The sequence below is a fragment of the Budorcas taxicolor genome, chromosome 1 (assembly GCF_023091745.1).
Source record: "Budorcas taxicolor isolate Tak-1 chromosome 1, Takin1.1, whole genome shotgun sequence".
Lineage (NCBI taxonomy): Eukaryota > Metazoa > Chordata > Mammalia > Artiodactyla > Bovidae > Budorcas > Budorcas taxicolor.
Window position 1 is genome coordinate 22,899,165 of NC_068910.1, and position 144,179 is coordinate 23,043,343.

General features: G+C 44.1%; 2 protein-coding genes across 2 annotated transcripts in view; one reads left to right on the top strand and one right to left on the bottom strand.

The window, feature by feature from the left end:
• The first annotated feature begins 8,511 nt into the window (after positions 1-8,511).
• On the top strand, positions 8,512-99,865 carry ATXN7 (ataxin 7). Its single transcript, XM_052637729.1, has 10 exons — positions 8,512-8,989; positions 9,216-9,284; positions 53,893-53,997; positions 83,704-83,953; positions 85,923-86,182; positions 86,645-86,727; positions 91,458-91,723; positions 93,157-93,355; positions 93,656-93,777; positions 97,863-99,865. Exons 1-10 carry the CDS (start codon positions 8,512-8,514, stop codon positions 98,902-98,904), a joined length of 2,874 nt encoding a protein of 957 aa, XP_052493689.1. The 3' UTR covers positions 98,905-99,865.
• Positions 99,866-128,164: 28,299 nt separating this feature from the next.
• The window catches only part of PSMD6 (proteasome 26S subunit, non-ATPase 6), an 18,987-nt gene continuing 2,972 nt past the window's right edge, over positions 128,165-144,179 (bottom strand). The window contains exons 3-8 of the mRNA XM_052637444.1: positions 143,221-143,366; positions 142,748-142,967; positions 142,530-142,638; positions 131,560-131,728; positions 128,526-128,603; positions 128,165-128,376 (exon numbers count right to left, since the gene is read on the bottom strand). Of these exons, the coding sequence (XP_052493404.1) occupies positions 128,280-128,376; positions 128,526-128,603; positions 131,560-131,728; positions 142,530-142,638; positions 142,748-142,967; positions 143,221-143,366 (819 nt within the window). The 3' untranslated portion in view covers positions 128,165-128,279. The remainder of the gene's footprint in view (positions 128,377-128,525; positions 128,604-131,559; positions 131,729-142,529; positions 142,639-142,747; positions 142,968-143,220; positions 143,367-144,179) is intronic.

Sequence of the window (144,179 nt, forward strand, 5' to 3'; positions counted from 1 at the left end):
TGCATCAGTCCCAAAGGAGACATTGTTTCCATACAGCAGTCACTTTCCATCCTTCTCTCTCCTCTCTAACCAGATCCTGGAAGCCGCTCATCTGCTTTGTTTCTATGGATTTAACTGTTTTGGATATTTCACATAAATGAAATCATGCAATATGTGACTTTTTGTGTCTTGCTTCTTTTATTTTGCATGTTTTTGAGGTTTATCTGTATTGTAGCATTTATCAGTATTTCATTCCTTTTAATGGGTGAATAATACTCTATTGTGTGGCTCTACCACATTTTATTTAGGCATTCTTCAGTTGGTGGACACCTGGGTTGCTTCCACCTTTTGGCTTTGTGAAAAATGCCCTTATGAACGTTGATGTACAGGTATCTCTTTGAGTGCCTGCTTTCAGTTCTTTGAGTGAACATCTAGAAGTAGGATTTCTGGATCATATTGTAATTCTTTGTTTAACCTTTTAAAGGACTGTCAAACTGTTTTCCACAGGGGCTGCACCATTTTACTTTCCCATCAACAATATACGTTGATTCCTCTACATCCTCACCAACACTTGTCATTTTCTGTTCTTGTTTGTTTTTATTTCCTTACTGGCCAATCTAGAGGGTGTGGTGTGATATCACATTGTAACTTTCGTTTGTATTTATCTTACGACAAAAAAATGGTGAGCATCTTTTCATGTGCTTGTTGGTCATTTGTATTATCTTGTTTGGAGAAATGTCTATTGAGAACTTTTTGAATTGTGAAAATTGGATTATTTGTCCTTTTTAGTTTTAGATGTAAGAGTTCTTTATACATTCTACATACAAGTCTCTTATCAGGTAAAGGATTTGCAAAAATTTTCTCCATTCTCTGGGTTCTTTTCACTTCCTTCAAGGTGTCCTTTGAAACACAAAAGTTTGATAATTTCAATGAAGTTCAGTTTATCTGTTTGGCCTTGTTTTGTAAGAAATACTTAGTAAGTTGGATTGCAGCCTTCTAACCATCCACTTGTGACTGCAGCTGCGTTGCCCCTTTCCCCAGAAACCGACGGGGAAAAATGTTCTGTGAAAATACATGTTGTCTGGAGTGAAGACAAGAAGCTCCGGAAAGCGGCAAAAGTCGAGTCTCACCAGTGGTGGTTTTGTTTTGGTTTACCTTTTCTGCTCCTGAGGTTCCTTCACTTCGAGCAGTTGGGTGGAGAGGAGAATGCGATAGAAAGCGGAGAGCAGGATCAAGGTCTGTGTGTCCTGCAGATATTATGCTGGTCAGAAGCATAAAACTGGTTAAAATGTTGAAACTTAGCCTTAAGTCATAGATGGTGCCATTTAAAATCAACGTTGCCATGAGAATGAAGCAATTGTGTCTTTGTGGGAAAAAGGGTTTAGGGACCATGAAATCTAGAGAGTCATTTGGGTTCAGGTCTCTCCCTTTGTATAAGAAAATATTTGTGTGGGTTGGGGCTTGAAGATAGGGACCTGTGTTCATTTGCAGCCATTCATTCACATGTTAGTGAAAGGTAAATCTGCATGCTCTCTCTCTCTACCAAGGAAAAGAAGGTTTTATGTTAGAGGTGGAAAGGGATGCAAACCTTTGTGGAACAGTCTGTCTTTGGGGAAGCAGTTCAAACCCAGATGGGTTCCTGAATCAATGTACACAAAGGGTGTGGCAATTAGGGGAGTTGTGTTTGCTGGATCTATGTCCTTGCTTAGGGCTGGAACTTTGCTGCAGAAAAAGGGAGAAAAGAGCTGTGTTGTTCCTTCTCTCTTGTAGTAGCACACTTTCAGTTAGTCCTAGAGTTCAGCCCTAAGGCATTTTGCTTAGGGACCTGGCGACCATACATATTACAGTTTGTGAGGAGGTGGTTTCCATGTTCCAAATGACACTCTTATGTTGGGAATGCAAACTGTTAATCCATGGGAGACTAAACATATATCTCATTGTCACCATGATTTCAGGACATATACTATCATTAACCTTGGTCCAGGAGGTCCAATTTAGATTTAGAGGTGTATGAGATCCTGTGAGCTTAGTGTGAGAGATCAGGAAAGATTTTGTTAAGGAAACAGAATGTGAGGGGGGGATGTGACTGTAGGATTTTAGCCAAAGAAGAGTAGTTTTATAGATGGTGTGATCCATGTGAACAAAGACTTGAGAGCTGGGATGTGGAGGGGGAGCATACTCAGTACTATGATTTGGTCATTTTAGCCGGACTGTAGGGTACCTGCAAGAGGGAACGCTGTAGATGTGGTGGAGCTGGGCCTGGGGCCAACTGTTAAGGACCTGAAGTGCTATGAAAGGAGTGGTTATAAGTTGAGGGATCGGTGCTGAGCCCCTGAAAGTGTTGGAGCAAAGACCGACATAACTGACGCCATGCTTTACCCTGAAAGAATGATAATAGCATAGCATGGCTAGAGTAGAATTGGGCTTTCTATGTGACAGGCGGGGTGCTAGTAATAATAGCTGTAGAGTAGGGTGTGGTGCCAGAGAAGGCGATGGCACCCCACTCCAGTACCCTTGCCTGGAAAATCCCCTGGGCGGAGGAGCCTGGTAGGCTGCAGTCCATGGGGTCGCTAGGAGTCGGACACGACTGAGGGACTTCACTTTCACTTTCCACTTTCATGCATTGGAGAAGGAAATGGCAACCCACTCCAGTGTTCTTGCCTAGAGAATCCCAGGGACGAGGGAGACTGGTGGGCTGCCATCTCTGGGGTCGCACAGAGTCGGACATGACTGAAGCGACTTAGCAGCAGCAGCAGCAGCAGGGTGTGGTATATGTGTGTCCAGTCGTGTCTGACTCTTTGCGACCCTCTGGATTGCAGCTGCTGGGTTCCTCTGTCCATGGGATTTTCTAGGCAAGAATACTGGAGTGGGTTCCCATTTCCTTCTTCAGGAGATCTTCCTGATCCAAGGATCCAACTCATGTCTTCAGCGTTGGCAGGCAGATTCTTTATCTCTGTGCCATCTGGGAAGCCTGTAGGGTAGGGTACTTTTGTACTGATAACTTTCTTAATACTCCTCGTAAAGTAGATACTCTTGTTTTACATCATTTTATAAATGAGGAAACAGGCCGAGCGAGAGAAGTTCCACTTTCCCCAGAGTTATACAGTAAATAAGAGGTAGAGCTGGGATTCAGCTTGGGTGTATTGGCTGTAGAACACATCCTCTTAACTGCTGGGCCCAAAAGATGGTGATAGTTCACCATCTTCAGTGAAAGCTGATTGGTACAAAGGTGACATAGGGAATTATTTTTAACAGTGTGTTTAATCTTTGCATTTTATTGCATCTGAGGCAGTGTACTAGAACTATGACTATACAGTCAGCCTCTTTTTATAGCTAAACATTAGTCCAATTTTTCCATTCCATTTCTATAACTTAATCCTTTTCCTCTATTTTTAAAAGAACTCTTTAACTTTAGGGCTCTAAATGAAGATTTTAAATGAAATTTGTGAATCATTTAAAATTATAGGCTAGTATCAAATTCCTAGAAACATTTGGGTGTTGTTCGGTTTAAGTTATATGTTAATACCTTCTTTATGTGTATTGTTAAATTTTCTCTCTTTCAAAGCAGTTTACTATTATTGGTGAATGATTCTTTGGGAGAACTTGTACGAGCTACACACGTATGATTAAGAAAACAGACCAAAAATTTAAAGCTTTGAACTTTTGGGCAAATGACATAGTTTATAGAATGACTACACATACAGGTTAAGTCTTTTATACATGATTTTTAGTTATTTTTGGCTGTGCTGAGTTTTTGTTGCTGCAGGCAGGCTTTCTCTAGTTGTGACGAGCTGGGGCTACTCTCTTGTTGTGGAGCATGGGCTGTAGGGCACGTGGGCTTCAGTAGTTGTGGCTCAGGAGCATGGGTTCTGTAATTGTGGTGCATAGGCTTAGATGTTCTGCAGCATGTGGGATCTTCACAGACCAGGGATGGAACCAGTGTCACCTGCATTGCGAGGCAGACTTCCAATCACTAGATCACCGGAGAAGCCAAGGTTAAGTCTTTAAAAAGATAATTACCTTCATCTTTAAGTCTCTACTTTTTCAACTGTCTTTATATTCCTAATTTTGCACTTGATTTTCAGCAGTTCCAGCCACTGAGCTGATGAATTCAATTTTTTCCACTGTTCTCCCCCTACTGGAATACTCATGTATCCATAACAGGCCAGAAGGTATTTCATTAGAGGGAGCACAGTTAAGGAGAGGCCTGGCCTGGACATACCGCTTATGCAGAAGAGAGCCCTGGCTCTGTCTGGAGAATTAAAAAGGAAAGAGAGTGAGGTGGTCAGAGAAGGGAGAAAGGCTGTAAACAAAGGCACAGCCAATTTTAGGAGGAAAGAAACCCACGGCAACACATTCCTAATTCAGTAGTTCCGAGTTTCTTGTTACTCAAATGATTGCAGTCCTTTGGGGTTGATGATGGAGAATCTCTGTTATCAACCCTGTAATTTGCACACATAAATATACTGTAGTTGCTAGTTTTCAGGTTTATTAAAATGTTGTATTGGGACTAGTGGTTCTTTCCAAACAAAAAGACTGGTCATGTGGGGTCTTGCGTCTTAGAAAAGTTTTAGACAGTTTCAGCCATTTTACGTTAAACTGGATTTAAAGATTGTTTTGTTGTTTTGTTTTGCATTTAGTGATGCCTTTGGCCTTTGAACAAAGCATTTTACAATTCTCTGCTGTGCAGAGAATCCTTTTTGTAAAGAGAGACCTTGTTACCCTTGGCACCTACTGGGAACATCCCTAAATTTGGATGGTGAAGTAAGGCCACCTTTTAAATACATCCCTGGAAGGGATGAAATGCTCAAAACTTGGCAGCGTTTCACTTCTGACGGCCTAGTTCTTAAGCCACATACAGTTTAATTGGTGGTGACAGCTTTTTCCATAAGAGCATTTTGATGAATTTAAAAAACTCCTACTTCTCATCTCCTCAGTGAAATTACTGTGTTGTGTTCAACCCGGTGCCTAACAGAGTGCCTGATACGTGGTAGGTAAGCAGAACCTGTTTGATGAGTTGAATCTTCATTACTCAAACCTTATAAAACCTATCATTTATCTATGCAGACAGATACTGAAGATCTTCAGAACTGTAAGACAGCTTCAGAAGTATACGGGTAGGAGAATTGATCGATAGCATACAAGGAACACTTATATGAAAATAATAATAAATGAATGTAAATTGTACTGCTCATGGTTTTACATATTTTTTTGGGTGCAGAAGAGGGGTGTTTAGGTAAGAAGTCATCAGGTCATCCTTATTATCAAACCAAGTTTTTGAATTTCTGTTGTAATCTTGGTTATAGGGAGTGTCTTTATATAAGAACACTTTTTAAATGTTGCCTAAATTTGAGTTTCAGAACACTGCACTCTTCTCAGCTAGCAGTTTTGGCTTTTGTTGGTTACTCATTCAAGCTATTGGGAAACCCAAACCATCTCTGGATATCAGAAACTGCATGTTCTAGAAGGAGTTAGGACTTTTCATGGGTGAAGAGAATCTGGTAAAAGGCATTTTCTGCAGGAAAAGAGAGATGGCCAGAAACTGCCTGTCATTCTCTTGGTGCTCACATCTTCAACTTGGTAACGCAGTTCTCAGATAAGAATTTATCTGAATTGTTCAGTGTGATATAAGATACTTGTTTATAGTGTTTGTTTTGTCTTTTTTTTTGTGCTTTCCATGTATCTTTTCATGCAGTCCTCAGAAGGAACCTGGCTTTGTCTTTATTTTACAGGTTAGGAAACTGATGGTCCAGGTAAGTTAGGTAACTGGCTTACGTTACATAGTTTGTAAGTGAAGAGCCACTATATGAACTCAGAAAAAATTCATAGGGACTGGCTCCAGAGCCCTCCCTCGTTTTCCTCATCTGTAAATAGTAATACAACTCCTGCTTTACACAGTTGTGAATATTAATAGAGCTAATGCAAAAAGGTACCTCCAACAATGCTTGGCACCTAGTAGGTACCCAATAATTGATAGCTGCTATTAGTAACAATTTCTCTTAATAACTATCATAATGCTAAGAGGATATTTAGTATTTTTATTTTAAGCCCTGTTGTGTTTTCTTTATTAAACCAGTCAAAAAGAGGGGGGAGGTATGAAACTGGAATAAGGATGGAAGTTGAAGTATTACAAATTGCCATATTGACCCTCATTACCTTTAAGTCATATTAGTGAATCTTGAAGTATTTTCACGTGTAAAAAGGGGGAAATCGAGCAGTATCTTGAAGTAGGTCTGTCCTTCATGTTTGCCACTTTTCCCCTTATTTTAATTTTCATCCTGTACTCTCAGAGATCAGAAGGGCTGAACTCAATAGGCAAACTCTCTTTGGAACCTACATACCTGGGTGGCCCTAAGCTTTTCTTTTTAATGGCAGCTCCAAATGCCATAAAATTCAAATTTTTGTTTTTCTTAAATGTAGAATATTGCAAGATACAACATAATCCATAAACTGTGTGCTTTAGTCACAGAAAATCATTGTTAGGTGTTTTTTTTTAATGTATTTCTGTAATTCTACAGATTTTTCAGTGATTTGGATGAATGAAACATTGAAGGTCTACATTGGTGACATGAAGATTGAGGGCCTTTGTTATAAGTTAGGAACTGAACTACTAAGGAAATTATGTTTTACCTATGCATTTTTTCTCACTGATCCTCTTCTGTTGGAAGTTAAAACTTTAGAAATGATTTTTTATCCTACCAATCATTTCTACTATTTTTGGTTATTCTTTTTTTTTTTTTTTTCTGCTTAGATAAGGACAGGAAGCATCCATAACTTCACTTTTGGGAACTTTTGTTTGCATGTCATCCAGGAAAAAATTTACACACTTATTTCTAAACATTTTAAAAATAAATTCATATACATGTAATTTTAAAATTTTTTTCCACCAAAGCCCTCAAATTTTGAACCTAAAATAAGTACTTTCCACAGGAGCCCTGGGTTGAGTTTAGGATGCAATAATGTTACATTATTTTTTTCACTCTTCTTTAAATATCTTTATATTTCTGAGGGTTGGACTTTGTTTCTTTTGCAGATAAGTTGGCCACCTCTGTAACATCAGATGTTCCAGATTAAGAAAAAAACATGAATAATAATTTTTAAAAATGAATAAGCCTGCTTTTTCCCCATCTAAAGAAAGCCCCTCTAAGTAAGCAGCTATGACGCGTGCCTCAGGAGTGCGGATATTACTGCTATGTGAAACATGCTGATTAAAATCCTTGTTTCTGTCTCAGGCTGCAGATTTTTCACACAGTTTGAAGTAACAGTAATGCTAAGAACACTTAATTAAAAGCGCTTGATGTGGTCTGCTACTGTTTCAAGTACCTCAGGTGCTTTAGTGCATTAAGTAGCCCTTTATTTTACCGTCTTTACCCATCACTTGAGCAAAAGCTGTACACGCAATGTGTGTATTGCGGAAGGGTGCTAAGTTTTGTGGGCCAGTGCTTGAGTGAACAATATCTAACAGAAAAGAGTATTTTCTAGGAATGCTGTACATTCACCTAAGCCCTAGCTTCTCGCCCTGCCCAGGCAAAGAAATCATAAAGAGGGAGGGAGAGATCAACAGCTTGAATTAAAACTGATTAGACTTGGGGGGGGGTGGGGTGGTGAGGAGGGGATGGGGGTGGTAGTGAATGAATCACTTCCAGGAGCATTGGAAAGGGAAATATAGAAATTTGGAGTCGTGTCTCTAAAACATGTAAACGGATTCGCCTCGGTCTCTCTCTCCTCCACTGCATCTTACACTGATTTCATGGTCTCCTCTTTGCTGAACGAGCTCAAGTAACCCGGGAGCACGCGCTGATCTCCCGTGGTGGGCTTCGGGCCGACACCTGGGACAGCACCTGGGCGGCATTTCCTCGCCTGCCAGTGGTTTCCTCCGTGCTAGGCGTCCCGCTCAGCGGCGGCTTCCCATTCATGCTTTTGACAGCCGCGCGGCCGCTCGCGAGCTGAGAGCGAAGAGCTCCTTGAATCCGCCCCTGCTCTCTGGATTGGACCCGGGCGGGAAGGCCCGACAGCTACGCCGCCCGCTGGTGCCCCGGGGCCGGCCGGCCGGCTGGTTCCTCCATAGGTGGCTGCGTTTCCGACTTCGCCCTGGCTCCACTCCGGGGGCTTGACGTGCAAACTTCGCCCGAGAGAGCTGAGAGGGAGGGACCGGCGAGGGGGAGGAGGCGGCGGGAGGCGCCTCCGCTTAAGGGAGCCGGCCGGGCGCCGCCGCTCGGACGGACGCGCGGACGGAAGGAAGGAGCGGGGCCGCCGGGCCCGGCCCAGGGATGCGAGCGGCCTCAGGGTGGGCAGCCTGGGGGCCGGGGGTGCGTCTCGGGCCTCCCCGCCGTGGGCCGCCGCGGCGAGGCGCGGGGCTGAGGCGGGGGCAGCTCTGGGCGCCGGCCTCCGCGCCGGGTCTCCGCGGCGGAGGCAGGCTGGGGACCTTACGCCGCGGTGGCGGCCCGCCGGCTCTCGTCGCCTCCCCCGAGGGGCACTGGAGTCGAAATCGAAAGCGAGCCCGCGCCGCGGACTTTGCGCCCAAGGCGGGGGATGTGGGGGGTGGGGGTACGAGGAGGAGAGCTGGGGGTCTGGGCGGCCGGGGGCGCTGTCAGCGCGCCCCACCCGGCCCGCGGGCCGCGCACGCCGCCGGAACTCCCCGGCGCCTCCTTAAAAGCAGCCCCCGCGCGACTCTTTTCCCCCTTTTTTTGTTACATTGTAGGAGCGGAAAGAATGTCGGAGCGGGCCGCGGATGACGTCAGGGGGGAGCCGCGCCGAGCGGCGGCGGCGGCGGGCGGAGCAGCGGCCGCGGCCGCCCGGCAGCAGCAGCAGCAGCCTCCGCAGCCCCAGCGGCAGCCGCCGCCGCCGCGGCGCCTACGGCTGGAGGACGGTGGCCCTGGCGCCGCCTCCACCTCGGCCGCCGCCGCAATGGCGACCGTCGGGGAACGCCGGCCCCTGCCGAGTCCCGAAGCGATGCTGGGACAGTCGTGGAATCTGTGGGTCGAAGCTTCCAAACTTCCTGGGAAAGACGGTGAGTATCCACGCCCTCCTCTTAGCCGCGCAGCCCCCATTCCCCCATCCTCAGACCCTTCTCCCCTCCCCCGTCCCGTGGCCCGCCCCCTCGGGGGTCAGAGATGCTATCGCCGGGTTGGGGAACGCGGAGGTGCCCGCACCTACTCCGTGCGTGCGTGAGCGTGCGTCACACTCTCCGCAACTGACCTGCCTCTCCCCTCCTCCTGTGTGTGTGTATCTCCTAGGGACGGAATTGGACGAAAGTTACAAGGAGTTTGGGAAAAACCGCGAAGTCATGGGGCTCTGTCGCGAAGGTGAGTCTAGCCCTCTGATGGAGTTTGTACAAGTCCAGGGGAAGTATCCTGGCTGGCTGACCAGGGCGGTAGCTTGAGCCCACCTGAGCCACTCCGCTCCTCCCACGCGAGGATGCTGTCTGATAAAGAAGAAAGGGGAGGATGGAGCATTTGGAAAATCCGATTTCCGGAGGCTTCCTATATCCGGGAGTATCCAGAGCCCTTCAGTGGAGGCCTGGCTGGGTGCAGTTTATGCGCATTGCCAGTGATGAACGCTGGGACCAGCAGTGAGTTTAACCCAAATCTCTTCAGGTCTGACCTCTTATGGAGAAACGCGAGGAGTAGAGGGAGGAATTCTCAGTTTCCAAAAGCGTCTCCACGAACGTCTTAGGGGGTTCTGGAAAGGACACCTTGCCACCTGTAATTGTCTGCCAGCAATAAAAATGAATTTTAAAAAAGACAGCACTTTACCTGTACAGCCTATTTCCATAGGATTTATGTTACAAAGGTTAATCAAAAGGATCATCACAACCAAGGAGCTGTTGATCGGATATTTTTTCTTTTTTGTATTTTTATGAAGGTGTCAAAATCAGCGGGGGGGTGGGGCGGTCACAGAATTTTATCTGTTGAAAAAAGCCTTTGGTGCACTTATGTAGTGAAATCAGAGTCTAATTATTGGTCAGTTTTTAATAAAAACTGTTTGGTAGAAGGAAATAACTGTAACTAAATGTGGATCTCTAAATGAAAGATATCTAGGAGCTGTCAGACTTTTACTTCAGGTTTTCTTTTTCTTTAAATAGTCCCCTTTGCTGTCGAAGGCCTGTGTTGGTCCTGGGCACATGGTGGTCAGAAAGGTCTAAAGGAGTCCAATCTTCTCTAGACTGAGTTCAAGCTGTTCCTTCAGTAGTAGTATGGACAAGGACTTGAGTGAGGTTTGGTATCCAAAATACTGAGTTTATATTCCCAGCGGAACTTTATTTCTCAGTGTGGCCATTTATTTTGGCATTGTTATTGTCAAGGGCCCAAGAATAGGTACAGCTTTGGCAAGAGAAACATTTTAAAGTCCAGAGTTGGCCCATTGTTACTCTGTCTCCACACTTCTTGTTTTTAGTGCCTGTCTTGTCTTCATGTTCACAGTTTTGGTTTTTTTGAACTATCTTTTTGTTGGCCTCTTGGCACTAGGAGGAAGAGTAATACCAGTGGCAACTTTCTGAGAGCTTCCAATTGTAACAGATTAGAGAGCAAATTAGTTGATTTTGCGAAGGCGAATTGCTGTTTGAGAGCAAAGGAAAGAGAGGGAAAACACAGGACTTGCTGGCGATGTTGCAATAAGAAAAATCAGTTGTTAGTCCGGTTTTAGTGTTGAATTGGCAGCCTGCCTGGGCTTAAAAAATTTAAAATCACTAGGTGGTAACTCTCCTTGGAAGCAGTTGGAGTAGAGCTTTAGAGGATCTGACCTGCTCCTCTTCTTGGTTTTTCTTCTCTGGATGTGGATATATTTCCCATAAAGAGTTTCTAAATCTGTGTGAAAACATGGTGCTAATTATTGGTAATTCGCCTATAGAGGTTGAATAAGTATGTCTGTATTTCATTGCACTACTTGGTCTGGATTGAGACCCAACCAGATGTAGTTGCCTGGACCCACTTTTTGCTGTATTTATTATTTTCTCTTTGGGCATAGTCATTAGTGTATTTTACCGAAAAAGATCTAGGACCTCTTAATTCCTGTCTTGGGGCACAAAGGGATCATAAATTTGGTGTCTGTGCTTCTGACCTATCAAATTATTAGTGGCTATTAGTGATACCATTTTTTCCCCTAAGCTTCTCTACCCATTCAGAAGATGCTGAAGCAGCCAGGATGGCTGAATTTCTGCCTGCCAGTTTTAAGTAGAGACTGAAATTTCTAATTCAGTCAATTTTCGATTCATTTGTGACTTTGTGGATTTTCTGGGATAAGTATAAGGATGTCCAGCACGTTAGACAGTGGGCCTTTGTTTTTCTAACAAATAGTTCATGTCAGGCTGTTTAAGCATGAAAATACATTTTAAAATTATCAGACACTTCTCCTTTGTCTTTGATTGAGATTATCTTCTACCAAGGAAAAAGTGTTTTGGAGTTAAATTCTTACTAATTCTTCTTGTCAACAAAGTTAAACTGAAAAGAAATATGTAGATAAATTGAAACTATGAATGAAGCACGAAGTCAGAAACTCTTTGTCTTGGAAGATATTTAGGAATATTGACCAGACTTTTTGAATTCTCCAGTTTATGATTGTGCACCTAAGAGTTAGAAACCTGGGTTTGAAGTTGGTAAACATTTCATTTTACCTTTCAGAATCTAAATTCCTCTTTGTCAAAGGAGATGATAATACCTACTTCCCATGGAGGTTGTAAGGGTTGAAATTAAATTAGATAATAGTAAATGACTGCATACATACTACTTCTTTTCAACCCTTTCAACTGCTGAGAATCTTAGCATGATCTCCTAACTTGTTATTTATCTAGGTCAGAAATTTTTAACCTGGGGCTTGAATTGGCTTCAATTCAAGGAACCTGGAATGTCAGGTCCATGAATCAAGGCAAATTGGAAGTGGTCAAACAAGATGGCAAGAGTGAACGTTGACATTCTAGGAATCAGCGAACTAAAATGGACTGGAATGGGTGAATTTAGCTCAGATGACCATTGTATCTACTACTGCGGGCAGGAATCCCTCAGAAGAAATGGAGTAGCCATCATGGTCAACAAAAGAGTCCAAAATGCAATACTTGGATGCAATCTCAAAAACGACAGAATCATCTCTGTTTGTTTCCAAGGCAAACTGTTCAGTATCACAGTAATCCAAGTCTGTGCCCCAACCAGTAACGCTGAAGAAGCTGAAGTTGAATGGTTCTATGAAGACTTCCAAGACCTTTTAGAACTAACACCCGAAAAAGATGTCCTTTTCATTATAGGGGACTGGAATGCAAAAGTAGGAAGTCAAGAAACACCTGGAGTAACAGGCAAATTTGGCCTTGGAATGCGGAATGAAGCAGGGCAAAGACTAACAGAGTTTTGCCAAGAAAATGCACTGGTCATAGCAAACACCCTCTTCCAACAACACAAGAGAAGACTCTACACATGGACATCACCAGATGGTCAACACCGAAATCAGATTGATTATATTCTCTGCAGCCAAAGATGGAGAAGCTCTATACAGTCAGCAAAAACAAGACTGGGAGCTGACTGTGGCTCAGATCATGAACTCCTTATTACCAAATTCAGACTTAAATTGAAGAAAGTAGGGAAGACCGCTAGACCATTCAGGTATGACCTAAATCAAATCCCTTATGATTATACAGTGGAAGTGAGAAATAGATTTAAGGGCCTAGATCTGATAGATAGAGTGCCTGATGAACTATGGAATGAGGTTCGTGACACTGTACAAGAGACAGAGATCAAGACCATCCCCATGGAAAAGAAATGCAAAAAAGCAAAATGGCTGTCTGGGGAGGCCTTACAAATAGCCGTGAAAAGAAGAGGCAAAAAGCAAAGGAGAAAAGGAAAGATATAAGCATCTGAATGCAGAGTTCCAAAAAATAGCAAGAAGAGATAAGAAAGCCTTCTTCAGTGATCAATGCAAAGAAATAGAGGAAAAGAACAGAATGGGAAAGACTAGAGATCTCTTCAAGAAAATTAGAGATACCAAGGGAACATTTCATGCAAAGATGGGCTTGATAAAGGACAGAAATGGTATGGACCTAACAGAAGCAGAAGATATTAAGAAGAGATGGCAAGAATACACAGAAGAACTGTACAAAAAAGATCTTCACGACCCAGATAATCATGATGGTGTGATCACTCACCTAGAGCCAGACATCCTGGAATGTGATGTCAAGTGGGCCTTAGAAAGCATCACTACGAACAAAGCTAGTGGAGGTGATGGCATTCCAGTTGAGCTCTTTCAAATCCTGAAAGATGATGCTGTGAAAGTGCTGCACTCAGTATGCCAGCAAATTTGGGAAACTCAGCAGTGGCCACAGGACTGGAAAAGGTCAGTTTTCATTCCAATCCCAAAGAAAGGCAATGCCAAAGAATGCTCAAACTACCGGACAATTGTACTCATCTCACATGCTAGTAAAGTAATGCTCAAAATTCTCCAAGCCAGGCTTCAGCAATACGTGAATCATGAACTTCCTGATGTTCAAGCTGGTTTTAGAAAAGGCAGAGGAACCAGAGATCAAATTGCCAACATCCGCTGGATCATGGAAAAAGCAAGAGAGTTCCAGAAAAACATCTATTTCTGTTTTATCGACTATGCCAAAGCCTTTGACTCTGTGGATCACAATAAACTGGGGAAAATTCTGAGAGAGATGGAAATACCAGACCACCTGACCTGCCTCTTGAGAAATCTGTATGCAGGTCAGGAAGCAACAGTTAGAACTGGACATGGAACAACAGACTGGTTTCAAATAGGAAAAGGAGTACATCAAGGCTGGATATTGTCACCCTGCTTGTTTAAGTTCTGTGCAGAGTACGCTTGAGAAACGCTGGACTGGAAGAAACACAAGCTGGAATCAAGATTGCCGGGAGAAATATCAATAACCTCAGATATGCAGATGACACCACTCTTATGGCAGAAAGTGAAGAGGAACTCAAAAGCCTCTTGATGAAAGTGAAAGAGGAGAGTGAAAAAGTTGGATTAAAGCTCAACATTCAGAAAACGAAGATCATGGCATCTGGTCCCATCACTTTATGGGAAATAGATGGGGAAACAGTGGAAACAGTGTCAGACTTCTATTTTGGGGGGTTCCAAAATCACTGCAGATGGTGACTGCAGCCATGAAATTAAAAGACGCTTACTCCTTGGAAGGAAAGTTATGACCAACCTAGATAGCATATTCAAAAGCAGAGACATTACTTTGCCGACTAAGGTCCATCTAGTCAAGGCTATGATTTTTCCAGTAGTCATGTATGGATGTGAGAGTTGGACTGTGAAGAAGGCTGAGCGCCGAAGAATTGATGCTTTTGAACTGTGGTGTTGGAGAAGACTCTTGAGAGTCCCCTGGACTGCAAGGAGATCCAACCAGTCCATTCTGAAGGAGATCAGCCCCAGAATTTCTTTGGAAGGAATGATGCTAAAGCTGAAACTCCAGTACTTTGGCCACCTCCTGCGAAGAGTTGACTCATTGGAAAGACTCTGATGCTGGGAGGGATTCGGGGCAAGAGGAAAAGGGGATGACAGAGAGATGAGATGGCTGGATGGCATCACTGACTCGTTGGACATGAGTCTGAGTGAACTCTGGGAGTTGGTGATGGACAGGGAGGCCTGGCGTGCTGTGATTCATAGGGTGGCCAAGAGTTGGACACGACTGAGCGACTGGACTGAACAGAATTGGCTTCAGGGGGTTATGGTTGTCCTGAAATTGTATGCAAAAATAGTATGTTATGTCCACTTATGAGGGCAGGTGTCCCCAGCTTTTCTTGGGTTCTCAAGGATTGTTCACTTATCTTTACCTTCAAAATTTCTAAGTTAGAATCTCTTTTTTTTTCTTTTCCTCTCGTACTTTATTTTGTCTAATTCCTTCATGATGAGACTGCCCAAGAGTTAATGCTGTGGGAGAGGTTGGAACTGTTGACTTAGGTGGAACTGAGATTATCTGTGGTTTAGCAACTGTATCATCCCCCTGTTTTCCTTTTAGCACAGGTAGATAAACGTTAGGATAAAATGTCAGTTATCTTTCAGAGATCAACCTGTTTTTCATTTATATCATCAAATTTTTATTGCCTTGCTTGTTTTGTTCTGTAATACGTAATTTTATGGCACAGTTGGTTTTACTGGGAAAAGATGGATAATACATTTTTAACTTTCAAAAGACTAAACGCAGAAAATTACCTTTTTCTTAAAGGTGATTTTTGAAATTGTATAAGTAACATTAATTATGTTTAGATGAAAGTAATTGGTATAAGTAACTGATTAAGGTTTTCATATTGGTACCTAAGCTTGGTACCTAAGTCCTTAAGTGTAAAAACATGAAATGCCTTCACCTGACAGCAAATTACAAATAAAACATTGTAGGAGTCGACAGTGAAAACAGGATGTTTTCTTTGGAAAGTCATTCCTAACTTTTCTTAAGCCCACCTCTTGTGCAGCATCAAAGTAACCCATATTTTTCCTTTGTCTAAGCTCTCTTCCTATCACCATATGAAGGTGTGTGTTATGTGATGGCTCTTTTATTAGAGCGCAGGCTGCTAGAGGACAGAGTTGTTATTGACCAAGAAGGATTTAGCTCCTTCACATTGCTTGCGTTCAGTGAAGATTTGCCCCCAAAATAAATGAACTGGGCTACTAGGAAGATTGAAGAGTTCAAGTGACTAACCTTCCATTGTGTTGTGACTCAAAAACAGGTACCTATTCTGTGTGTGTGGCGGCGGGGGGCGGGGGCGGGGGGGGGGGCGGATGTGCTTTCTGGCCAGGGACTGTTGCTGAGTATTTCCTGTGTCTCTGACCTGAGTTAGCGCTTTTCCAGAAAGAGGACAGGCAAGACACCACCTTTTTTATCACTGATATTTAGGCAAGTGAGTAGGAGGGTGACCTTGAGTGATATCCACAGTTGATGACAGGTGACCTCCCTGTCAAAACAACAGGGACCTAATTGAGCCTGGGTCAGGATGGAAGAGAGGTTGGTTGACAGCTACAGGGAGCTAGGTACCAAAGGAAAAAGAGAAACTAGGAAGGTAGGTAGCTTTAATCAACACAGATTGAGTCAACGTACTGCCTTTTTCTTTCCTGGGGGTAAAAATTGTTCATAGTCAGATAACTGGAAACAAACAGGTATTGGTGGGAAGGACTATTAAAATAACTGTGTTACAGACATAAAACCTCTCTGAAATAAAGAACATCTCTGTTTTTCTCTAGGGTTTCTCTTAATGTCCCCCCCTGCCCCGCCCCAACTTTTCTGATGCACAATTTCAAATACACAGAAGTAAAGATAGTATTTTAATGAGCCTCCTGATGTCTTTCCCACAGCTCATGAGTCTGTGCCCAATCTTGTTTCATCTCTGCTTCACTCCCCACACTGAAACATGTCTCAGACAGCATATTTCTTTTGGTTTTGTTTTTAATGCTTGCATGGACTTCAGCTTGTCTCCTGGCAAAATGGAGCCTCCCTGCACTCCATGTCTTCTTTTGAGGCAAGGCCTGCTTCCATTCAGAGAAGGCAGTGGCACCCCACTCCAGTACTCTTGCCTGAAAAATCCCATGGACGGAGGAGCCTGGTAGGCTGCAGTCCATGGCGTCACGAAGAGTTGGATACGACTGAGTGACTTCACTTTCACTTTTCACTTTCATGCATTGGAGAAGGAAATGGCAACCCACTCCAGTGTTCTTGCCTGGAGAATCCCAGGAACAGGGGAGCCTGGTGGGCTGCCACCTTTGGTGTTGTACAGAGTCGGATACGACTGAAGTGACTTAGCAGTAGCAGCAGCATGCTTCCATGAGCCTGTAAGGGTTCTGTAGGCAGCAGGGCTTGCAGTCTGCTGACACCTTAAGATCCAAAGTAAGCCTCAGACAGGAATCAGTGTGATCTGGGTTCACTGCCTCCAAATTGTACTTACACACATTCGAGGAGGGCGGATGATGGTGTTGGAACGCCCACACCTGATGCTCCGTGAATGAGCACTGTGGCTCCAGGAGGCAGTGTCCTTGCTCACAGTTCCTGCTTGTAACTCTGCCTATGAAGTCTGCACTAACTCAGGAGTGAGAGGGCCTGAGTAGACTAGAGACACTCCTAAAGAAGCAATCTTTCCCCTGACCTGAGTATAGCTCCTTAGCTACGTCACTGCAGATTGCAGCCTAGCTAAGAATGCTTTTTTTTTTTCTTTTTAAAGAAGTTTTGTTACTTATATTTATTTTTGCTGTGCTGGGTCTTCGTTGCTGTGCAGGCTTTTCTCTAGTTGTGTCGAGTGGAGGCTACTCTGGTTGCAGTAATGCGGGCTGCTCAGTACGATGATATCTCTTGCTGTGGAGCATGGGCTCTAGGGCATGCAGAGTTCAGTAGCTGCAGCTCCCGGGCTCTAGAGCACAGGCTCAGTAACTGTGGCACACAGGCTTAGGTGCTCCGTGGCATGTGGGATCTTCCTCGACCAGGGAACCTGTGTCTCCTGCACTGGCAGGTGAATTCTTCACTACTGGGCTGCAAGAGAAGCCTCTGAGAATGCTTTTTATATTGTTGAGTGGTTGACATAAAAACTCTAAAAAGGAGATGTTTAGTTCCTAATTTGTGGGAAAGTATGTGAAAGTCAGATGTCAGAGTCCATGAGCACAGTTTCACTGGAACATAGCCACAGCCGTTCACGCACGCACTTTTTTTCTGTGCAGCTTTTTTCTCTATGCAGTGACCTGTGGAGTTGAGGAGGTGTGACTGAGGCCATATAGCCTACCAAGGCCAAAATGAATCATCTGGCTCTTTACAGAAAAAGTTTGCCATCCTTGTTCTAATGGGTTTCTTGGTTAATGAAGGGAAGCCTTTTCGGCAGGATGCGATTCTAGTACTCCTTGAACATTCTGTTTTGAGGGGGAGAATCTTAAAAATAGTAAAAAAAAAAAAACAACAAAAAACCACCATTCAACCAAAAGTTATTTCAACATTGAAGAAATATGTTGAGCCAGAAAGAGAGATACATGTGAAGATGTAAGGTTTTGTGTAAGCAGGTTCCTATTTTTGTCACTTTTGTCACTCCCTGCCACTTTTCTAGGGCATAGACCTGTGTCTGGGCAATGCAAATACAGGACATAACAGAGCTGTTACTGTCTCAGTTTTACAGAGCTTTGGGTGTGAGGAAGGGGCCTGGCTACTGTTAAGCTCCTGGATAGTATATACATCCTTGGGAGAAGGAATCTGGAACTTCCATGGGATTTTCAAAAAGGGACCTGGCACAGATTCTTGACAATTTCTGCCCTTGAGCTGACTTTGGGAAGCTGAAGCCCCGTGAAGCTTTGGAACTTGACTTATACAGCAGATTCACCAGGAAATGCATCTACATTTTGATTAATGAGGAGGGCATCCCACATCCTTCCATCTCACAGCTTTGCTTTTGTGCTTGCTGAGAAGTGTCACACCTGGCACAGTCCATGTTGAGTTCCTCAACCCAGAAGACTTCACAGTAAAGGAAACCATGCATGTTTCCTATATAAGATGAGGCTTCCAAGCCAAATGTACTCCTTTTAAAGTTTTGATTAGTTCTTGTGAACTCTGATCTCAGGAGGGAAGCATAGGAAATTTATGCCTCATTATTGAGTATGACCTATTTGTTATGTGGTCAAGTATTTCCCTTATAACAGCATGTTGCTTCCTCCTATCCACATCTGACAGTGTTCCTACATGTATGATGACAATTCAAGTTCAGTGAGAACTTTTACTCAGTGCCAATACAGGTTTTACCTTATGTATTTTTCACATCTGTTCTGTGATGCAGGTATTACCATTATCCCCATTTTACAGATGAGGAAACTGAGGCCCAGGGGAGTGAGATACTTCACCAAGACCCCAAAACATGCAAAAGACCTTGGGACTCACATATGTCTAACTCCAAAGCTCACCTGCTTAACCCTCTGCTGTGTTGTTGGGAAGATCGCCTGGAGAAGGAAATGGCAACCCACTCCAGTACTCTTGCCTGAAAAATTCCATGGATGGAGGAGCCTGGTAAGCTACAGCCCATGGAATTGCAAAGAGTCGCTGTGCTGAGCCCATTCCAGGATGTGCATCCACAGTGAAGGCTGCTGTGACCTTTGTTTTCCTTGTTTTTGGCTAGAAATACTGACTTTTATCTCAAAGGGGGAAACCTTTTTCTTTTTTTTTGTAAGTAAAGCCATCAAGAGCCCTTCCTTTGGTGTGTTTTACAGCACTCTCTGTGTTGTGTTTAGCAGTTCTTTTTTAAAATCTTTTCTTTGAGGGGGAGGGAAAGTATGCACAGTTTGCATTAGAAATAATTGGATTTAAAAAAAGATTAGGTGAAAGCTAAAGTTGCAGCAGATAGCATACACAATCATCTGGGATTTGCACCATTTAAAAAAAAATCCTTTAAAAAAAGGAGAAGTGAAATTTCACTGTTTAAATAACATTTCAGTGCAAGATTGCTTTTAGTCACGTTGATATTCACAGTTTATGGTGGTATTTCTAATAGATGTACCCATCTGATTATTAAAGTATTTTTGATTGAAGTTCTAAGATGAAAAAGAAGCCTGTTAGTAGACTTAACAGTTGGAGTTACTGTACTGTACTACTGGAGAGGAAGGCAGAGGATTACATTTATATTCATCTTGTACAGCAGGGATCATATAAATGAGCTGAAGAATGATTTTTGCATTTCAGGCATTCATAACATAAAACTAGATTAAATGTTCTTGTTCCTCTTTGTAATAAAGACCCTGCTAACATGAAATACTTTTTCTCTTATATGTAAACTTATGGCAGGGAGAAAGTAATAGTTCATTATCAATTAGATTTGTAATCTTAAACATAAAAAATATTCCCATCCCAGGTGATGCTGATGTTTTCTGTAGTCCTGAATTCCAGTAATGCAATTAGAAAAAAAGAATGCTTTTAACCAGTGGTCCCAGGCTTTCATATATCAAACCAGAAAGTTTCTAAAATACATTGGAGATCAAACAAAGGGTTGCTAGCATTTTAGAATATATAAAATTAGACATTATAACATATATAATTCTTACCATCATAGAAGTGTGAGAGCTGTTGTTCTGGAATAAAGGACAGTTCTTTAAATTTGAAGAAAATTTAGGTTTAGGAAAAACTCATTGCATTTTCTTCGTTTTTCACGTTTCCTTGTGGACTTTTTGAAGATCACTATGTATTTTGATATTTGATAATCAAGGCTTTAAATTAGCTTCCCTAAGTGTCTGTCTTGTAGCCCTGCTTGTGTGTGCTGCTATTAGTAGGTGTTATGGAGAAAATAGGGTTCCATGTGGTAAAGTTGCAAATAGTAGCTTTAAATAGAGGCTATACTGAGAACTCCAATTGAGAGTTAAACCAAATTGGGTTCAAATCTCAGCTCCACTAGAGGAGTCACTTGAGAAAAATTTACATAGCTTTGCTCAGCCTCAGTTGAGTTACCTGTGAAATGGGAATTGTAGCAGCAGTTCATAGTGACTGGGAAGATGAAATGATGTAATAGAGTTTCAGCCTTTTGTATGTTATCTGGCAGAGTAACGGTTCAATAAACATCACTTGATAACGTTGTTATTTTTATCAATCCCGAAAGCGCAGTGTTGTGAGCATGCCTCAAATCAAGTGGTTAGTCAGGACTCTCAGGAGAGCGGCTGGAAGCGAAATGCCAGTTTTTCATTTGCAGGCAGTCTGTAGGCAGTGAGAAGAAACCTCAGAGTGCTCAGGACAACAGAGTGAGTGTAGCAGATGAGCCCCAGCTCCCAGCTTTCATGAACATGAGTGAAGATGAGAAGTGGACACTGACATTGCTTGTTTCTGCTGTTAGTCGTCTCTTTTTGCACTTGCAGAGAGAAGCCCGGTGTGGCTTTGACTTTGTTCTGTTGTATAAAACTGTGCTTGCTTCTTTCCTGGAAGCCCGTAGTTGCTGTCTCTTCTTGGAATGTTTTGCAGAGTTCTTTCTGTGGGCAAGAAAGGTGAGTTACAGCCACCAGAATAAAGTCCTCCTAGTTTGGGAAATGAGTCAGAGATAACTGAGGCTGCTACTTTTAAGATTTTGTGTATGCTTAGTGGTAGTCATGGATTTTCTGTCTGATGAGGGAATTTTAAAATTGCCTTTTCAATGCTTGGAAATTTCCATTTAAATTTGAAGCAGTTCTCCATTTAAATGACCGTATTCTCTTTGGAAACTATATCTGCAGATATGTTTTAATGGAGAGGGGGAGTATTATTGAAGTTAATACATATTCATTGTACAGATTTTACTAATAATTTTACTAATTTTTTCCATACTAATGATAGTATGAAATATGAAAGCCATCATTCTCTGTAATCTCATTCTAGGCCAATTTTTAAATCTTCAGTTATAGAATTTGGACTTGGGACAATTCATACCTGATCAAGGACATCTGTGTAACTGCTTAGGGCCCTTGGTGATAGGCAGGGCTCCTCTTTGCCAGCCTAGTCGTCTCACTTTCTGTCAGAGTGGGCAGCCCTCAGAATATCTTGTCCAGCCGTGATTGCTGCCTTGAGAATCCTCTGGCTGTTTTGCCTTTGTTCATTTGCTTTATCCCTCAGACATTTGACAGGCACGTTCTCTGTGTCTCTTAATGGGGTTAGAGTCCGAGGGTATAACTCAGTGAAGTGAAGGCACAGTCCTGACTGGCAGGCAGTTGCTTAGCAAGTGGTGATGGAATTAACCCGCTAAGTGGTAGGTTGTCTCCTGGGTATTGGGGTAGAGTGACACACATCAGAAACAACCCCTAACCTGAGTAAAGCGAGACCCAGTCAATACACAAATGTTTTACAAGGAGACTGAGTGCTGTAACATCAATAAAGTAGGCTAGTGAGTTGATGTGGGAGGAGGGGGTTCTGGCTAACATGATCAGGGACAGCTTCTCTGAGCTTTAACATTAGAGCTGAGGTGGGAATGGTGAGAAGGAAGTGGCCACTGAGTTATCTGGAAGGAGGAGCAAGAAAAAGCAGGTATGTGGCCTCTCTGAGATGCGCGTGGAGCACAGTGGAGGGAAAAGAGGCTAACAAAGGCCAGAACACAGAGGCCAGGTCAGAAATTTGAATTTATCTGAACTTTAGTGAGAGACTACTGGGGGGTGGGGCAGTAGTTTCATCCGGGTAGTGGGTGGATCTAGTTGGATGGTGAGTGGATTGGGGAGAGGGTGTAGGGACCAGTTAACTAGGTGAGAGGTGATAGGGGCTTAGATCCTGGTGATGGTAGTGGCAAGGCAGAAAGGTTGTCCTCTTACGGACTTGTTTTGGAGGTGGAGTTGATGATTTAGTGAAGAATCAAAAGTGGGTAAGGGAGGGAAAGGAAGATGGGGATCTGAGATGCGAGCAGGTATGTGGTACCATCTAATGAACTGAGGAACGGTGAAAAATGGGGAGACTTGGGGTCAGGAGCTGGTTTTGGCCACAGTGTGTGAGGCTGTGGGCATCCGTGCAACAGTTGAGTATACAGCCCAGAGCTGGAGGAGCAGCCTGGGCTGAAGCCGCTGGGTGAATCTGTCATCATTGTGCAGAGCACAGAGAGAGCTGGGCGACAGGCGAGTTCTCTCAGGTTCGAGGGTCAGTAAAGTATGGAATAGGGCCGGAAGCTCAGCCCTCAGTAAGGGGATGTGAGGCTAAGGCGGAGTCAGCAGGAGTGGTGAGGGATCTCCAGTGAGGCTGGGAGGGAAGCCAGGTGAATGTGAAGTGTGTAGGCTTCCAGAGAAGAAACAGGTAAGTGAGGAGTGATGGCCTGGGTCCCCTGCTGTTGTGAAGTAGTAAAGGCAGGCCAGGGAATTGATCTCTGGCTGTGACAGTGTGGAGATTAGTGCCCCTAATCAGGAGAGTCGGGGAGCCAGATGCCTTTTTGGAGTGGGGTTAGATGACCAGAGCTGGAGGAGTTGAGAGGGCAACGGTGTGCAGGTCTTCAGATGGTTTTGCTTTAAAGAGAACGGAGGAATAAGTTAATAGCAGGTTGGAGGCATAGATAAAGGCAAAAAAGGGAAGGTTTGTTTTATTTTGTTTCCTGTTATTTATTTTGGATAGTATTAGGGCACATTTGTCTGCCACTGGAAATTATCCAGGAGTGAACGATAATTGATAATGTGTGAAAACAATGGATCATCATGAAGATAATACCTTAAGATGGGAAAAGGCAATGAAAGGGATCACAGCCTAAGTGATTCAGTTCTGGGTCGGATCACAGACTTGTTCCTGTTGTAAGGAGAGAAGGAGCATGTGGATCAGTTGCAGGTAAGAATGTGGAAAGTTGGGAAGATAAGGCAGGGAATTCTTTGCTGCCATTTTATGAAGTAAAAGAGAAGAAGAGGGGTAGGAAGAAGAATTTTATATGTCTTGTTCTCAAAGTATCTAGACTGGGCTGGTGGCGAGGTGTTAGCCAAGTAAACGGGCAGTTACATAACCTTTAGAAGCCTCTTTCTGTGGGCTTCCTAGGTGGTTCAGTGGTAAAGAATCCACCTTCCAGTGCAGGAGACACAGGAGATATGGGTTTCATCCCTGGGTCAGGAGCATCCCCTGGAGGAAGAAATGGCAACTCAGTCCAGTATTCTTGCCAGGAAAATCCCATGGACAGAGAACTCTGATGGGCTACAGTCCATAGGGTCACAGAGTTGAACACAACTGAATGGCTGAGCATTCATGTGCACACGCACAACACACACACACTGCATTTAGAAGAAAAGAGCTTTGCACTTTGTCCAGAGGGTGAGCCAGAAAGGGTGTCATGGTCATAGTATGGATGGTGAGTTGGCAGTGGCTGAAGTACAAGTTGGGGGCCGTGGGGCCTGTAGCGTCCCTCCTTAACGTGAAATCCTCAAGGGTCTGCTGCTGCTGCTGTTAAGTCGCTTCAGTCGTGTCCGACTCTGTGCGACTCCATAGACGCCAGCCCACCAGGCTCCACTGTCCCTGGGATTCTCCAGGCAAGAACACTGGAGTGGGTTGCCATTTCCTTCTCCAATGCATAAAAGTGAAAGTGAAGTCACTCAGTTGTGTCCGACTCTTAGCAACCCCATGGACTGCAGCCCACCAGGCTCCTCCATCCGTGGGATTTTCCAGGCAAGAGTACTGGAGTGGGGTGCCATTGCCTTCTCCGCCTCAAGGGTCTAGGTAGTCATAAACTGAGGAAATGAGATTTTTAAATGTAGCTTTCAATTTTAAAGTGGATCATTTCTCCATCATGAAACTCTTCAGTGGTTTCTCTTTGTATTCATTCATTCATTGAGTCAGCGTGTATTTGTTGAGCACCTACATTGAGCTAGGTATGGTTCTAATTTTCAGAAAAATAGTAAACATTCTATAACTGCCCTCACAGCGTTTCTGCTTTAGTGCAGGAGATAGACAATTTTTTTTGAAAAGTGAAGTGTATATATATATATATATGTATATATATATATATATATGCTAGTTGGTGATGGGTGGTCTAGAGAAGGATTATGTTGGAGGTGTATAATTTAAAATAGGTTGGGGAAAAAATAGGGTGAGAAGGAGTTTTCTGAACAAGACTTTCAGGGTATGAAGGCTTGAGTCACGTGAACATGGTGGATGAACCTAGGGCAGAAGAGAAGGAACAGAGAATCCAAGGGCTGTGGTGGGAGAGGGTGCTGAAAGGCTGAAGAACAGCAGAGGGCAGGGTCGCTGGAGGAGCCTGAGCGGAGGGAGTGAGGCCACAGAAAGTCGGCAGCTAAGGGCTCGGGAGGGAGTTGGGGAGGCAGATCACTCAAGGGCCTCATAGCACATTGAAAATCCAGACCCCTTCACTTCGGCCCACCGGCCCTCCTGGGTCTGGCCTCTGCCAGGCCGGCCAGTACCAACTTCCGCTATCCCCTGGGCCCTAGGTGCGTGGCCTCTTTCCCGTTCTTGCACCCTGAGTTCTTGCCAGCTTCTGAACCTTCACATGGGCTCTTTCCTCTCCCTTAGCCCTCACCCCTCCCTTAAGCCAGGTATCATCATCGTGAAGGAATCCTCCATGTCACTGTTGCTTCGTGACCCTTCTCAAAAACTACCTGTTAGTATCTTACATTGGTATAAAGTAAGCCATCATTACTACGAAGGTGAGTCAGTACTGTTAGATTTGGGGTATGAATGCTGGGTAGAAGGAATTATGGCCAGTTTTTATATAAGTCTTGGCTAAATTTGCAAATTTGACCTAAAGGGGAAAAACAGTATAGAATAACCACTAATGATATTCTTCAGCCTCTGGTTGGTAGTGTTTGCTGCAATAACATTTCACTCCCCTGTTGATTATAAAGTTTGATAGACCATTGTTCATCTTTATTCCCAGTATTCCAGCACCTACTTTTTGGTTGAGTAACAATATGCTGTGAAGAAAGAAATAGTTTTGGTTTTAGAATGACTGGTTGTGTACGAAGAAATGACAACGTGCCCGAATCCTCCTGTTACATCACTGGGGTTTTCTTTCCCAAGATATACTCTGTGCTTTTTTCAGCCTCTGAATAGGAAATTTATTTTCTGCCTTCCCTTTATTCCTGTTTCTAGGCCTTTTTCTGTCTCTCTGAAGCGCCACTGTCCTGGGGACAGGCTCAGAGTTTACTGTAGACTTTGTGTGCTGCGCTTTCTATTCCTCTTATCTCACTAAGCCCATGTCTCATGAGCTTTTCATTGTTAACTGGCAGCTGCAGTGACTGTTCCTTTAAAAGATCTTGTGTTTGGTAGATGTTTTCTTAAAAGCTGGTGGCTATTGCTGATAATAATCTGTGTTGTGTGAGTTTATAATCTATCCATGAATCATAATCTTCTCATTGAACAGAATTATGGCAGGGTAACAAGTAAAACAACTGATTTTTTTTTTAGTAAAGTTGGGAAGCTCTAGTATTCATTAAGTGCTGGGTAAAGTTAGGAAATACTAGTATTTATCAAGATCTTATAGAAATTTCACAGAGATTCTTGTTTCTTTTCACTCGTAATTCTGAAATAAAAACAACTTCCGTAAAAATAAGAATTCAATCGATGGCGCTTAAGATTTAAGAAAATATGTTGAATCCTGATAGCAATGGGGTTTGCATACCAATTTTATTTGAATGGGATTTTTAGAAAGTGTTAGAGAACTTGAAAAACTCTTGAAAATTTGAGTCACTAATTTTTATTCTCTGTCTCACCAGACAATGTCCTGCTTGACATTAAGTCACTCGGTTGATTGGTCTGAACTCTTTCTTTTTCTCCCCATCTCTGTTTGTCTTGATGGTGATGCTTCCCCAAAAAGGGAAATAGGTTTTAACAACAAAACTTTGCGTCACTCATTTTTCTCTGCTCTGGTAGTATTGCATTACTGTGGCCTTGCCTCCGTGTGTGCACAGTTGGCACAAGGCAAATGGGAGTTGGCTCAAAGGCCAGCCAGCCTGCTCTTCTGGGCTGTGGAGCCTCTCACAGCATGCTGGCCTCTCTGCACACAGTGGGCTCATGCAGCCTGCTGTCGGTGAAGCGCCTGAAATGTGGAGAGATGACTGAGAGGCATCCCATCCATCCATGGCAACTGGGAATTACTGGCTCAAGAGCGTCTGGCAGGAATCATTTGAAATGGTTATGACCTAAATTGAACATAATTTAGGTTTCTTTTTTTTTTTCTCCTACAGAAAAAAATAGGTCTTAATGTTTATCTCAATGGTTTTCGAGGAGTATGGGTCACATTGGAGAGGTCAGACTTCAGTGCCTCATTTCGGTAAAATTCAGCAGTCCCCTGTTCAGACACAGCGTTTCCTTCCGTTTAAAAAGATAACAAGTTTTTCTTTTTACTCTCAAATCCCCAAGAAATGTTTAAATGCTGTCAGCTCTATGAAAAGGTAATTAAGGAGTGAGTGGGGAATATGTCTTGCAAGCAGTTGGTTTGGCATCATCACTCAGGTTCTTATTTGCCTGATGAAAATGTCTCGTAATAAGATCCCTGTGTTTGCAGCCCCTCCACAGCTTTCCCTGAAAGTCCTTGGCCGTAATTATGTCTGTATGTGGGCACTGTCAAATGAAGAAAGGAGCCAGGGTAGAAGAATAGCCACTGGATCTTTATCAAACCCACAATTTAAAATTAGGGGTGGTTCTAACATGCCCCTGTTGCTTTAGAACCTTTGACCAACTTCTAAGGCTACTTCTGTGGAGATACAGTAAAGGCTTGCTCGTAGATTTTGTTCAGTCTGGCTGTTGAGTGTCTTATGAGGCTCAGACAGTAGAGTAGTGCTGTTGCAAAGAACTGTGAGGTGTTAAAGTGAAGCAGGGGTCTAGAGAGCTTGGGAATCAATGGAATGCAAGGTGGAAATTCTAACTTCTTGTTTCTGCTGCTGATCTTCCTTATGAGAAACCTCTGCAAAAGGAGGGAGTAGTTGTAACTGAGCTCCGACAAAGGTATGGTGAGTGGTACCTGTGTATACTCATATGTAGGATCAGTTTTTATTGGGTGTCTGGCCTTGCTAAAAAGTCCCTGAAGATCAGAGAGGGCGCTCATGGACTTTCTCTTGCTGCTGAAAACAAGCCTCCTCCCTTGCCTGTGAGGCCAGTGACAGACAGACCTGGTCAGGGTTCCTTCTTCCTTGAAGCCTTTTTGCCTGCTCTTAGAAAGAATATACATCGTTGCCTGTTTTTCCCTTTTTTTGCTTTTGCTTTGTTTCCAATGCTCTTGGCTGTATATCTTCAGTTTAGGTAGTCTCCTTTATGAAAGAGTTAGTCACGCAGTCACGTGCAACTCTTTGCAACCCCATGAACAGTATGGAGCCTGCCAGGCTCCTCTGTCCATAGAATTCTCCTGGCAAGAGTACTGGAGTGGGTTGCCATTCCCTTCTCCAGGAGATCTTCCTGACCCAGTAATCGAACCCAGGTCTGCCACATTGCAAGCAGACGCCTTACCATCTGAGCCACCAGGGAAGCCCTTTGTATATCCATACCTTCTTTGAAATGACCTTGTACCCCTTTAAGTCTTAAAATTCAGGAAAATAATTCACATTATCTCTTGCTTTCTTTTAATGTCTCTCATCTTACATCATGACCTGGGTGCTGGATGTAAATAGTGACTGTGATAAGCCAATGTCAGGGAAGAAAAGCCTTGAGTGTAGAGGTGGAAATAGACACACGCAGAACTCATTTCTGGTCTTTGGAGTCAGAGGTTCTCAAACAGGGTTTATTTGAGCAGTGCACAGTCCTTGAACCCCTTCATAGGTTTGTGCAGAATATCGTCTACAGTTGCCTTAGTATGGTTTTCTAGAGAGACATGATATACATTGCAGCAGATGTTCAAAGACCTTCATGATCCAATAGTGTTCCGCATCACCAGTGAAAGTACCCAAGCTCATTTTACAAGATCTTAGAATGTCTCCATTATTATTTCCTTTGTAGTTAAAGCAGGTTTTGTGTTCCAGTTCCAATATTCAAGATACGTAATTTTTTAAAATTTCCCATTGAGTCTCTAAATGTTTTGCTTAGTTAATGCTTTCACAGCAGTATTGTTTTCTATTAATATAATTTTCCTAAGAAGCTGATAGTATTCTGGCTCCATTAAAGGTGAAGAGTCATAAGTGGGCCAGCCTGAGAAGATGGCCATGTGGAGCTGCCCTTATCTCAGATAGAAAGAGTGGTGCAAATCCTGACTGAAGTCTTGTTCCTGAACCTGTTTATAAATCAAGGATAAGTGTGGGACAGACTTGAACATGAAGTGGCAGCCACAGTGATCTGTGTGAAATTCACACCTAACAGTGTTCATTATGACTTAGATGATGGGTTCTTGAGTAACTGACTTCATTGATTCCTCTTGCTGTTAGTGTGAAGCTAAAACTGTGATGGCTGCTGAATAAGGTTCTGTTTGCCTGGGGTCAGCCCAGCCCCTCCGCTCCTCCTTCCACATTCTGTGTTGCTCCCGTGTGGGGACACTGTCGCCTTTGCCTGGATACCCTCCCCCTCTCCTTCCTTGTTTCCTCTAACCCTCTTTCCCCATAGAAGGAAAACTGACCTGCGTCTCCCAGGTTCAAGCTTCAGCATCAGTTCTTCCAGGCAAACTTCCTGGAGCCCTGGGCTGGCTCTGTGTCTGCCGTGTGCTCTTTGAGTTCATCCGCAAGGACATTTCCCCACGTCATTGCGTATAATTCTGCCTGGGTTTCTTTAAACTAGTGCATAGTATTTTGTATTATGAATATACTATGACTGTGTAGTCAGTCAGTTAGTTCAGTCACTCAGTCGTGTCTGACTCCCTGCGACCCCATGGACTGCAGCATGCCAGGGTTCCCTGTTCATCACCAGCTCTCAGAGCTTGCTCAAACTCATGTCCATCGAGTTGATGATGCCGTCCAACCATCTCATCCTCTGTCATCCCTTTCTCCTCCTGCCTTCGATCTTTTCCAGCATCAAGGTCTTTTCAAACGAGTCCATTCTTCGCATCAGGTGGCCAAAGTATTCGAGTTTCAGCTTTAGTATCAGTCTTTCCAATGAATATTCAGGACTGATCTCCTTTAGGATGGACTGGTTGGATCTCCTTGCAGTCCAAGGGACTCTCAAAAGTCTTCTCCAGCACCACAGTTCAAAAGCATCAATTCTCTGGCGCTCAGCTTTCTCTATAGTCCAACTCTCACATCCGTCCGTACATGACTACTGTAAAAACCATAGCTTTGACTAGACAGACCTTTGTTGTCAGAGTAATGGCTCTGCTTTTTAATATGCTGTGTAGATTGGTCATAGCTTTTCTTCCAAAAAGAAAGTGTCTTTTAATTTCATGGCTGTAGTCACCATCTGCAGTGATTTTGTAGCCCCCCAAAAATAAAGTCTCTCACTGTTTCCATTGTTTCTCCATCCATTTGCTATGAAGTGATGGGACCAAATGCCATGATCTTGGTTTTCTGAATGTTGAGTTTTAGGCCAACTTTTTCACTCTCCTTTTTCACTTTCATCAAGAGGCCCTTTAGTTCTTCTTCACTTTCTGCCATAAGGTTGGTGTCATCTGCGTATCTGAGGTTATTGATATTTCTCCTGGCAATCTTAATTCCAGCTTGTGCTTCCTCCAGCCCAGCATTTAACATGATGAATTCTGCATATAATTTAAATAAGCAGGGTGACAGTGTACAGGCTTGACGTACTCTTTTCCCTATTTGGAACCAGTCTGTTGTTCCATGTCTAGTTTTAACTGTTGCTTCTTGACCTGCATACAGATTTCTCAGGAGGCAGGTAAGGTGGTCTAGTGTTCCCATCTCTTTAAGAATTTTCCACAGTTTGTTGTGATCCACACAGTCAAAGGCTTTGGCATAGTCAATAAAGCAGAAGTAGATGTTTTTTTGGAACTCTCATGAGTAGTATGAAAAGGCAAAAATATATGACACTGAAAAATGAACTCCCCAGGTCGGTAGATGCCCAGTATGCTACTGAAGAGTGGAAAAATAACTCCAGAAAGAATGAAGAGATGGAGCCAAAGGAAGAACAACACCCATTTGTGGATGTGACTGGTGATGGAAGTAAAGTCCGATGCTGTAAAGAACAGTATCACCTAGGAATCTGTATTGTTAGGTCCATGAATCAAGGTAAATTGAAAGTGGTCAAACAGGAGATGGCGAGCATGAACATTGACATTTTAGGAATCAGTGAACTACAGTGGACTGGAATGGGCAAATTTAACTCAGATAACCATTATATCTACTACTGTGGGCAAGAATTCCTTCGAAGAAGTCAACGAAATAGTCCAAAATGCAGTTCTTGGGTTCAGTCTCAAAAATGACAGAATCATCTCTGTTCATTTCCAAGGCAAACCATTCAGTATCATAGTAATCCAAATCTATGCCCCAACCAGTAATGCTGAAGAAGCTGAAGTTGAATGGTTCTGTGAAGACCTACAAGACCTTCTAGAACTAACACCCCAAAAAGATGTCCTTTTCATTATAGGGGACTGGCATGCAAAAATAGGAAGTCAAGAGATGCCTGGAGTAACAGGCAAATTTGGCCTTGAAGTACAAAACAAATCAGGGCAAAGGCTAATAGAGTTTTGCCGAGAGAATGCACTGGTCATAGAAACGCCCTCTTCCAACAACATAAGAGAAGACCCTACACATGGACATCACCAGATGGTCAACACCAAAATCAGATTGATTATATTCTTTGCAGCCAAAGATGGAGAAGCTCTATACAGTCATCAAAAACAAGACTGGGAGCTGACTGTGGCTCAAATCATGAACTCCTTATTGCCAAATTCAGACTTAAATTGAAGAAAGTATGGAAAACCACTAGACCATCCAGGTGTGACCTAAATCAAATCCCTTATGATTATACAGTGGAAGTGACAAATAGATTCAAGGGATTAAATCTAATAGAGTGCCTGAAGAACTGTGGTCAGAAGTTTGTGACAGGAGGCAGTGATCAAGACCATCCCCAAGGAAAATAAATCAAAAAGGCAAAATGGTTGTCTGAGGAGGCGTTACAAATAGCTGAGAAAAGAAGAGAACCTAAAGGCAAAGGAAAAAAGGAAAGATATACCCATTTGAATGCAGAGTTCCAAAGAACAGCAAGGAGAGATAAGAAAGCCTTCCTCAATGATCAGTGCCGAGAAATGGAAAACAATAGAATGGTTATGTAAATCCAACCTTTCTGGATGGACACTTCTCTTGACAATTTTGCTGTCTTTACCAACAGAGCCACATTTGAAGTACTTCTACAAGCTTCTTAGCACTGGTCAAGTTTTTATTTGCTTGTTTTTTTTTTTTTTTTTAATAAATAGATGAATGGAGAATATGTTTTAAGTAGCTACTGCTGAAGTGCCCTCCAAGGAAGCTTTTCAATTGTCAGTCCATGTAGGTGAGAAAAGTATGTTGATGGCTTGGGGGTGCAGTTTCTTCTCTCAAAGTTTGTCTCTCCTTAAGGAACTGGTAGGATCCAGCTGTTTTCCCTGTGTTGCTACTCCCCATGTTTTGGGCTGTTGAAATTGAATTCTTCCGTCCTGTAGACATTTAGAGTTCTGTGCTTTGAAAATGCAGTGTGACGTTCTAAGTGTTGTTAAAGGAAGAATCAGTTGTAGGCTTCCAGTTAACAGTAAGGTTCATCATCTGAGATTCACAAAGTACTACCTAAGGTTTTCACTCTTTATTCTACACAAAATCCAGGGTACAGATTTTGCCACATTGCTGTTGACTTTCTTCATCTGCTGTGTAAGCCCCAGCCTCTGCAGTCTCAAACAAAGGCAAAAGCTGTTTTCTATCTCCCTTAAGAAAGTCCACGATTAGTGAACATCTCATAACAGGGTTTGGGGTTGAATACAGAACAGAATGTTAAGTGACTGTAGTCTAAACTATTTTTCTTTCACAGAAAAAGAGAAACTATAATTTCCCTGTGATTGATAATCTCCCTTGTTCTCCCTCTGGATAAGGTGATATTCTTTATTGGGTATTGAAATAAATTTACACAAAGTAGTCGGTTAGATGACCTTTCCAGGGAGAGAGTAATGCTTGCTGCTGAGGGGATGATGAAGTCAGTGCCTCACAGGTGCCTAGCGCCTAGTTGACTTTTTCTCCCCCCCTGTATTTGACATATTACCATCAGTTTTCCTAAAACAATGTTTTAAAAAAGTTTTTCATTAAAAAAAAAAAAATGTTCAGAATTCTTTCATAGATTTAGTGCTTAAAAAGTTACTAATACTCATCCGTTTTTTGAGAATCATCAATTGCCCTAACTCCTTTCCAGCCAGTGGTCAACACTGAATTCATATTGAGATGCCAAAGACTCTAGGAGCTGGGAAAGCCTGAAAACCACCTTCTTATATCCTGTCCTTTCATATTGGCCTGCCAGGTGGTGGCTTCCCACCTCCCATAGCCTTTTCATTCCTGCCTACTCAGGCTACGATTGAGTCCAGCTTCTTTGGCTCTCGCTCTTTTGGGAAGAGGGTTCACAGAGAGAATCCCCTGGTTCCCTCGGTTCTTGAGACCAGGGAATGTTTTTGTTTATGCTAAAGGGAAGCACACTGAGCAGTGGAGAAATGAGAGATCAGACAGTCATCATACTCACACACCTCTGTCTAAAGATCAAGATGAGATAAGGGAGCACTGAATGAGAGACAGCCTGTGTGAGGGTCAGAAAGGGAGTACTTTTGGATGGGAACTGCAGGAAGAGAGGGTGAATGAGTATTATGCCCTGTGACTCAGTGTTTGAAGTACTTCTCTGGGTTTCTGTGAGCACATAAAGAATTTTGCGGGGTGCTAATGCTTGTGGCACAGCATTGCATTTCCTGGATTACAGGCCGTGTTCTGTAGCGTCTCTGATGACCTTGGGAAAGTTCTGTAACACCTCCTGACTCAGTTGCCTCACAGGGGGGTATGGATCAGAATAGTGTTTCTCCCATAGGGTCGTTTTGAAGGTGCAGGGTTTCTCAGCTGACATTTGGGGTCAGGTTGTTCTTTGTTATAAGGGGATATCCTGTGCCTTATAGGACGTTTAGGAGCATGTGGCCTCTACCGCTGGATGCCAGTAGCACTAACCCCTCCAGTTGTCACAAAGAACGTCTCCAAACTTTGCCAGGGTCCCCAAGGACCATTGCTCTAAAGCCCCTCATTCAGCGCTTGCATATAAAAGTGTTCCTCAGTGTTAATGCATAGGAGGTGTGTGATAAATGTGTGAACGTGTGAATGCTTGTTGGTGTTGCTGGTGTTATGGAATTGGAAGAGTGTTAGCTCCTTCTGTAGAAATCACGTGGAGGAGGTTCCTTGGTGATTCTTGTGGCACTAGGGTAACTGAATTCTTTGGGGCCAGCTACCAAGAGGAACCCTCGTTCCCCATCCTGAGTTTCACTCGTGTTGCACAGTGGCACCCACGAAGTGCCAGAGTAGCTCTTAATGTATCTGCTTGATTCCAAGATGCCTGTTTTTCTCGTGTTTCATTATTCCTGAAATCAGAATGGATTATGAGGTCATAGGGTACATTGCTTTATTCTTCCCCAAAGGCTGACATTCACACACAGTTGATGGCAGCTTTGAAATTAAGGAATGGGGTATTTCTGCATGTGTATGGGCTTTGCAACTTCATTGGAACCTCTTTATGGGTAGAGGCTGTCTTACTTGCCATTTCTTCTAGTATGCAGCATGGTGCCTCAAACACAGTCTCCAGCGTCTGAACAGCCTGCACTTTCCACTGTTCTGTGATGATGCTCTTAGACTGCCTTTCATGTGGTTTTGGACCTTTACACAACTCAGGACAAAAACCATTGCAGCCTCGGTACCAACAGTGTTGTTGTTGTTTTTTTCAGTAGCCCCTGTTGTGTCCTTGCAGCAGTCTGAGTGGTTGAGGCTTTACTGTATTTTGCTTACTGTAAGGATGAGTATACAGAATGAACTAATTTTCCAACACGGGTGGTAAGAAACAGATGTCTCAAACTTTTACAGGAGGGTTACATCATAAGTGCTTTCTAAGTTATGTGAATTCTACTATGTGATGGTATAAAAGAGAAGAATGGCGTGGTGAATTTCACTAGTCATTCAGTGCATGTTAACCTGAAATGTGTTTGAAGTAGGAGGTGTGAATCAGCACAGACATAAGTTCCATGAGAACAGGGGTTTGCTCACTGCTGTATCTTCAGCATCCTGAAAGAATGCTTTGAATATAGTAAACACAGAGAGAATTATGGAATATTGATTGCTTTCCTTTATTTGGTCACAGTTCCTGCAAGTGTCTCACAGTGTAAGCATCTCATTGTCCTGTGATTGTGGTGTTTAATTACTTGGATTTTTCCATACAAGAAGGTCCCTAAACACTAGCCAACTATTTAATCTGGTAGAAACAGCCATCTGTTCTGACATCAGTGACATAACTAACTGTGTAGGACTTACTGGTCGGGCTCCATGTGGTGTCTGAGAAATTTTCAGGGATGATTTTTAAGTGACTTTAGAGACTAACCAACAGATTCCTCTCTTAAAATGGAACTCTCCACCATCACAGTTGAGACAGATGAAGATCACTAGGCATCAAAAAGCGACGACCCAGGTGGGCTTAAGCAGATCGAGGACTGTTGTGTTTACCTTAGAAGAGCCAGAACTCTACCCTTGTAGACAGTCTTTCAATGTGATCCCTAATTAGAAATTTTGTGGTTTGTGGTGCTCAGTAGCAGATTCCACTGATCTCCTCTGTTTGACTTTCTCATGTATGGTTTTGGGTGGGAAAGAAGGAGATTGCCTGTGGTAGGTTCTAGGTAAATATTTGTTGATATGTCAGATTTCACATGATGTCAGATTTTACATGATTTCACATGATGAAAGAGATGAAGGTCTCTCTGGAATAGAGCGGCTATTTCTTCATTCACAATTCTGCTCAGCCCGTACTCTGTGCCTTTGACTGGTGGGTCAGTTTTCTCCTCTTCCCCTTTCATTCCCAATTGATGGTTCATGAAGTAGTAAAGAATGGAAACATCATCATTTTGTAGTGACCTTAATCTGATTTGCACATGTTTTGCAACTCAAACCCGTGTAAAGAAAGGCAACAGGCCCTACGATAAGAAATCACAGGAAGAGTGGAAATTTTCCCTCTTTAGCTAGTGTAATTATTTTTCCTGTTCAGTTGCACAGGCAGGCTGCCAGAGATAGGGGTACAAATTAATTAACCAACTGTTTGGAGAGATACGGCCGTGTCATTACTGATAAGCGTAGATGTAAGTAAGGCAGTGTGTCGGCTGTTTTTCTAAAATGTGGGAGGACAGAAATATGTTACCTCAAATAAAATAGACCAGATGCTTAGTTGGAAGGGGGAAACTATAGTTTCTGTTAGTTTCCATTTATGAGCACATATATTTCTTTCCCCTTGTTTTCTAAAGTGCTTCCTGATATGCTGAATGCAGGGAGAAAGCATGGATTGTCATGTTAGTCTTTTAAAAATACAGTTGAATGCACTTTACCTCAATTGAACATATTTGAATTCCACCCCCAGCCCACTAAAATTATTTCCATTATAACTTTTATTCACCATAGTTTTGAGGAATTGGAATTTGTTAAGCCAGTGGTGAATTTTAAGTAGTAGTGTGCATAAAGTATGTATTTGTATGTGAACAACCCAGACAAGTGTCTTAAAGGAAACAGTTCTCATGGTATAAGCAGTTCTGTCAGTTCTGTAAGGACTGATTCTGTTTGTTTCTTATTTAATCTTCCTCAGAGGTGACTCTACTAGGACCCCCAGTTAATACTTGCTGGAACAAGAACTGAAGCTCTGTGACCAGTGACATGTCGTTGCCTGCTGGTTAGGGACTGTGCTCTGGAGTCAACTAGATTTAACCTTTAACCCCAGCCCTACCTCTTGCCAGCTATGTGATCTTGGGCCAGTTACTCAATCCTTCCACACAAATGTTTCCTCATGTGTAAACTTGGGCTAATAATAGTACCTATACCACTGGGTTGTTGTGGGGATTATGTAATGTGAAGCGTGCACAGCACTCAGCACACTGTCTGGTCTTGTGAGTTCTCCATAATCGTGTGACAAGATGGCTATTGTTACTACGTTGTATTTTAAACATTTGCCTGACCTTTTACTTTGGAAGCTCTCTAGAAACCAAACACACAAACAACTGGGGAGACATGGGTTTTGAACTCGAGGCATCGCTCTGAACTGTGGCTGCGTGCAGGGTGTTATCTGCCAACCACATCTGTTTGCATATGGTTTTGGTAGGTGAGCTTTGAGTTCTTTGTTCAGGTATGTTGACCAGTTTCCTCTGGAAGGACAAGGAGTGAAACTATGAAGTCTGAAGAAGCAAAACTGAGATAAGAGAATGCAGAAAACTCTCCTGTGAAAGTGTTGCCCATTAGGTCAGAAATGAGCTAACAGTCAAAACAAACTTGAAATACTTTAATGTTTCCGAGTGGGAACAAACTGCACCTCATCTGTTTTAAACAGAACAGACCGTTGTAACATTAAGAGATATTAGGAGTAGAAGTAATTAACCTGCAGTCAACCCTTCCCTTTCCTCCCCTAGGGTTCCCTTACACATCTAACCCTGCCCAATTCTGACCAGAAAAAGCAGCTGTACAAGTGAATTTCGTGCATGAAAGAGAGGCCTAATAGAAAGGATTACAGAACAAAAAAACTATGATACTCAGACAAGTTGGTGTTGAGAACAACACCAATTCACACTGCAGGGACCTGGTCTGACCTATTCCCAGCTGTCTCCTAGGTCTGACCAAGTGCTGTCAAATAGGAAGCAGTTGGGTATTTATGGAATGAGCGGAGGCATGAATGAATCTGATTGATTTGTTTTCACAGGCATCAGTGAGAACGGTAAAATGATGTGTGCAAGAGGACAACAGAATCTTTTTAATCACAGGGAAGATTTATCTTTATTTTTATTGTAGCTTCTCTTTAAGTAAAACTGCCTTTGGGGAAGCTTTAATTTCTTTGCACATAAGCAATGAATAGTTTCAGACATTTGTGCCTGGTTCTTACTATTTTTGGAACCGTATTTTTAATTCTTCCGTGATGTTGAATTGGCATTTAGTATACAAGCCTTGCCTTCCCCCCCCCCCCCCCCCTTCATATAGAGGAAATAATGTTTTCGGAGTTGATTTATAAAGCGTTTCTCTAAAACTGGGGGAGAGTCTTTAAGATGATGGGTTCCTTGTTATCTTCTTGGAAATCTCAGAGGCACCTGGATTTCAAATGTTGCCAGTGTATGTTCCTCATTCTCAAACCTGGCCTTCTTCCAGTCTCAGAGACTGGTCCCACCCATCCATCCTGTTCTACAAGACAGGAAGCTTGGCATCATTCACTGTACCACCCTTGTATCCAGGTCATTACCAAGTCATGTCAGCAGTTCCTTCTAAATATCTATGAGTCATTTCTGTGCCATATTACTGTGATCTCCAGGTCCAAGGTGCCCCAGATCTCTTACCTGTACTATTGCAAACGCAAATGACTGGCCCTCTCACTTTTGAAGCTTAACTTCCCTTCTCTGTTTTGCAGGCTTGATTAGGGTTGAAAATAATAAAAAGTCTGATAGTGTTATCCTCCATTCCAGAGAACATTTCCAGGACTTGCCAAAACCTTTTCTTCTATAAAAATAGTGAGAACACTGGCAAGAATTGACAAAATTAACTTTTTTAGAATTCTAAAAATTAAAGGCTTGCAGGATCTATTGAGCATTTATACAAAACAAAGAGCTGAACCTCTGTAAATACAGGCAAGCTCTGAGGTGTTTTACCTAATTCTGTTTTAATGCTGCCACACTCCATCATACCGAGCCCCACAGTAACTTTGAAAACCTGTAAACCTCACGACTGTGGTAGCTGTGAAAACCAGTAGTTTAGAACCTATCATACTGGAAAGAATGGGTTTGAAGCTTCCCTAAAGCTATGTGCCCAGAAAATTGTCACTGTTTGAACTTTCTAGTAAATCCCTAAAAAGCTCCATTCTCACAATTTGTCTGTATCAGAGCTCATTCTGTACCCTATGGCTACGGTGTTTGTTTGTTTGTTTGTTTGTTTAAAGTAGCAATCATTGTACTTTGCAGTTGTCTAAGGCAGTGATAATAAGTTGAGTCTGACCAAAAAACTAAATAGGAAACTCTGGGAAATGAGATGTCAACTGGGGTTTTTGAAAAGCCCCAACATTATCAAGATTCCGGAGAATCTAGAAAACCATGTGCATTAAATCAACTATGCTTCCATTTAAAAAAGAGAAGAAAACAGCATGCATGTATAGGGCTATCCGCATGTCCAGGAATCACTTGAGAAAACCTTAATCTGTCACCTCTGGCTGATTTTGAGTTTCTATACAAGCAGTAAATGAAGCCTAAGGTAGAGCTCTACATTATTGCTAGAGCATTGAAGACGTCCCAACATGTGCCCAGAGCCCCTCGGCAAAGCCTGGGAGACTCATTGGTTCAAACTATTTAAGGAACTCCCTGCCCAATACTTAGCTAACTAAGCTCACACATAACAAAGAATACAGACTTTACACAATTAGACCAGGTAAATCACTAAACAAACCAAAAAGGGAGGTGGATCTTATTTGTGGAATGCCACATTATATTATCTATATTGTCTAGTTTTCAACCAAAAGTTACAAGATAGTCCGAGAAATGGCAAAATACTGCTTATATGTTGGGGAGGGTTTTGGGGGAGCACAAAGTGGAGCCCTGTCTAAGCAGAACATTAATAAAATTCTGTTGAAATTACGTTGATTTTATTTAAAGTACATTATCTGAAGTTAAGATGTTAATTGTAATCCCCAGGAGAACTACTAAGAAAATAACTTAGGTAGAAGATAGTAAAAGAGAAGAAAGGGAAGTTAAAAAAAGTATATTCAGTTCAGTCGCTCAGTCGTGTCTGACTCTTTGCAACCCCATGAATCGCAGCACGCCCGGCCTCCCCGTCCATCACCAGCTCCTAGAGTTCACTCAAACTCACGTCCATCGAGTCAGTGATGCCATCCAGCCATCTCATCCTCTGTCGTCCCCTTGTCCTCCTGCCCCCAGCATCAGAGTCTTTTCCAGTGAGTCAACTCTTCGCATGAGGTGGCCAAAGTACTGGAGTTTCAGCTTTAGCATCAGTCCTTCCAAAGAACACCCAAGGCTGATCTCCTTTAGAATGGACTGCTTGGCTCTCCTTGCAGTCCAAGGGACTCTCAGGAGTCTTCTCCAACACCACGGTTCAAAATCATCAATTCTTCAGTGCTCAGCTTTCTTCACAGTCCAACTCTCACATCCATACATGACCACAGGAAAAACCATAGCCTTGACTAGACGGACCTTTGTTGGCAAAGTAATGTCTCTGCTTTTGAATATGCTATCTAGGTTGGTCATAACTTCGTTCCAAGGAGTAAGTGTCTTTTAATTTCATGGCTGCAATCACCGTCTGCAGTGATTTTGGAGCCCCCCAAAATAAAGTCAGCCACTGTTTCCACTGTTTTCCCATCTATTTGCCATGAAGTGCTGGGACCAGATGCCATGATCTTAGTTTTCTGAATGTTGAACTTTAAGCCAACTTTTTCACTCTCCTCTTTCACTTTCATCAAGAGGCTTTTTAGTTCCTCTTCACTTTCTGCCATAAGGGTGGTGTCATCTGTATATCTGAGGTTATTGATATTTCTCCTGGCAATCTTGATTCCTGCTTGTGCTTCATCCAGCCCAGCATTTATATTAGAATTTATCAATTTAAACAAAAGGATGTAGTGACAAATAGGGGAACAACAACAACAAAAAGACATGTGTATTAAACAAAGAGCAAAATCACAGACTTAAATCCTACCTAGTCAGTAATTGCATTAAATGTGAATAGACTGAACACCACTCAGCAGGCAGAAACTGTCCGATAGATTTTAAAAAATCGTCATTTGGTGATACGCTATGAACAGGAGACATAGTTCAGATTCAAAGTTGGAAATATATTGAAAGTAGAAAATATACAAACAAATAGTAGTCAGAGAGAGCTAGCCTCGCTGTACAAATATTAGACAAAATAGGTGTTTTTTAATAAAGTTATTAAAAACAGGATATCTTATAATCATGAATGAGTCAATTCATCTGGAAGAAATAGCAGTTGTAGAGATGCATGTGCCTAGCAGAGCTTTGAAATATATGAAGCAAAAAAACTTACACTGTGAAAGGAAAAAACGGACAATTTAATAGTAATAATTGGAGATTTCAATAACTTACTTTAAAGCCTGGATACAACAACTAGGCAGAAGAGCAGTATGGATGTGAAAGGTTTGAAAAACATAAACCAGTTAGACACAACCATCATTCTTTTGGAAATAGTCCATTTGCATTCTTTTCAAGTGCAAATGGAATATTCTCAGGATCATATGTTAGGCCACAATAGAATAAACCTAAGTAATTGTAAAAGAACTGAAATCACACAGCATTTTCTAACCACAATGGAGAAAATTAGAAATTAAAAACCAAAGGAAATTTGGTAAATTCACAAGCATGTGAAAATTAAACACCACATTCTTAAATAAAGTGGGTCAAAGAAGAAGTCACAAGAGAAATTGTACTTTGAAATTAATGAAAATGAGACACAGCATACCAGAACTGACACACTGTGGCTGAAGCATTACTTAAGGGAAAATTTATAGCTGTAAATAGTTACATTAAGAAATAAGAACCTTCCTTCCTAAGAAACTAGAAAAAGAATAAACAAAGCAGAAGGCAAGCAGAGCAAAGAAGACAATGAATTATTAATATGTGAACTAGACAATAGGAAAACAAAGGATAAAAAGCACTGAAACCAAAGGTTAGTATTTTGGCAAGATTAGATTACTTTGATTATGATTAAATTGACAAACTTGTAGGTAGATCTCACCACATTACTCATATTATTAAAATCAGGAATTAAATATGTAATGTCACTACCCACCTGACACAAATAGGGTTATAAAGGAATACTGTGAATGACTCTATGCCAGCACATTGAATTTACTAGATGAAACATGAATTCATAGAAAATACTGTCAAACTATCAAAAATAACTCAAGAAGTATTAGAAAATTTGAATAGACCTAGTATATGAATTTGAATTAGTAAATGTAAGATTTCCCCACACCTTACCCACCTATGCACACAAAAGCTCAGGCCCAGATGGCTTCGCTGATGAATTTTGATAAAACCATTAGCACTCACCCTACACACATTTTTCTATAGAAATGTTTGGAAAGAGAACTCTTCTCAGTTCATTCTATAAGGCCAGAACCAAAACCAAAGACATCACAGTAACTGGAAACTACAGACTGATATACTCAGTATACATTATACTTGGGAAGCCCAAGAATACTGGAGTGGGTAGCCTATCCCTTCTCCAGCGGGTCTTCCTAACCCAGGAATTGAACTGGGGTCTCCTGCTTTGCAGGCAGATTCTTCACCAGCTGAGCTACCAGGGAAGCCCATACATTATACAGTGTATATTTAGTATATTCTGTAATGTGCAAATACTAATTATAGTTAAGCAAAAATGTTCAATATACCTTTAATAGATGGATGAATTGGAAAGAGTCTGGCTAATATATGAATAATTTCTCCAGTTTGGTGACAGTTTTCAAGTTTCAGTCCAGATTAAATGATGTTTTGTTTTCTACACTTGTCAAACACGTGTATAAGTCACATGGGAGTCTTGATAAAATGCGAATGCTGATTTTCTGGGTCTGGGTTGGGTCCTGAAATTCTCTAATTCTAACCAGGTTCTCAATGATACAGAAACAGTTGTATTTTAAGTAGTGAGCTTTTATATTGAGGAGGAATATAGAGTTGAGTGTACCTTTCTTTTCATTGTGACCATTCGTATAGAAGATCTGAGGAGTGTCTTCGCTCTGACTTGAAGAATCTGAAACAAACTCAAGACAGTTATTAACATTTTAGCTTTCTATTCTGCATAGAGTTCTGCATCTTCTGAGGCATGCTTTTTGAGTCAAATCTTCTGAGGCATCTTCTGAGGCATGCTTTTGGTAAGATATTTAGAGACTTTACAAATATGAGATAATTATAACATCCCTTTTAAGGAAGTTATGAAAGATATAGATTTCATCATAGCCACATGGCTGTTGGATAACACTCAGCTATGCCATAAAGCAAATAACTTGCTTAACATGCCAGCTGAAGGCTAGCCATTTGATTTTGGTTTTCATGTGTTCATTGCAAATATATAGAAATAAAGTTGTTTTTTTATGTTGATCTTGTGCACAGATTGAATGTCTGAGTCCCGTTCCCCCTTCCGCCCCGCCTCCACACACAAAATTCTTGTGTTGAAATCTAACCCCCAGCGTGATGAGTTTTGGAGGAATGAGGCCTTTGGGGAAGTAGTTAGGTCATGAGGGTAGAGCTCTCATGAATGACGTTAGTGCCCTTGTAAAGGAGGCTACAGAGAGTTCCATCGCCTCTTCCTCTGTGTGGAGGACACAGTGAACAGAGGACTCAGAACCAGAAAGCAGGCTTTCACCAGACACTCAATGCACTGGTGCCTTAATCTTGGATTTCCCAGCTCCCAGGACTGTTGAGAAATAAATGTTTGTTGTTTGTAAGCCACCCAGACTACGTTATTTTATTAAAGCAGCCCAAATAGACTAAGAAATTTTGTGTCCTGTGATGTTGCTAAACTGGTAAATTCTGGGAGGTTTTTTGGTAGATTTTTTGTGGTTTTCTGCATAAGACCATCAAGTCATCTGCGTATGTAGAAAGTTATATTTTTCCCTTTTGAATCTGGATGACTTTTGTTTCCTTTTCTTGCCTGATTCCTCTGGCAAAAACTTAAGTGCTTTGTTGAGAGAGAGGGTATCCTTGCCTTGTTTCTGACCTTAGGTGGAAAGCACGCAGCCTTTCTCCTTTAAGTGTGATGTTAGTTGTAGGGGTTTTTGAAAATGTTCATTATCAAGTTAAGGAAACCTCCTCTATTCTTGGGTCTCTGAATTTTTTTTTTTAAATCATGCATATTTTTTCTGCATCAACTATGGTTTGTTTGTTTGTTTTTCTTTAGCCTGTTAATATCACAGCTTACATTGTTTGGTTATGGATTATTTGAAGTGTCTTATTTCTGTCTGTAAATTTTCTAGTATCTTTCTGTTCCTGGCTTCTAATTTGATTCCATGTGGTCAGAAAACATACTTTGTATGATTTCAGTTTCTTTTAAATTTCTTGAGATTGGTTTTCTGGGTTAGGCTATGGTCTATATTAAGCTAACCACTTGAAAACAGACAGCTAGGTCAGTAGGTAATAGCATTCCATAGTTAATGCTGTTTTTAGTTATGTGAAGAGTTGTGGGTTTGGGTTTTCTGCATAGAAGATATTTGGCAGGTGTTGTGTTGCTGTGTTGACTGCCTTTTAAAGAAAAAAATTGTATTCTTAATTTAATCCTGAGTTTGTAACCATAACCTTAACAGTGATAATGATGATGATATTAACACTACTCTTTATTAAGTCTTTAGATACACTCTGCTTACTGTGTTGAGACAGATTTAGAACTAAGCATTATACATGGGTTATCTCATTCAATCCAAAAATCTCCTGACATAGATATCATTGTTTTCACTGATTTTCAAATGCAGGAAGTGCATTCTAGAGGTAAGTTCCTCTCTTGAGGTTATAATACCAACTAAGTGGTAAACTCTCTGACAGCCCATATTTTATTATAGTCTGCAAGCTTAGCTGAAGGATAGCCATGCAGTAAAGATTCCCTAAGGGTTTTGGAAGGTGCTTGTAGATCTAGGACACATTTCAGGTTTGGTTTCTGATTGAAAAGTTAGAATTTATTGGCAACATTTTGAGTAGCTACAGGTACTCATGAGGTAACCTGTCATGTATGTCGCCTCTATGCCTGCCTGGCCTTCCCTAACCCAGATCCCCTAGGATTTTGATATTTGCTTCCTCTCTTCTTTGCTAGGTGCTGTATCTCATTTGCAGTACAAGTAGTGACAAAAGTAGTACTTACAACTTACCTATGGAAGGTCACTATAAGGTTGGCCACTTTTAGCCAGGGATTAATAACTATTAGAGGGAACGGTTTTCTTCTAACTTTTTGGTCTTCTGATCTTTGGTTGGTTGCTTTACATTTTGGCAGGTTGTCAATTGACCTTTGTGTGTGTGTGTGTCTGACTGGTTCTGTCATTTAATGTCTCATGGTCAAAGGAAGGTCCAGATCTCCTGTCAGAACAGAGAATATGAATTTGGGAGAAGTTTGTGTAGAAGGTAGAAATAAAATTCTGTTTTATTTTTGCACAGTTAAGGTGTAACAGCAATTAAGAACTTTTTTATTATATCACTGACATTCCTTTTGATTATCCAGAATTGATAGTTACCATTTGAAATAAATTTGAAATTGAACATAATAAAAGCTCAATTATGTGGAGACCAGCCTTCCAGGTCAATCCATCAGGTTACTTAGAAGTGTTTCGGACTCTAATGGGGCTGAGAATCCTAGTATCTAAGGAAACCCTTGCGTAGCAGAGAATCAGACAGTTCAGAGGTAACATGAGAAGTCTGATGTGCGATAGGATGTCTTGTTGACTTTGATTGGACAAGGCGGGAGAGGCAGGGATGGCCCTGGGCAGTGCTGAGCATCTCGTGAGGTGGTGGAGAGCACATCCTTGAGAGTAGCCTACCTTCAGCTCTCAGCTTCTCCATGCGCTGGCTCTGTGACTTAAGGCAGATAATCTTGTTCCTCACTTGCTTCATCTGTAAAGTGCAGATAGTGACCCTGTAAGGTGGGTGGTATTGTGAAGAGGAAGTGAGCTAATAATACTCAGCACTGTATCTGAAACATAGGAAGTGCTTGGTAATTAGACGCTTGTTATTTTTGTTGTATGTCCTGCTTCTCAGGTGTCGTTGCTGTTGTGATTTTTTGTTCACTGATGTGTACCCAGAACCTTGAATCACGTCTAAGCATAGTAGACATTCAGTACATGAATGAATGATGTATGTAGAGTATTTGCCATGATACCTAACATCCAGTGAGTACTTAATACATTGAGTGTACAAAAGATGGTAGCCGTAGACCAGCAAAGTTTAGAAACTGTGGCCAGTGTAACCCACTGACAGTAAAAATGGAAATATTCAAATCATAATAGGTAAGATGGTAAAGAATCCACCTGCAGTGCAGGAGACCCCGGTTTGATTCCTGGGTCAGGAAGATTCCCTGGAGAAGGGATAGGCTACCCACTCCAATATTCTTGCTTGGGGAATCCCCATGGACAGAGGAGCCTGGCAGGCTACAGTTCATAGGGTCGCAAAGAGTCAGACACGACTGCGCGCCTAGGTACACAGCACAGCATGTGCTCTGTGCCAGACATGGTTGTAAGAACCTTGTATATACCAACTCATCTCATCCTCGCAACTACCCGTTAAGGTAGAGCTTGACTACTATCACCCCCATTTTACAAACGAGGGTCCTGAAGCTGAGGACTTGCCCAAGTTCATAGTTCTAGTGAGTAATAGCATGGGAATTTGAACTCAGGAAGTTCGATCCAAAGGCTTTTCTGAAATTCTTTTGTTGAGAATCGAGCGTGTGCCAGGCATTGTGCCATGTGGACCTGGCCACTGCCTCTGGGGGTTTATATCTTAGGGTTATAGTCAAAACACAAATTATAAATCACTAATGAGTGAAGAGAGAAAAATGTCTGAAGAGATAGGGTCCTGATTTAAATTGAGTGGTCAGGGAATGTCTCTTAATGGAATGTAAGCCGTGATCTGAAGCCAGCCAGGCAAAGCATTCTGTACAGAGGGAACAGAATTAGCCAAGGACGGGAGGAGGGAAAGTGCTTGGCCTTTGGGTATAACTGTTGAGGAGATAGAATGCTGGTGTGGATGAGGAGCGAACCGTGTCTTATGGTTGCAGAGATCAGGCTGGGCCTTCTACGTATTGATTTTCCTTCTGAGTACATTGAAGTAGTTTACATAGTAAACTATTAAAGGGTTTAGTCTGAGTAGGTGATATTTGTGATTTAGAAGCATCACTGCTTACTGTATGTGTATGGGTGGGGAGTTGGAATAGGCAGAGGGGAGAACAGCTACTATTTAGATCAAAGACCAGAAGACAGTTATTGGAAGATGATAAAAAATGGCTCATGTTTACAAAGTACTTTGCATTGTTCCAAGCATCTTACATCTGTTCACTAGTTCTTCCTACAACCTGTGAGATAGGTGCTGTTTCTTTTCCCATTCATAGATGAGGAAATGGAGGTAAAGGCTACCATGTGACAAGGCTGGAATTTGAATGCAGTCAGTGTGGTTCTAACAGCTGTGCCTTTAACTGCCAGGCTCTGTTCCCTTAGCAGGCTGAGTTCTCCCATCTGTGTCTCCCACCACCCGTGCAGCCACATGAGCGGCAGTGAGCAGGGAACAGACTGCAGCCCCGCGCTGATTTCTTCCACTCTGCCTGATCCCTTGGATGGCCTGGTCTCCCTCCCCAGCTCTTCATAGAGTTCTCCAGAGCGTGTCTTCAAGTCTCCTCTCTCCCATCTTCATCACTACTTCCTGTCTTGCTCTGATTTTTACATCAGCCCTTGGGGATCGCCCTCTTAACACGCTTACCTCGGTAGATCCACACTCATGCCAGAGTGACCTTTTGTATCATGTGGCTTCCCTCCTTAAAACTGTGGCTTCTTCCATGCTTGCAGGGTAGAGCTTAAGCTCCAAGATTTGGACTTGGATCTTCTTCATGGGATGCACCGCAAGTCTCCTCCACCTCTCCCCTGCCTCTCATTGCTTACAGGGTGGAGCAGCAGGGGCTGAGACCCCTGGAGAGTTAAGCTCACACTGTAAAATAGTTGCCGTTTGGTGTGTATCTCAGTCTCCTTAGAGTTTCATCAGTGAGCACTGGGGCTCTTGCAGCGCAACATGGTCAGTGTGTGTGATGTTGTGTGTTTCTTGTTTATTTTGCGGATTGTTCACTATGTGTTCAGCATGGAATGCTCTCCACGGATTAGTTCATTTCATCCTCACCATAACACTGTGAAATGTAGGTCCTGTTAACTGTTTTACTGATGAGGAAACTGAAGTTCAGAGAGGTTAATAATTTAATGGTGTTCACATAGCTACTAAGAGAAAGAATAGGGGTTTGATCTCAGTTGTCTGATTCCAGAACTGCTTGGAGTTACTGCGCTGCACACGCTAGCGAAAGAGAATTTGCCAGCGTCCATATTTGAGAATCAGACCCTGAAACACAAAATTCTACCAGAAAGTACCCCTAGAAATAGGATCGTGTGTTCATGGGACGCTTTCTCACCCTTGAACTTTTGTCTTACTGAGTGGACACTCCGTTCTAGTGGGTGACTGTGTGACATTATGTGACATAAAGGCACAATTATATCCTGGACTTTGGTGGCACCACAGAGACTTCATCTAATATTCAGTTACTGTCCACCCAATAATGTTACCGCATGCATTAGTTGTTTGGAATTCATGGCTCAGATGTTAAAGAATCTGCCTGCAATGTAGGAGACCCGGGTTTAGTCCCTGGGTTGGGAAGATCCCCTGGAGAAGGGAGTGGCTACCCACTCCAGTATTCTTGCCTAGAAAATTCCACGGACAGAGGAGCCTGATGGGCTGCAGTCCGTGGGGTTGCAAAGAGTTGGACACACTGAGTGACTAACACCCTCACCCCTCATTCTTCAGGTTAGGCGTTGTTAAGCACTGTCACTGGAGCAGGAAACAAGACAAACGTGGTACTTAGTCCAATGGGAGGAGATTAAGGCTCTTACAGTTAGATGAATAGGTACAAATGGGGCACGGTGCTGGTGGCAAGGCAGAGGCAGGGCTGTGAGAGCAGACAGAGGGGCCTGACCAGCCAAGGCTCCACGGATGTGACATTGAGGCTGAGACCAAATGAAGGGAAGCAACCAGCCAGGTGAAGATATGGAGGAAGGGCGTCTAAGTAGAGGGAACAGCAGGCACCATGCTGCTGTGACGGGGGACAGCGTGGTGTGCTCAGGGACAGAACAAAGGCCATGTGCAGGGCGCCAGCCTCATCAGGGACCTTAGTTTTTATCCGAAGAACAACTGGAAGCTATGGGAAATTTCCAGATGCCAGACATTGCTTCACCATCACACAGCGAGAGCGCACTTCTCAGAATCTGCTAGGCAAGGCAAGGGGTCTGCTGTCACACAGAGCTACACAGTCATCCACGTACACGTTATCTTCAAAGTCCTCCATCAGTGAGTGACAGACTGTGAAGGGGATGTGAGTGTGAGCATAGTTCTTGTTGAATAGTGGGGATTCCAGAAAGAGAGGAAAGCTTTCTTTGCTGACATAGGAGGACTGCAGAGAACAAGACGGTTCTGAGAAGACCCGCACAGCCTTGAGTCTAGAGCAGATTGAGTCCGCCTGGAGAGATATGAGGACTCAGGGTGCAAGGGCCGTGCTTATAGAGAAGTAGGTCAGGGGTCCAATCCCACTTGGCCACTTGGGAGGCAGCAGAGGTGCTCAAGGAGAGGAGTAACTTTATTGCTCTGTAGGTCGGTGACTTTTGTGGCAGAGTGGAGGAGGCTGAAGAGGGTAGAAACTCAGGAACTCCGTCAGGAGCTCTGTACTGGTGTGCAGAGGCTGCGGGCTCTGGCCTTGGGCACTGACAGTGGGCGCACATGGAGGAGGCAGCTTCTGGCTGTTTCCGGGAGAACACTGGGAAATGTCTGGTCTTTGGGGCCCAGCAGAGCCAGGTTCAGATCTTGACTCTGCCACTTACTGGCTTGTGAAATCTCAGTGTCTGAGTGCCTTAGTTGGCTGAGCAGTACGGTGAGGATGCATGACTCCTACCTCCCAGGCTGTTGGGCGACATGAGTGAGCACTTCCTGGGGTCTTCTAAGGCCCTTCTACCCTGGGAGGCACCTGGTGCGATAGGTAATGTGATCATCACTGTTTGACATACGAAGAGACTGAAGTTCAGAGAGGTTAGGGAACTTGCCCAAGATCACATTGGATTCAGAGTGCTGGGGAGTGGCCCACACTGTTAGCCACTCTGCTTACAAGGCCTGTGACTGAGAGTGCTTGGGGAGGGGCTGGAGATAGCCCTGTAAAGAGATGACAGCTGAGCTGAGCCCTGATGTGTGAGAATGCACCAGGCATCTTGTAAAGAGCAAGGGCAGCGCCTGGCAGAGAAAAAGGTTTCGAAGCAGAGAATGGAGGTCAGTGTGCCTGGAGCAGAGAGGGCCAGAGGCTGAGGGAACAGAGAGTGGAGAGCGGGGAGGATAAACCTCTGGCCATGCCTTGAGGGTTATGGTAAAGGCTGGGATTTTATTCCATAGGAGTGGCAAGTTTCTTGGGAAATTTTAACAGTAGTCATATGATCTGTTGGAGAGTTTCAGACTTACTCAGGCACCCATGTGGAAGGGATTGTCACCAATGTGGGAGATGGTTTCCACGGTGCACAGGAAAGGTGCTGGGGACAGGCGTTACAGTGGGGCCTAAACAAGGGAGAGAAGTGGCCAGAGGCAGTAGAGTGACCGGACCTGCTGGTGGTCTGAGTGCGATGAGGGAAAGGAGTCGGGGGCAATGTTCGGGGTGTAGCTTCCGAAGATGAGTAGGGTCATTGACACAGAGGGGGATGATCTGGGGGTGGGGGGTGGGGGGTGGGAGACAGGCAGGGTGGAAAGCACTGCTCTCTTGGACATGCTCGTTTGATCTGTGATGTAGGAAAGGCATCCAGATGGCGGTCTCTGGGAGGCAGTTGGATATGTGAGTCTAGACAGAGCTCAGGAGCCGTCTGGGCTAGAGACAGAAATGTGGGAGTTGTTGGCATGTAGAAGTTTGGGTACGTGGGAGAGGGGAGACACATAGAGGACTGCAGCGGTGAAATGTTTGGCTGCAGCGTCCATTTGGTCGTTGAGCGCAGTCCTCCGGTGACGGTGGCAGCACCGAAGTAGCTGGTCAGGACTGGCTTTGGTTGGAGGGCCTTCATTCTGCACAGGACTGGGAGGCTCTGCTCACGTGCCCATGGAACTGGACCCAGTCCTTCCTGCTTTGCTGGCCTGGGGTCTCCAAGGCTTGATACATAATGGCCTAGATGTGGGTGCCGGGCCACTCACTAATTGGAAGGTTGGGATGACCTGAATCCTGAGAAAAATTTCGGACCTACACACAATAAAATGCATTCTTTCAAATTAGGTCAGAGTCCATGAGATCAAGTACGGTTTTAAAACTTTTCGTTATATTTCATATAATGATTTAACTGGTATATTTAAAGACTGTTTTGTAAACCTTTTTTTTTTTTAAACTCAATAGGAACCCATTTTAACTTGGTGGGAACTCTGTCTTTTCTGTCATAAATGAAGCTTTTTTTCTTCCTTCTTGCATTTGGGCAAGTTCCATATATTAACTTATAGATGGCTGGTTGTGAACTTATACTTTAGAAGTATTCGGAAACTGTCTCTCACAAAAATTATTTCATTTTCTCTGTTACCACAACATTCCACACGCTGTTCCTGTTGCTAAGGCCTCTGGAATGTCTCAGTGCAGAGAAAGGATATAGAACTCCTTTTTTTCCCCCTGAAGAAGACATTTAAATTATTTTGTATCCCCTAGTTTACATCTAAATATGGATATCTGGAAAAATTTAGAAAGCTAAAATTCAAGTTGTTTTAGATTCAAAATTCAAGTTGCTTTGGGTTCTTCTCACAGCAACTTGGTTTCATAGGGTAGCATGACGTGTACTTCAGCATACATTCTTTCCACGGGGATTGTGTGAGTGCCCATGCATACACATGCTGGCTTTTTAGGGAGATGTGACGTGCTACTAAGAGATTAAGAACTGCTTTCAGAGATGGTGCAAACCTAAGTTTGAGTCCTGGTTGCACTTTCTTGCTGGCTGACACTAGATGAGTTCTTGTCTCCATCAGTAAAATTAGGCTCCTATTGTAGGATACACCTTATAAAACGTGCTTAGTTCAGAACTTGGCACATAGTAGTCTCTCAGTAAATGCCGTATGGTTATCGTTATTGTCAGCATCAGTTGCAAATAATTGTAAGTTACTGAAGAAATTGAGCTTTTTACAGAAGTATAGATTCCTGGTGCTCACAGAGTGACCCCTTACTCACTTAGTTTTATTAGTGTTTCCGAGTCTCACAAAAGGATGAAAGGAATCAGAACAGAAAAAGAACAGTTTTCTACATAAGCCTCACTGTGGCCAGTCACGTTCTTATTATTTGAAAGGATTGATACAGTTTTGTTTTTTTTTTTTACAGTTGCCTTATTTATAAAGGGGTGGGGGCTAATTCCCAGCAGTGTCTACTTCTCTGGCAAAGTGACATTATCGTATACACATAGCTTGACATAGAGTGCTGTGAGGCACCACACAAACCAGGCACATCGCAGAGGCCCAAGTCTAAGCTGAATTCAGTCTCAACTGAAATCACTTACTTTATTTTTTTAATTGTAGGATAATTGCTTTACATTGCTGTGTTGGTTTCTGCCATGCAACAGTGCAAATCAGCCATAATTTTATATATATATATATATATATATCCCGTCCCTTTTGAGCCTCCCTTCCACCCCACCCACCCCACCCCACCATCTCATCCCTCTAGGTCATCACAGAGTGCCAGGGTGGGCGAGATCACTTAATTTAATGCTTTAGCTACTGTTTAATTAATAAAACTAATTAAATTTATTTCATTAATGAAACTATTGATTTTATATTTATAGACATTTCATATTTTTCAGCTGTAAGTTATGAATGTTATGTCATTTCTGTAATTCAGCTTTTCCATCTTAATTGTCCTGTATCAGAGTCATTTAACCTAGGGATATATGGAACCTAAGGTAAACTACTAGTCTAATTTTTTTTTTTTAATGAATTGTCATGTCAAATGGAGCCATGGAAAGTAGCTTATTTCTTGTGGATCACTGCATGGATTTAACCTTTCCCCTCTCCCACGTGTACTATTTTTAACTCAGTGTGGGCTTGCTTTCGAGGAAAGTACCACCTTGTTTGGGTCTTACTTGTCATGAAACTGTTAAGCTTAGTCACAGAAGTCAGCAATCTGTTAGAACCTTCCTATGTTCTTTTATCAGTTTATGTGGTCAAAGGTGTTCAGCTCTGACAGTCAACTTATTGGAGTTGGCGTCTGGAAAGAATTTCTAGAAATCGTATTCCTCTGGTCTTGAAGGGACCAAATTCAAGCCACTGTTATGAGTCAGAATGAAATCTCAGATATTGACTTAGACAAAGTAGTTCACCTTTCTATGAATCAGTTTCCTCCTCTCCACAGCAGGGTTATAATGGTATCTGCCTTAGTAATTGCAAAGGTAAAATGAGATCATAGCATGTAGAACGAGTTTGGTGCCACTCTTGCATCCCAGAATCGTGTCGCTCCCTGGTATGTTTCAGATTCAAAGGCTATCTGTGTAGTTCAGTGTAAATAGAAACTGTCTAAGAAAATCTGAGCTATAGCCAGGTGAAGATATTAGATCAGGAATTTGATATTTTAGAGATTGTCATCACTTTACATCACCTCAGGGCATTTTCTGTTTCCTTTAAAACCACCCAGTTTACCCAGGGTGGAAAAGGGTGAAATTAAATCTTACAGGAAAGAAAGCAGATACTAATCAGCTTTTTATATCTTTTTCCTCCCTTTAAACTTGGTATTTGGTCTACTGAAATATTGGCCCAATTGAAATGTGCTAATTATCCATTCATTGCAGATATTCTAAGTAGTGCATCTAGTGTAAAATACCAATTTTGAAATATTTAAAAGAGTTAAGATTCTGAATTTGAAGTGTTTACTCTGTTCCCTTGGTTGTTGCAATTTTTATTAATTGTCCACAGTTAGGATTTTTTGGTTAACCATGTGTTATCAGGTATCAAGTTACTGTACTTTCCACTTACATATATATGCAGGTAGACTAGTTTTATGTTTAATTAAGTTCTCACTATAAAAAAATCCAACTTGTATTTTGCCCTGTTCTAGTAATTGAACTGAGATTAATGTATGCAGTGTTATGCTTGTACTGAAGTTCTTTCTCTCCAGTGGCATCAGTATGTAAACAAAAGGACTGGAGGTTAGTTGTGATCTGAAGAAAAAGTAAGAAAATAGTTTTCTTTGTATTACATATTGCCAAAACCAGCAATTTTCCTCTAAGGGAAACCTCTGCTTCCTTTCTTAACTGTTCCATAGAACTCAGAGACTTGATGGCTGGAATAGAATGCATAGTTAAATATAAAACCATTAGATGGTACTGCTTTGTGACTTCCTAGATATTTTCTGTGGTTACAGATTTCTTCCTCATAACCCTTATTAGACTTCTCTTGAAGTTGCTTTATTGTGTGAGGGGATTCATGGATCGTATTTTAATACATTGTCCTGTTTGACCTCATACTAATGATTTCTCATGCATTTTATTTTAACCCTTTGTAATGGTATTTCTGTAAGCCTGATTTGATTTCTCTCTTCATAGTCATGGTGCATCACATCAGTTACTTTTAAACTGGAATAACTTTTATCCTGTGTACTTTATCATAAGGCAGCTTTTCTAGGAAATATCACCATCCCAGATGGTTTCCTATTAATGAGAACCACGTGAGTGAGTGATGCTCTCTGTCTTTATTGCAGACATGCCAATATTTGGTCTCTGTCCAGCCCACGATGATTTCTACTTGGTGGTGTGTAACGACTGTAATCAGGTTGTCAAACCACAGGCATTTCAATCACATTATGGTAAGTGCTTAACCATTTAAAAATCATTATTAGAGGGTAAAAAGGTAGAGCAGGATTAAGCTGTGACAGCATGGGTGGGGTACACTACTCCTCCCCTCTGTCAGGAAGTAGGTTTTCTAATTCATTGAATGGGTTAATGCCTATCAGATGTTAGGTGTTTTCTGAATTTTCTTGAAAGGAATGTGCATTTTTCTGATTTTCATTAAAATTAGACAGGGGAAAAATGTATTTCATAAAATCTTTATTGAAATACTGCACCAGTGGAGTAAAATATTTGTTTTCTTCTAGGTCCCATGGTTGTGAATTTAGTGGGTGGTAAAATTATATATAGATACAAAGTATAGAGACATGGCTCTTTTTAAAAGAAATGTGATTTTGAAATGTCCAAGTTCAGTAGTTCTAAATCTATCTGATGTTCTAATTTGTGAATATGGTGGAACTATGCTGTCTTCCCCCATCAAAATGTGCATGTACTTAAATTGAGGTATTGTGACTTCAGGGGTTTCATGAACCTCTGAGCCTTCCCTGGGCAGTGAGAGTCCAGGCCTGTTGTTAACTGGGTGTCAATCATGGGAGACTCCAAATAAGGTTGTTTTGCATTGTCATAGTGGTAAAAAAAAAAAAACAAATTCTGATCATAAAGTTTAATTTTATACCCAGTTAGAGTCAGTAGCAACTCAGAAGTATTTGAGTGCTCACCTTGTTTCAGGCATGGGGATGTGGTTATCATTTCTACCTCCATGGGGTTCAAAATCTCGCTAGAGAGAAAGGCAAAACTGGACGTTTTTGTTTTTTTTTAATAACTGCAGGTTGTTTCATTGTTGTCCTCACGACTACAAACACAGACTTGAGACAGAGAATGGCAACGGGGTCTTTCTGTAATAGAGCATTCAAGCAAGGCCTCTAAGGCGATGACCCTGGTGACCCGAGCCCTAACTGATGAGAGGGGGTCACCCATGCAGGGATCTGGAATAAAAGTGTGTGACAGAGGGGAGCGCCAGTGCGCAGACCTGCAGGAGGCTCGTAAAGTTAGTGAGGGAGGTAGAGACACGGGAGTCAGCCTTCTGGGTGGGGCCCTTGTTCATGTACAGGCTTGTAGGAGGAAGCTGCCTGGGGGCACTGGAAGGCTTCTGTAAGGGAGGAACCCAGGACCTTGTCTCTTGGTAGGGCAGACTGTGGGAGGAGGGTGGAAGCAAGAGAGCAGTTCAGAGGTGAAGAGGACCCCAGAGGAAGGCTACGGGAGCAGCAGGTCCAGAGGCACAGGCCAGCTTGGAACCTGCAGGGCTTTCTGTCGGGCTGGGCTGCTGTTGGTCGAAGTCACACCTTCACGATCACAAATCCCACCATTTTTCCCCAAGGAGTCTTTTCTGTAATCATAAAAAGGTCCTTTGAGTTTCTCTTCTGGATGAGGCCCCAGAGTAGGCAGCAGAGTGAGCACCAAACCGGGCTTCCCTGGTGGCTCAGAGGTTAAAGCATCTGCCTGGAATGCGGGAGACCTGGGTTCGATCCCTGAGTCGGGAAGATCCCCTGGAGAAGGAAATGGCACCCCACTCCAGTACTCTGGCCTGGAGAATCCCATGGACGGAGGAGCCTGGTAGGCTACAGTCCATGGGGTTGCAAAGAGTCGGACACGACTGAGCGACTTCACACACTCCCTGCTTAAGAGTCCAAGACAGTTAGCCAGTTGTCGAGTGCTTTGGAGTTACGGGTTTTGAAGCCAGACCAGACTAGATTTACATCTAGACTTGCAAGAACCATAGGTGAGCTGTTCGCCTTGAGCAAGTTTTTCAACCTCAGCTTCTCTTTTATAATGCGGGGACAGTGATAGCAGCCTCATTGGTTCCCGGAGAGGATGAAGTGCAGCAGTATGGTGTAGCCCCTTGTGCATACCTGACGCTTGACAGGTCTGCGAGAGAGAAGAGGTGCCGCTGTGGGTACAGAAAGATGTGTGTCGAAACTCACACAGCAGTCCAAAACCTTAAGAATAAGGAGTGCAGATTGCTTCTTGCACTATAACCTGGGGTAGGCTTCTTAAAGGAAATAGCCTTCTTCACATCAGGCTATTCCGAAGAGTAGGATGGTTTGTTTTTCCTACGTGCAACTTGTCCCCGTCAGTTTTTAGGTGTGGAATACATGTCCATTGTGGAAAATGCAGAAAATATATTTTTTTTAAATCACCTACGATCCTCTAAATGGGGTGTGTTTTGATGGCCATGGACAGGGCTGTCACAGTAGCACAGTTTGTGCACTGCACAGCCATATTTGGTGGTGCCAGGTTGGCCACAGGGCTGATGGGAGCACACGCGGAGGCAGGAAATTCCAGGCTGTCTGGAATGTACTCCACAGAGTCTCCATTGGCTGGAGCTGATGTACCCCGTGGGGAGGAGCTGTGTGCCAGGGCAAGGCTGGGGCTGTTCAGAGAGATTCAGTGCCATCAGACACCCCGGGCTTGACATGTCAGTGGGAACCTGTTGCAGGGTTTTTAACACCCGAGTGATTTGGCTCAGTGATGCAGTGTGAAAACAACTACTGTTTGCATCAACCTACTTAAAGGTGTTCCTTCTCCCAGGCCTTCCCTAGTCAGGAGGAGGCCCTCTTGGTCCCCTCTTCCAGAAGCACTTCGCTCAGTTACAGCACGTTTCTTGGAGACGATTTTATCTTCCTCTGTCTCTCATAGAATGAATGTCTGTATATTGGGGGTGAGGTAGGGGAGGGGAGTGTGTCTTGAAATCATATTTCTTCTCTTTTTCTCTATCAGTCTGTAGCATACGTACCATCTTCTAATAAGATACGTGTTCAGTGACAAAGGAATTGTGCTGACTTCCAAAGTAGAAGAAAGGGTGGTGAGTCCTTATTCCAGTGCCTTCTGAAGGCAGGCAGGAAGTGCAGCTGACACATGCCACGGGGTGGGGGCTTTGGTCCCTCTAGTGGCAAGGGGGTCTCTGGTGGAAAGAAGAGGGCCAGGTCTCTAGTGGCAAGGGGATCTCTGGTGGAAAGAAGAGGGCCAGGTCTCTAGTGGCAAGGGGATCTCTGGTGGAAAGAAGAGGGCCAGGAGCTGACAGAGGGATTCAGCTGGGAGATGTAGAAGGCGGTTCCTCTTTGGGGGCAGCAGCCAAGGGAAGGCTGATGGAATAAACAGGAGGTTTGGAGCTGGCTAGGTGTATGGGCTTGGGGGCAACTTCACCAAGTGGAGGAAGGCACCATGTGATGTCCCTGGCCTAGTTCGGGAGTGATAGCTCACTCATCTGGAAAAAGAGAGATGGTCGGGGGGCCAGGACCAAGAACCATTCCCAATGTTGCCAGTGTGTCTTCTGTCTTTGTGGTGAGGGGTTTTAGCAGAAAGAAGTATTTGCAACCCATTCTCCTTTGTTGTAATTCCAGAAGGCCTATTGCTACATGTTTATTTTCTAGAGTTAAAAGCAAAACCTGTTTTTGAAATTCAAGAAATTTCTAAGTAGCCATTGCAAGCTGTTTATTACTGTATTGGGAAGAATTTTCCCTGCCAAAAGAGAGATTCTACGGTCTTATCTTCTGATGAACTAGGTGAAGATGTGTGGGCAGTCTTCTGTGAATTCATGTCTTACTGATACTCATCTCTGACTTTTATGAACAAATGAGCAGTTGCTATAAAATTTAGCAGACAGTTCCTTTAAAACCACTGCTGCCTGGCAGTGATGGGGAGGAAGCTACAGTAGCAGCAAGGCTTATCACTCAGTTCATGTTGATAATGTTATTCTGAATTTGTAAGCAGGTTGTTACCCAAAATAGTGAGAGACCTGCAGACACACCTCACTTCTTGCATTTTGATTTATTGTTCTTCACAGAGAGTGTGTCTTTTACAGACTGAAAGTTGGGGGCAACTCTGTTTCAAGCAAACTCCTTGACTCCATTTTTCCAACAGCATCTAGTGGCTTCATGTCTCTGTCACATTTTGTGAATTCTTGAAACATTTCAGACTTTTTCATTGTTACTGTGTTATTGTGATTTTTGATCAGTGATTTTTGTTGCTGCTTCAACTTGCTGAAGTCTCAGATGATGATTAGCGGTTTTTAGAAACAAAGAGCCAGTCGCTCAGTCATGTCCGACTCTTTGCGACCTATGGACTATACAGTCCATGGAATGCTCCAGGCCCAAAAACTGGAGTGGGGAGCTTTTCCCTTCTCCAGGGGACCTTCCCAACCCAGAGATCAAACCCAGGTCTCCCACGTTGCAGGTGGATGCTTTACGTGCTGAGCCACCGGGAAACACAAGAATACTGGAGTGGGTAGCCTATTCCTTCTCCAGTGAATCTTCCCAACCCAGGAAACAAACCAGGGTCTCCTGCATTGCAGGCGGATTCTTTACCAACTGAGCTATGAGGGAAGCTCTTTAGAAACAAAGTTTTATGTTTTTAAATTAAGGTATGTATGTTCTTCCCTGGTAGCTCAGCTGGTAAAGAATCTGTCTGCAATGCAGGAGACCTCTGATTCCTGGGTTGGGAAGATCCCCTGGAGAATGGATAGGCTATCCACTGCAGTATTCTTGGGCTTCCCTGGTGGCTCAGATGGTAAAGAATCCACTCATCTTCCCGACCCAGGAAACAAACCAGGGTCTCCTGCATTGCAGGCAGATTCTTCACCAGCTGAGCTATGAGGGAAGCTCTTTAGAAACAGTTTTATTTTTTTAAATCAAGGTATGTATGTTCTTCCTTGGTAACTCAGCTGGTAAAGAATCTGTCTGCAATGCAGGAAACCTGGGTTCAATCCCTGGGTTGGGAAGATCCCCTGCAGGGGAGGGCATGGCAACCGGCTCCAGTATTCTTGCCTGGAGAATCCCCATGGACAGAGGAGCCTGGTGGGCTACAGTCCATGGGGTCGCAAAGAGTCAGACTGAGCAGCTAAGCACGTGTACGTTTTTTAGGGGCTTCCCTGGTGGGAAAGCTCAGCAATGGCCACAGGACTGGAAAAGGTCAGTTTTCATTCCAATCCCAAAGAAAGGCAATGCCAAAGAATGCTCAAACTACCGCACAATTGCACTCATCTCACATGCTAGTAAAGTAATGCTCAAAATTCTCCAAGCCAGGCTTCAGTAATACGCGAACCGTGAACTTCCAGATGTTCAAGCTGGTTTTGGAAAAGGCAGAGGAACCAGAGATCAAATTGCCAACATCCGCTGGATCATGGAAAAAGGAAGAGAGTTCCAGAAAAACATCTATTTCTGCTTTATTGACTATGCCAAAGCCTTTGACTGTGTGGATCACAATAAACTGTGGAAAATTCTTATAGAGATGGCATACCAGACCACCTGACCTGCCTCTTGAGAAATCTGTATGCAGGCCAGGAAGCAACAGTTAGAACTGGACATGGAACAACAGACTGGTTCCAAATAGGAAAAGGAGTACGTCAAGGCTGTATATTGTCATCCTGCTTATTTAACTTTTATGCAGAGTACATCATGAGAAATGCTGGGCTGGAAGAAAGATAAGCTGGAATCAAGGCTGCCGGGAGAAATATCAATGACCTCAGATATGCAGATGACACCACCCTTATGGCAGAAAGTGAAGAGGAACTAAAAAGCCTCTTGATGAAAGTGAAAGAGGAGAGTGAAAAAGTTGGATTAAAGCTCAACATTCAGAAAACTAAGATCATGGCATCTGATCCCATCACTTCATGGGAAATAGATGGGGAAACAGTGGAAACAGTGTCAGACTTTATTTTTGGGGGCTCCAAAATCATTTCAGATGGTGACTGCAGCCATGAAATTAAAAGACGCTTACTCCTTGGAAGGAAAGTTATGACCAACCTAGATAGCATGTTGAAAAGCAGAGACGTTACTTTACCAACAAAGGTCTGTCTAGTCAAGGCTGTGGTTTTTCCTGTGGTCATGTATGGATGTGAGAGTTGGACTGTGAAGAAAGCTGAGTGCCGAAGAATTGATGCTTTTGAACTGTGGTGTTGGAGAAGACTCTTGAGAGTCCCTTGGACTGCAAGGAGATCCAACCAGTCCATTCTAAAGGAGATCAGTCCTGGGTATTCTTTGGAAGGACTGATGCTAAAGCTGAAACTCCAGTACTTTGGCCACCTCATGCGAAGAGTTGACTCTTTGGAAAAGACCCTGATGCTGGGAGGGATTGGGGGCAGGAGGAGAAGGGGATGACAGAGGATGAGATGGCTGGATGGTATCACCAACTTGATGGACGTGAGTTTGAGTGAACTCCGGGAGTTGGTGATGGACGGGGAGGCCTGGCGTGCTGCAATTCATGGGGTCGCAAAGAGTCAGACACGACTGAGGAACTGAACTGAACTGGTGGCTCAGATGGTAAAGAGTCTGTGCAATGCAGAAGACCCGGGTTCAATTCCTGGGTCTGGAATATCCCCTGGAGAAGGAAATGGCAACCCACTCCAGTTCTTTTAAGTCATGATGCTTTTGCACACTTAATAAGCTACAGTATAGCATAAACATAACTTTAAATATTGGGAAACCAAGGGATTCGTGTGACTTGTTCAGTATATTGCACTGGTCTGGAGCCACACCCGCAGTGTTGTGTCTGTACTTTTTTGCTAGCCGAGCTGCCATTCACCAGGATTTCTACTGGGTCAGTGATGGTGAGGGATTGTAGTGTCATTGTGGCATTTCCATTTTGTAGTCTGATCACTCTTGTCATATAGATGTCTCTCTTGGAAACTGTATAGTAATACCATGCTTTCTAGTTGTTGTTTTAATGTTTTGAAATTGTCCCAGCTGCCTTGTACTTCTCTTTAGTTATTCAGTATTTTTAGGAGTGAGATGTTTCTTACTGCCAGTTTCAGATTTTCAACATACAGTTGAATCAGTGGATCCAAAACCTCCTGTGCTTCCAAATGAAAGGGGAGCTGCCTAAGTGGCCGCTTCCTCCTACCCACTGCAGACTGGCGGTCTGGGAGGAGCCAGAGGGGGTACCTAGGATCCTGCATTCCACACGGCTCCCTCGGCTGATTGTGACCCAAGGGCTGGCCAGGATGCGTTGTGTTCACAGCCGATCCCCTCCCTCCATGGGGCTGCTACTTTGTATTCCTGTGCTTGGCATAGGGACTGACGCAGATCGGCGCTCAGAGATTTGTTGAGTCTAGCAAGGATGGCATGAGAGGAGGCCCCTGCTTTTTTTAAACTGATTTTTAACTTTTTGTATCATGTCCTGGAAATCTTGCAGTGATTGCCTCTGAAACCGTAAGTATGAAAGAGGACTAAGATGGTGACATTTCCTGTGGCCAGAAACACCTTTCTTTTGAGATTGTGTTAGCCAGGTTGGGGATCTAAATAGATACTTTGATTAGTGTGTTGGCCCTAAATTGGCTGCTGAATAGCATAATCTGTGTATTCCCATTGATAGACTTTTACTATGGATCTGAACAGGTAGGGTCAGCTGATGACCTGTGGGGGGCCTCTGGGGTGCTGTGCAGAAAGAGCGTTGCAGGTGATTCTGAGAGGCTGTGTGCTGCACTGCTTTGCTCCCTGCTGCTGCTTTTTGAATTTGCTGGCTTAGGCAGACATGGGCTGATCCTACCTAGGTGAAATACACGAGTGATGTTAATTCAGCTCGGACAGGTCGTCTGTTTAGCATCTCTATAATTAATAGAAGCCCTGCTCGAATGTCAGCTGCCAAAGTATTTTGCCTCATATGAGTTAGGCTGACCCACTTTTTCACCTTGTGGATCAGCCCCGAGTCCGAGCACATGGACTTTGGCCACCTTTTCTCCAGTTGTTCCCTCTGTATGATTTATTTACTTCCATTTAATTTTTTTTTCTTAAAATCAAACCACTTCTATTTAAATCTTTCACAAAGAAAACCTCACTAGAGTCATCAGTGGGAAAACTGATGCCCTTTGCCATAGGTGGTAAGTGTGAAAATAAATCTAGTGAAAAGATTCAGTTCTTTGCTGCTACTCTTGGCAGCACCAGCACTGAGCCCCGAGGCCTGCTGCCTTAGTTAGAGGGAGACTAGCACGTTTTAGGCAAGTGTCATCCACAGAGTGGCATGATGTTATCACAAAAAGTAAAGGAGATTTAGGAAGGGAGTAAGTTTCCACTTGAGATTTAACGTTGTTAATGCTGGAGAGCGATACCTACTCCATGTTTGGGGAAACATCAGTTCAAGCTGTGGGGTTTGGTTTCCTCTGCTATTCAGGGAGCTGTCTCCCGAGGCCAGTCCTAGTCTAGGAAATGCCTTACCTAGGGAGCAGAATTCTCAAATCTCATGTTGATCTGCATAAGGATCCCAGATTAGTACCCTTTGCCATTTATCCATTGATAATACGTGTTGTGCACCTCCCCATTGCTGTAAGTGACATGCGAGTCTGGGCTTGGGGTAAAACATGTGCCCCTCAGACTCTCTTCACAGATGGGGATGTCATAAATCTGGCTTTTTCATGAAAGTGTCTTTCGCCGACACTCCTCTGCAATCTTAGAGCTTTCTCCACTTGTGGATATTACAAGCTCTGTAAAGTTAACAGCCACATGCATAGTTGGGACTTAATAAATGCACTAAGGTGGTTGATTTTTTTAGGTGCTAGCACAAATTATATTTTTCTAAAAAGTCATTTTCATCAGAAGATGAATAAATAGGAATTACTCAGTTTTTTGAGCTAATTAATTGAATTCAAAGAACATGACTGTGTGAGCAAAACAAATCTTACTATATGACATCCCATGGGCTGTCTCTGGCAAAAATGCCAATCCCATTGTTGACAACAATTTAACATAGTTGTGACCAATGATTGCTCACAGAGCAAAGGTTTTGCTGTTCAATAAAGAACACTTTCTCCCTCTTGTGATCTGATGGAGTTAGGTGTCGAAAGTAACAGATTCAGGAATTTTGAATAAGTTGTTTCATTTGGCTATTAAGTAACTTTGTTTTTAGATAAAGAAAAAAATGTTTCTTTTTTTCTCTTCAGTTGTTTGGGTCCTATTCTACTCTGAAACTTTCAGTGATAACTTAGTCTTTTTAGGATTGATAGTAATTTAAAAGTCCACAGACTCATGATAATTTGTAGTAGGACTTGATTCACAAAGTGTTTTAGTATTATCTTATTTCCTCTTCTTAGTGACCCACTGAATGGATGTTTTTATTCCCAGTTTACAGATCAAACTCCTAAATTCAATGTCATTCACACAGATAAAATGTCTCAGGCTGAATTTTCTGTCTACTTAACATCTGTTTCTATAAAGAAAGTTGAGTGTCGAAGAATTGATGCTTTTGAACTGTGGTGTTGGAGAGTCCCTTGGACTGCAAGGAGATCCAACCAGTCCATCCTAAAAGAAATCAGTCCTGAATATTCATTGGAAAGACTGACGTTGAAGCTGAAACTCCCAATACTTTGTCCACCTGATGTGAAGAACTGACTCATTTGAAAAGACCCTGATGCTGGGAAAGATTGAAGGCAAGAGGAGAAGGGGACGACAGAGGGTGAGATGGTTGGCTGGCATCTTCGACTCAGTGGACATGGGTTTGGGTGGACTCTGGGAGTTGATGATGGACAGGGAGGCCTGGTGTGCTGCGTCCATGGCGTCGCAAAGAGTCGGACACGACTGAGCGGCTGAACTGAACTGAACTGACCATCTGTTTCTTTTGCATATAATAAGGATGTATAGAGTTAAAGGAAAATCTAGAGAAGATGTAATGAATTCCACATGTCACAAAACTGTCATTAATGACAGATGTTGTAGCTCAGGTGGAATTGAAAGTTTGCCTAGAGTGACTAGGTCAGCAGTGTAAACCTGTTACCTCAGAGAGAACATTTAATAATTTGAAGACGTAATGGTCGTAGGTAGATACTTGATTTAGCATAGTCATTGGATTTCTCTTTGGCCTGTTCCACTGTATTTAACCCTAAATCATAGTAAATATCCAAAGCCAAGCTCCTCCTCTTTTTGTTCCAGCCCGTGACATTTTGTAGCTTCTCTGACGAATTGGTTGGCATATTTTTGCAGTCAGTATAAAGACTGAAATTTGTTGCAGAGCCAAAAATACTTCACTCTTTTGCTTCAAAGACATATGCTGGGCCTTTCTCCAGCAGTCAGGGGCTGAACCAGGGAAGGGAGCAAACCAGAGCAGGCACATCAAAACGTGAGCAATGTCAGGGTAGATGTTACTTTAATTCTTGAAGGAAATTCCAAGTTGACTGTTTGATCTAAGCTTCTTGTCTCTGAAGAACATGATGTAAAATTAATGCAGTGAATTCAGTTTTTCTCTACCACCAGCCAAACAGTGCAAGTTAAAAATTTCAAGTAACTTCAGTAGCGTCAGATAAAGGATCACTTTGTCCCTAACTAATATGTTTATCTTTTTTTTTTTTTTCTTGGTTGTATAATCAGCTTGTATATTTTAAATGGTATTGTTTATGCCATTTGTAGGAGCTACATTTTAACTTCTAGTTATAAAATGCATTGATTTTTCTTTATACTGAAATCTTTGCCTTTATTAATATCTGTGCCTTTGGGACTTTTTTAAAAAGCCATAAATTGGCAAGGATGCTGTTCACTCATTTAGCAAATATTTATTGAGTACGTCCTCTCTAGGCATTTCTCTCCAATGAACTAGGAAAGCAGTATCTTTGATTTCATGCAGCTTATAGTCTGTTTAAGGAGGATGGAGTGAGTATGATGAAATCAAGTAAAATAAGATGATTTCAGATAGTGATAAAGGCTTGGGTTAATGTCAGAGAAAAAATGGGGCAAGACACTTTAGGTAAGGCTTAGTCAGAGAAAGCCATTCGGAGGAGTTGATGTGCAAGGTGTGTGATGAAGAAGAGCCAGCTGTGCAAAGATCTGGAGGAGCAGTGTTCCAAACAGAGAAACTAGCAGGTGCAGAGATTCTGCAAGAAGGCCAGAGAGGAGGTGGAAAATAAATGTGCGGGGAGGAGAGGGGGCCAGGTTAAAGTTGGAGAAGGGGGTGCTGGGGCCAAATGAAAAGAACCTGGATTGGCCAGTGCAGACTGTGCAAAGTCACTGGAGGTTCTTGAGTCAGAACCTTGTGGATCATGGCGTTGTTATTTCAATTTGTATATGGGCTTTTTTTTTTTTTTCAATGAAGTATAATGACCTGAACAAAAAGTCATGATGTATTATATGCATTAAATCTTTAGACATTTTCTAAAGATTGTAGAGATAGAAAATAGTTATTGGAGTGATGCAAAACTTTGGAGTCATTTATTCTTTTTGGGTCTTTGTTGCCTTTTTAAAGTGGAACAGTAATTTAGTCATGTAAACCTGGAAACAAAAGGATCCTCTCATTTGGGTAGTAGGAACTTTCTAATTAAAAAGGAAAAACACATGTATTTGAGGGTTTTGTTTTGTTTTGTTTTTTTTTTTTCATTAGTACCATGGTAATGCCCATCATATAAGAAAAACATGAAACAACAACAGAGGACAAATATGCAGCCAGAATAAGTAAATAAATCTCTTCCATCTTACTTTCCAGGGGCACAGGTTGACACAAACACTTGGAACGTTTTTAGACCCTGGACAAAGCAATATTTGGCTGTATGTTTCTTGTTCCCTCACATGCATGAAAAATTAGATTTGTTACAAGTTCACTTTTTTAAACTTAGTGATCTAGCTTATTTTTCCATGTTAATGCACATTAACTTCCTTTTTTTTTTTTTTAAAGATTGCCAATTTTTCACTTCCTTAATGTATTTAACTTAACCTGTCCCCTATTGGTAGACATTTAGCTTGTTACTGCTACATTACCACATGCATTCTTCTTTGAGAATGTCTGTCAGTATCTCAGTGGATTGATTTTCCACCTGGAGGCTGATCAGAGCTGCCCTCCAGGTTAGTGCTACTCTGATTTAATGAACGTCAACAGTTCTGATTTGTGTCACCAGAATGAGGCAATGAAAATGTGAGTGTGCAGCACCATAAATCAATCAATAAATTATTAATATTCAGCAGTGCCACTCTTGACTTGTCTGCTACATCTAGAAGTCATTAGGATGGCTGTGCTTCAGATTTTGAAGGGGACATTTCAGGATATAAATCCATATTTTAGTTCTGTTTGCTAAAAGATATTTCTCCCGACAGTCATTGTTTCGCAAGGCCATTCTGTGACTAGTGTTGACTAGTTGAGATATGCACACACCTGCTGTATTGGCCCTGTTTAGCTGTGGTCTTACGTCTGACCAGAAGAGGGAGTTTTTTGTTTTTTATCACTTCTGTATGCTGTAGCACCTACTACCTGACTGGGGTAATAATGCCTCCCATGCGTGTTCAGGCCCTTACAACTAGTTTGGGACAGTAGGCAAAGGCTGAATTCACCTGTTGCCTTCCTCATTGCTTATTGTGTGTATAGAAATTCCAGTATTTAGATTTACTTCTGTGTTTTGCTTTTAATTCAACCGTTCTCAAATTGAACTTCAAAGAAATCATATAGCTTTTCCTCTTGTCTCTTTGAAAGTTAATGGAAAGAGATCAAGGAAGGTAATTATCTCAATTTAAAATAAGCAGTCAGCCCCTTATCACGTATGATGTAGTTCTTGATTTGTACTCTCCTAGGGTAAAAAATAAACTCCAGCATGAACTTTATTTCATTACTTCTTAGGCTTGATAGTTTTAAAAGATTGTTAAAACTCCTGCTATGGAAGATTTGTAGTGAGCTTTAGAAAATTAAGGCGTGGTTTCACAAGAGTGGCTAATAGGCCTTTTCCCCAGGTGGTGTCAGTGGTAGTGAATCTGCCTGCCAGTGCAGGAGTCATAAGAGATGAGAGTTTGATCGCTGGGTCGGGAAGATCCCCTGGAGGAGGGCACAGCAACCCACTCCAGTATTCTTGCCTGGAAAATCCCATGCACAGAGGAGCCTGGCAGACTACAGTCCATGGGTTCGCAAAGAGTCAGACATGACTAAAGTGGCTTAGCATGCACACCCCGTGTGGTTCTTACTGTGCTTTGTCATGTTGCTGGAATGAATCCGTCTGCATAGCCAGACAAGTGAAATGGGTACCATAGTCAGCACATAGTCCTTTGATTTAATACCAGAGTTTCATGCTGTTTAAATTTTTCTTCTGCTTTCTTCACAGTGTATTTTTTATAACAAAAACTTGAGTCAGTTTCTTTATGGATTTTTTGATTGACACCTGAATATATGAGGTGCACTCATCTGTCATATATATTTACGTAGATGCCCAAGTGTAATAATCTCAAACATGCTATTTTAAGTTCAGCCTACTGCCTTCTTATCTCGTTGGCTCTTTCTGCTTCCCTGCCTTCTCCAATCGTACTGGTCCTCTCCACTCTGTAATCCATCTATGTAACTTGGTACATTCTTCATGTGTAACTTAGTATGCATCCTTCTATATTTTTATCACGCTCATAACTCTTTACAGGTGCATATAACCCCATGTTTCATTACCAGGGGCTACAGGTCATAGTGTCCATCAAAAGATGGATCCTGTTAATAAGCACACTTCTGCTGCTCCTCTATTCAGCAAAACCACATAGAAATGCATCCAGATCCCAGGATAACACAAATCCCCCTTTTAAATGGTTGCTTAAGGTTTTAAGGTGCAGCTGTGTGGTAACGTCCTCAGCCAGGCCCTCTGTCTGTGGACATTCACTTCGTTTCCTGCCTTTTACCTCCACGAAGAAACCAGCAGGAGCCACCCTGCTAAAGGCTACACCCATTCATTTTGTTTCTATGGAATGGATTCTGGATCAAAAAAGATACTTTTTTGCCTTGTTTATAGCTGTTACTAGATTGTTTTTTTCTCAGAAGTCTGTTAATACTTTGTATCTCTACTAGCCACATAGGCGGGTACTGCCACCAGGAGTAGGTATTTTATTTATTTTTGTAAGCTTCCAGTTTTTTCCTAAAGTCTCTGAGGGTGTTTTACACATCATTCACAAATGTGATTAACTGTACTTTGACTTTGAAGTCCATTTCTCAAACAAGGGCCAACATTTTTACTGCCAGTGTAGCATGTATCTTCACCGTGTGATATGAGGCAAAAGGTTTTCAAAAGGAGTGATGGTTTTTCAAGTATTCATTTAAACAACTACAGACGGTTTTCCTGGCATTTATGGGAGATTTCTCTTCACTCTGATGGAATTTATCTTAGGGCAGAAATCTAGTTCTGTTAGGCTGAGATTCCTCTTTGCAAAATGTGTAGACTTGTAGAAGACAATTTCTGTTGAGATCAGTTGTGGGGCCAGTGAAAAACTATTGTCAGTTTTACTTCTGATCTCATTATCCTCCTTGAATTTGGTGTGATTGGTCACCTTTTAACAGTGTTCACTTTGTGTCTCAAATAATGACTGGGCTGAGGTCAGACTGTGGTTCACACAAAGCCTATGTAAATCAGGCCATGAGGTTATACTTTATTTGGCTGCCTTTGAACAATCTGAACAGCTAAAAAGGGACACACACACCCCAAGTGTGGCTGAGCCCTGAAGGCGCGTCCACCAAACAGAGCAGACGATGCCAACCAGAGGAAGGCTGTGTGCCATGAGCCCCTAAGGTGAATGATCCCATTTAAGCTCCCATCTCCCACCTCTCCTAATCCGGCGGGAGCACCTAATGAGCGCCGGATAATAACACAGCAGCAGTTTCTTGGTGAAGCTAATCTGATTCTGGACAGCAGGCGTCCCGGCCCACAGCTGAATGAATTGCTTGGTATTTCCAAGTTTGAAAATACTTTCTCCCCCTTTCAAGTGCTCCTTGGCAGCAGGTAAGGAATGTTAAAGCTCCTGTAAGTGCCAATTAAGGCCAATTATAACTCGCCCGGCCTGCTGAGACACTGAAGTGGAGTGAGTGGAGGCTTGTTGTGCTCCTGTAAACTGGAGAACTGGCTGCCGCCGGTGACAGGAACACAGGATTTCCCAACTGCCGACAGCTCATTTGTTGCCCTGCAGAACACCAAATGACACCGCCGCTGGCTTCTCAGGGTTGGATTTAGGAAATCCCAAGATTTGTCGGGGACCTCACTAATTTTCATCACAGAAACCGCTGTCATTATCTCAGTCTTCCTTTATTTCAGGTGACGTCTGCCATCCAATTTCTCCTTCCTGATCGTAATAGCCAACATTTATCGAGCATTTCAGAGGTGCTAGGTACCGCATCACATGTCTCACCTTCTTTACTCCTCATCAAGGGCCTAGTAGTGCTCCCCAGGGGAGGACACAGACCCCCAGGGCAGAGGCCCCTCGCCCAAGACTACACAACGAAAAGTGCTGAGGCCGCGGCCAGCCAAACCCAAGCCCTTGTAGCCCCTCCCAGCTGCTGCTAGTTTGCTTGTTTGCTGCGAGCAGGCTAATTCACAGAAGAATTTGTGTCAGTTCAGGACTCCTTTTGTGCAACCAGAGTAACGCTGATGAGTGCACACCATCCACACCGCAGCCAGTACCTATAATTTTTGGTCTGTAGGGCATGGATGTTATTCTATTAAAACAGTATTTTAGTCTGTAGTCTTTTTTTAGTCTGTAGTCTGTTTATTTTATTTTTTTTTTTCACAAGAAAGAAGAAATGTGACCATGTCCCCTGAATGAGCCATCATAAGGAAATGTAATATCAATATAAACTTTATTTGTTGAGGGTTTGAAGAAGAGTAATAATGCTTTCCAAGCAGAACAGGGTGGCATTAGGCTAAACATTTTTAATTAGGGCATGAAGAGAGGTGTGTGTTTAAAAGTTCAGTCTGAGCCGTAGATGCTCAGTTTTTGTGTATTTGTGTATATTCTTATTGTGTCGATTTTTATTTTCTGGCTTGCACTATCATTCATCCCCTTTTTGATTTAGGTCTTTGGAACAAATTTGAATAGTTTCTTCTTGTTTATGTACAAAAATATAGGTGTATTTAAGAATACTTTGTAGTTCTTAAGAACATTTGTCAGTTCAGTCAGTCCAGTTGCTCCGTCGTGTCCGACTCTTTGCGACCCCATGAATCGCAGCACGCCAGGCCTCCCTGTCCGTCACCAACTCCCGGAGTTCACCCAGACTCACGTCCAGTAGTGTGTAGTATTTAAGAACATTTGCTAAAGTTCACCCTGAAATTTTTCAGGGTTGCAGAAAGACTTTGTTCCCCAAATTGTCTTACTTTGGTTGGTTCTCATAAGAGTTGTTTTCTCCACTAGCACCAGCACCATCTACAAAAGGGAACTTTACAAATGCGAGTGTTTGTGCTGGGAGACCGGCAAGGAGTCTGGTGTCCAGGCTTCAGAGTGCAGTGATGTGGAGCTGAGACTTAGTCTGAGCAGGTCCTCTTCCCTCAGTTCAGTTCTGCCATGGACAACATCAGGGAGACTCCTCAGCTCCCCTTGGCAGGGGGTAGGGGGGCAGTGGGTGCAGTGAATGGTGCTAAGACTTGTTGCAGTCAGGTAGTACAGCAGTAGAGTGTTTTTGTTTCATTTTTCTGCTAGTTTAACAAACCCTTCAGTGAATTAACTTAATTGTCTTATTTTGGGGTATTAACTTTGGAAGGATTTGCTCATTCTGTGCATCTACTTCCTGCTGATGGCTCTTTCCTAGTGTCCTTCTGATCTCTTTTAAGAACCCCCATAGTTTTGCATTGTTAGAATCAGAAATCTAGGGGGGTTGGGGAACAGTTTCAGAAGCCCTCTAGATCCTAATATTGCTGCCATGGTTAGGATATGAACGCTTGCTGTAAAAACAAAGCAATGTGGCTACTCCTTTTTTGTTTTACAGTAAATTTAGAATTTGTGTCTGTTCTAACAGAAGCCATTTCCTATGCCTCACAACTCTTTCCCACCCCTTCCAGGCCAAATCTTTTCCACACATGTAATTCATGACTTTTTGCCAAATAGTCTGTGTTGGGTGATGGTATTTTGTAGAGGAATTTCCCCCCTCCTTTTGACATTTAAAAGTGTTCATTCTGAACTATCAGGCATCTGAGTCTGTTTATGTGTGCAGCCTTTATTATCATAAATCTCCTATCAGTTGGCTGCTTTTTTCCATGCCTGTTTGATAGTAAGATTTGGCGATTAACAGGACGAGGAGTAGTGATGCGGAAAGTGTAATACGGCGGAGACAGGCAACCCGTTTAATCAGGAAGACTTGGTTTTCAAGGATCCACTTAGAGAAGTTTTGCATTAAAAGCCTAAAAGGTCCCCAGCTTTCATCAGTTATCCAGCTATTCAACTATGGACAATGACATGTATATTTTTCTGAAATTAGATGTATTTTACAAATAGGCACAGAAAATGGGTGAAGATTTTTCTTACTAGATTTAAGGAAAGCTATTCTTAGATATAATAAACTTTTGTTTGTTTAAAGAATAGATACTGGAGAAATAGCATGTGGAAAAAGACTGCTGATATTTGTAAAAATGTATAATATTAAAAGCTTTTAGGTCTGTCTAGCCTTAAATTATAGATATATAATGAATCATTTAAATTTCCTAATTTACCTGATAGTAGTTTTCAGTTTAAAGTTATGCAGGAAAATCAGGTGTGAGTAATTCACATTCTGGTCGGTTAAATTCATAAATTCCATCTTCCTCCACTTTTGGCCAGCAGCCTTTCCAAGAGAAGGATTAATTTACACCAGCCAGGACGCCTTCTATGACCATATTAGATGAAATTAGACTCCACCCCTTGTTTTCTGTTGATCTGCCAGGACCTTTGTAATTCAAGTGCTTTTTACAGTAGTAGCAAATGTTACATAAGACCAAACATGGAGCATATTTGGAGTTGGTGGGCAGACCCAAATCATGATGCAAGCCTGCAGTAGCAAGTGTGCAATGAAGCACAACCAAATTATGTGAATGGAAGGTGACAAGAAGCCTCCTCAGAGCAGCCCTTCCTCCGCACGGGGGCTGAAAGCTCTACCGGGTAAGTTTTCCGAGGCAGTTCTCAGAGGCTGGGCTTGGCTGGGGGCCCGGTCCTGGATGAGCATGTGGAAGGTGGGCTAGGTATTTGGGAGCAGGACGGAGCCCCACGCAGAGCAGAGCAGAGTGGGGCGAGCTGGCACAGGCCCCCGTCCTCTGGTGGCTGTCCCGCCCCGCCGGCAGGCCCGGAGCACTTTGGGCTGAGCGGTGGTGAGTGCGCCTTGCAGTCCCGCTGAGCAGGGGGGTGATCGCAACAGGAGGGATTAGCTGCCGCCCCGCCGGCAGGCCAGCCACAGGAGCCATGCTGAAATGTCATTCGAGTGATCTGGCCAAAGGTCAGGCACAGGCTGGAGTTGAGTTTGCTATTAACTCCCACAAAATGCTGAGGTTTGCACCCAACGGTTCCCATATCTCCAAACAGGGAGAGCAGTGGTTACGTCGCTCTCTAAAAATGGAGGAACGTTGTAACACGCTTTGACTGTTTGTTTTTTATCTCACTTGCGGTGAGTGAGGTTTCATGACAGGCAGTTCACAGTGTTTCCTGTAGAATGTGTTTGAAAGCCGTTTTGTCGGATTCTTCAATTCCACAGCAAAGTTGCAAGCAGAACATTGTGTCAAGAGGAAGAACAACTTCAAAATACAAACAGTAACCCTGGGAAGTCATTCAGTAACTTAAATTGAGTGTATAAAAATTTAATTACTGACTGCCTGCCAGAAAAGACTATTTTTTTTTCCTTCAGTTGCGTTATTAAGGTAGCCAGTACAGCCAAGCTGATTCTGCTCGGGTGGGTTGGGCGGCTGTTCTCAAAGTTACCTTAACTCTCTCATGCCTTCTCTGCAAGCAGGAAGCGAGGTGACAGTTGAGATCTTTAGTTTTCACTGGATTCACATTTCATGCCTCTTGCAATAATGTGCTTGACCGGATGGTTTTAATTGAGGATGAACTTTAGCTGCCTGTTTTCAGGACTTGAAATACAAACAGGATTGTAAACCTTTATTCAGACTGCCGTTCATTAAAAGAAAACAGAACACAAAACTTTTACTTCTCGTCAGGCAGTTTTACAGTTGCTGTTTTCTGGTTTCGTTTTTGAATATCGCTTTGGTGTTGATTAGAGGACAGCCCTGGCCTGTAGGTGGGGCAGATGCTGTTTTCTGTCTTGGGGGGGGTGGGGAGGGAAACACGTGCTGCAAAGTCATCAAAACATTGGCATTGTTCAGTCGTGAATCACCCATTCCTTATTAACAGAGCGCATTTAATGAGGAGGCTTTAAGGGCTGTGTTGTGATTTTGAGGTTGTTGGTATTCCCAGGTTCATGGTCTTCTCACCCCTTCCTCGCCTTCCTCCCCAATAAAGTGGAATGTAAAGGCCACAAAACTAGTGGGAAACAGCAGTAAAGATGTGGCTTCCCAACTTAGTGCTGCACTCTGCAGCAGATGGTGCCGTCATTCTGTTGTACCTTGGACTTGCTGCTCCTTTCTGGCCTCAGAGGACAGTGTTCCCTAAGGGGATTCCTGCACGGAAGTTTTGTCTAAAAAAAAAAAAACAAATCAAGAAGGACTCCTCTACTTGAAGTTCTGCCAGTTTCCTTTAATTTTTTCACTCTTCCCTACCCTTTGTGTGTGTATAAAAATTGGATTGGAGTAGTAAAGACATCGGAGCAGGAAATGGCAACCCATTCCAGTGTTCTTGCCTGGAGAGTTCTATGGACGGAGGAGCCTGGTGGGCTGCTGTTCATGGGGTCGCATAGTCAGACACGACTGAAGCGACTTAGCATGCATGTATGCATTGGAGAAGGAAATGGCAACCCACTCCAGTATTCTTGCCTGGAGAATCCCAGGGATAGAGGAGCCTATTGGGCTGCCGTCTATGGAGTCGCACAGAGTCGGACACGACTGAAGCAACTTAGCAGCAGCAGCAGGAGTAAAGACATAGCTTGTTTTTCTTAATTCTTTGTGCATTTTGATGATAGCCTTGAATCTCTCATTAGAGAAAAACTGGAACCCAGACCCGACTATAGACCAGATGTGACTACAGAGGTGTTTGTATAAGGACTGAGGGTGTTGCCGTTTGATCCGCACGTGGTGTTAGCACGTTAGAAGGCTAAACTTACAATGATTGTTCACTGAACGTATAGGATGCTTTTCCCCCAACAGATACAGGATTAAACCAAAAGTAACTGAAGACTGGTGGATTTCTTGTCTTGGTTTTTTGTTCCTTGTCATACATTGATACCTGAAGCATGCAGACCTGTCAATTCAGTGGATGGGAGGGAGACCAAGGGGTGCATTCAGGGAACGCTGTGCATCATTCAGACCTCGAAATCAGGTTTGTTTCAGGTGGGGTGAGTGCTTGCTGTACTCTGTCAGGATCATTTGCTTGACACCGTGAATCCTGAGGACAGCAGAGAGAGGTGCTTATGACTGTTAGCAAAGTAGAAGTGTCAGCCAGCATGTCGCTTACTACATGATATCCCTGCCATAGTCTGAAACGGTGACGGCAACATCACAGAGATGGCGTCGTTTGGTGGCTGCATTCTGCTCAAAGCAGTGACAGCCTTTTCCCCAAAGTTACATATGCTGAGAAACATCTGTGTGTGTTTGTCTGAGATCATGATGATAACTCTCAGTTCAAAGTGTGCACCTTAAGCAGGAGCATAGGAAGGGCCCCCTGAAGGAAATGAACTGGTTTTTCAGACCATTCAGTTTTCCCTAAGCAAGATGTCTTAAGAAAACAATGATGAAGAACTGATACTCTTCTCCCAGCTGAGACGATCAGTAGTTATACCATTCGGTCTCCCCTCTTTTTCTTTATCATTCCATCTCCTTTAATAAAGTATTTGGAATTTTGGAAGGCCATTTCCCCCCCTAATGTTTGCACAGAGCTACAAGTTAAGATGGCAGGGGAGGGCTACCTCCAGATATTCAAAAAGTTCTTCATATTTCTCGCATACTTGAAAGCAAAGTTCAGAAAAAACAGCCCCCCTGGGAAGAATTCCTAGCAAGAGGATTATCTTAGGTTGCCATATTTGTGGTCCTTTCTTAGCAACATTATTTACAATCCATTCACGCCTGTCCATTCCCCCTCCGGAGTTGGGGAGTTGGGAGTCGTTCTCCCTTGTAATCTGCCCTTTGTGATCTGTTCTCTTTCATCAGCCAGTGTGAATGGGGATGCTGCAGGGCTGCCCTGCCCAGAGACGTGGAAATGCCAAGGGACCTGGAATACTTTAGTGGGCCTTTTATTTCCGTCATAAAGCGCTGACTTCAAGAGCTTGATAATTTGATTATAGACCTTGGCTAAAAGTTGTTTCAAGTGGCCCAAGTGTTATAAATGACTCTCATTTCTGCACTTTCCCCCTATGTTTGAATTTTAAAACACCTCTGCATTAGGGGGAGGAAAAATGCATTTGGCAGAAGTTGCAGTTGGAGACTAATTTGTTAGGGCAGCCAGTGTTGAAATCATCCTTTTCAGTTAAGTCTCTCTGGTGGAAATGATGCCGCGGGCTTTGTGGTAAAGACTTTTCCTTCCTCGCTGTTACCCAGTGCCGTTGGTGACCCACCTAAGCATGCTCTGAGAGGGCCTCCTGGCTCCAGTCTTAGCTTTTGGCTCACTGCCCTTTGAGGTGCTGCATGTCAGAGGTCAGCCCTGGATCCCCCAGTTTGAGATTTGAACATTCCAGGCACAGTCCCACCGATTTGCTTCCTTTTTAGCATCAGACTATGCACTGGTTGCTCTGGAGTATTCCAGTCTAGTCCTTGGGACCCTCCAGAAATTGGATCAAAGAAAAAGCCTATTTAAGATTAAAAAATATTATGTAAGGACAGGAGTAGAATTGGATTGTGTTTGTTAGTCAGACATGTGAGACTGCTTTTAGAAAAGAACAAGAACGTTTACAGGGAGAAGTTGAAGGTGAGAGCAGTGAGGAGATGTTGTTAAATGTGTTATGTCCACATATAGTCCGTGATGTGACTTTAAAAGTGTGCTAATTTTTTTTTTTTAATAGTTACTAGGGAAAAAAATAGTTATGTCAAACCCAAAGTCATGGTTTCACAGATACTGCTTAGGATGTTGCTAAATCGGGTATGCCTAGTCAGTTGCTGTAATATATATATAATATATATTATGCAGGCTTAGATATAGTCTGCCTCGAGTCCTGATCTTTGATGTTTCATAGGGGTCGTACTCCTTATGAAACACAGATGATGCCAGTTTGACCGCTTGTAAGCTGTGTTTGGTGGCCCCAAAACTGAAATAGGATGGGTTACTTTGGGTTAATTAGGACCTATGAATAGCACATAGCAGTTATTTCCAACCTGAATGTCAGATAAACAATTTAATTTTTTGAAAGGGCTGCTTAATGAATGACCCAGCATTTCTAAACTGAGCTTTTGGTGTATTCAGTTATTACTTACTATGTCTGGCCAAGGGATCTGTGTTTTACATTTTATAGCCATATGTAAGCTTGATTATTAAAAATCCTTGCTTTCGGTGGGAGTAGTTATAGAGTATTAGTGGAATGGGACTGTAAGAGACACCATGAACTCATATATTCCTTGACCTGTGGGTTGGTAGTTCTCATAAGGCCTTTCTAGGACGTCCCTAATGGTCCAAACATTAAGACTCCACACCTCCACTGCATGGGGCGTGGGTTCAGTCCCTAGTTGGGAAACTTAAGATCCTGCAAGCTGTATGGCTTGGCCAAGAAAAGAAGGGGAAAAAGGTCTTTCTGTAACAGAGTATTCACTCTTTTTAACCTCACCTGACCTAACCCACCCAAAATTGTGAGTTTCACTTAGAGAAAAATTTGGAAGTTTGGGGAATCATTGCAAAGATAATCTACATAAAATTGCCACCTTTGGATCCATAAACTTGATCATCATTTTCTTTCTTTTCACCTGCAGTTCTTCCTAAGTGACTCAGTTCTCTTAGGAAAATGGGCCAACTTTTTAATTATAAAGTAATTTTAGCTTGAATGAATGTCTTTTTTGGTTGATGTATGAATGTATTCATTTTTAATGAATCGTAAAAGTTTCAAACTCTCCACTGAGATGAACTTAATATCTTCCTGGACTGACATGTAAAGTAAATCTATAAACTTGAGTTTTTACCACACTGGAGAAGTTGCAGTGGGTTTGCTTTTTTCTTTAGTGATTTCTGCCTGCTTGAATAATGAGCAGGCCTTTCCCACTTGGTGTCTATAACTGTCACCACCTGAACTTAACAGGGAGCCTCTCTGTCTTCCTTGCTATGGAATTCCCAGTCCCTGGTCCACAGTGGGCTTTACAACTCTGTTACTTAATCCCTGCAGCCCTGCAAGATAGGCTTGACAGATGAAGAGTCTGCTAAAGTAGGTAGAGTTAGGTCTTTGCCCAGGGTGTCACCCAGCTAGTTAGTGGCAGAGCAAGGATTTGAACCCACGTGTCTCTGACTCCAAAGTTCTTGCTCTTTCAAGTGATCTACTAAAAAAAGAGTTGACTTTTTTTTTTTTTTGGTTTTACTTTGGATTCTATTCAAACTGGTTAATTAATCGAGAGTTTATCCAACAAACTCTGTTAGAAAGATGACTGGGAAGCAGAACGTGACTGCAAGCATGCCTAATGGTGCTGGTCAGCAGGGGACCAGTCTCACCCTGTGAAACAGGCATTTGCTGCTCTTCCTCACGGGTTCTTTGTAGCACACATGCATCTGGGAACTTTGTAAGTGATTCTTTTTAGCCAAGCCAAAAAGGCAGCCTGACAGGCACTTTCTGGAAAAAAATCATTGTTAAAGCCATCTTAAATGTTTCCCTGAGGGGGTGGTTTTGGGGGTGGGGGGGGGGCGGTGGTTGATGAATACAACACTGACTGAGACCACAGCTAACATTTAGGTTAGCAACTTCCAAAATAGAGATTAAATCCACAACATCCTGGTTTTCCCTTGAACAGATTGTGGCTCCCCACCCCGAATTTACCAAAGCTTTGTCTTAAACTTGTTGTATGTTCTGACTGTGCAGCCCAAGTAATAGCCTGCACTTGCTGAGCATTTGGAAAGAGGATATATGACCTGCCATCACCCTTCCCTTCAGCCTGCCTTTGGACTGTGCGTCGTGGTCTGCTCATAACGCCGCTGAAGGGCAGGTGGACTGTCCTGGCTCCAGCCTGGGCACTAGAGTCAGCCTTCCTGGGCTTGCATGCTGATCCTGTCTTTGGGTTAGCTGGGTGATGTTGGGCAACCAACTTGAGTCCTGTAAAGCCTTGGCTTTCTTATCTGGAAAGAGGGGATCATGGAAGTGTCTGCTCTGTAGGAAGATGGTTAGGGCTAAATGACATAGTCCCTGTAAAATTTTGTAGCGTGTTGCCTGTTGTATGTGGTCTCTGCCCGATAAATGGTAGCAACTCCTATTGCTGCTATTGTTGAAGGTGAGACTTAACATTAATCAGTTGTTCAGACCATAAAAGATGAGCAAAAGGTTTAATAAGATACCAGAAAAGGGCCTTGAGTAAAAATAGTTTTGTGGGGTTTTCTGAGCTGTTCACCGCTGTGCCTGCTCTTTCGTGATGCTCGTGAAGAGTGAGACAAATTGATACCATGCTTGGGAGTGATAATAGGCCTTGCTTTATTTTAGCATGTTTGGAACTGAGGCCAGAAGACCAACTGATCTCTCTTTTTTAAAAGTGTGTGTTTGATAAACAAGTAAACCATATTTGTTGTAGAAAAACAATATGCAAATGTTTTTAAAAAATAGACCTGTAGGCCAAGGGATGACCACTTAACAAATGACAGATATTTTTGTAGATTTTTTTTTTCAAGCATGAATGATTTAAAGTTAGTGTTTTTTGACTGCATTTTAGATTTGTATCCTAACTTTGACAGTTGTACACCATAAGTTATTTTTAGTTTTTTTTTTTTTCTCAAAGCAATATATATGGCTTTTAAAGATTTAATTATTTGCTTTGAACTCCTTTTTGGTTTGTACCTAGGTGTCAACACTTATATATGCACTTTTTTTTTTGAACCTCAGCATAAATCCACAATTAATTATAAGCTCAGTATTCTTGGTTACTTTCTGTTTTGGAAAACTTAAAGTTGTCCTAACCCCTACCCATCCCAGTATCCTACCCTGGCCTGCAATGGTGTCACATGTTCAAGTCACAAGAGAAAGGCCGATGCACCCATCTCTTGCTGTCTGTCTCTTGCTCCCTCTGTCTCTGACTGCACATCTCTTTGCTTGTGTGGTCGCTCCCGACCCACCACCGGTACACAGACACTGCGCCCTCACCCACTTGTGTCTGTCTTTCTGTCTGTGCTCTGTCTCCTCACTGTGTCTGTGTCTGTCTATCTGCCTGTCTTTCATGCTTGCTGGAGCCCTTCACAGGGCCCTTCTAACTTAGGGACAGAGTATGCTTTTTCTGGGCCAGTGCTAGGCCCTGGAGAGAGGAGTGCTTTGAAAATTCAACTTGGACTCTTCACCAAACCACACTGCAGTTATGCTTAGCATCTGGCTACCAGTTTGTCCACTTAGTATAAGGTCCCTAACCCTACCCATAAGTTGCCCATTTCCCTTTTGATCTAGAAACAAAACACTTTTTAAATTCTTAAGAAAATTAAGGGCCTAGCTTGAAAGGTTGGGGAGAGTCCAACATAACTATAATTTAATTTGGTTTTTTCATCTGTATTTTCTTGTGAAGGGAAAGCCAGATGCCACCCTTTCCAGTGAATAAGTTAGCAGACCATGATGTGAAGGAACAGCTCAATTCAGCAGCATGACGAGGGTTTGAGCTGGCACTTTTCAGCCAGAATCACATTTACACACACACAGTCTGTTTCAAGTTTTAGTGAATGAAAGAGATTCACATGATAGATTGCCATTCTAAATTTTTAAACAGCTTTTACTGTTGCAGTAGGAAATATAACTTTTTTGATAAGGTATTGGTACATCAGCTGACTTTTAGTGTTAGAAAGCTTTGAATCTGGATTTTTCTAATGCAAAATCCCATACCAAGAGTTAATAGACAAAAAGCAAAAGCATTAACTGAAGAAAAGGGGAGAGTGGACTATAATGAGAATAGAAAACTGAAAGGGCAGGAACTTCCTTGGGGTCCAGTGGTTAGAATCCTGGGTCCCTCTGCCAGGGGCACGGGTTCAATCCTGGCTGGGGAACTAAGACCTCATATGCCATGCAGTGTGGCCAAAAAAGAAAAAAAGAAAATTGAAAGAACAAACTGAAATTGCAATCAGTTCTGCTATAACAAAACATGCATTCCTAAAAAATTACTGCACTATGCAAAGTTGTGCAATAAAATCCACAAGAGACTCATTAGAAAAATGGGATAACTGGGCACCAACACTCAAAACTTAATCAGTGAGTGACACTGAGAAAGGTAGGACCCTAACAAGAATGGTAGCACAGTTGCGTGTGTATTAAATGCTTTGAAAAATACATAAACACTCTAATGTGAGTTTTCCTTGAAGATAGCCTGGCATGTGCTTCTGCAGGTCGGGGCCAGCAGGGTTTCAGGTTGTGAGCTGCTGTGAAGCGGTGGAGGAAGCATATCCGAAATGGAGGGAGATGCCGCATCAGCTGTGGATGGCACGGCTCCTCGCGTCTGTGGTGACCTGGGGTGGATAGGGGATGTTTGGTGGGGGTGAGCAGACTGTGCTTTTATTTTCACTGGCTTAGTTCAACCAGGTGTCGTTTTCTGTGTTCACCTAGTGCTTCTTACAGAGGAAATCTCACAAAAGCAAATGCAAAAATTCTTTATGCTGAAATTGTTCCCTAGTAGATCAGCGGCTTCAGAACTACTTTCTGTCTTCAAGATGATCATTATAGAAGATTAATTAGGGTGATAATTTAATTTGCATCATTTGATATAAGAGAAAATACATCACTCTCACTCAGAGACACTTGAGAATTCTGATAACGCGTCAAATTGTAAAAGGAATGTATTTCCTAGAAGTCAGAGTTCTGGTTGGAAGTTTTTCCCCCTCTTTGTATTACAGATATCATGGTATTCCTTTAGTACTCTTCCACTGGGGATACACAAGATGATTTTTGTGGCTGAATATGGATGAATATTTTAATATTTAATGTATATCAGAAGTATAATGTTAATTACAGACTTTAAAACCTATTATTTTATACATGCTATTGTTTTGGGAAAATATCTCTCAACTGAGTGATACTCTATTTCATGCTAGGCCGTTTGAAAATAGATTGGGAGGGGCAGTTTTGATTGGGGGGTAGATTCAGGTTGCCCTTGGTGGAGTGGTACCATTTACTGGTGATGAGAGGCTCGGGGAACAGGAATTTTAACCACCCTGAGGTCCTGTACGAGAATTGTTGTGTCCAAAATACCAGTGATATCCCCACGAGAGACTGGTGACTACTGGATTAGGGAGGAACAGTGAAGTTGATCATTTACATAGAAACATTGAGTGGAAAATAGTATTTTATGTGGCAGATATGGACTTCCTCAGCTGTGGTTCATGGTCCCGGAGACATTAGCCTGGTCTTAGGCAGTCTCTCACCATTGGCTGCGCAGTGGGATCACACAGAACTTGCAAGCATCTGAATGCCCAGGCCACAGAAAAATCAGAATCAGAATCTCTGAGAGTGGAAGTGAAGCATCAGTATATCTTTTAGCTCATTAGGTTATGCCAGTGAGTAGCCAAGGTTGAGAAGTACTGGTCTGCGACCATCTGAGAATCACTGTCTTCACAAGAAGAGCTGTGCCAATCAGGCCAGTGTTAATTGAAGGCCTACTCTGTGCCAGTTGTCAGGGGTGGCTGACTGAAACAACAAGCTCCTTCATCCAAGGGAGTCGGGAAATGGAAACAGATTTTCACAGTCCTGGCTGACAAGTGCTGATGCTTGAAAGTACATTCAAAGTATCTCAGGATCACAGAAGAGAAGGAAACTTAATTTTTTTTTTTTTTTTTTAAAGAAAGCCTCAGATGCCAAATTAACTTATTTTGGCTTTCCCTTCCTTACATACAACTGTCATATCTGGGGAAGAAAGTAGCAGGCACTTAGAAATGACTACCAGTTAGGCCTTCCTAAGTTGGTTGTAGCCTCTGTGTGTTATAGTTGGAGAATTTGAATTCTGTTTATAGATAACATAATTTTGTCCTGGTGTAGAGCAGGCTCTTAGTACCTCATAAAGCATCAGTGACCTGATGTCCTTCTGGGAATAACTCAGCGCAGCTTCACTGGTTAAAAAAGACATTTGGAAATAAACCATTTACGTGATGGGGAAACAATGGAAACAGTGACAGACTTTATTTTCTTGGGCTCCAAAATCACTGCAGATGGTGACTGCAGCCATGAAATTAACAGATACTAGTACCTTAGAAGAAAAGCTATGACTAACCTAGACAGCATATTAGAAAGCAGAGATATAACTTTGCCAATAAAGGTCCATCTAGTCAAGGCTGTGGTTTTTCCAGTAGTCATGAATGGATGTGAGAGTTGGACCATAAAGGAGGCTGAGCGCCAAAGTATTGATGCTTTTGAACTGTGGTGTTGGAGAAGACTCTTGAGAGTCTCTTGGACTGCAAGGAGATCAAACCAGTCAATTCTAATGGAAATCAGTCCTGAATATTCATTAGAGGCACTGATGCTGAAGCTCCAATACTTTGGCCACCTGATGCGAAGAACAGACTCATTAGAAAAGAACCTGATGCTGGGAAAGATTGAAGGCAGGAGGAGAAGGGGACCACAGAGGATGAGACAGTTGGTAGCATCACTGACTCAATGGACATAAGTTTGAGCTAGCTCTGGGAGTTGGTGATGGACAGGGAAGCCTGGTGTGCTGTAGTCCATGGGGTCGCAAAGAGATGGACACTACTGAGTGACTGAATTGAACCGTAGTCAAATTGATTCTAATATGCTGAATTTTTAAAATATTCATATAGCTTCCATGTTGTGAGAAATAGATGTTGAGTCACATAGATTTTTAAAACTAAGAGTTAAGCAAACATGCCATTTTAAAGTACAAGTTTAACTGAAGGTAATTACTAAGCTACCAGCATAAGGTACTTAAGTAGATAAAGTTACTAAAGAATTTACTTGTTTCTGATGGTAACATTCTTTAGCTCTCGATTTATTTAGTATGCATTGCCTTACTCTGAGAAAACCTGATTCTCTAGTGGATAGACTTATTTTCAGTTAAACCTATGTAGTTCTTGCTTAACCATGAATTACTTCCTGGTTTATAAAACAGGCAAAGCTATTTGTGGTATTTTTGTCTTGCGCCTTTGGCATCTTAGTGGTGTGAACCAGAGCTGTGCCATCTGTAGTCAAGTAAGATTATTTTAAAAGTGGGGGAGGGGTTGGGGGTGGGGAGTGAAGTGATTCACTGGAAAATTTCAGCACAGATTCATAACGAATGATAAGATAACCCTAGAAACATTCTTATTTGGTGTCATATGCTGGTGGGTAGTGACAAAAAAATAAAATGAAAGTACAACTTGTTTCTTAACACTTTGATGTTTTGAAAATTGGAGATATCTTGCACTAGAAAGGAAGAAATATTTCTGTTTGGTGTCAATGAACAGAGTTCTGGAGATGAATGAATAATTCTCCCCTCTCTGACTACAAATTGGAGTCAGTGAGGTTTATTTCTAAAATGCAAAACCCAGTGTTCTCAGGGTTAAAGTGGCTATTTAATTTCCTAGTGGTTATCTATGTATGATAAACCTCTTTACAGTGAAATGTCTTCTTAAGCAGAAGGACCAGTTCCTAGAATCCAGAATAAGTCTGTAGGGCCTAGATAAGCCATTTCTGAAAGCTGATGAGTTTAATATATTTTCACTTAGTGACACATTTTTTGAACCTAAATGTGTTGATTTCAGGGGACTCCTCCAGGGTTCCATTGAAGACTTGCCTGAAACAGTGTTTTTTCTCCACCCCACCACCGACTTTGTTTTCCTTTTCAGAAAGAAGACATAGCTCATCCAGCAAGCCTTCTTTGGCCGTTCCTCCCACTTCAGTGTTTTCCTTCTTCCCTTCTCTGTCCAAAAGCAAAGGAGGCAGTGGAAGTGGAAGCAGCCGTTCTTCCAGCGGAGGAGTCCTGAGCGCATCCTCGTTAAGTTCCAAGTTGTTGAAATCGCCCAAAGAGAAACTGCAGCTCAGGGGGAACAGGCCAATGCATCCCATTCAGCAAAATAGAGTCCCCCATGGTAGAATGTGAGTATGGCTCAGAGGGTTCTTAAAGCTCACCGGCCGTAGGTGGAACTGTGTACACAAGTAGCCTGTGAGAGTGTCTGTGGATCATGTAAAAGAAAGCCCACTTTGGGGGAAATCCAGATATACGTAGTTGTTTCTTGTTGTTTCCCTATTACAGCTTGGGAAACTTTGCAGAGTCATGATAGCAATAATAATCAGGTTAATAATACCTATCTATTGATCCTTTCTTGTGTGCCAGCTATTGAGACTGAGTTGCGTGTATTGTCATTTACTTATCACAACAATCCTGTGTAATAGATATTGTGGTTATCTCCTTTATGTGCACAATGAGAGGGAAGCGTGAAAAGATTTAGCCAGGGGACTCTATAGTCGAACAGGCCTGAAGTTCAAATCCCGCCCCGTCACTTCCTACCTGAGGGGCCTTAGCCAAGGCCCTGTTTTTCTCAGCATTTAAAGACCATGGCCCCTGTGCAGGGTTGCTGGGGCGGTAGGATTCATGTGTTGGAGTCACGGCTGGCTAGTGTCAGCCCCGCAGGAGACTGTGCAGGAAGGGGTGCTGGTGCTGCCGCCACCTCTGCTTAACAGTGAGAATAAAGCCAGAGTGAGCCCCAGAAGCTGTTCTAGGGTTTCTGGGCCTTACACAGCAAATAGGGGAGCAGTGCTTCCTCCCACCCCCTGATTTGGGCTCACGTCAGAGCACTGATGAGGGGAGGCTGAAAGAGGTTCCCACTATGAGGACAGGCCGGTGGACCCGTAGGCTGCCAGGCTCTGTGTGGTCATGTGAAGAGCAGCCACTCATGGAAACACATCCTGCTGGCTCACGGCGTCCCTCAGCCTTGGTGGCGGGTGGCTCTTCCCTGGCCCACCTCCCTATGGAGGGTATGCCATACGTATTAGTCCCAAGGTCTGATAACCTGGTTAATCTTTGGGCAGCGGCCAGCACCTGCTCTTGTGCACAGACCTTGCCAGCTTGGAGAGGCCATGGCATCTTATGGTGTCTCTGCCACTGTTGGGCTGCTCCAGGTACAGCTGTTTGGTGCTGTTTGTCCCTGTTGCTAAGCCCCCAGCCTCCACTCATCTGTCAGAAGCGCAAGTACAGCGGGCTTGGCTTTCGTTCCTGGAGCTGTCAGAGCGCCAAAGAAAATGCCAGTGCAGCGTGTAAGTCACTCGCCAGCTTCACAGCTGTTAGAGCACTGACTGCGCTGGACAAAATGTACAAAACCTCACTGGTCCAGATTTTTTGTATCTGTAGCTGGGCTTTAGATGGGGACCAGGCCAGCTGTTAGCTTTGAAGCAGTGTTTGCCACCCAAGTGACAGTATCAGGAAGACGCCAAGAAAAGTCAGTTCTTGGTTAGTGATCCAGGTGTTCCGTGCCCACGAGCTGGGTGCCAGGCGCTGAGATTCCAGGCTCCTGTCGGGAAGCCTGCTTCAGGGTCTGGAGAATTACCGCTTCAGTGACATGTCGTGTCCTAATTAAATCTGGATCTTCCTCGTTGACAGGGGCAGAGAGGCTCTTCTTGTGGAAACGTTCTCTAATTTCAGTTGCTCTCTTCTCTACTCACTCGTTTTACTTCACTTTGATGGATCAGTTCTTAAAAATGACAGTTCTCAAAAGATGTCCTCACAGGGTCCTGCAGTAGTCTCTGGTCCTTTGAGACCTTTCCATATTTTGCTGCTTGCAGGAGTTGCATTGGGTAACAGGCTCATGTGTAAGACTGTTCTGGAAGGATGAAAGGCCATGTAAATGTGATGGTTCCTCTGGAGCTCTCTGCCTGCCCAGAAAGGCGTATGGATAAAGGTTCGCTGAGTTTTCTGTGTAGTCCTGGCAGATTGTCCCAGGGTGCCTTAGGGAACCTAGCGCTGCATGGCACACAGGTAGACCCAGGTTCTGCCTCATCCCTCTGGCTTCCCAGTCGCCTGGGGCTGCAGGGCACTCAGGTGCTGGTGTTCTCACTTCCCCTATGACAGCATGACGCCTTCTGTCAAAGTGGAGAAGATTCATCCGAAGATGGATGGCACACTACTGAAACCCACAGCAGGGCCCGCCTGTCCTGCTCCTGCGAGCTCCTCAGTCAAGCCTGGCCTTAACTGCCCCTCAATACCAAAGCCAACCTTGCCTTCACCTGGACACATTCTAAATGGCAAAGGGCTTCCTGCACCACCTGTTCTGGAAAAGAAGTCAGAAGATTACTCCAATAACAGGAAGTTTTTAAATAAGAGATTATCAGGTAACTTCATAATTTTTTTCTCAGTATTTCTTTTTGTGTTAACTGGGCACTCCTGGGGGAGCAAATTAACTATTATTAGAAGTCCTCCTTTTAAAACTAGCCAACTCCAGCTTTCAGATGAAGTTCCCTAAGTTGTGTCCTTGAGCTCCCCCTCCTTGGTTTTAAAGTGCGCGTGTGTGCAGGTGACGTAAAAGTAGCTTTCTAGTGGCGCGTTCTTGACTGGGGTAGCGAGGAACGCTGGCTCGCATAGTCCCCCTCCTTCGTCTGGTGACGAGAGTGCCCGTCCTCTCAGTGATGCCACGACTGTTTTTTTCAGTGCTCAAACATTTCTTCCATTTATTGATAATGTGGTAGATTTGCTTCAAGTTATAATTTTCCTGAAATAAGAGAATCACAGATTTCTATTTATAGAATAAACAAAGGAGTGTTGAACCCATTGTAATGTCTGTGTGCTTTTGACAGAAAGAGAGTTTGATCCTGACATCCACTGTGGGGTCATCGACGTCGACACCAAGAAGCCCTGCACCCGGTCTTTGACATGCAAGGTAGGGAGCGGCCCTGGGGAGAGCCCAGTGCTCTGGGAAGCTAGGGGGCCGGGGCTGTGCAGCGCTGCCCCCCAGGTCTCTCTCACCCACAAGGCCTCTGTTCTGGTGACTTTCCTGGATTTTTAAGGGTGGTGTTGGCTATGTTTTGATGGAGAACACCTCCAATTCAGAAAACATGGGGCCTGTTGTTATAAACTGCTGTTCTGAACTGCCCCCAGCGAGCATTGTTGTTTCCAAGAGGATGGTGTTTTCCCCTAATTAATCTGTTATCTTCAATGCCTTTAATTTGAGAGGCTCCCCATTATTGTATTTTGAAGTGTATTGACATAGGATACATCCAGAAATTTCCTTTGCATGTATGGGTAGATTCTTAAAATGTTTGTGTGATTCTTAAAATGTTTGTGTAATCTCTGGTTCTTAATTTTACAGCTATGTAAAAAATCTGTGACTTTGAGATAGTGGTTTTTTTTTTAGTTTTAAAACACCTAGGTCACATGTAATCCTATATCTGTGTGTGCACACACACACACACACGTACGTATATCTCTGTGTGTATACATATATATCAGTTTGCTCAGTTGTGTCCAACTCTTTGTGACCCCGTGGACGGCAGCACACCAGGCTTCCCTGTCCATCACCACATCCCTCTTGGAGCCTGCTCAAACTCAAGTCCGTTGAGTCAGTGATGACATCCAATCATCTCATCCTCTGTCTTCCCCTTCTCCTCCCGCCTTCAGTCTTTCCCAGCATCAGGGTCTTTTCCAATGAGTCAGTTCTTCACATCAGGTGGCCAAAGTATTGGGGTTTCAGCTTCAGCATCAGTCCTTCCAATGAACACCCAGGACTGATCTTCTTTAGGATGGACTGATTGGATCTCCTTGCTGTCCAAGGGACTGTCAAGAGTCTTCTGCAATGCTACCGTTCAAAAGCATCAGTCACACACACTACGAAAATGTAGATTCTCCCTTTCTTCCCTGAGTTTTCCTTAGAAAACTCAGCCAGTGTGCTCATGAGAAGGTGGTGTGTTTACTATAAAATTAGTGTGGATGTAGGGGTGGCTTCAGTAGACCCTCTATGTAAATGAGCATATATCCTTATGTGCCCAGCTACCTTGCAGATGGGTTCAAAAAGTATTCAGAATCATTGCCTTGAAGTAATTTTAAAGCCATTGTTTGGAGAAGGTTAAAAATTAGAGAAGTTAGTGGTGTTCACTACAAATTAATAAAGTTTTTGAAGTATTATAGTAAATTTTACCAAGGATTATGTTTGAATAAAGACATTCAGGTTCTACTTCATCCACTAAACAGTGGAAGAATATTAAGATCTTCAGAAATGAGAAATGTTATTTCTAGATAGTTCTTATTAATATTTAATTTTAGGTAGGTTTTATCTTGCAACAAGGTACTGGATATTTTGAGGAAATTGATTGGTCAAGAGCACCTTAAAATATCTAATTTTTAAAGAATTATGGATCCTTTTCTCTGAGGAAAACATACATACACGTGCATGTTCTGAATTTTGCATTTTATCACAGAGGTCATTCCACTTCAAATTCACCTTTGACTCTCCCAGTTAAGAATTCCTCAGGACAAGTTGCTTTGCTTTCTGTCGTATTAATTGAACCCTTCGAATGGCGTGTTGTTGATGGTAGCCATTTGAGCTCTGTTACACTTCTGTCCCATTCAACGTGAGCGGTCCCCCAGCCCTGCTCCACACTGCATCACGCTTGCCGACCTCGGTCCACTCTCCCTGCCTACCTGACTCTCACACATAGATTCAACGTGAGCGGTCCCCCAGCCCGGCTCCACACTGCATCACGCTTGCCAACCTCGGTCCACTCTCCCTGCCTACCTGACTCTCACACATAGATTCGACGTGAGCGGTCCCCCAGCCCGGCTCCACACTGCATCACGCTTGCCAACCTCGGTCCACTCTCCCTGCCTACCTGACTCTCACACATAGATTCGACATGAGCGGTCCCCCAGCCCTGCTCCACACTGCATCACGCTTGCCAGCCTCTCTCCACTCTCTCTACCTGACTCTCAGCCACATAGATTTCTCAGTGTTGTGATAACTGTGGTTAGTGAAGGATGCTTACCTCACCCAGGATGCTCTTCTTTAATTATCTATGAGGCGTGCTGATGAACCAAAAGCTCTGTCAACTCCAGTTCTGCAAGGGGTTTGCCCAGTCTTCTTCCTGAACCTTCAGTGGCTTTCTGTGGCTCCTGCCTTTTTCTCCCATCTTTTCAAGTTGTGCTTGTCCTTCATGTGTTCTGTTAAGGGGTCTTGATGGTCTAGCAGGGTGCTTAGCCTCTTTTTGCATTCGCATGTATCCTCACCCAGGCGGGGCACGAGTGCAGCATAGAACTGGCGGAGGATACAGCAGGGCGACTGGCCTGTCTGGCACAGACGCCCATGCTCTGCTCTCGTAGTCTGTGGGCCAGTGCGTCTGCCTTTCCCCTCCTCTCTCAAGCCGCGGGGCTGAACACGCTGGAGAGCCCCGCTCAGTGTGCCCCAGCTGCCGTCCAGGTCTCTGTTAGGCCGAGGCCGCTGTCAGGGCATCTGCCGCTGCCTACTCCTGGCATTCTGCCGTCTGCCTGCCGCCCTGTCCATCCCCTCCTCACTTCCTCATCTGTCCAGTGTTCTGCCCTTGCACTTTCATACAGGTAGACCTGGGCTCCTCTCCCTGTAGAAACAGTTAACTGCACACGCATGTGGTCACAGACCTCCCTCTGGGCCTCAGGATGCAGGCTTGAACAAGGCCTGGCTCCTACCCTTAATGGTAAAAGTTACCTCTGATGAGTAATACGGAGAGGCCAGGGTAGTTGCAATCTTCACTAGGGGAACTGAGTCGGGGAGGCTCCTTCACCTTAGGACTATTAGGCTGAACTTCTTGGGGTTTGTCTGGGCAGAAAAGGGGTGGAAGAAACAGCAGAGACAGTCGGTGTGAAGGCTGTGGGAGGAGGGCAGAGCAAACAGCTTAGGGTCCCCAGGGCAGCCTGGGGGTGGGCAGGAGACGGAGGAAGCAGCACCTGGTGCCAGAGGCGTGGCGAGCAGGGAGCACAGGTGTTAGGGCAAGCTGGGCCCCGGGCCGCCTCACAGTGGGTCTTTATCTGTGGGCTTCAGACAGTTCCCACAGAGTTCTGATGGGCAGCGTCAGAACTGTTGTAATCAGACAGTTGTAATCATAGTTGTAGTCAGACGGTTCTTCAGAGCCCAGTGGAAATGCTATTTACTCTGCAAACCAAGCTTGGGAAGTATCCATCATCTCTGCCTACTTTCTTCACTCAGTCTTGCCATGCTGGGCACCAGGGGACGCTCAGAGATGAGGAGTGGCTTCTCCATCATCTGTCTGGAGAGACAGGCAGGTGGACCAGTGACATCGTACATTCATCTGTTCATTCAGCGCGTATTGGAGGGCCGTTATTTGTATCTGCTTTTTGTTTGAGGCATTGATGGTGTGCCAGGTGCTGTCCTAGGTGTTTGCACAGTGCTGAACAAGACAGGTTCTTGGCTTCATTTGGGTTACTTTCGGATATGTTACATATTAAAGAAAAACAAGTAAAAAAAATTTTTTTAAGCCCTACTCATGTTTCTAACTATCTGTGCCAGGTTACATTTGAGCAGACATAGTTGCAGTGTAACTGATAAGGACTAGGTTATGTTACTGAATTGCAAAAGGGAATGAGAAGTCTAACTGTCCTTAAATCCTTCACACTGTAGTGTGGACAGTGAGCACACAAAAACGATCATTTGTAGTACTGGGGTGACATGGATGAGGGAAGGACTTGACTCACTCATATTTGGGAGGTATTATTTGGGCCTCTGTGGTTAGTGGCGCCTTGCATTTTTTTTTTTTTTTCAAACCAACAGGGGTCCTGACATTAAGGAGTGGTCAGGTTTACTTGACCTTTCTTCTTCTCAAGAGTAATTCCAAATTTCTGAAGATGTGACCATTTTTGATTCTGAGATTACAGATTGTCTCCAGTTCCAAAAATGCTGTCTGTCCCATTTTCTTGATTTCCATAGTGAGTGCATGTTCATGGGGTTTCAAGCTGCTGTGCATCTTTTCCTGTTCACAGTCTGTCTTCTCTTGGATTCACACTCTTTAATTCCCAGATCTCCCTCTGCCGCATCAGCCCCTGTTTCTAGGGTGCCTTGAGCCGCTTCCTCTGTCCTTATGACATTGTCACTGGAATAAAGAAGCAGTTGTATTTAATGTTTACTCTCTGGCAGTTACTGAAAGACTTTCTGATACATGTTTTATGGGATGTATTATCCCATAAAAGGGAAGTGTTTCTTTCCTTTTAATACTGAAAACTCTAAGTGGCCCAAGAAGAGACTCTCTAGTAGAGTTGGTGACAGTCCTGATCAATGAATTGCTCCAGTGACACAGAACTTAAGGACCTGTCACCTGTTTGTATTGACTGTCTGCCCCTCAGTTACACACCAGGTGGCATGGTTGACTTTTTTTTCTTTCTTCTGGTGGAAGTGACATCAGCAGATTCTTATGCATTTGGAGCCTGGAATATCTGCTTCTAGCTTTAAAAAAAGAAAATAAAATTCATACTCTTAAGGTTTTTCCCTTATCAAATGCCAGGCAGCCTTTGATAATGCTAACGGTCTAGATTGCTTTTTTATTGGCGTTGGTGTTCTTTGATATGACATTAAAAAATTATTAATGACATTCCTCCATTTCTCTTTGTTTTGTTGTTGTTTCTGGTGTGTAGACACATTCCTTAACCCAGCGGAGGGCTGTCCAGGGTAGAAGAAAACGATTCGACGTGTTGTTAGCCGAGCACAAAAACAAAACCAGGGAAAAGGAATCGATTCGCCATCCGGACTCTCAGCAACCAGCGCAGCCTCTCAGGGACCCACATCCCATCCCTCCTAGAACGTCACAGGAGCCACACCAAAACTCTCACGGAGTGATTCCCTCCGAATCAAAGCCTTTCATAGCTAGTAAACCTAAACCTCACACCCCCAGTCTTCCAAGGTAAGCCGCATCCTGCAGCTCTCTCCCTCCTTCAGAGAACAGATATGCAGCCTGTAGAGTCCTGGTGTGTCATGCTGTCAAGGACAGGCACCAGGCTAGTTGTGAGAAGAGGGCGTGTTTTCTAATTGGGTTTTATTTTAAGAGGAAAAAAAAAAATTGTTCATCAGTGAGTTTCAACCAGGGCTCTTCGTGGCCAAACACAAGCAGCAGAGTAAAGCTGGAGCTTCCTGCTCCAAGTGCATGTCTCCTGACCCCACAGAGCAAGGCTGAAGCCCGGGTCCTGCCTGTAATAGCGAGGCGGACACCTCGCCTGGTTCGGGCACCAATTTCCCATTCGTGTGTCTTGCTTCTTGCAAAATACAGCAGAAGGGATTCTTGCTAGGGCTAGGCATTGAGCCTGAGTTTTTATAACATCTGTTTACATGTATCTTCATTCATTCATCTGGGACTCTGGCCGGAATGCACACTAGGCTTTGGAGCTGTGCAGTGAGCAGCAGGTCAGAACTTAGCCACATCCCTCAGACACAGTGATGATGGGCTGAGTATATGCCATTTAACCAAGTTCAAGTAAAGGACTTCGTATCCTGAGAGAAGGGAGAAAGGCACAGATACGGAGGGTCTTGTGTCTCGACCATCAGTAGTGAGGCCTTCTGCTTAGGAAAGTGCCGACCCTTGGCTGCAACCGTTTCGCCTCACGTGTCCGATTCTTGAAATGGTCGCATGAGGGGTGGAAGTGCCTCCCTATGGAAACCTGAGTGTGTGCCTGAGCCTGTCCCCACATGAGCCCCTTGGTTCTAAATAGCACAGTGGAGGAATGTTCTGAGCAGGTGCCCCAGAATGTGCCCAGGGCCAGGCCACTGATCCTTAGCAAGTCCTTTCTTTGGCCACCTTTTCATTAAAGTGTCACCATCTAAAACAAAGTGGGCTTAACGCTAGAAGTATCAGGCCTTTCTGTGTTGGCAAAGCATACTACTGTCCATGAGTCACACATTCCAGATACCCACATCAACCCACCTTCTTTTACCACCTCCTGTCCCTGTTAAGTTATTTTAGAGCACGTTACCTGTAATTTCATTGATCACCTTAGTAACCCAGTTCCAAGTGGAATGTGAAGAGGAATCAAAGAAAGAATTTGCTTAAGTTCCACATGCATCTCGCCTTTTTGGGGGAGAATAGGAAGACCAGGTGGGAAGGAGAATGGTTGTAAGTGACTTTGATTAGACCTGGCAGAAAGCTCCATTTGACGTTGTGTGGTTCAGGAGAGAGACTCTTCACTCCAGGCACCCCGGATCTGCGTCTGTGTCCCCAAGGGCTAGTGGTGGCGCCCAGAGCTCCTCTGGTGGTTTTGGATACGTGGTTGTATCTGAGTCGAGGCGGCTGATTCCCAGACATGTGGTGTGATCTGATCAGTGCTGCACTTTCTGCTCACCAAGGCCTCCAGGCTGCCCTGCTCAGCAAGGTGGGAGTGCCCCCATTGACCCTCCTCCAGTCCATGAGTCTCCACACCCTCCCCTGCCTGCCACTGAGCCAGCTTCTCGGTTATCCAGTGAGGAGGGAGAAGGCGATGACAAAGAAGAGTCTGTTGAAAAACTGGACTGTCATTATTCAGGTCATCATCCTCAGCCAGCATCTGTAAGTTCCATACCGGCCCCCGTGCCGACCCTCCCCACACAGCAGGGACAGGGCAGTGCCGGGGGGCGTGCCGGGGACCGCAGCATGCCCTCATCCGTGCGGGTTGCCCCGAGGCGGCCTGCTCTCTGGCGGGCGCGTCTGCTGCTGCTCCCAGTCTCTTCCATGATGCTCAGGGCTAGGCATTGTCACGTTCATGCTTCACAGCCCGTGGTCCTCAGTGCTGTCTGTCCCGGCCTATCCTTCCCGGGCCGTGCACCCTCAGAGTCCGCGAGCCCAAGAGTGTGCTTGCTTTCTTTGCAGTTTTGCACATTCGGGAGCCGGCAGATTGGAAGAGGCTATTACGTGTTTGACTCCAGGTGGAACCGGCTTCGCTGCGCCCTCAACCTCATGGTGGAGAAGCATCTGAATGCGCAGCTGTGGAAGTGAGTGCCTGTCCACCACCTCTGGGGCGGGTGGGGGCTCGGGGCTGCCTCCTCTTCATTTCTTACGGGGCTGATTGAAGGAAGGTCGTCATCTCTCTGATGAACGTAAGGGCTTGACCAGCCCTGGAGGAAGGGCCTTCATCGTTCATCCATTCACTCCTGCAGCAGATGAGTCTCATTCTCGGTGCTGGGGTTTTAGGCCGAGGGGCTCCCAGATGGATGGAGCTCAGGTTCTCGGACAGGGAGAAACGTGAAAGCCAGTCAACAGAAAACAGACATCATAGCTTGTCATAAGGGAGAATAACAGAAATGCTCATAATCTGTATCTCTTATTGAGATTACTGTAGGCCGGACACCGTAGCAAATACAGTTTTCACAGCTCCAGGCCAGAGGGCTTCATGGAGAACCTATGTGAAGGGGCCCTTGAGCCGAAATGAATGATTGACAAAGAGTAGTCATGGGACAGGCGAGGAGGAGTGGGTTCCGTGCAAGGAGAGCAGTGCATATGAAGCTCCTAAGTCAGAAAAGAACGTGGCTTATTTGAGAATGAGCGAGGAGTCTCTTGGAATAAGAGGAGATCCGAGAGGTCGGATGACACCAATTTAGAGCCCTGGGGAGAAGGGTTTCAGGCAAAGGAGCTGTTTGCTCTGGCTTTCAATTGAAAGTAAGGCGATTGTGTTGTATGGCCTTACACATGCTCCTGTTTCCCCAATGTGATTTTAAGTTGAAGAGGAGTTCCATGGCCCCAAAAGTTTATTAACCCAGTCTTTCTGAAAGGAAAGTTTTTGTTATTGCAGGACTTCTCAGAGCCTTTAATGAGTGCTATCCATTGTAACTCTCAAAACATAGGACGATATCATATATAATGTGGACTGTCTGTCAGGCTCTTGTGACCTGGGAACCTGTTTCAGGGGAGCATCTGGGAGACTAGTGTTGGATTGAACTGACTTTGGGAAGCACTGAGCTTTGTTAAGGGGGCTGTCCAGTAGTACATAGTCATCCCACATCCTCCCTTTGGGCATCATTTACCCCTAGTGCCTCCCTGAGTAGACTCTACGAGTACATCTATTTGCCTCTCTGCTTGTGTTTCCTATTATAGTCAGAGGAAGTTGTCAGAGACCTTGGATAGTCCATGATCCAGAGGACCGTCTCTATGGTCATTAGTAGGGCTTGCATTGTTCATAGTGCAGACCAGCCCCATGGCAGTGTTACTCTGCTTTATTTCATGTTTGATCCTAGTTCTTACTCGATAAGAGCTCTAATGAAGTAACAGTGCTCTGACCCAGAGACAGACTTGGGCAGTGGTTGTTGGGATATTTTTTTGGTGGTGGTGGTGGTGGGTGGGGGGGTGGTAGCCTCGGATCAGACAACTTTAAGATGTGTGAAATCTCAGTTTCTTTCCTGGTGGGACCTGGAGAGCTTACTGAAGTTACAGATCTGTGGGTTTAACGTACTCGTCAGGGTTACAGATCTGTGGGTTTAACGTACTTGTCAGGGTTTAGAAGAGTCCTGGGGATTCCTATCCCTGTTACATTGATGAGTGGTTTACGGCCAGGGTTTGGGTAAGAGACTTGCAGTTGGTTCTTGGTGGCTCCTGTGGAGAGACATCTTGGCACTGTGGTGTCTGAAGTAGCAGGTCCTCTGGCTGATTGCTGTTCCGTCTCTCTGCTGTGTCACAATCTGCCTGCCTTATCAGTCACTTGCTCCCAGTGAGGAAGAAACTTTCTTTCCATTACCATGACCTTTGATTTAAAAAAATCAGTTCAGCAGAGACAGACAGGCTGCTCAGTGATGAGCTGGCTTACAGGCCTGGGGTGGGTAGGAGCTTGGAGAGAGGGGCCAGGCCAGATGCTTGAGGAAACGAGTGTTCTCGACATGGGAGTGAGGGGGGCTGGCGCAGGCAGGCCCTGGGATTTGCCAGGAGCGGCTCAGCACTTCTCAGCAGAGGAGAACTCCTCTTGAGGTGGCGTCTTTGAGGCACTCAAGGAGCCTCCTGATGCGGTCCGGGCCCCACCCCCTGGCACAGCTGCACGTCCTCTCTCCTGCGAGGAGCCCCAGCACTGTCCTGGGCCCTCGTGCTTCGGTTGCTGTGGTAACCTGGGGGCGCGGGGAGGGCTGTGATTGCAGCGGCTGTCGTCCGCAGCGTGTGGAGGCTCTGGACAGCGGCGAGGGCAGGCTGCTCTCGCTGACTCCGACCTGCGTGTGCCGTCTGTGTGCCGCTACCGGGGCCACAGTGGCACCAAGGACGGGCTGGGATGGTTATCAGGTTTTGACCTGAGTTTTCTTCGTTTTTAATTTTTAAGACCGGCTAAAAAAGGAAAAGTGGATACAAAGAGGCACAGAGTAAAAAGTTTTACTTCCCCTGATCGCCGTGCTCCTGTTTTCCACCCACTCCTCACAGACAGTTTTATTAGTTTCTTGTATGTCTTTGGGTTTATTCATGCAAACATAGATCAGTATGACTGCCTATTCTTTTTTTTTTTTTTTGGTCTCTTCTTTATGCAAAAGGTAGGAAATGATTTGAAAGAGCTTTTTAATGAGAAACTAGTAATGTCATCCAGAGTCCACATCCCTGCCCCTGTGGAAGCCTTTCATTTTCCCCAGGTTTGGTTCTAGCAGCCTGGCCTTGAGGCTCTGTCCTCCTAAGCCGCCTGGTGGCCATGAGACGCCACTGCACCCAGGGAGCAGGGGCCCCTGCACTGAGTTTCAGTCAGGGCTTCGCACAGGTGCCAGTGCCCTAGGGGTCTTGCTGAGATATAAAGGAGGTCTAGGGTGGGGCCCAGGGACTCAGCATTTCCAAAAAGCCTCTCCTGTAATGTCAGTGCTTATCCTTCATGAGTGACATGGGGATAGAAGCCCAGCTTCTCAATCAACCTCAGCATCTGGAGAGATCTAGAAGTGACTAGTGCCGGACCCCACCCCCGTGATCCTGGTGTGGCCTGAACGCCATGGGTGATTATGACGTGCAGCCACGTTTGGAAGCACAGACTCAGAGTAGGAGCCACACTCTTGCTGGGGGAGGGTTTTAAGGCTGGTGTGAACACTTGCAGTTATTTAATTCCTTTCATGAATAGCTGTAGTTCTTCTCAAAAATCAGCAAGGGAGATTTGGCAGCAATCTAGGCCAGCTCTCTGACTTGAAGGTTGAGGACCGCTGCTGGTAGTTGGATCAGCCAGAGCTGCCCCGTGAAGTTTGGGGCAGGGCAGTCTTGGCAGCTGACTTCCAGTCAGGCCATTTGCTGTTTTGCTACCTGAGTGTTAATTATGCTATAGGGCTTTTTGATATTTTGGTGCTTGTTAGGTTTTAAAAGTCATAGCTAAAATAAAAGTGGGGAGGGTCCCTCATTTGACTGTTTGAATAGATACCCAGATAGTATTATCAGAATCCATTGTCAGAACACTGACCAGAAATCCCCTGAGATTTGGAGCTTCCCAGCTCTTCAGGCAGTATCTGGGACCTGGCAGTTGTTACTGACTAGTCTGTCCTTCCTTTTTCCCATTTGTTCATGAGTTCTCTTAGTGTTTGAGTGCCTTTGCGTTCTAGGCACTGTGCTGGATGGACAATAGCAAATCGGCTGTGAATTGCTCCATCTGCAGAGACACTGGACAGTGATCCTTGGTCACGCTTTTTAAAATGACCAGAGCCTTCCCAAGTCTAGAAATGGGGCAGAGTGGGAAGTAAGCAAGTTAGGAAGGTCATATTTCCTAAGAAAGTGATGATGGGCCAAAGCGGAAGGATGAGCAGCCGTTGGGGTGGCAGTGTCTCAGGCAGAAGATGCCTGAGGTCTAGCGTCATGACCTGGTTTAGGAAGAAGGAAGACCAGTAGCCAGAACCGGGGCGCTCAGGGTGCCGGATGGAAGGGTGTGGTGTGAACCTGTGGCCCCAGCGCATGGACTTGAGGCCAGTGTTCTCAGAGCACAGCAAAGTGAGAAGAATTTGGAGTGGCACTCCTTGTGGCTCAGCATCTTGGCGCACTCCCTCTGACCAAGGGGTGTATTCAGTGCCAGAGGTGAAGGAGGTCTCCTTCTGAAAGCTTCCGCGAAGGGCCATGGTGGACGCTGCTCATGTCCTCTTCTGTTTTGCAGGAAGATCCCGCCCGTCCCCAGTACCACGTCGCCCGTGTCCACACGTGTTCCTCACCGGACAAACTCTGTGCCGACGTCACACTGTGGGGTTAGCTACCTGGCAGCAGCCACCATGTCGCCTTCCCCCGTCCCGCTCTCGTCCACCTGCGTCTCCCCCAGCAGTAAGTCGGTCCCAGCTCACGGAACCACACTGAACGCCCAGCCCGCCGCCTCCGGGGCTGTGGACCCTGTGAGCAGTATGCAGTCCAGACAAGTGTCTTCCTCCTCCTCCTCCCCCTCCACGCCCTCCGGCCTGTCCTCCGTGCCCTCTTCCCCCATGGCCCGGAAACCTCAGAAGCTGAAATCCAGCAAGTCTTTGCGGCCCAAGGATTCTTCTGGTAACAGCACGAACTGTCACAATGCCAGTAGCAGTGCCAGCGGCGGCTCAGGAAAGAAACGCAAAAACAGCTCCCCACTGTTAGTTCCCTCGTCCTCCTCCTCGGCATCCTCGTCCTCTTCTTCTCATTCCATGGAGTCTTTTAGGAAAAACTGCGTGGCTCACTCGGGACCTCCCCACCCCGCAGCAGTAGCCTCTGCCCCAGGCATCAGCCTCAACTGTGTGGTCAGCCGAGGGAACTCACTGGGTGGCCGGCACGAGCAGCCGGGGTGCCGGGGCACCTCCGGCGGGAACCCCTGCGAGTCCATCAAGAGGATGAGCGTGATGGTCAACAGCGGCGATTCCACACTCTCCCTCGGCCCCTTTGTGCACCAGGCCGGCAGCGAGCTACCCGTCAACTCCCACGGCGTCTACCCGCACTCACACACTCCTCTGGACAAACTCCTAGGAAAGAAAAGAAAGTGCTCACCCGGCTCGAGCAGTGTCAACAGCAGCGGCGGCAGCAGCAAGCCCACCAAGGTGGCCAGATTGCCGGCCGTGAACAACGTCCACACGAAACACGCGGGCCCCAGCCCGGCAGCCCCGGGGCTGACAAACAGCTCCCTCCTCCATCAGGTAGGACAGGGCCTGGGGCCACCGTGGGGAGGCCCGTGGCCTCTCCCTTGACATGGTTGATCAACTCGGAGATCTGTGCGGTCGGTTTGGTGGGTTTGCCTAAAAGCAAGTGTCCAGCTTCACGGTGTCTTTTAAGAAAAGGTCGAGTTGAAGGCCAGATGAAGGTCACACAGGCACCTCTCTGCCAGACTCTGTGATGACTCGGAAGATGCTCCTGGCTAAGGAGGCCACACCAAGTGCATTTCAGCAGCTGGGGTGGTGGACACCGTCCTGCGTGACGGTGGGGCCCTCCCTGTCCTGGAGTGCAGTCCTCTCGTACGTTTGTCTGAAGAAAGCTGGGCGAAAATCAAGCTGGTGTAGAAAGGGATGATTTAAATTTGAAAAAGGCTGTTATATTTTTCCCATCAAAGAGTTTCAGGTTTTCTTGTCAATTCCCCTCCTCTGTGTTCTCCTCCCTGTTTTCCAAGGAGGCAGGGAAGCGGAATTTCACTATGGCAGAGCAGAAGACTGATATCTTATTGACGTTAACAGATTGAAAAGAAACCTGCATGTGACCTGTCTCTAGAAAAGGGCTTGTCGGGCATCGGATTCATTACTGACCGTGGTTTCTCTGGCTGTGTCTTGTCTCTTCCCCACTCCTCTTCCGGCTGCTGTTTGCTCCTGTAGCCAGTTCCTCCACCTTCCTCTTTCTTCTGTCCAGCTCCTCTCTCATCTTGTTGTTTCATTCAGCAGAGTACTTTCTGTCCTTGCTTACAAGCAGGAATTTCAGCAATGTCACCCTCAGAGCTCTGCTTTAAAATGTGAGGCTCTTTTTGTTTTGTTTTGTTTTCCCTTCCTCATCTTCAAAACTGAACATAAATGTCAGACTAGAACTTGTCCAGAAAATACCAGGAAGTTTCTTCATGAGGCAGAAGTTTCCCTCAGTATATGTGTGAATGAAAACTCGGCGCCAAAGGTGTGGGGAAAATAATGACGCATGAATTTCAGTAGCAGCTGCTTCAGTTCTTCTCTTTGAGCCACAAATACATATGGGCTATTTGTGTGTCATTTGGGCCTTTGAACAGGATTCCTGGACAAGTGAAAACTTCTTGATGTGTAGTTTAATGATAAGCATAAAAATGCACTGCAAACACTGTAAGAATCGATCCCTTAGTAATACCCTTGTGAGCATAGTTTCCCAATTCATGTGAATCCTGGGAGGGAAGAAGTCCGACCGCACGTACCCCTGTCACAGAGCGGGCCGTCTTCACACAGAAGCCGCTGCAGACCCGACCGCCCCCGGTGTCGGGGCAAGGTGGAGAACTGGGGAGTGGGCGCCTCATCTGCACAGAGCAGCGACTCCCAGAAACTTGCTCTAATTTCAAAGAGAAACTGCGCATCTGAACCTTCATGAGAAATTTCACCATTTTCCAAAGCTCTGTAGTTTTTTTGTTTTTTTTTTTCATTTTGTCTTGATCTGGTGAAGCCCACACATCTGTCAGCTAAGTTTGGCTCAGGAGCTACCAGTTTGCCACCTCTCATTTCCACCATCTGAGGAGGACTACGTCCCCCTTGGACAAACAGCCTATGTTTGGGTTCTTTTCCTTAAAAGCAGTTTCTCGTCATGTTTGTATTTGAGAAAGGTTTTTTCTCTGCAGTGGAATACGTTCTGTTATGCTACACAGACTCGGTGGGCAGGGGGTGTGGGGCATGGCTACAGACCACAGGATGGACAAACTGCCCAAAAAAGTATTGCATATTTTTACATCCCTGATCATTTAGCTGCAAGAGGGAATCAGTAGCTTTCTTCAGACTATCAAAGGGACCCATGCCTCCAAAATGCTGTACAGAAGTCTGCTCTTAGACCACTAGGGGCCTGAGCTCGCTCTTCTCCATGGAGCAGATTTTAGAGCCGAGATAACTGGGCTGGTTTGAGTCCCTTCAACAACAGAATCGGGGACCTGCTGGGGAGCCTGGGAGATATTGCTGAGTGCCCGCCCAGCCTCTGAGTCAACTTGTGGGCTCTGCCACCAAGGACCTAAAAATAGCTCACTGCAGGCCAGCGAAGGCCAGAGTCCCCTCTCCCTGCCTCCCCTCCGCCTTGGGTGTGAGCTTTCACACCTGTGTGCTGGCCCATTTGACCTTGTTCACATCTCAGTTGACAACCTGGAAAAGCCTCAAGGAAGCAGCATCCGTAAATAGAACCAAAAGGCAAACATGTGAGCCTTTTCTCTAAGCTAGAAACCCAGGCTGCATCTCTTCTGGACTGTTTTCTGAGAGCCAGTCTCTTAGAAGGATTGTGCCCAAGGTCGTTGGAGACTGCTGAAAGCTAAAACCAAGTTCTCTAGCTGCCTGATCCTGGCACAGCCTGGGCAGAGGAGACATGAGCGGCGCATGGCCTTGGGAGTACCTTGTTTAGAATCAGGGCAGGGCTGGGGACAGCTGCTTACTTACCTTTCGATGTCTCCGCACCCCACTCTGTTTCGAAAGCCAAAGGCCCGTCCCTGACAGCTGGAAATAGCATGGGGAGGAATAATGTGGACACTTTTGACAAGTAACACCTCCACTCAGCACTCTGAATTCCACAACACCTTTGAGTCTGTTTTCCCAGCCTCCTTTGGGTCTCGAGGGTAGAAATTTGCTGGGCCATTGTTTTAACAAGGATGCCCCTGAAGCTTTGTCTGTATTCGTTAAAGGACACTGGATCAAGTCCAGCCACCAAGTTGCTTTTATCAGCGTTAGAGCGGTCTGGATGGCTTGCTGCCATCTGTGAGAAGTTTCTGTCTTGTTGTTGAACCTGCAGCATATCACCAAGCCGCTCTTGGAGGAGGTTGGCTGGCGCAAGTGTCTTGGCAAGAGTGTGACTGTAGTCTTTTCTCCCTCTCTGCCTCCCTCACTCTCCCTGCCTAGGTCTTCCCTCACCCTGGCATCTGTAGGTCCCAGGTCCCTCCCCAGCAGTCAGATACCGTAACTGGAGAGACCTCTGGGGGCAAGCAGAGCTGCATCCCGAACAGCCCTCTGGAGAAGGGAGTCTGGGGCTAGGTGTTAACATCAGGGGTCCGGAATGGAGTTGTGCACGTTAGTGTGAGGCGCCGTGATAAAAGAGCCTGTGTTTCCGCCCAGCCTTTTGCCAGTAATTCTAGATCAGAAGCCGTCAGAAGTTTTTCATGTGTGAACTGGTTTAAAAGCCATTGATGGCCAGAGAGCAAGGATACACCAGTGTAGAGGCTTACTTTTCATGGTACAGAAGCAATTCTGTGTTGAATTTTTTTTAAAAAATGCAGACAATTTTGAGAATGGAAAGCCGAATTTTGGTGGGAGGGGGCAGATAAAAATCACCATGGGGGAAAATTTTCCACGATTTCCAAAGAGATTGATTTTTTTTTTTTAAACCTTTGTTGTCGTGTTAAACAATATGATTAGGCCAGATGTCCTGCCTAGGCTCCTGTTTTTAAAAAATTGCCTTTGTATCGTGAAATAACTGGGATGTAGCAGAATCTGTCATTCACCGAGTCACTGGAATGCTTAAATGTTTCCAGGGCACTCTGCGCGTTACCCTCACCCTCTTTGGATACCGTCCTGAGACTAAGTGTAAATTTCTGCTTGGAGCACACCCCGTGTTGTGTGTATCTACACCCCACGTCCAACCACTGCACACGCTTCTGTGGCTGCCACTGAGGTGGGCAGCAGGCACCCCGGGCAGGGTGCAGGTGACAGTGCCCATGTGGAGGTGGCGGGGTGCCCCTGGACACACCTCCCTTCTTGGGATTAATGCCTGTGATCTTCCTGAGGGTTTCAGAGACCACCCACACACCCACCCCCCACCCACCCACCCAGAATGGTTTTCCTAGTACTTAACCCCCAGAGAAAGAGTTTGATAGGTTAAGGCATCTCTGCCTGAGAAGGTGCCATTGAATTTGAGGGTATGAGCTGGAGTTTTTCAATAGTTGATTCCACCAGCAGCTCCTGAAAGGAGAACCAGGCATTTCGCTTAGAGGAACACAGGAAGTTGCCAAACCACAGGGTAAATTTCCCAAGGCTCCGATCATGGCCCCAGGTAGAGCCAGGACAGAGCCAGTCAGTGCATCTATTTTCCTTAAAATTCTTGGGTTACAAACTTCAGATTCAGGGAATTTTCAGTCAACCACAGGTAGAATGAATAAATACTTGGTTACCAGCCTAATAATGTGAATCGCTACAGAATTATGTAAGATAACAAAGTTTATGGAGATACTTTAGCTATAAATTGATGTAAAATACTGATTCTTTTTTTAAAGGAAGGGGAGAACAGTATCTTGTTCAGTTATTATGCAATCAATTAGTAAATGTTTTTAAAATGATACTGTAAGAGAGCTTGTAAGAAGAGTGCACAGATGGGCCCATTTGGTATAGTTAGGAGAGGTCGGTCTGGTTTTTCATCCCAGGAGAGGGAGAGAAGGAGGTAAGAGGAAATCAGAACGTACCTAGCTGATTCCTCAGTGACAAGTGCAATGGGGGATGGGTAGAATTTATTTTCAGAGCCAAGGGGACTTGATGGTTATAAATAAAGTTGCTTTTAGTGATGGAATTGTAGACAGATCATGTTGTTCCAGAAGATGTGAATAGGACCCATGATAGAAAGTTGACTCAGAATAATGTAGATATTTAGATAAGCGAATCTTGATCCTTTGATTTCTTAGATTGAGGTTTTAATTTCATTATTGTCTCCCGGTAGTACACAGAGCATCGGGATTAGGAAATTAGCCATTTTGGACTCTGCCTGCCACAAACAGACCTATTCTAAACAGTGCTATTAAATTTTAGACTGTTGTTCAAATATTTTTATTTTCTCCTACAACTACTTTTTATTATAAATGAACAAGACCATTTAAAACACGGGAGTACAAGTATTTTTTTGAACTAAATTAACTTGCAGAAACCAAATTTGCAGTGGTTGGGTTGTTTCTAGACAGATTTTGGTATCAATTTAAAACCAAGATAATTTTTATATTCTTTCCAATAGAATTTCGTGACAACTCCTGCAGTTTTCTTAACTTACAAAAAAAGAAAAAGTGCTGCAATGATGAACAAAGAATTATACAAAAACCTACTTTTGTATCTTTATTTTGGAATTTCTTGTTCTATTATAAATATGGAAGTATCCCTATTTGAGAAGACATATTTTGTTAAAAATGAATTGTACATATTTAAATATGTATTTTTGCACAGGTCTTTTTTTCTGATATCCTGTTTTGGTACAATTGAGATCATCTAGTATTTATTTATTAATTAATAAAAGTAAATACCTTTTTATAATTTGAAGTGGTTCACTGCCAAGCCAATAGTTCTAGGACCTGCCTCCTTTACCATGTAAGGGACGCCTCTGTTCTGTGAAAGTCTTTTGTCCCTTTCAGTGTCTCGGGAGTGGATTCATGCAGATGAAGTGGGCATTGCTTCTCCCTAGTTGCTTGATTTCCCTATAGACTACATGTAACAAGTGACACACTGCTTTTCTTTTGTTATGTGTGAGAGTGAGTGTGTGTGTGCACGCACGCGTACATGTGTATGTGTGCGCCCTGAGCACACGGGTGTTAGTATGTGACGTGATTAAAACTAATGGGAAAAACACAAAACTGAAAGTGCCTGAACCTAGTTTTAAGCTTAGACAGATTCTTTAAAAAGACTTGAATGTTCAGTTGAACTTTTTTGGAGTTTGCTTTTTCCACCTAAATATTGTTACTTAAATTTTAGGGGAGGAGTTGAAAACCACCAAATGCTGGTAATTTTATAAGGTATTTTAAAATCAAGACCTTTTGGTTCACAGGAATTCAACTGGCGATGAATTGCCAAGTGGCACCAAGGGTTACAAATCTTCTGTCAGCCAGCAACTTACATAGCATGTCCGTTTTGTTATTCACTTGTGAAATGCCGAGTTTAAAATAGAATATTTAAAATATTTTGTATTCCAAAAAATATAATACAGAGTACCTCTGAGAACATTGAAAAAATGTGTAATTTGAAAAAATGTAACTTATAAAGGCAGCTGTCTTCCTGCAAGAGTTCTGTTGCCAAGGAATTTCTTAATGTCTGTCATTCTGTCCTGCGGGGGGGAGTTGGGGGGGGGGGGGAGTTGGGCTTTGGAAAAATGATTGTCAAAAGTTTCATTATGTTTAGCAGAAAAATAATAATTTTTACATTTTGTGTAAAACCTTTTACATTTTCAGATCATTTAAATGAGCACTACATACTGTCAGTGTGAGTGTAGGGCCTTGAAAGCATTTTGCCGGTTTCTTTCTTTTTTTTTTCCCCTTTGAGCTTGGTTATAAAAGCAATCTCCTGTTTAAAATGTGTGAATAGTTTGATCATTTGTACACATAATCAAGAGCATCTCAGCTGGACTTTTTGTTGGCTGCTGTATAGAACATGAACAAATGTCAAGGGATAGAAGATTACTTTGGATATTTAAAAGAGAAGAAATATATAGTCTATTTGTTTTGTAACAAGTTCTGTAAATAAAATAATTTATACTATTTATAAGAAAAGTTGTGCTTTGCTTTATGAGAAATTAGTTTGTGGAACAAACATGTTAATGGGCAATAAAACTAGGATTTCTCAATAAATAAGGTTGCCTGCATGAAATATTTCACATGTTTCTGCCTTGTTGTGATCCTGAACCTCTACCAATCTAGTCTGACTCTTCATTTTTAACATCAGACACCCTTGTAAAGCCCCTTCCTTCAGCTTCCCTCCCATGCAAGCTACAAACTTTAAGGGCTTAAGATGTTTCCCTTCTTGGGCACAAAACTTCATCTTGGGTAAATTAATAACTGGGTAAACAGTGAACACAACTGTATTCTCGCCCTGTAGGTTTGTCAGCAGAAGGAAATCGATAGGTTGAGAAATGCATTCTATTTGTATTATTTGATGGCATGTGGTCAGTTTTGATTACAGGTAAGTCTGTGTGTGTGTGTGTGTGTGTGTGTGTGTGTGTGTGTGTATTTAATTTTTATTTTATATTGGAGTACAGTTGATTAACAATGTTGTGTCTGTTTCAGGTGTACAGCAAAGTGATTCAGTTATATGTATACAGGTATCCTTTTTCAAATTCTTTTCCCATTTAGGTTATTACAGAATATTGAGGAGAGAGGTAAGTTTATCCCAAGTGGGTCTGGTTTTTCTTTCTTTCTTACATACCTTGTTCTCTGGCAATATAAGTGTATTAGTATTAGGCACAGCATAATCTTTCATCTCAAGAAATTTGGCCATTTTTACCATTTGCAAACCATTCTTAAAATTCCAAATTATTTTTGTTGCTTAAAAGACTAAGGGAAGCAATGGATTTGTGGACTGGAATAAAGGTGAGTAATTACAGAAAGGGGTCAGGCTAGCTTCAGTCCCCACTGCCCTGCTCCATGGACTTACATTCCATCCTTAGATCAGCTGACTGTTCAAACTCATTCTTAATAAATTCCCTATAGATAACTCCTTTCACTTTGGATGTCCCCCTTAAGCGTCCCAGGAGAAGGTTCAATCACTCATCTTCTCATGCTTTTCTCACTTCTGTTCTCTTGCAGGTAACCTGACTGGGACAGCAGAAGATTATCCCAGTTCACCGACCAGGGGATTGGCAGTTTTGGATCTTGACCTGAAGGAATCAACCGGCAGAAAGGCAGGTGAGGTCGTTCTAGGCAGAGGGAGCAAAGTGGGCCAGCATAGGTGTGAAGACACACAGACTGAAGGATGGTTCTGGCTGAAAGGGAAGGGGGCCCACAGGGTTGGAGAAGATGGCCCCAGCTGTTCAGGACATTACATGTCAGGGGGCCCGCATCCTTAGGAGCATGCGATTTAACCAGATGTCACTGTCAGAGCCCAGAGATTTCACACCAATCCTAGCACATTGTAGCTGCCAAAGGTAAAAGCCATTCACATCTGTACTGGCGACTGTGGAAAATCAAAGAAGCACTTAAATCTCTTTCCCTTTTTCTCACATTTTCACTCTCGCCTAATCTCTATCTTTAGCCTTTACTCTCCACCCCGTCAAGTCCTCCTCATAAAACTCTGCCCTGAATCAGACCTCAGGTTCTGTGCCTTCTGACTCCAATGTCTGCTCTCATGATCCTCTCTTTCTCATAAGAAACACTTGTTCCCATTGCAAGTGGGATGTATTAAATGAGTCTAATATATATATTGTAATCTCTACCACATAGGACCTTCCCAGGTCAGAATGGGCAGGTGAGGACAGAATGGACAGATGAGAACCTTGGGACAAAAATAATTGATAAAGCTGTTATAGTGATCCAGGTAACAGCTATTAAGTTTCTAAACTAAGACAGTGACCATGTGGATAAAGTGGAAACTTACTCAAGGATCTTTTAAAGGTAAAACTAACAGATTTTGAGGTCTCATATGGGGAAGAGGGAGGCTAAGGTAATTTAGAGATTTCTGGCTTGGCCAGGTTGGTTGAGCCTTAAATGAAATACCTGCTGTGGTGACAGAAAACAAAAACACTGCAGTGAATTTGAGTTGCCTGTGTAATACCCAGTGGCCATATATATATACAGCCTGGAGCTTAAGAGACAGATTTGAGCATAAAATAGAATCATAGGGTTGCCTTTCACTGGGAGTGGATGAGTTCACCTAGGAGAAATAGGCAGCAATCTGACTTGTTATCAGTTAAAATAATGCTCATCGGGTTGGAGGCCTGAGGCCCCAGATGTGGTGGTGAGCACTTCGCATCCCTTCTCTCTCTCAAATCCCCTAACAGAGTACGTATTTCAGTGCTACTGCTCCTGCTGATGAGCAGCTTCTTAAAAGCTAAGTCTCTCTGTCCCACAGTGCCAGCCTTTGAATTCAGGGTTGTCAGAGCAGCAGTTCTTAATCTTCTTTTTTCCTTTCTGTAGAGTCTCAGGATCACATGAAAGAAATCATAGCTCTGTCTGACAGAGGCATGAGCACCCCACCTTCTATGTTCCCTTTCCATAAGATTTCTTAAGATATCACAAACTTAAAGCCCATGTTCCATGGCCAGAGAGAGAAGACAGCCCAAAATGAAACCCTGGAAAAGAGTGTTTTGGTGAAGACAAACAGAGGCAATACCAGAGACATCAGGGAAGGCAGAGAAGGATGCAGTTGAGTTGGTTTAGTTAACAGTTTAGACCGTTTTATCTTATTTATCAACCCTATCCACCCACTTTGGTGGTTTTTTTTTTTTTTTTTTTTCCCTTCTCCTTCTTTCTCCAGGATAACTGGAATCAGTATTGAGATGAAAAGTTAGACCCTGGCCCTGGGCAGGGAGACTGCTGAAGAATTAAAAATATGAGTGTGGCCAAGTGACGGCCTCATCTGGGTACTCAAGGAAGAATGGGAAGCTGCCATGTAAGTCAATGCAGGCCCCTAAAGATGTTGTATTTGCACTTTCCCTCTTACATCTTATTATCCTCCTCCTAGGTAACTTGGCTATGATCAGACCGGTTAAGGGATTCGTTCAGAGTTACAGAGCACAGTCCATGTTCAGTTTTATGTGGCCAGTAGTGAAGAAGGGCTCTCTGTGTCCAAGACAGATCCAGAATTAGCACGCTGACACACGACTAGGTCAGGAAACAAAGGCACAGGACAGTAGGGACCAAGTGGCAGTCCAGGTTTCATTTTCAAAAGCAGGGCTGTTCAGAGGTGTTTGTGATTCTTCGGTCCTGAGTGAGACCCTGATGGTGGATAGAAGTGGCGTGGAGAAAATAGCGCTGGAGTGAAGGCTTGGGAAGTGAGCTGTCGCTGTACAGGTTGTCTTTTCCAGAGGTGTTAGAGTTGAGAGGGAGTCAGAGCCAGCTGCTCAGGTTTGGAGTGAACGGGACATGGTGGCTTAGAGTTCTCAGGGCGGTGTGCACAGTGAGTGCTGGGTAGTGAGCAGCTTCACTGAGAAGGCATTTTGAATGAGGGCGGAAACTTAACAGCCAGCAGAGAACCAAGGCAGTAGGGAACCGTGGACATCATCTTGGCCCCGAGTTCCTGAGGTGTAGATGAAAGATATCCTCTAAGCCAGAGGGTTTCAAGAAAAGTAGAGTCCTCAAAAACCTAGTATAGAGTTTTACCAGTACCCAGCTAACCTGCCTCTTGAGAAACCTGTATGCAGGTCAGGGAAGCAACAGTTAGAACTGGACATGGAACGACAGACTGGTTCCAAATAGGAAAAGGAGTCCGTCAAGGCTGTATATTGTTACCCTGCTTATTTAACTTATATGCAGAATACATCATGAGAAATGCTGGGCTGGAAGAAGCACAAGCTGAAATCAAGATTGCCGGGAGAAATATCAATGACCTCAGATATGCAGATGACACCACCCTTATGGCAGAAAGTGACGAAGAACTAAAGGGCCTCTTGATGAAAGTGAAAGAGGAGAGTAAAAAAGTTGGCTTAAAGCTCAACATTCAGAAAACGAAGATCATGGCATCTGGTCCCATCACTTCATGGCAAATGGATGGGCAAACAGTGGAAACTGTGGCTATTTTTCTGGGCTCCAAAATCACTGCAGGTGGTGATTGCAGCCATGAAATTAAAAGACCTTTACTCCTTGGAAGGAAAGTTAAGACCAACCTAGACAGCATATTCAAAAGCAGAGACATCACTTTGTCAACAAAGGTCCATCTAGTCAAGGCTATGGTTTTTCCAGTGGTCATGTATGGATGTGACAGTTGGACTAGAAAGAATGCTGAGTGCTGAAGAATTAATGCTTTTGAACTGTGGTGTTGGAGAAGACTCTTGAGAGTCTCTTGGACTGCAAGAAGATCCAGCCAGTCCATCCTAAAGGAAATCAGTCCTGAATATTCACTGGAAGGACTGATGCTAAAGCTGAAACTCCAGTTAGTACTTTGGTCACCTGATGCGAAGAGCTGACTCATTTGAAAAGACCCTGATGCTGGGAAAGATGGAGGGCAGGAGGAGAAGGGGACGAAAGAAGATGAGATGATTGGGTGGCATCACCGACTCAATGGACATGGGTTTGGGTGGATTCCGGGAGTTGGTGATGGTCAGAGAGGCCAGGAGTGCTGTGGTTCATGGAGTCGCAGAGTCGGACACGACTGAGTGATTGAATTGAACTGAACTGAGAGTCCTCAAAAACCTAGTATAGAGTTTTACCAGTGCTAATAATCCCAGTGATTGCAGAGGCTCTTTGGAAAAGCAGTTCAGAGAGGGTTGATACAGTTGTCAGGGTGCCCCTTGTTGGTAGTGTTGACTAAGTGATCACTTCTACAAGGCAGTGTCAGGATTTATGATACATAATTGCTGGAATGAAGGCTGATTCATTCACTAGCTAGTTGTACCTTCTATTTCTTACATCCAGTCTACACGGGGAAGATGATGCCGTTACAAGAGATTTCTGAATGACAGGACATCTCCCTCCCCCTTGACCATGTACTTCAGGGTTATATTGGCCTGGACTGAACTGACATGCATTCTTTATATTTTTTTTTATCACTCCTTTTCCAAGCATTTTAATTGAAGGATGATTGCTTTACAATGTTCTGTTGATTTCCGCCATATGTCGACATGAACCAGCCAAAGGTGTGCATATGCCCCTTCCCTCTTGAACCTGCTTCCCACCCATCCCACCTCTCTAGGTTGTCACAGATCACAAGGTTGAGCTCCCGCATTATACAGCAGATTCCCACCGGCCATCTCTTGCATGTGGTCCCGTATATGTCTCCATGCTGCTCTCTGAGTTCGTCCCTCCCTCTCCTTCCCGCACCATGTCCGCAAGTGTGTTCTCTGTGTCTGCATCTCCACTGCTGCCCTGCAAGTAGGTTCATCAGGACTGTCTTTCTAGATTTCTCATATATGCGTTAATATATGCTATTTGTTTTTCTCTTTCTGGCTTACTACTGTATGTAACAGGCTGTCTGTTCATCCGTGTCACTAGAACTGACTCAAATGCATTGCCTTTTATGACTGAGTAATATCCCATTGTATGTATGTACCACACCTTCTTTATCCATTCGGACATGTAGGTTGCTTCCATGTCCTGGCTATTGTAAATAGTGCTGCAATGAACACTGGGGTACGTGTGCCTTTTACCATTGTGATCTTCTCAGAGTATATGCCCAGGGTGGGGGGTGGTCTAAGATGGCAGAGGAATAGGATGGGGAGACCACTTCCCCCCCACACAAATTCATCAAAAGAACATTTAAACACTCAGAGTCTATGGCGAGTAGTGAGATTTCTTGGTCATATGGTAGTTTTCTTCCTAGTTTTTAAAGGTCTCTCCATATTGTTCCAACAGCGTGTCACACATTCCTCATATCGTTTGTAGGTCTTCAAAAATGGAAGAAGAGTGTACGCCTGTGACTCTCTGCCTTCAAAACCAAAACCAGTGATTACTGGAGCATTTCATGTTTTTCACACAGGAATGTAATTTCATTTCCCCATAGCTGCTCTGAAGGTAAGAGGTTTGTTATTAACAACTGTGAGTTTTTGGAGCATTACGAACATGCAGGATTACAACAGCCTCCTGTCTTTTCATCCTGAAATCAAGGACCGATGTCAAGTGTCAACTCCTAATCATCTTCAAAAACAGGTTCCCCGCCCCACCTATTTTTTTTTGTTCACTAGTTCTATCTATGAATTGCACCCTTTTTCCTTTTTTGAATTGAAGCACAGCACATTCACGGCGTCATGCCAGTCTCCCTGCGTAGCAGGGTGACTCAGGTGTGCACATGTGCGTTCTTTTCTGTTACAGTTTATCCCAGCAGACGGAATACAGTTCCCTGTGCTGCACAACAGGATCTTGGGGTTTATTCATCCTGGATGTAATGCTTGGCGTCTCCTAACCGCAGGTCCTCACTGCACCATCCCCCGTCTCTCAGCCTTGGCAGCCAGAAGCCTAACCTCCATGTCTGTGCGTCTGTGTCTGTTCTAGCGATAGGTTCACTTGCGCCATATTATAGATGCCACATGTGAGTACTATCATCTTTTATTTGTCTTTCTCATTCGGAATTACTCCACGTAGTATGATAATGTCCAGTAGCATTCATGTAGCTGCAAAAGGCATTATTGCATTCCTTTATAGGGCTTAGTCATGCTCCATTGATGTATATACCACTGTCTGAAGATGGACACTTGTGGTTGCTTGTAGGTCTTGGCTAGGGTAAATGCTGCTCCAGTGAATATTGTGGTGCTTGTGTCTTTTCTTTTCTCCCCGCTGAGAGGCCCAGGAGTGAGATGACTGCATTATGCTGTAGCTCCGTGTTTAGTTCTTTAAGGAAGCCCTCTACTATTATCCATCATAAGGAAGCGCAAGTCGCTCAGTCAAGTCCGACTCTGTGACCCATGGACTATGGGATTCTCCAGGCCAGAATACTGGAGTGGGTAGCCTTTCCCTTCTCCAGGGGGATCTTCCCAACCCAGGGATCGAACCCAGGTCTCCTGCATTGCAGACAGATTCTTTACCAGCTGAGCCACGAGGGAAGCCGTTCTCTATCATGGCTGTAACCAATTGACATTCTTTGAAATGGCATAAGAGGGTTATCTTTTCTCCAGGCCACCTCTGACATTTAACATTGGTAGTCTTTTTGACGATGGCCAATCTGAGTGGTGGGAAGTGATACTTTGTTACAGTTTTAATTTGCAGTTCTCCTAAGGTAACTGACTTGGAGCCTCTTTTTATATGCCTTCCAAATAAAAGGAAAGCAACAACAACAAGAAACAGTCTGCAATAAATTGAACTCTTAAAGGTTCACCATGTTTTGCACTGGTTTTCAGTTTTCTACCTAAGGATACGCTTACGGAAGAATGGCCATCACACCCCATGTGCTCACTCAATTCAGTAATGGTAAACTCTGTGACCCTATGCGCTGTAGCCCTGCAGACTCCTCTGCCCATGGGGTTCTACAGACAAAAATACCAGAGTGGATCGCCTCCTCTCCTCCAGGGGACCATCCTGACCCAGGAATGGAGCCCTCATCTCATGCATCTTGGGAACTGCAGGCGAATTCTTTATCCCCTGAGCCACCAGGAAAACCCTTACACCCCAAAGGCCTTGCAGTTTGAAGTGCTACTAAACATTCGTTTTTAAGTTATTCTTACGGGAAGAATCAACAAGGCAGCGTAACTCTCTCAGGCCACTTTCGGACTTGGCACCCAGAGCCCTAGAGAAAAGTCATGTTCCTGGGTTGTAGATAAGCATGGAATGTGCCAGGGCTCAGGCCTCCTTACATCTTCCTCCATATCAGCCTCAGACAAAGCCCAAGCCTGCGCAGAAGGCAGTGCTGGGGAGGCCCTGGTAGTCAGGTGGGGAGATGCTGAAGTAGGAGGCGGAGGCGGGAACCCACCTCAGGGAGACTGGATAGCACGTGCCTATTCAGAGCTCCCTCAGCCTCGAGGGCCCACTGTTTTCTGAACACACCATGCACACTGGCTGAGCTGTAGAGCAGTCCGGATGGATGGTGGGGTCCAATCCCCCACGGACCAGGCACTCCAGGTCCGAGGAGGGCTTCTTTTTGGTACATCGCCCCCAGCTCCCTCGGCTCCAGCTCAGTCTGGCCTTGGGTCCCAAGTCTGCTCAGGCTTCTGTGGTATGAAAGCAGCCCAGGGTCCCCAGGCCTGAGTGGAAGACCATTCAATTTGGTTTGTTTTGAAAGTTAATTTTCCTTGCATGGTGGATACAGTTCATTTCCAGGTTTGTTTTAGGTGTAGTCACCTGATTCACTTATACCTGTGTGTAACTACAGGCTGCTTAGTAGAATTCCCTGTGCTAAAGGCTAGGTCCCTGTGGATTATTTATTGTATGTCTATGACTGTCCATATGATAATCCCTACTTCCTAATTTACAAAACTGAATTTATAAGCATGTTCATTGGTATCAGTTTTTAGATTGTACCCAATGGAGTTAAACAGCTGACCTTCTCTGACTGACCTCCCTTAGGATCATCATCAGCATGTCTGTTTATGTTGCTGGAAAAGACTTTTTTCATACTTTTTGATTGCTGCGTCATATGCCAGTGAATATATGGATATGGATGTGTGTGTGTGTATATATGTATGTGTACCACATGTTTATCCATCGCTGAAAGTGGACACTATATGTGCACGCATTCTTCAGTTCAGTTCAGTTGCCCAGTCGTGTCCGACTCTTTGCAACCCCATGGACTGCAGCACGCCAGGCTTCCCTGTCCATCACCAACTCCTGGAGCTTGTTCAAACTCACGTCCATCAAGTTGGTGATGCCATTCAGGGATGTTGTCCTCTGTCATCCCTTTCTCCTTCCACTTCAGTCATTCCCAGCATCAGGGTCTTTTCAAATGAGGCAGTTCTTTGCATCAGTATTGGCCAAAGTATTGGAGTTTCAGCTTTAGCATCAGTCCTTCCAATGAGTATTCAGAACTGATTTCCTTTAGGAAGGACTGGTTGGATCTCCTTGCAGTCCAAGGGACTCTGAAGAGTCTTCTCCAACACCACAGTTCAAAAGCATCAATTCTTCGGCGCTTTATAGTCCAACTCTCACATCTATACCTGATTACTGGAAAAACCATAGCTTTGACCAGATGGACCTTTGTTGGCAAAGTAATGCAGTCTTGGGCTGTGATAAATATCGGTGCAGTGAACACTGGAGCATAGGTGTCTTATCAGGTGATCTGTTCTCCATCTGCAGAGGCCCAGCACTGACAAGGCCAGAGATTGTGGTAGCTCCCAGTTAGTTTTTGGAGGAAGCTGCCTCCTGTTCTGTGTCCTGGCTGTTCCCAGTTGTTGTTACCCAAAGAAAATGTGAAAGGGTTCTGGTTTCTCCAGGCCCTCTGCAGCATTTATTGTTGGTGGTGTTTTTGTGAATGACTGTTTTGAGTGGTGGGAGGTGGTACCTCATTGTAGTTTTGATGTGCAGTTCTCCACTAATGAGCGATCTGGAACCTGTTTCCCGTGCTTTAAGGTGACCTCTTGAGAGTGTCTTCTTGAAGGTTCCGTTTGTTTTGATATGCTCTCCGATTACCTCCCCCAGCACATTGCTTGAGGAGAGGGATCTCTACAGCCCCACAAGCTTTGTGCATTTGAAGTGCTCCAAAACACTGATTTTTAAGCTGTTGTTACCAGAAGTGCCCACAAGGCGGCAGCACTTTCTCAGACCCATTAGAAGGCCTGCCGTCTTGTGGACACTTCCCTTATGGCTCAGCTGGTAAAGAATCTGCCTGCAATGCCAGAGACCTGAGTTTGATCCCTGGGTTGGGAAGATCCTCTGGAGGCGGGAAAGGCTACCCACTCCAGTATTCTGGCCTGAAGAATTCCATGGACTGTATAGCCCATGGGGTCACAAACAGTCAGACATGACTGAGCAACTTTCACTGGCAACCAGAGCCCTAGAGACAAGTTGTGTTTCTGGGTTGTAGATGAATGGAATGTGCCAGGGCCTGGGTCTCCATACATCTTCCCCTTTATCTGTACCACCCCAGACAAATCTCAAGCCTGTGAAGAAAGCAATTCTGGGGATGCTGTGGTAGCCGGTTGGGGACATGCCGAAGTAAGAGGCTGTGGTGGGAACCCATCTCAGGGAGACTGGAACCAACAGCCTATTTGGAGCTCTCTCTGCCTAGAGAGCCCACCGTTTTTGGGGTGTTCTAGGCTTGGTTGAGCTGTGGGACAGCCTGCCTGGATCTCTAGCGTGAAGTCCCTTCCCCATGGCCCAGGCCCTCCAGGTTTGAGGAGGGCTCCTTTCGGTGCACCGTCTCCAGCTGCCTTAGCTCCAGCCCAGTCTGGCCTTGGGTGTCCGGGGTGCTCAGGCTCCTGGACTGTTAGAGCCGAGGGGCCCTGGACTGGGTGGAAGACCGTTCATATTTGGTTTCTTTTGAAAGTTAATGTTTCTTGCATGGTGGATGCAGTTCATTTGCAGCATCCTGTTTCTTTTGGGTGTACAGCCATTGGACTCACTTATGCATAAATGTCTTGCTCTTGGAACTGTTTTTCTGGGTAGATACTTAGAGGCTGCAGAGTAAAAACCCACGTACAATATGCTAGGTCCTTGTGCATTTTTTATTGGATGTATATGACTGTCCCTCTATCAATCCCAACCTTGTTGATAAAACTTGGTTGATAAATGTGATCATTGGTATCAACTTTCTCATTGTACCCAATAGAGTTTTCTTAGGCAACTGTTCCTTGTCTGACTAGCTACCATTAGGATCATCAAAATGTCTGTTCATCTTGCTGGAAAAGGTATTTTGCATACTTTTTGATTGCTGTGTCATACGCCAGTGAATATGTGTATATGAATGTATGTGTGTGTGTATGTGTGTATCATGTGTTTATCCATCCATCTCTGAAAATGGACTCTGTGTGTGCATGCAGTCTTGGGCTGTGATAAATATTGGTGCAGTGGACACTGGGGTGTAGGTATCTTATCGGATGATCTGTTCTCCACCTGCAGAGTTGAGAAGGATACGTAGCTCCTATCTACTGTTTGAAGGGAGCTCCCTCCTGTACTTTGTCCTTGCTGTCCCCAGTTGATATTTCCCGAAGCAAATGTGGGAGGGTTCTGGTTTCTCCGGCCCCTCCTCAACACTTACTGTCAGTAGTGTTTTTGTGAATGACCGTTGTGAGTGGTGGGAGCTGGTACCTCATTATGGTTTTGATGTGCAGTTTTCTACTAATTAACGATCTGGAGCCTGTTTCTTGTTCTTTCCAAACAAGCAAACAAACAAAAGCACTATTGTGCCTTAAAGTGAGTTCTTGAGATTGTCTTCTTGAAGGTTCCCTTTGTTTCGATATGCTCTCTGATTATCCACCCCAAAGCATTGTTTCAGGAGAGGTGTCCCTACAGCCCCACACTTCAAAATTTGTGAATTTGAAGTGCTCTGAAGCATTTTTAAGCTGTTGTTACTAGAAGTGTCCACAAGGCGGCAGCACTTTGTCTGGGCCATTTGATGTTTTCCTAGCAACCAGAGCCCTTTAGAAAAGTCATGTTCCTGGGTTGTAGATGAGTGGAATGTGCCAGGGCCTGGGTCTCTTTACATCTTCTCCCTTATCTGCACGACCTCAGACAAATCCCAAGCCTGCACAGAACGCGATGCTGGCCATGCTGTGGTAGTCAGGTGGGAGATCCATGGTGTAAGAGGCTGTGGTGGATATCCACCTTGAGGAGACTGGAGACGAGGTGCCTATTCAGAGCTCTCTCTGCCAAGAGGGTCTACCCTTTCTGGGCATACTAGACTTGGTTGAGCTGTGGGACGGCCCGCCTGGGTCTGGAGCGTGGCATCCCATGCTTATGGACCAGGGTGTCCAGGTCCTAGGAGAACTTCTTTTTGGTACATCCTCCCCCACTGCCTTAGCTCCAGCCCGGTCCAGCCTTGGTCCCAAGGCTACTCAGGCTTCTGGGCTGTGAGGGTGCCCAGGGACCCCAGGACTGAGTGGAATACCGTTCACATTTGGGTTCTTTTGAAAGCTAACGTTTCTTGGGTGGTGGATAGAATTCATTTCCAGTGTTGTGTTTGTTTTGGGTGTCCAGCCACCTGGTTGACTTACACATGAGTGTCTTCCTCTTGGACTGTTTTGCCCTGTAGGTTGAGGCTGCTGAGTAGAATTCCCTCTGCTGTATGCTAGGTCCTTGTGCATTTTTATTGTATGTATATGACTGTCACTCTGTTAATATCAAGCTTCTAATTTATAAAACTCGGTTGATAAACGTGGTCATAGGTATGAACTTTTAGACTCCTCAGCGAAGCTTTGTTAGGCAGTTGCTCCTGCTCTGACCAGCTTCCCTTAAGATCAGCAGCTTGTCTGTCCGTGTTGCTGGAAAGGCATTTGCATGCTTTGTGATTGCTATGTCATATGCCAGGGAATATGTGAAGAAGGGTGTGTGTGTGCCACGTGTTTATCCATCTGTCTCTGAAAATGGACACTTTGTGTGCATGCAGTCCTGGCCTGTGATAAGTATTGGTGCAGTGAACACTGGAGTGTAGGTGTCTCTGCGGGTGATATGTTCTCTACCTGCGCAGTCCCAGCACTGAGAAGAATACATAATGTGATAGGTCCTATTAAGTGTTTGGCAGAAGCTCCCTCCTGTTCTGTGTCCTGGCTTTCTCCAGTTGACAGTTCCCAAAGGAAATGTTGAGGGTTGCCGTTTGTCCAGGTCCTCTCCAGCGTGTCTGTAGTCTTTTAGTGAAAGAGCATTCTGAGTGGTAGGAGGTGGTACCTCATTAATAGTTTCGATGTGTGGTTGTCTGTTAATTAGAAATCCGGAGCCTGTATCCTGTGCTTTCCAAGCAAAAGAAAAAAAGAAACATTAATATGCCTTAAAGTGACCTCTTGAGATTGTCTTCTTGAAGGTTCCCTTTGTTTTGATACGCTCTCTGATTACCCACCCAGCACACTGCTTTAGGAGAGGTGTCCCTACATCCCCCCAGTTTAGTTCAGTCGCTCAGTCATGTCCAACTCTTTGCAACCCCATGGACTGCAGCACAGCAGGCTTCCCTGTCCATTGTCAACTCCTGGAGCCTGCTCAAGCTCATGTCCATCAAGTCACTGATGCCATCCAACCATCTCATCCTCTGCCATCCCCTTCTCCTCCTGCCTTCAGTCTTTCCCAGCATCCGGGTCTTTTCTAATGAGTCAGTTCCTTCCATCAGGTGGCCAAAGTACTGGAGCTTCAGCTTCAACATCAGTCCTTCCAGTGAATATTTAGGACAGATTTCCTTTAGGATGGACTGGTTTGATCTTACAGTCCAAAGGCCTCTCAACAGTCTTCTCCAACACCACAGTTCAAAAGTATAAATTTTTCCACCCTCAGCCTTCTTCATGGTCCAACTCTCACATCCGTACATGACTACTGGAAAAACCAAAGCTTTGACTAGATGGGCCTTTGTTGGTAAAGTATTGTCTCTGCTTTTTAATATGCTGTCTAGGTTGGGCATAGCTTTTCTTCCAAGGAGCAAGCATCTGTTAATTTCATGGCTATAGTCACCATCTGTAGTGATTTTAGAGTCCAAGAAAATAAAGTCTGTTACGGTTTCCATTGTTTGCCAGTCTATTTGCCATGAGGTGATGGGACCAGATGCCATGATCTTCGTGTTTTGAATGTTGAGCTTTAAGCCAACTTTTTCACTCTCCTCTTTCACTTTCATCAAGAGGCTCTTTAGTTCCTCTTCACTTTCTGCCATAAGGGTGGTGTCATCTGCATATCTGAGGTTATTGATATTTCTCATGATGTACTCTGTATATAAGTTAAACAAGCAGGGTGATAATATATAGCCTTGACCTACTCCTTTCCCAATTTGGAACCAGTCCATTGTTCCATGTCTGGTTCTAACTGTTGCTTCTTGATCTGCATACAGATTTCTCAGGACGCAAGTAAGGTGGTCTTGTATTCCTGTTTCTTTAAGAATTGTCCACAGTTTGTTGTGATCCACCCAAAGGCATTGGCGTAGTCAGTGACGCAAAAGTAAATGTTTTTCTTTAATTCTCTTGCTTTTTCTATGATCCAGTGGATGTTGGCAATTTGATGTCTGGTTCCTCTCCTTTTCCGGATACAGCTTGAACATCTGGAATTTCTTGGTTCACATACTTTTGGAGCCTGGCTTGGAGAGTTTTGGGCATTACTTAGCAGCGTGTGAGATGAGTGCGTATTTGAAGTGCTCGAAAGCATAGATTTAAAGCTATTGTTATGAGAAGTGTCCACAAGGTGGCAGCACTTTCTCAGACCCATTTGAGGTTTCCTGGGAACCCAGGGTCCTAGAGAACAGTCATATTCCCTGGTTATAAATGAGAGTGGAACTTGCCAGGGCTCGAATCTCTTTATGTCTTCCCCCTTATCTGCACACCCCAGAGAAATCCCAAGCCTACACAGAAGCAGTGCCTGCGATGAGTGGTAGTCAGGTGGGGAGATGAGGAGGGAAGAGGCTGTGGTGGGATCCCACATCTGGGAGACGGGACCAGGTGCACAGGCACCTGGGTCCACCTTGAGGGTCCACCATTCTTGGGTCATGTGAGGCTTGGCTGAGCTGTGGGACGGGCTGCCTGGATCCTGAGCGTGGGGTCCTGTCCTCCGTGGACCGGGCACTGCAGGTCCGAGGAGGGCTCCTTTTGGTACGCCCTCCCCAGCTGCCTCAGCTCCAGCTCAGTCCAGCCTTGGGTCCAAAGGGTGCTCAGGCTCCTGGACTGAGGGGAATAATGTTCATATTTGGTTTCTTTGAAAGTTGTCTTCTAGCATGGTGGATAGAAATCATTTCCAGTGTTGCCTCTGGTTAGGATAGACAGACACCTGATTCCCTTATACATGTATGTCGTCTTCTAGGAATTATTTTGCCCTGTAGTTAGGTAGAGGCAGCTGAGTAGAATTCCATCTGCTATATTTGAGGTCCTTGTGCATTATTTATTGGTACGTATATGAGTGTCCCCATCTTAATCCCAAGCTTCTAATTACAAAGCTCGGTTGATAACTGTGTGTTGGTATGTTTTTAGACTGTACCCTCTAAACTGTACCAGTGGAGTTTACTGAGGCAGTTGTTTCTTCTCTGAGTTGCTTCGCTTGTTGTCAGCATCTCTGTTCATGTTGCTGGAAAAGACATTTTGCATACTTTTTGATGGTGGTGTCATGCCAGTGAATGTGTGTATACGGACGTCTGTGTTGCACACCACGTGCTCACCCATCCATCTCTGAAAATGGGCTCTGTGTGCATGCAGCCTTGGCGTGTGATACCGTTGTTGCAGGGAACACAGGTGTGTAGGTGTCTTTTCGGGTGATATGTTTTCCACCTGCAGAGTCCCACCCAGCATTGTAAAGGCAAGATACTGTGGTAGTGCCTATTTACTTTTTGAAGGAAGCTCCCTGCTGTTCTGTGTCCTGGCTGTTTCCAGTTGACATTACCCAAAGCAAATGTGTGACCGTTCTGGTTTCTCGAGGCCCTCTGCAGCATTTATTGTCAGCAGTCTTTTTGGTAATGACCATTCGGAGTGGTGGGAGACAGTACCTCATAGTTTTGATTGCAGTTCTTTATTCATTAGCGATTTGAAGCCTGTTTCCTATCCTTTCGATAAAAAAGAAAAGAAAAACCACATTCATGTGTCTTAAAGTAACCTCTTGAAATTGTCTTCAAACTTCCCTGTGTTTTGATATGCTCTCCAATTACCAACCCCAGAGCACATTGCTTAACAACTGTCCCAACAGCCCCACGAACCTCGTGAATTTGAAGTGCTCTAAAAGCCTCTTGATGAAAGTGAAAGTGGGAGAGAAAAAGTAGGCTTAAAGCTCAACATTCAGAAAACAAAGATCATGGCATCTGGTCCCATCACTCCATGGGAAATAGATGGGGGGACAGTGGAAACAGTGTCAGACTTTATCATTTTGGGCTCCAAAATCACTACAGATGGTGATTGCAGCCATGAAATTAAAAGACACTTGCTCCTTGGAAGCAAAGTTATGACCAACCTAGATAGCATATTCAAAAGCAGAGACATTACTTTGCCAACAAAGGTTCGTTTAGTCAAGGCTATGGTTTTTCCAGTGGTCATGTATGGATGTGAAAGTTGGACTGTGAAGAAAGCTGAGCACCGAAGAATTGATGCTTTTGAACTGCGGTGTTGGAGAAGACTCTTGAGAGTTCCTTGGACTGCAAGATCCAAGCAGTCTGTCCTAAAGGAGATCAGTCTTGGATGTTCTTTGAAGGGAATGATACTACGGCTGAAACTTTAGTAGTTTGGCCTCCTCATGTGAAGAGTTGACTCACTGGAAAAGACTGATGCTGGGAGGGATTGGGGGCAGGAGAAGGGGACGACAGAGGATGAGATGGCTGGATGCCATCACCAACTCGATGGACGTGAGTCTGGGTGAACTCCAGGAGTTGGTGATGGACAGGGAGGCCTGGCATGCTGCAATTCATGGGGTTGCAAAGAGTCGGACACGACTGAGCGACTGAACTGAACTGAAAGCAGATTTTTAAGCTGTTGTTACTAGAAGTGTCCATAAGCGGGCAGCACTTTCTCAGGCTCCTATGGGGGTTTCCTGGCAACCAGAGCCCTAGAGAAAAGTTGTGTTCCCTGGTTGTAGATGAGAGTGGAATGTGCCAGGGCTTGGGTCTCATTACATCTTCCCCTTTATGTGCACCACCCAGACAAATGCGAAGCCTCCACAGAAGGCGATGCTGGGGATGCCGTGGAAGTCACGTGGGGAAAGTGCCGTGGTAAGAAACTGTTGTGGGAACCCATCTTGAGGAGACTGGAGACCAGATGCCTATTCAAAGCCCTCTCAGCCTAGAGGGCCCACTCTTTTCAGCGTACTGAGCTTGAGTGAGCTTTGGGGTGGCCCAGCTGGATCTGGAGCATGGGGTCCCATCTGCCAGGGACCAGCCACTCCAGGTTCAAGCAAGACTTCGTTTTGGTACCCCCTCCCCAGCTGCCTCAGCTCCAGTTCAGTCCAACCTTGGGTCCCAAGGGTTCTCAGGCTCCTGGGGTGTGAGAGACCAGTGACCCCAGGACTGAGGGGAATACTGCTCACATTTGGTTTTATTTGAAGGTTAATTTTTCTTGCATGGAGCATACAAGTCTTCCCCAGCGTCATGTTTGCTTTGGGTATACAGCCACCTAATTCACTGGTACATTTATGTCCTCTTCTGGGAATTGTTCTGCCCTGTAGGTAGGTAGAGACTGCTGAGCAGAATTCCTTCTGCTACATGCTAGGGCCTTGTGGATTATTTATTGTATGTGTATGATGGTCTGTATGTTAATCCCAAGCTTCTAATGTACAAAACTTGGTTGATAAATGTGTGCGTTGGTTATCAGATTTTTAGATCATACCCAATGGAACTTTCTGAGGCAGTTGTTCCTTCTCTGACATGCTTCACTTAGGAGCATCAGCATGTCCATTCATTTGCTGCATACTGCATGCTTTTTCTGCCAGTGCATATGTGTGTATGGATGTGTGTGTGTCTGTGTGTGTGTCCCACGTACTTACCGCTCATCTCTGAAAATGGCCTCTGGGTGTGCATACAGCCTTGGCCTGTGATAAATACTGGTGCAGTGAACACTGGGGTGTGTAGTTGTCTTTTTTGGTTGATCTTGCAGAGTCCCAGCATTGAAATGGCCAGATACCGTGGTAGCTCCTATTTAGATTTTGAAGGAAGCTCCCTGCAGTTCTGTGTCCCAGCTGCTCCCACTTGACATTACCCGAAGAAAATGTGGGAGGGTTCTGGTGTCACCAGACCCTCTGCAGCATTTATTGTCGGCGGTGTTTTTGTGAATGGTGGGAGGTGGTAGGTACCTCTTTATGGTTTTGAAGTTCAGTTGTTATTAATTAGCGATCTGGAGCCTTTTCCCTGTGCTTTCCAAATAAAAGAAAAAAACAAAAAACACTAATGTGCTTTAAAGTGACCTTTGAGATTATCTTCTTGAATGTCCCGTGTTTTGATATGCTCTCCGATTACACATTGCATGAGAGGTGTCCCTGCCTCACAGGGTTTGTGAATCTGAAGTGCTCCAAAGCACTGATCTTTAAGCTGCTGTTACTAGAAGTGACCACAAGGCAGCAGCACTTTCTCAGGCCCATAGGAGGTTTTCCTGGCATCGAGAGCCGTAAAGAAAAGTTGTTTCCTGGGTTGTAGATGAGTGGCATGTGCCAGGGCTTGGGTTCTCCTTAATCTTCCGTTATCTGCACCACCCAGACAAATCCCAAGCCAGCAACGAAGGCGATGCTGGGGATGCCGTGGAAGCTGGGTGGGAATATGTGGAGGTAGGAGGCTGTGGTGGGAACCCACCTCGCAGAGACTGGAGACCAGGTGCCACAGAGCTCTCAGCCTAGAGGGTCCACCTTTTTTGGGGGCCTGTGAGGCTTGGTTGAGCTGTGGGACAGCCCACCTGCATTGGTGAGTGGGGTCCCATCCCCTGTGGTCCAGGCCCTCCTCCCAGGTTTCTTCAGTTCAGCTCAGTCTGGCCTTGAGTGCCACGGCTGCTCAGGTTCCTGGGGGGTGAGAGTTGTCCAAGGCCCCCAGGCCTAAGAAGACTCTTCACATTTGGTTTCTTTTGAAAGTTAATCTTCCTTGTGTGGTGGATACAGTTCATTTCCAGTGTCCAGTTGTTTTGGGGTGTACGGCCACGTGATTCACTTCCGTATGTGTCTCCCTCTTGGAATTGTCCGGCCCTGATGGTAGTTGAAGGCTGCTGAGCAGAATTGCTTGTGCTCTATGCTCGGTCTTTGTGGATTATTACTGTACATATTTATGACCGTCCCTCTGTGAATCCCAAGTTCCTAATATACAAAACTCAGTTGAGAAATGTATTCATTGATACCAACGTTTAGGCACCAAAGAGTTCTCCTAGGCTGTTGGTCCTCTCTGCCTTCCTTCCCTTAGGATATTCATCAGTATATCTGTAGTTGCTGGAAGACAGTTTCCATGCTTTTTTATTTCTATGTGTTATTCCAGGGAGTATTTGCTCATGCATGAGTGTGTATATGCATTTATATGTGTGATTATGTTTGTTTTACCGTGTTTATCCACCCATCTGAAAATGGACACTTGAAGGTGCTTGCAGTTGTGTTGTTGTTGCAGGAAGGGTCCACAAGGCGGCAGCATCACCTCAGGCCCTGCTCTTGTCTTTGGCAACTGGATCCCTCCAAGAGCTCTGCACCTGTAGAAGGGCAGTGTGCCAGGGCTTGTCTCATTATCTTTCCCCTTATCCTGCCCCCCACAGACAGATACCTCAAGTGCGATGCTGGGGATGCGTAGGAGACTATCCGTGGGAACCCCACATATTCTATGTATAGGACTGTGCTTGTTAACCCCAACCTTGTAATTTAGAAAACTCGGTTTGTAAATGTGTTCACTGGTACCAGTTTTTAGATTCTGCACATAGGAGTTTTCGTAAGGTGTTGGTCCCTCTCTGTCTGACTTCCTGTACCTAACTAAAATCATCACAAGATGGTCACTTAAGATCATTCACGTCGTTGGAAAAGGCATTTTGCATGCTTTTTGATTGGCAGGTCCTATACCAGTGTGTATGTATTTTTTTGTGTGTGTAGATATATGTTCTACACACACACGTTTATCACGTTTATCCATACATCTCTGAGCATGAACTCTGTGGGGGCTTGCAGCTGTGGCTGGTGATAATATTGCTGCAGTGAATGCTGGGATGTAGGTGTCATCTGGAATTACATTTGTTAACTTGGAGAGACTCAAGAGAAACCAGGAGTGAGAAGGCCAGATTACGTGGTAGACCTATTTTTAGTTTAAGAATCTCCATACTGTTTTTTTCCCTTCTATTACCAGATTACATTCGCTGAAAACAGGGTGGCAGCGTTTCTTTTTCTCCACACCCTCTTTGACTTGACTGATTGTAGATTTTTTAATGATACCCCTTCTGATTGGCATGAGGTGATACCTCAGGATTTTCATCTGTATTAGTCTAACAGTAATAATTAGTCTTTTTTGTCCTCCATTTTTCCTTTTGAGAAATGTTAAGGTTTGTCCTCATTTTTTTAATTGTGTTGTTTTTGCTTTTTTTAAAAACATTACTGGAGTCTGTTGCTTTACAGTGTTGTGTCAGTTTTCGCTGCCCAGCGGTGGAAGAGCTCTAAGTGCACACACGCCCCTTCCCTCCGGGCTCCGTTCCACTGCGGCTCCCCGCCGCGCGTCGGTGCCCCCGTCTCGGTTCGTCCCAGGCCCCTCCTCTCTCGTTTTCCCAAGCGTGTGCCCTGCCTCGGCATCTCTCCTCCCGCCACGCACATAGTCCCACCAGAAACTTGGCACACAGCTTTTGACAGTATTTCCTTTCCTAAAAGACTAGTAGTAAATTAAAATTTCACCTACAGCTCTTCTTTCTCAAAACATTTTTCTCAGTTATTCCATCGCAGTGTTATCCTAAGAAAGTCTGATGCCAAGATCTTCTATGCTGTTGTATGGAAGATTAAAGTTTACTGTGGGGTGGTAAGACTACTCAGTGATTGATTGTCACTGGAATTTGATACTCCAACACAGAAGTCCAGGCTGGTGTCATGTCGTTTTGATGTGTATTTGCTTTCCTTTAAGACTCCATTTTGCAATAAATATTTTGAAAGTTAAATATTCATACGATTGTTCATCCCAGTGATGATGCACTTTCTACCTGAAGAGTACATTATGAATGAGATTTTGTTTTATGAAAGTGAGAAGTTTCCAGGTTTGAGTAAAAACACTGACCAAAAGGAAAAAAGCTTACCAATATTTAAAAGGGACTAAACACATAACTGTTCTATCCCTTAGCAAAGGAAACTATCATTTGATAAAAATCTTATTTTTGTATTGGGATATGTACCCTTCAAGAGTAAAACCTCAAAAGACTTTAATTCTTTGAATGGCTTCTCCTAGATTAACAGAATCTGCTTACCATCAGCCCCAGGTATACAGTACAGATAGATGTAGGACCTGGACGGGAAACTTCCAGCAGCCACGGGGCCAGGTAGGTAGTAGGAGCTAACAGGGCAGGAACGGCAGCCCAGCATTAGCCTGACCTGTATTACAGCAAAGCTGGATAAGTGACTTTGAACTGTCTTTTTATATTTAGATGGCAGCCATGCATTTTTTTCCCAGAAATTTATTGGGTGGTGGGAGGGAGTTGGTGACAGTTGTAGCTTGTAGTTACCAGTCTGCAAGCTGGAAGCTTCTGGAAGCCTCCTTTGGCATCATGAGTTGCTTTGGATTTCTAAGCCTTCCATCAAATTTAAAATAACTCTCACTGGTCAAAAATCAGAGAAGCAAGGCTCAAAATCATCATTCTATGTAGTCTTAGTATATAACAAACATAAGTGATATCATCAGTTTGGAGTATAAATATGGCTTAAGTGGCCCCAGCAACTACGTGTCAGCAGGTTTCTACCAACACTGGTAGTGACGCACTGAGAAGTACATGTTTGAGTATACTGTTTACAGTTTGTAATGCTTTTATGTAAACGAACATCATAATAAACTTGATTTTCTACTGCAGTGTACAGCCGTGGAAACAGGCTGAAGGAAGTCTTTTCTTTCAGCATCAGATACCAGCATGAAGACAGCAGAGATCAGGGTTTGGTTTTCTAGCCGCAGGGCTATCTGTCGTTTACTGTACGGCCTCGAAAGCCTGGACTCCCTCACATCAGAATTGTATTGCTTATGCATCATGAGGCAACTTCCCTCGACATTTATCTGCAGGCTTGGTTTTCAGCTTCCCCATCTTGCACTGGGAATGAATAGCATTTCTTTCTTTTTTATTTAGTGTCTCTTACCTGTTCAGTTCAGCTGCTCAGTTGCGTACGACTCTCCGCGACCCCATGAATCGCAGCACACCAGGCCTCCCTGTCCATCACCAACTCCCGGAGTTCACTCAGACTCACGCCCATCGAGTCGGTGATGCCATCCAATCCCTCCCAGCATCAGAGTCTTTTCCTCTCCTCTAATAATTTTAGGTGGTAGGGCTAAAATGGTTAAAGAACGCAAACATCCGGCCTACATTTCAGCTGAAATGCTTGCTCCATGATCACTCCAGTCTAGGTGGTTTTACAGCGGGGAGCTGAGGGAAAGTTATTTTAAGAAACTGACATTTTAATGGCACTTTTCCCTTCTAGCATGAACTGCAATGAGGTAACTGGCTGAAAACAGAATCCTCCAGAAGGAACACAGTGATTGATGCCTACGTTGGCCTTAACGGACAGCACTGATTCCTATGGTTGTGGATTTTGTTAAGGGTACTTATATTTCCAGTTTCTTTAAGAAATTAGTGATCGAACTTGGTAAGGTTTCTAATGGCCTCTCACCCAGCTCCCTCAGCGGCCGCTCCTCCCGTTGAGACTTCTAAGGCAATGCTTCTCCCGCCTTGATCTTACAGTAAAATGCCATTTCGATTCTCTTGCTCTAACAAAACTGCTCTTATCAAGGTGACCCTTCAGCAAGCCTGGATGCTCTCAGTGAGCAAATCCAGCGTCTCCACAGGTATTCCACAGGAGCCAGCTCTGGGCCATGCTGACACTTGCGCAGTAAGGCAGTCTGGCCATTCCTCTCCTGAAAGCCTCCAGTGCCTCTCTTCCCCTCGGCAGTGGTGTAGATGGTCTCTCCTTCCTTTTTATTTAAAGTCACCTCGCTGGAGAGGCTTCCATGACACCTGATAGCAGAGAGCGCTTCACTCATTCCACTGCCACCCTTACCGGGTGTTAGGTTTCTTTTCCATAGCACTTAGCCCCATCTGATTCACTAAGTTTTAACTGGGAAGGTTCCCTATGCCTGTATGTTCTAGTGTCATCTCTTACTTTTGTTTTACTGAAGAGTCAGGATTTGAACTCAAGTAGTCTCGGTAAGTCTTATGCCATAAACCAGAGATTCAAATGACGTAAACGCGACATTACTGGACCCCATCCTTAACGCTGTGTATGTGTAAGAAAAAAGGAAGTTGAAAGAAACAAAGCAGTATTTATTTTTTACACAGTTCAACTGGGCACAATGTAAAGTAAGCTATAACGATTCCCAATAACGATCTCTAAAGAAAACCCTTTGTGTATTTGGTTTTACATATTAATTACTCTAGAAAGTTTCTGAACTCTGTTTAATAGCAGATCTCCTTTCTTGATAGTTTCTTGGTACTGCCAGTTCTTGCTATCAGGTCTATAAATAAATTCAGGGAAAACATGAATTAGTTAGCAGTCACAGTACTCCCTCACAGTAGCTGACCTACTTTAAAAAGAAGGCACGCTTTTTTAAGAATGTCCTTTGTTATGATAAGTATTACAAATGATACAGAAACTTAAGAGTACCTGTTGGTTTCCACTATTTCATTCACTTTATCTATTTTGCAGTGTAGCCTCCCAGCAGCAATAAACCTGGAGAGTTCCCTAATTGAGAGAGAAGAAGGGAAAAAGCGTTAAGCATTAGCCTTATAAAGAATTGTTAGCTACTGAACACACCCCTCCCAGCAGCGTGAGTGGCGACTCTCCGCCCTGTGACGTGGGGGAAAATGAAATCCTTAGATATCTACACGAGCTGCACGAAGACAACTTTTCAGTAATACCGGAGAGAATATGTGGAAAGTTGACTCCATTAAAATATCGATTTGTAATAGAACTAGGTTGAATTTAGAGATTAATATAAGGAGTCCTCCTAATTAAGAAAAATTGTGACAGATGACTCTCCCCGATACTACACCATCTTGCTCCTAGCACATAAACACCCAAAGTGCCATTTCAAGTTGGTGGAGAAACGTGGCTGAGAATGATGTGAAGGCAGCTTAACTCTCACAAATGCAAGAAACCAGGCAAGGAAAAAAAGATAACTTAGTTATCTTAAATTAGTAAGAACTCTATGTTTACAGAGCATGCTCTATTCCTATACTCATTAAAAATACATTTGAGTCAGTCACGACAACAGCCATTCTTTCAACTGTTAGTTTTTGAATCACGTTACTGAGTGGCTTTAGGTAAACTGTAAACATTTTCTTAAAAGCTCACTGGTTCTAAACTCACCTGCGTTCACTTTCCAGGTACTCACACAGTTGCATCTCCAGACTGCAGCTGAAACCCACCTGCACCTATTGTTCTGAGGCCTACTAAGATCCGCAGGCGAGCTGGGGCAACTCGAGGGGCAGCGAGGAGCAAGCACTGCCCTGGGCGTGAAGGCAGACTTGACTCGGTGTGCCCGCTGCTGAGGTAAGACGGAGGGCAACTGCTGCTTCCCCCGCCCTCTGCCCCCCGCTTCCTCCCTAGACTCTTGGAGGCGGCTTCAGATGCACCGAGGTTAGCTGTGCCTGCTCATCGCTAGGGCTCTGCCGGTGCGCGCCACCACACCCTCCCTCCAGTAAGCCAGGCTGGTGCACTCTCCAATCCGCCTAAGTGTCCTCTTTCACCCTTCCTTCCTGTAAAAATCTTAAACATGCAATGACATCCACTCTCACGGCCCCCAAGAGCTATCTCAGCACATCCTCCTTTCTCAAACGACAAAATTAACTACTTCCTGCCCTACACGGGGGCCTAAGTTCCCTTCCCTAGATCCAAGCTACGTTTTTGTTGTCTCCCTGTGTGCTAATCAAACATACCCCAAGACGACTCATCTTCTCCAAGCCACCCAGATACGGCCTCATATACAGGTGTCCCGTAAGAATGAGCCAAATATTTGCTGTGTAAAGAGAACCTAAAAACCAGAGTTGCATTCCAAGTTCCAGACGAAACACCTACCAACAAAATTATGCAATACAGCCCACAGGTATGGTTCCTAACCTTACACGTCAGTAACAGTTGTGTCTATTCAAATAATGGCTTGGTCCTTTTCTCCACCAGTATCTTACTGAGTCTAAGGAAATGGAAAAAAGAAGTACAAGTGTTCTTTAAACTTACAGAAAGATTTCGCCTAAACTCATTTTATCAGGTAAGAAACAAATTTAAAGCAAGGAGTTTCTAGGTAACAACACAGCTCAGTCTGTGCTTGAAACCTCTGCCTCTAAAGCTGGGCTGAGAACATGAAGGGAAAAACTAAATAATTCAAATACCACTGCAATGGCCTCCAGCATACTGCCGCGTGTCTAACAATACTCCAGATTGAGCCGAGCCTCACCCTGCTCCCAAGGAGCAACCGATGGCCTTCTCACCACAACACTGTTAAGAAACAGCAGAGAAAGAACTCTCTTCATGCGCTGCTCCCCACAGTGAGCGCCTCCAGTACGACCCCACGAGGAACAACTCAGTGCCCCCACCACCAGACTTTCAATTTCACCAAGAAAACCAAACCTCCCTGGAGAGTCCAGCCTTTTACTTTGGTATGGATAATAAACTAGTCTCACTGCCTTTTGTCTTTCAAAGGAAGAGAATGAGGAAATTTCTGGCTCCATAATTTGGTTATACTTTGTGTGTTTTACTGATTGTAAATATTACTCTAAACCAACCGATAAATATTCATGTGCATTCTAAGGTGACTGAGGATGAAACGTACTGATGTCTGTAAGTTTCTCTGAAGTCGTTAAAAATAAGGTAAAGCAAATACAGTGTTAATAATGATAGAATAAAGAATATATAGGAATTTGATGTATAAATCTTTACAATTTCTCCATGTTTGAAATTTTTTGTAATAAAACATTAGAAGAAACAAAATGGCTAAACAGAGTATGGTCTTTTAAAAATGAAATGCCTTAGAACGATTAGAAACTACTATATAACCACCAGGAGCCACTGCAGACTGATCCTCAACACTAACGGCTGAAGCTTGGGGGACCCCTTCTAGCGAGATGCCACGTGGCCAGCGCCCCTCTGAATATCTACTTCGCCCCCGTCCCCTTGGTGTGTGACGACACACCCTGTTACCCCCAGGCCCCGCACACCTATACCCGCCCACCTCCCGCTAGGCTGCAGCTGTGCATCTCTCTGCACCATCTGATTATCGCTGTAGACTCACTTCTGTCTGAAATGACACATACATTTTTGTGCATACTTGCCAACTCTCCCCAAAACTAGAATGAAACTCCATGAAGACAGACCTGGAATAATGCCAACCATACAGTAAGGGCTTAGTACCTATGTGATGAACCTTTGAATCAAAGGCTCAAAGTCTTCAATTTTTAGCAACCAAAATATCGAAGACATTCTCACAAGAGATAGGCCCTGACATGAACTGCAAGACAGTGAGCTGAGTCACTATTGTTGTAATAGAGTGGATCTCAAAGGTGTAACAGAGACCACTTTGCTACCACAGCACCAAAGCAGAAATGCACAATGAGAAAATGTGCAAGTTGAGAAAGTGCACCAGTTTACACATTCAAAGGTATAACTGGAAAGAATAAATTAACACGATGTTGTTCAAACTTACTGATCAATGAACTCCACACCAACGCCAAAAGCTTCTGCCATATAGCCCAGGGTTAATGACCTGTACGATTCCAGCAGCTGGCTGTATGCATGAATTCGCATTTCTCTTACATAGTATCGATAATGAGGCGCAAAAAGCCAGTCCTTTTTCATTTCCTGTTCCACAATAGCTGCAATGAATAAGATGACAAATTATAACAACCTCCCTTTGGATAAACTGATAAACTAGAAGATGGATTTATAACATGATAAAAATTAATAGCCTTGATCTATAAAGTGTACACAGAATATTAATGAGCAATCCACAGAAGTACAATCATTTTCCTGAATAATAGTACCTATCACCATTCTAAGTAATGAGGATGTGGTGGGAAACCACAAGATAAGATCTCTGCTGCCACAGCAACTCAATTTCCAAAGGGAAGAAGGGATAAATGAATAAACAAGGTAGGCTCCTAAAATAATAAGCTCCGTGAAGAAAATAAAACTTGACTAGTGACATGAATAGCGACCAAAGACTCAAAGCCACACAGATGCAGCGGCAGAGCCCGGGCAGAGAGGAGGCGGGTTCAGGGGGCAGCAGGGGACAGTTATGCAGACAGGAAAGGTGGGCATGAAAGAGTCAAGCGTATACTTATTTCTGGCTAGAATAGATAAAAATCCTTGTAGAATTTCTCCTTTTTTGAGTTTTTGGGTGGGGTGGGGAGGCATTCAAACGTTACACTTTGGCAAGGTGGAGATGGACTCTTATTAGATATCCAGATTGAAGATCCCAAGGCTTGGGTCTGGTGCTCGCTGCCAGGCTTGGGGCTGGAGACTCACATCTGGAAATCCCTGCCATGCATGTGTACTTGGTAACAGAATACAGGTAGAGATAAGGGCAATGACCGTGCCTAGGCCAGTTAGCCACTGAAAGGCCTAACAAAGGATAAGGCACAGCGGACAAAATACAGAATTCAATACGCGGACAAAATACAGAATTCAATACGCAGACATACTAAGGTGCTACAAAAAGGTTAACTGGCAGTTCTAAGGAGGTCCACCTATTAGATCTGCCACTACGTATACAGTGTCCAACGCGTGCTGCTGCTAAGTCGCTTCAGTCGTGTCTGACTCTGCGACCCCAGTGACGGCAGCCCACCAGGCTCCCCCATCCCTGGGATTCTCCAGGCAAGAACACTGGAGTGGGTTGCCATTGACTTCTCCTCCAACGCATGTTCAGTTCAGTCACTCAGTCGTGTCCGACTCTTAGCGACCCCATGAATCGCAGCACGCCAGGCCTCCCTGTCCATCACCAACTCCCGTAGTTCATTCAAATTCACGTCCATCGAGTCAGTGATGCCATCCAGCCATCTCATCCTCTGTCGTCCCCTTCTCCTCCTGCCCCCAATCCCTCCCAGCATCAGAGTCTTTTCCAGTGAGTCAACTCTTCGTATGAGGTGGCCAAAGTACTAGAGTTTCAGCTTTAGCATCAGTCCTTCCAAAGAACACCCAGGGCTGATCTCCTTCAAAATGGACTAGTTGGCTCTCCTTGCAGTCCAAGGGACTCTCAAGAGTCCTCTCCAACACCACAGTTCAAAAGCATCAATTCTTCGGCGCTCAGCTTTCTTCACAGTCTAACTCTCACATCCATACATGACCACTGGAAAAACCATAGCCTTGACTAGACGGACCTTTGTTGGCAAAGTAATGTCTCTGCTTTTCAATATGCTATCTAGGCTGGTCATAACTTTCCTTCCAAGGAGTAAGCACCTTTTAATTTCATGGCTGCAGTCACCATCTGCAGTGATTTTGGAGCCCAAAAAGATAAAGTCTGACACTGTTTCCCCACATCTATTTCCCATGAAATGATGGGACCAGATGCTATGATCTTAGTTTTCTGAATGTTGAGCTTTAAGCCAACTTTTTCACTCTCCTCTTTCACTTTCATCAAGAGACTTTTTAGTTCCTCAACGCGTAAGAGCCACTTAAAAATACTTACTGACCCAATGCCCAGCTATTTGTATGGAGACATGTAGAAATACTCATTATATTTTAGGAAAAAAGCTACTTAAAAATCCTGACAAGCTACTTAGAAACCTGCATGTAAAATACACCTGCGTATATTTAACAGTGCCTCATGCCTGTGTCTCTGGACACAAATACCCTTGGAACCTGAGCTCAATAGCTGCCTCAAGAGAAAGAGCCCAGGCAAGCCAAGGATAGAGCGCCTCTTTATGTGATACATTTGAAAATTTTCCATGTATACAGAAAACCTCAGGATTTTGAGGTGATGTTACTTTCCAATTTTCAAAGTACGTAATGAATAAAAGTTCTGGGAGGATATATAACTATCTTAAAATGATTCTGGAACAATTCTGTGTAATCTGTAATACGAATTTGGACATTAAGACCTTCTCAGATCAGTTTATTTGTAAACTTCTGAAAACTAGGTTTTCCTCTTTCAAATAAAATATTTCAGAGTACACAGTCTGAATACTTATCAAAGCAAAAAACCTTATTAGAAAGCCAATAAATGCTACATAGTTCACTACACAGGAGCAGACGGTAAATGATACAAATGATAACTGTTGTCAAAAGATTCATCTCTGTCCTTTGCATTTAAAATGCCTGGGAAATGAAGGGCGGTCCCAAGCCTGGCCCCCGCTGTCCCAGGGGTGCCCAAGGGCTGCTCTTCCTGCACCCCCACCTGCAGGTTGAGTAGGTCAGCAGACTGTGATACACACGCATCAATGCGAAGCAATGGCAAGAACACGGACTTTAGTGCAAGAAACACACTAGTTGTACTACAAGGCTAGTAGTCAGCATGGTACTGACATAAACAGATCAATGGACCACAAAAGCAAGTCCAGAAATAAACAGACACCTATGACCAATTAATCTATGACAAAGGAGGCAAGAATATACAATGGAGAAAAGACCATCTCTTCGATAAGTGGTGCTGGACAGCTCCATGTGACAGGATGAAACTGGAACATTCCCTAACACCATACACAAAAATAAAATGGATCAAAGACCTAAATGTAGGAAAACAGAACACTCTCTGACGTAAATCACAGCAATGTCTTTTTTGATGACCTCCTAGAGTAAAAAATAAACAGGAGTTAATGAAAAGCTCCTTCACCTCAAGAAACCACAGAATGAAAAGACAAGCCGTAGAATGGGAGACATTTGCAAACAAAGCACCTACAAGGAGTTAATCTGCACAGCACACAAACAGCTCTTGCAGCTCTCTGTCAGAAACCAAACTACCCAACCACAAAACGGGCAGGATTTCCCTGGGTGGTCCGTGGTTACGACTGTGCTCTCAATGTAGGGGCAAGCCTTTGACCCTGGTCAGAGAAGATCCCACATGCCTAGCAGCCAAAAAAGAAAAAATGGGGGCAGAAGATCTAAACAGACATTTCTCAGGGGAAGACAGATGGCCAAGAGGCACAAGAAGCATAAGTAATTATCAGAGAAATGCAATCAGAACTACAGTAAGGCATCACCTCACATTGATCTGAACGGCCATCATCAAAATGTCTACAATAAATGCTGAAGAGGGTGTGGAGGAAAGGGAGCATTTTTACACTGTCGGTGGGAATGTAAACTAGTAACAGCCACTATGGAGCAGAATATGGGGTTCACTGAAAAAGTAAACATAAAACTACCATATGATCCAGCAGTTCCCCTCCTGGGCATATATATATTTGGAGAAAGCCATAATTGGAAAAGATATATGCACCCGAATGCTCCCCGAAGCACTTTACAACAGGCAGGACAGGGAAGCAAGCTCTCTGTCAGCAGAGGAACAGACAGATATGAGTACATACACATATGGAATGTTACTTCAGCCACAAAAAAGAATGAACTAATGCCTTCACCAGCAACGTGGATGGACCTGGAGATGATCACACTAAGTAAAAGAACTCAGAGGTCAAAAAGCCTATGACACCACTTATGGGTAGATTATGAAAGTCCATACAAAGGACCTCATTTACAAAACACAAAGACTCACACACTGTGATAACCAGGACAAACTTCTGGTTACCAAAGGGGAAAGGTGGGTTAGGGGGAGGGGAGGCATACATTAGGAGGTTGGAGTTTACACACACACACAGTAATATATTACATGTATTTTACAAACAGAAGACTGACAAGGACCTACTGTGTACACAGATAACACTCTGTAATAACTAGACAGGAGAAGAATCTGAAGTAGTATACATATATGTATCATGTAATCAGTTTGCTTAATACCAAAAACACCACTGGGTAAATCAACTCTACTCCAGCACACAATAAACATTTAAACTTAAAAGAGACGTCAACAGGATTACCTTCAGGCCTGGGTGACCTGGGGCGCGGTCACCTTCCTGGAGCCTGAGCAGCCTGTTGCCAAGGCAGCACGGGGGTGGAGCTGAGGGAACGGGGGAGATGTGCCTGCAGAGGAGTCCCCCTCCCCTGGCCCCTCAGTGCCTGGTCCCCTGTGAATGGGACCCCCATCTACAGATCTGGGGGGGGGGGCCCTCCGAGAGCTCAGTCAAGCCTAGAACACCCAGATCACGGTCGAGCCGCTGGGCAGGAAGAGCTCGGACATGTCACCTGGTCTCCAAGCCTCCCAGCGCTCCCTACCCAAGTACTACAGCACCCTCAGGAGCACAGTTCAGGGAGGTCTTGGGGCTTTGGGGAGTGCAGGAGAAGGGGAAAGAAGTCAAAAGACCCGAGCCCTGGCACATTCCACTCTAATCTACAACCCCGGAACACAACTTTGTCTGGGGGTCCAACTGCCCAAGAAACTGGAGGGGGGGCATGAAGGACTGCTGCCCCCTGGTGGACGTTTCCTGTAACAACAACCTGAAAACCGGTTAACAGATAACCAAGGGAAGCTTTCATGCAAAGACGGGCACAATCAAAGACAGAAACAGTATAACCTAACATAAGCAGAAGACATTAAGAAGAGGCGGCAAGAATTTACTGAAGAACTATAAAAAAAGATCTTAATGAGCCAGATAACCACGATAGTGAGATCACTCACCTAGAACCAGACGTCCTAGGCTGTGAAGTCAAGTGGGCCTTTAGGAACCATCACTGAACAAAGCTAGCGGAGGTGATGGAATTCCAACTGAGCTATTTCAAATCCTAAAAGATGATGCTGTGAAAGTGTTGCACTCAATGTGCCAGCAAATTTAGAAAACTTAACAGTGGCCACAGGACTGGAAAAGGTCAGTTTTCATTCCAACCCCAAAGAAAGGCAATGCCAAAGAATGCTCAAAGTACCGCACGACTGTGCTCATTTCACATGCTAGTAAGGTTATGCTCAAAATCCTTCAAAGTAGGCTTCAGCAATATGTGAACTGAGAACTTTCAGATGCACAAGCTGAGTTTAGAAAAGGCAGAGGAACCAGAAATCAAATTGCCAACATTAGCTGGATCATAGAGAAAGTAAGGGAATTCCAGAAGAACCTCTACTTCTGCTTCATTGACTATGCTAAAGTCTTTGACTGTGTGGATCACGACAAACTGGGGAACATTCTTAAAGAGATGGGAAAAGCAGACCACCTTAGCTGTCTCCTGAGAAACCTGTATGCAAATCAAGAACAACCAGTTAGAACCTTACATGAAATGACTGACTTGTTCAAAACTGGGAAATGAGTATGACAAGGCTGTATACTGTCACCTGTTTATTTAACTTATATGCAGAGTATATCATGCGAAATGCTGGGCTGGATGCATCACCAGCGGGATCAAGATTTCCAGGAGAAATATAAACGACTTCAGATATGCAGATGATACCACTTTAATGGCAGAAAGTAAAGAGGAAGTAAAAAGCCTCCTGATAAGGGTGAAAGAGCAGAGTGACAAAGATGGCTTAAAATTCAACATTAAAAAAAACTACAATGATGACACTGGGTTCCATCACTTCACGTCAAATAAAAGGGGGAAAAGTGGAAACAGTGACAGACTTTATTTTCTTGGGCTCCAAAATCACTGTGGATGGTGACTGCAGCTATGAAATTAAAAGATGCTTGCTCCTTGGAAGGAAAGCTATGACAAACCTAAACAGCATATTAAAAATCACAGACATCACTTTGCCAGCAAAGGTGTGTATGATCAAAGCTGTGCTTTTTCCAGTAGTCATGTATGGATGTGAAAGTTGGAACCATAAAGAAGGCTGAGCGCCGAAGAATTGATGCTTTAGAACTGTGGTGCTGGAGAAGACTCTTCAGAGTCCTTTGGACAGCAAGGAGATTAAACCAGTCAATCCTAAAGGAAACCAACTCTGAATATTCATTGGAAGAACTAATACTGAAGCTCCAATACTTTGGCTGCCTGATGTGAAGAGCTGACTCATTGGAAAAGACCCTGACACTGGGAAAGACTGCAGACAGGAGAAGGGGCAACAAAGGAGGAGATGGTTGGATGGAATCACCAACTCAGTGGACAGGAGTTTGAGTAAACTCCAGGAGATGGTGAAGGACAGGGAAGTGTGGTGTGGTACAGTCCATGGGGTGGCAAAGAGCAGCACACGATTTAGCAACGGAACAACAGTATGTAAAATAGGTAATTCACAAGGACCTAATAAATAACAGAGGGAACTCTACTCAACACTCTGTAATAACCTAGATAGGAAAGGAATCTGAAGAGGAATACATGAATCTATCTCTGTAACTGAATGAGGTTGCTTAACACCAAAAACAAACACCACTGTGTAAATTATCTCTACTCCAGTATACAATAAAAATAAAATTTGAAAAGAAAACAACAGAAATATCAACAGTATTCCCCTCAGGCCTGCGGACCTGGGCTGCAGTCACACCCCTGAAACCTGAGCAGCCTTGGGACCCAAGGCTGGACTGAGGTGGGGCTGAGGGAGCTGGGGAGGATGTACCAGCAAACGACCCCCCTCTGGACCCTGAGTGCCGGGCCCCCTGTGGATGGGACCCCAATTTCCAGATCCAGGTGGGCCCTCCTAGAGCTCAACCAAGCCTAGTGCACCCTAGAACGGTGGAGCCTCTGGCCTGAAAGAGCTCTCCATGTCACCTGGCCTCTGAGTCTCCTGGGGTGGGCTCCCACTGCCAGCCTGCGTCCTGATTTACCCCATCTAAGTGCCACAGCACCCCCAGCAGGGCAGGTTGGGGAAGCTTGAGATTTCTCTTGACGGGGGTAAGGGGGTGCAGGATAAGGGGGAAGTCATGAGACCAGAACTGTGGTCCATTGCACTCTTATCAAAAACCTGGAACACGACTTTCTCTAGGGCTCTGATTGCCCAAGGAACCCGAGAGGGGCGTGAAGAAGTGCTGCCACCATGTGAACATTTCCACAACAACAATCTGAAAACAAGCAAGAAGGAAAGCCGCTCAGGTGTCTGACTCTCTGCAACCCCATGGACTATACAGTCCATGGAATTCTCCAGGCCAGAATACTGGAGTGGGTAGATGTTCCCTTCTCCAGGGGATCTTCCCAAACCAGGGGTCAAACTCAGGGCTCCCACATTGCAGGCTGATTCTTTACCAGCTGAGCCACCTGGCAAGCCCAGTGCATACTGGCAACTCTTCAAATTCACAAGGCCTGCTGGGCTGAAAAGGACATCTGCCCTTTAAGCAATGTCCTAGGGCAGGGCATGCTGGACCTTCAACAAGTCAATCTTAAGGGATCAGTTTAAGGTACGTTGCCTTTCCCCCCCCACCCTTTTCTGAAAGCACATGAAAATATGCTCCATATTGCTTATTATTCAAGAGATAATTAGCACCAGTCTGACTGGTCATCATCAAAAAGACTACAAACAGCATACGTGTGTTCAGATGGCAGAGTTGCTCTGCTGTGAGCCTGAAACAATCACATCTTAGTCATCAGTTCAACTCCAAAATAAAGTAAAAAGCTTAAAAAAAAAAAGGACTACAAACAGTAAATGTGGGAGAGTGCATGGACAACAGGGAACCTGCCTATGCTTTTGGGGGACAATGTAAATTGCTAACAGTCACCAGAAGGGACACAATGGAGTTCCTTAAAGAAACTAAACATAGGGCCACCTCATGACCTGTTCTACTGGGCCGTGAGGTGGAGAAAAGCCTCACTTCAGAAAGACAGCATCCACCGCAGCACCATTTACATCAGCAACCAGTCCATCCTAACGGAGATCAGCCCTGGGATTTCTTCGGAAGGACTGATGCTAAAGCTGAAACTCCAGTACTTTGGCCACCTCATGTGAAGAGTTGACTCATTGGAAAAGACCCTGATGCTGGGAGGGATTGGGGGCAGGACGAAAAGGGGACGACAGAGGATGAGATGGCTGGATGGCATCACCGACTCGATCGATGGACATGAGTTTGAGTGAACTCCGGGAGTTGGTGATGGACAGGGAGGCCTAGCGTGCTGTGATTCATGGGGTCGCAAAGAGTCAGACACAACTGAGCGACTAAACTGAACTGAACAGGATGCACCCAAAAGCTCCAGGGAAGACGGATGGATCAAGAGAGCGTTTCATACATGTACAATGAAGTATGACTCAGCCGTAGAAAAGGATGAGTTAATGTCATTTCCAGCAGCAGCATAGCCCTGGTGATGATCACAGTAAGCGAAGGAAGTCAGACAAAGAACGACAAAAAGCCTATGAGGTCACGGACTGGTCTAATCTACAGACTGATAAAAATGAACTCATTTACAAAACAAAATCAGACTCAAGAGACTTAGCACTGACACTTCTGGCTACCAAAGGCAAGGGGGGTTGGATAAATTAGGGGCTTGGGAAGAACACACACACACACACTATTGTCAGACAGTAAACAACTCACAAGGACCTGCTGTGCGGCACAGGAAGCGCTACTCAATATCCTGTGATAACCTATGTGAGCAGAGAAAGGAGGAATGTACGCGTGCGTGTAACTGAATCACTCTGCTCTGCCGCTGACACTACCACCACTGTAAATCAACTACACTCCAACAAAGTTTTTTTTTAATTTTTAAATATCTGGGCAATGAGTAAATTTGGTACATATCCCATTTGTCTCAAATTACAGACACTTCCATGAAGCACTCAATGACACACAGGCACTGTGCTCGCGTCAAGATCATTACAAAGAAAAAAAAAAGTAAGGTCTGCCCCTAATAACTCTGGGTAGCAGTAGAGAAAAATTGTAATAAAGCATCCCAGAATAATTTGTTTTCAAAACAAGGCATATGTCCAATAAGCACATGGAGATATTCAAAACCATTATATATCACTGCACCCACTAAGATGCCTATAATCAAAAAAATACACAATTAACATGTATCACGGTGGGGGCTGGGGGGACAGGACTGGGACTGACACACTGCTGGTGGTAATGTAAAATGGTGTAGCTGCTCTAGAGAACAGTTTGGCAGTCTCTCAAACAGTTTCTCAAATAGTTACCATATGACCCAGCCATTCCATTACTAGGTATACACCCAGGAGAAAGTATACACTGTGTCCATACAAACACTTGTACATAAACGTTCATTACAACACTGTCTATAATAACATCCATCACCTGAAAAATGGATACATCCTGTCTCCATTCAGTGGTGTGTCACGCAGCTGTGAACTGAGGAAGCTCTGCTACGTGCTACAGCACAGACGACAGTAAAAGCATCATGCTGGCAGAAGGAGCTGAGCACAAAGGCTCTGTGTAAATCCACTTACGCGCCATGTCCGAAATAAGCAAAACCATGGAGACAGAAAGACAAGGGGCTGCGAACAGGAATGGAGGTGACCGCCAGTGGGTACGGATCATCTTTTGGGTGATGAAGATGTCCTGCAACCAGTGGTGTGGTTGCGCACCTTGTCAATAGAGGGGGCATAAAATAAGAGCACCGGGAATGCAGAGACAGGGTTTATTAAAAACCTCTTTGGCTGAAGGAATAAGGGGAAAGCTCCACATTTGAGCAGAATATGGACCATGGTATCCATAGCCATAGAAAGGGAGAAGGGCAATTCCACACTTCAACTGTGTGGGCAAACACGAGAAGACACATCTGAGGAGCCCTGTTCCCACACCGCACAAAAGGCAGTATGAAGCCCCATGGGGCTTCCCAGGTGGCTCAGTGGTGAAGAATCCACCTGCCAGTGCAGGAGACACAGGTTCGATCCCTGGGTTGGGAAGATCCTGTGGAGGATGAAACTGCAACCTACTCCAGAATTCTTGCCTGAAAAATCCCATGGACAGAAAGAGCCTGGCAGGCTACAGTCCATGGAGTTGTAGAGAGTCAGATATGACTGAGCGCACACACGTGAATTCCCACAAGGCAGCCGAACTTTCTAGGCATGGAGAAAGCACACCATAAGCACTGGGCCAACACCCACTCTGAAAATAAAAGATTGTCATTTGGAGTCCACCTTTCCCAAGTTTTGTAAATGCTGCTTATTTCTATTAACAAAATACCTTCTGAAACTTGAAGCAGACAAGAGAATTATCAATGCCAAGTTGTTTTAAGTTTTAGGAAAATCTGGGAAGGAACCCTGGCTTGAACACCACAAGCACATTCAACAGATTTTCTCAACCAACATCCCTTGAAAATGATTTGCAAATCAGCACAAAGACTCAGCTAATGCACAGCCAACTCAATTGAAAGGAGTCAAATTTCCATACATCTGTCCCCAAAACACTCAATGCTTAGAACCATTTGCTCACTCCTGCTCAGGGGTCAGGCATACTTCCTCAGCAGAGAACCAGACAGCTGATCTTTCTAGCTGGTGAGGCCACAGAACTGTCATGTATTTTTCTGTGTTCTGTTTTGTTAAAAAAAGCCTTAAAAAAATGTAAACATCACTCTTACCTTGTGGACCACACAAAAAGATATTCGATCAAAGTCTAAACAAGAATGAGCAAAAGATTAGCCATGCTGACCCCAGAACAACAGCTGTCTCTGCACACTGTATTTTTCGTGTATGTGGAAAATCGTCTAAGGCTATCCACAGACAGAGTGAGGAATGATGAAGACAGCCCGAACAAGCAACGCTGTCCTTACCTAGCGACTGGAAGAAAACAGAATAGCGGCATTCGTAGAGTGAGAACAGGTACTGGCGGGCGGCCGGCAGGCCGTGCAGCACCTCCAGGATCTCTGCCCCTTTAACCACCTAGGGGTCGTTCCAAAAGACAAGCGCACGCTTTAGTGAGTATGCTTTGTTTATTTTGGAAAAGCATGCTATATTCTCTAAACCTGAGCACAAAAGATTCCGTCATTACCTTTTCCCTGAGGTCCGGTCTTTCTAAGGCAATCATGCTGACATAGACGGTGTAAGTCACAAAGGTTTTATAATCCATGAGTTCGTAGGATGTAAATGTTGAAACTGTGTCAAGGAAGAGTTCAGCTGCCTGTTTGAAATCACGAATAGCTACACAATAAAGACCTTGATATACTTTTAGGCGGTTCCTCCGGTCCCAATCTCCTCCTTCCTCTATCAAGCTATAAAATTAAAACAAAAGTCATACTCTGGAAATAAACAGTGCTTTTTGCAAGCTTTGTATTATTATTAAAGAGAGAAAAACTTATCACAACTTAAACCAAAAACTAATATATAAAGAGAATAGTTTCCTAAATAAGTACATGAATTATTTGACCAAGTGTACTAGTTGGAAACAAAAGCAACAGATTTCTTCTATCAATTTCTTATAGCATTGCAATTTAGAGGGAATATATCCCCACCACTAAAACGTACGTTTTGGCCTTTTCTGTATTTCGAGTGATGAGGTCATTATCCATGTAAAATAAACCGATTCTAAGGAGATAGAACACAATATCCAGTCGGTGACCCAGCGCCACAGTTTTGTCATATGTCTTGCGAAAGGCTGTCAGAGCACCTTCCTGTCAAGAGAACAAAGTGAACAGGTGAGAAAAGGTTAAATGTTTTGAAAGCTATAGCTGTCTCGGATTTTCTAAGCAAAAAGTGGGGGGAAGAGGTAGGCGTGGAGTCAGAAGAGTACAGCCGTGAGGTGGTAACTGCTGACGCTGGGTGGTACCTGTTCTCTCCACTCGTACAAAGTGTAAGAAATACATCAAAAAAAAAAAAAGAGATACATCAAATGTGTCTAAGCATATACTTATATTCTAGAAAAAAAACAACACATTCATAACTTATTCACCATTGTTTCAGTATTCTTCTTTGTTCTATATATTCAATATTTTTCCTCTAACAATTACAATATGTTACTTTTACTTTCCTGTAAATTATCAATCCTAACAACTAAAGAGTATTAAAAAATTTTACCGTAATCACTCTTAGAATGCAACTGATTATTTAAATATACAGTTCTATCTCAAATCACTGTGGGACAGAAGGTTTTCACTGCTTTAAGAACGTGAATATGTGAGACTACCCTGGCGGCCCAGTTAGGATCAAGGCTCCGCGCTCCCGCTGCTGCGGGAATGGGCTCAACCCCCAGTTCAGGAACCAAGATCCCACAGGCTGTGTGATGTGGCCGAACAACAAAAAACAAAAAAACAACAACAAAGAAGAAAAGAAGAAAGAAAACGAGGTGAGCCTGTGACATCTTGTTGTATGAGAAAATAGGGAAGACCAATGAGATCATGTCAAAAGGACAAAAAAACATCTTAAGGGAACTTACACTAACAAATCTGTAACAAACTGAGCACCAAAAATAATAATGACTGTAATCA

Coding starts and splice junctions, on each gene's coding strand:
- ATXN7 (XM_052637729.1), top strand. CDS start 8,512: ATGTGGGGGGTGGGGGTACGAGGAGGAGAGCTGGGGGTCTGGGCGGCC. Junction 9,285..53,892: donor CATGGGGCTCTGTCGCGAAG/GTGAGTCTAGCC, acceptor TCTTTATTGCAG/ACATGCCAATATTTGGTCTC. Junction 93,778..97,862: donor CTGAATGCGCAGCTGTGGAA/GTGAGTGCCTGT, acceptor TCTGTTTTGCAG/GAAGATCCCGCCCGTCCCCA.